Genomic DNA, 144,179 nt, shown 5'->3' on the forward strand with positions numbered 1-144,179 from the left:
CTGCATTTGCTCCTCTGCCACAAAGGCTGAGCATTCGGTAGATGCTACGGATTAGCTGATGATTTTCACACTATGCACCACACTAATATATGCATATAGTTGAGCTCAAGCTACACGTTTTGGGCAGAATATACTATTCTGTCTGTGTGAAAGTGTTAAAAATTCTGGTTTTAGCTATTGACTATGAATGGTGCTTTCATAACACATACATTTGGGAGGGATTTTCATCCCCACGAGCCCTCTACGCTGACAGCTTGTGAACCTCGAATAGAAACTGTTCTTCAGAGAGGCAAGAGAACAACAGGATAGCCTACTGTCCTCCTAGATCCAAGACAAAATGGAAAATTCAGGGCTTCTGAAGTTGGCTGGCAAATATCCCAAAGGACCAATAGCAGCGCTTCACCGCATACAGCCACGACTGAGCAATTCACTGGAAGAGAACTCCTCGCTGTTCTTCAAAAGTATCTTTCTCAGCTCACAAGTGCTCAACCAGGGAACCCTGTGGGGCACAGAGGACTTTGAGCAATAATACTCCACCGACTGTTAGAAGTGGGATGTATGTCTTAGCAAGAGAAAAGCTCTTTTCTTCCAAGTTTGGCCAGACAAGTGAGACACCAACAGCAAAACATTGATAACCGAGGGAAAAAACCCCACCCTGAAGCAAACCAACCTCAGGATTCATTTCCTCTCTGCATGTCTCCTATTAGGTTAATTTGTTTCATCTGTCTACACAGCAGAAGTAGGACTACAACACATCAGAGGAGCCAGGCTTGCTCATTTCTGAAAACTGCCCTACTCAATAGGGTCGCGTCCTGGCAGTCACACAACAGGAATAGGAAGAAATCAGTGGTTTTAACCTACTTGGGAATGGTAAGTAGAGAAGAAGCGGAATAACTCTCAGTATTCCCTGTCCTTGAGTCAATGATAGCTCAGAAGAAGATAAAGTTGAGATTTTACTCTTGTTCTTTAACCATCATCAAGAATGGATAAGAATAAAACCTGAGATATTGCCGTGGATTTCAGCACAGAAAAACTGGAGGTCCCACATGGCCGTTATCAAAATGCCCTCCAAACGTTAACACCACCATCCAGGTGACGACGTACTAACTCAAAAGTGCTGTGTCCAACACTAAGCCACTTAGAAGCACAGGATTAAACACATCACCCTGGAGAAAGGGAAAGGTGATGACAAGGAGCCAAAAGCTAGGAACTGTAAATTTTTAAATAGAGGCACAGGGGTGAACGTAGCTAGTAAAATTAAGAACCACATAGATGGCAATTAAAGATTACTCCAACGCTATTTCAACCCTTCCCACATCATAGGGGTGGAAAGACAAAGTTACAAGCAATTTTTAACACTTTTCATTGCATAGGGACAGTAGTTGGGTGGGGTATGTGTATGTTATACCATCAGTTCTGTGCTCCTTATTCTATGACCAACTAAGCAGAACCTTAAACTGCAGCTAATTAAGCAGAACCTAAATTCAGCAGGTTTGGATGACTTGCAGCACAGTGTTAAAAGAACAAGCTGAAACTCTATTATTGATATCAATTTCAGACACATCTTGGGCACATGGAAGTCACAGTGGCTAGAACAAAACCTGCTGACGTGCCAAATATTTTAAGTAGTAAATAGAAAATCCTAACAATGATCTCCAGTAAACCAAGAGAGTGATAAAATTAATCTGCATAAACTGGAAATTCTCCAGAACAGGTAGTATCTAGTACTGCCTTTAAAGTATAAAATAATAATTAAACTTTTACTTAACATTATTTTACTCTTTTGTCATTAAAATGACACTGTTGATTTTCCATACAGAATTTAGCTCCACACTACATGATTTAAGATTAGGAAATAATATGACATGTATTAGTGGATGAAAAACTTCTCATGTAGCGGTGACTGAATAGTCGCAGGTACACATGTACGTTTCTACTGAGGACTGGGCAGAGGCTGGTCCTTGGCCCTACGGTGTAAACACATAAGTTCATGAGTGGAAGAAAGCCCAAAATCATTACTTATCAAGCCTGAAGATTACAAACAGTGTGGGACTGCTAAATAACAATTAAGGGACCAACAGATCTGCATGGCTAAATAAGCTACAGTAAAGAATACAGTACTGCCACACACAGCAACACAAGTGATGGGAACGGCATCCTGTGAAGCCACTGATTTTGGCAGGAACTTCCTGGTCAACATGGAAAAATAGCAGCTGAGCACATTGTGCTGGAATGGTCCTGCGGTCAAGAGAGCTCAGAGGGGCTTTGGATGGGGGATGCTCAAATGAAAAAGAAAAAGTCTGTGTGGCACTTGACATTAATACCATCAAAATTGTGTTAAGTTCTAATGCTTGCCATTCAAGGAGGATATTGAAAAACTGGATCCAGTGCAAAGAACCACCAAGAGGATGATTAAAGGACCAAAAGCTCAGCTTAGAGAAAGGCTCCAGAAGCACCATCTGTTCTCCTTAACGAAGGGAGAAGGTTAATAGGACGATCTGATCACAGTTTGCAAGTACCTACATAAGGAACCGAAATCCGATCAAAGAGCCCTGTCCTTTAGCAAATCCAGTCTAACAAAAGGCAATACCAAACCAGACAAAGTCAGGCCCAAAACAATACATATTTATGATAGTAACACTACCAGTTAATGCTGACAGTATTACCAGTACTGATACCTGTCAGGGAGGCTGAATGCATGACAATCTGTCATGGATTCTACACCACTCATTAAAGACACAATGGGATGGTTTCCCCCCCAGATGTAACTTTCTAGCTAAGAAAGGAATTAATTCAGACCAGCCAGGGAATTCTCATAGCACAGACTTTGCTCCCACTGAAGAGGTCTCATGGGACACAAAAAGCTGCTCATGCATCGCTCCAGGGTAGGGACTCCAGCATACCTCTGAGGACAGGCTCTCTCACTCCAGCAGCTCTCTGGAATGAAATTTTAAGTCTGAAGCATCTCTGCTCTGCCATAGGCTGGCCAGCATCCCCCCACCAAGCCAATATTTATCACAGCACCTCATGTCTCAGCATCTCCCACAAAACATGACTATTGGGTGTAGGACATACATATTCCCATGGAGCCCAAACCCCATGGAGCTTCAGCTCGGCTCACATCCTGCAGGACACTGGACCATGCAGCAAGGCAAGAGCTGTAACCAGGCATAAAATAAAGAATCCAATCCTTAGTCTTAAAACGGGATTTCTTTAAGTAAATATTCATTGTTTGTTGCATATTTAATTTTTTTTTTTTTTTTTCTTAGAAGGACTGGGGAAGATGGGTTTCCGTCAAACATTCTTTGGCTCTGGAAGCTGAGGGAACAGAGCATCAGCTGCAGGACCCCCACTAGTTCCCAACATGGAGCAGTTGTTTCTGGCTCAATAGGTTGCACTTGAGAACAGCCCCTGGGGGGCCCCTTTAGAATAAACACCCCCCCAGTCACAGGCCTGGGCAGCCTATTTAATAGTCACCTTGTTAATAACCCAGCAGGGTTAAGGAATAAGTAATTTAACCTCTTCAGCATGTTTTCTTAACAAGCTCTTTGACTCCTGTATGCCATGGGTTTGTGGCAAGACTTTTCCTCAGGGCCAGAAACAAAAGCACAGGAGCAAGTGGAGTTTGTTTTGCAGAGCGTGGTATACTTTGAGGGAGCCCAAAGGATGCAGACATGCCCTGGCCCTCCCCGCCTCAAACCCCAATTCTCTCACCACATGCTGCGAAAGCATTTGTGGCTCCAACCTTTTGGTAGAGACCTATTCCTCCTCTTCTGTCCCTTACGCTTACTGCAAATCAACGCTTCCTGCCCTACACACGGACATTGTTTTTAAGGGAAATGTGACTACAGAGCAGAAGCTGATACCTCAAAAAAAAAAAAAAAAAATCAAGAAGCTGCTGGGGGATTTCTAGAGATGAGGGTCTGGGGGAGAAGGGGAGACAGAGTTTGGCTAGAAGCAGAAGCAACCTCTAGAGCAGCCAGCAGGAGGCTGGCTGCGGGGAACCATTTATTAATTCAGTTTATAAAGTCAGCCAGACCCCAGGAATGGGGGGGGGGGGGGAGGGGGAGTTGAACCCCACGCTGCGTGTGGGCACCTCATGCAGCAGCCTTCACAGCAAAGGCTCTGCTGAAAAATTCCCAGCCCCGTCCCTCCGCTGTTCCTGCGTGGAGCCGCTGGTGTTTTGGAGGGGGAGGAAGCCCGTCCCTTTCTGGCAATGCAGGCACCTCATGTAAATTCATTGAATAAATGCAGTCATTTCTCTCAGCTGATCCATCCCCACGTGCACATGCTGAAGCTGTGCCAGACCCTCAATGCAGCCAACTCTCCCACAGTTCATCACTCCTGAAGGTGAAACCGTTCGTCACCCTTATCGGCATTTCCCCCTTCTCATCCCACCCCAAACTGCCTTCCCTGGATTTTTCCTGGCCCTCCTTCCTCACAGGAGCTTTGCTCTGCACAAGTCCAAACGCAACCAAGGCAGAGCCTTGAAAGAGACCTTGGAGAGTAAAAGGACATCATAAAGTTATTTTAAGATGATGAAAACTGCATTTCCCTCAGAGGAAATGAAACTTCAGCCTCTAGGGCCCTTGAATTTTTAGGCTCAAATCTGTCCCCTTGATAAGGCTCCATAGTGGCCAAGACCCACAAAGATGTTTCCAAAGCACCAGCAGACATAAATAACTAGAACCAAAACACATGAGCTTCAGCTTCTGCAATCAGTCCATGTGAGCCTGTTAGTCATCTGAAACAGCACAACCTTCAGCTCATCATGGAAGAGGAAGGCTGTGCTGGATCAGCTGGAGCCGACCCTTTTCCCTCTATTTTGGAGTAACCACCAACTCTGAGACCAACCTGGCCTGAAGAACTGACTCCAATTAAACACACAAGGCTCTGAATCTGCAGGGCTGCAGTCTGGAGCCCACTCTACCCTCTACCCACTCCAAGATCCATGCAGGTCTGCAACACCTTATCACATCCCACAGGGCTGGACAGAATATGAACAAGATCTCCTTCCTGCAAGGGATGCTCGTCACCTCTAAGCGCTGGTCTAGGCAGAATCCTCCACACTAACTGTGGAAATCCAGGGCTTTCGGGATCAGTTTCACTTTGTGCAACATAACTATTAGAAGCTCAAAACACATGGACAAAATACACTTCAAAAGTCATGGACCCTATGCTATTACCCAGCTATGGAAGCCCCATGGGCTTAGGTTTACATCCTCTTCACTTTCCTTCACTTCAGCTGCTGTAGGAGCCTTCTCAAACAGGAAAACGAGGGTTTGGTTCTCTAATATTAAGCATCTTGGAGTAAAGCAAGGGAGGTACTGACTACTGAGCATGTAGTGAGAGACCTGTCAGAGGAAGAGACAGAAAGAATCTATTACGGAATCATGGAGTTTCAGAGTTGGAAGGGACCTCTAGAGATCATCTAGTCCAACTCCCCTGCTAAAGCAGGATTGCCTATTACATTGAAGAAGACACAAGCAACAGCCAGCTGAAGAACCTTTTAATTAGAAACATTTTCTGACTTTTTTGGATTTGGGAAAGGACCAATACAGACGTTTTTATCAGGCCCTTTTCGAGACTCAGTTTTATAGCTCTAGCTCTCTATGCGCTGCTAATGAGATAAAACATTACTTACTTTCCAGAAGTGACTGGTGATTGAGGATGCCTTAAATTGAGACTCGTCATATGGCTTTTAATTGCATTTAAAATAGCATACAATCATTTATCAAATCTGTTACCTTTCAAAGCATCTCCAACTTCATTTCTAAAAAGAGGCACTACGGCCCCCAAACACTAGAGAATTCCTGCATGTACCTCGCTACCTTTTCACTGCACATTTTCATACCCAGGTCACACAGGGCAGTAATGACAGAAGTAGCCCTACGGAGACACACATGGTAGCTTTAAAGACAGCATGGTTGAGACTTTTCAGACTTGCTTCTAAAAAAAAAAAAAAAAAAAAAAAAAAGTGTATCTCTACATTTGGAACCAAAGCCAAAATTCAAACCTCAGAACAGCCAAAAGCTTCACACTGCAACTCAGATCTATTTGGTTCCCTCCCTGAGTTCCTCTGCTCAGAGAAGCAGCTTTTTGCATCTGCTCAGCAGATGCCCTATGGCACCTGTGACCTTACCCTGCTGCAGGAGCATCAGTGGCATCTCGCTCCTGGGAGAGGTGCAGCTGCAGATCCAGCTGAGCTCCAAACTCTGGAGGAACTAAGAGCCAAGAGAAAAGTAGAGAATCTCTCACATTTTTCTCCCTGCCTTTGTGTTGTACAAACTAAGCTGTCACTGGATCTTTTGAAATTGAGACTGCATTATCATTTGAAAAGCCAGAACCCGAATCCCACTAAAGGTCTCTGGGCAACTCAAGGATGCTCCTTTAACATCGCATGTTGACATAGTACATACCTCTAGCAAGAAAGCTCACGACACACCAAAAAACAACCCATAGTCACTTCTTAGCTTGAGAGTCCAAAAGAAGTCACTGCAGTAATGCGGTTTAATTTGCACTGCAGAGAATAGGCCAATGTTCTTAATTTTTTTTAGTGCAGCATCTCTGAACCATACATATTTAAGAAAAACTGTGTTTTGATCCCATATGAGTCCAAGACCAGCACATACTTCTGCACAAGCAAAGCTACATACCTGCTGCGCTTTCTGCAGCCCTTACTCTCTAGTGTGGGCAATATCAGGTTTACACCTTTCTGCCTGTGGCTCCACCTGCATGCTTTAGGCTCAGATGCAACACATCTGCTTTAGCATCTGTAACTACACCATAATTTCTTACTATGATTTAAGAGACAGTAAATCAAGACAGCCAATACCATTCGACCAGTGAGTTCAGGCTGCCACAGCGTAATTGTCATGCTGCAGCTCTGAAGACACTGAAGGAAGCCAGCACATCTGCAACGAGGAGCTGAGCCCTGCTCAGAGCTGCTTTGAATGAGCCACAGCCACCTCTAACTGGCCTAAGGCTACCAGAGTGAAGAGGTCTGAGCCTTGCACCAGTTCTGGAAGCTGCAGGCATCCAGTGTTGCCCAGTTCCTCGTTGTTTTCCACGCTCCCTTCTCCATCATGCATCAGTAAGATCAACCCACTGCCTCCAAGATTTCCCTCAGCTTTAGAGAGCTTGTTAACAGACATTACAGAAACACGTAAACCATTAACGTAGTCTGTAAAGAGATGTCCCCTGAAGGGGGTGGGGGGATGCTTTCCCTAGATGGTCTTATTCAGCTCCTTTATATATCAAAACTGCTACTAGATCATTTCCAGCTCAGCAATACCCTGAAGGAATGATTGGAATCTGGACTAAAAGCAGAGTATCATACACAGACACAGCAAGGGACAGTGCCTGTCGAGCATTTACAGCAAGGCAAATAAGGAAACCAACCTGACTGCACATCAAAAGTGAGGTAAAGGGACAAGACTTGACTAAGGTCACAGAGCAGATAGGCGGAGAGACAAGATTATTACTAGGGTGTCCTGAAACCACCCCACCAGCTTCTTCTCCTTCCCTGCTTGGTTGCAAACTTGCTGAACTTGACCCTTAATTGCAACTTCTTTACAGACCTATCTTATCGATGCAAAAATATTAACAGTAAGCAAAGTCTGCACCACAGCTGCAGTTATCATCAGCTATTCTCCTCAGCAGCTATGGGATGATTTTTCACTTCTGCATTCCCATTCATTTGGGCTCCTCAGCTCTGCAAACGTAGCCCAAACAGTAGTCATTCACTCACCATTTGATCCATAAATAGACTTGGGTTGGCAAGAAACAGGTCACCAGGAAAATGCAATTCAGCAGACAGGTCATCTACCACCAGCCCCAGCAAACCAGCATCACCCCTGGCAACTTCAAATCAATAGATCTATAAGAATCACCTGCCCAGTTCCTGATGCTGACCTGCTCATCATGAATGCGCTTCCACTCATTATCTCATCTCCATTGTTAAGACCCAACTCAAAGTTATCGGTGAAATCTTGACTTGAGTAGACTGACTCATAAGAGTAGATACTTTCTCGCACAATTCGGAGAAGGTCCAACTTTGTGTCTACTTCCAGGTGGTGTTATTTCTCTCACGCATACCACAATGTCTATGCCAGATCATGAGAATATTGTTAGAGCTGCAGTCTCAACTCTGAAGTGTTGATACAGACATTAGCTGTGAACTCACTTGTGTTACATTATGCCAGTCAACTTAGAGCAAAAAAGGCACTATTTGCAAAATTGCTCTAATCAAGCTAATCTGCTACCAGAGATAGCTCAGGTAACATTTGCCATAACTACATCCCCTCAGTTGCATGGACAGTGTGATAAAAGGTTGCTGCTGCAGCAAAGTTAATAAGCACATGTGTTATATATATGTGTGCGTATATACACATATTAAAAAATGCACAGAGTACGTATATTGTAGTCCATAGTCACTGCAGAAATACAGCTGCTGTTTGCTACTACCAGAGAAATCCCTATTACAAGAGGACAAAATGACTACAAACCCGGAGCAATTCAGGATACCTTCCAACAGTGGTGTTGAGCACCAAAAACAGCTCAGTGTGTTTCTGGTGCACTTCTGACATCTGACACAACCAACAGCTGGAACTGTTGCCTCCCAGGAGCTCCTACAGGGAAAGAGTGCTCCCAGCTGGCTCTTGCATTAACAAAAAAAAAGGGTTTTTGGTCATAAAATGCCTTTTAATTGAAGCTTAATTAAAAGGAGCAATCTTGATTAAATTTACTTGAGGAAAAGGTTCCTCGGGTCCAGGTTGGAAACAGAGACTAGTGCTCTGAACAGATGGGGATCCAGGTACCCTGATCAAAGACCATTTCACTCTGTAAACAGAGAGTGGGAAAGCATCTATAATACCAAAAAAAAAAAAGCTGTGGGGAAAATAACATTGATTTCTAACTGCCAGTAAAATAATCTACAGCAGTTGAATCTACAGCAGTTGCTGTGTATGTGGATGCACACAGGCAAGATCAATTCCCAAGCTCTTTACTTGGATTTTGCAGACAAGAGACCGGCATTTTGTTTCTCTGCTCACCAAACACTCAAGGAGCCAGAAAACTAAAAACAGTTTCTGTGAAGCATATTGTTATTGCCAGGCTACATCTTGCACGGCTGTGCTGGCCAAAGTCCCTACTGAGAAGGTGAATTTGGAGTACTGGCTCCCTGATTTGGTCCAATCTTCTAACACTGCAGCAACTGGCATGAAAACCCTCCTACCAGGCTGTTACGGAGAAAGAGATTTATGCTTGTCATGTCCACGAAGAAATGTGGACTCATCACACAGACCAGTGGCTCTGGGCTCAGAGATAGCACGTCAACAGCTATATTAAGCAGAGGTACCAAGCATTTCCCAAAGAGCTTTTATTGTTCAGGCACTAATCTCAAGCCTGGATTTTACCAGATTTTACCTGCTACCATTTTCCTATTCTTCACATGCACCACGCCTCCAGGTGACAGCTGTTAGATAAGTATTTTAGGTTTGTTTTAGAAACATTCAGATTTTAACTTGTGAGCATCTCCCAGCATCTCCGTATACTGCGCACTGGGCAGACACCAGTGTTTTCATGTGCCTGCTGTGTCAAAGACATTTGGGGAGCGTTACAAAAGCCCTGTACAGCAGGTACCATCCAAAAGTTCAGAGCATTTCCTAAGCACTAAACTGTAAAGCATCCACAGTGAAATACTACCGCCTCCATTTCACAGATGGACACACTGAGGTTGTGACCTGCCAGTGGACAAGGTCGCTTCTATTTCTGCTTGTGCCTCCAGTTTACAGAGCGCCCTGGCACAGGCCACTGCACCAAACGCCTCCCCGCTGCAGGAAAGCATTTCTTCCCCACACATTTCCAAAAGTTTGCACTAGCCCTGCTCCCGCATTTAACCGAGAGATGGCACTGGGCACATCAGGAAAGGGGCACAGCCTTGCCAGCTCCTGCGATGCCTTTCTGAGAGACCGGCGGTCTGCGGGGCTTCTCCTGGAAGCCTGGAGTCTGGGGCTGTAACCCCCCTTAGCTTTTATTTCACATATCCAGCTTCCAAAGTCAAAGAGGAAAGTTTAAATTGCAGCCTGTAGGAGATGCACGCATGTCTATGCGGAAATGCGGCAGAAAGAACCCTCTTGGATTAGTTTTTAAGCCTCTCTTTAAAACGCTTCTCCCCACGTTAACAAGCCTGGCAACACTGCCAGCACCAAGGTAGAGCCATGAGACACATTCATCAGTCATTCTTCCAATAACTAAGTGAGGGGCTGTATGGAGACGTGCAGTTACTAAAGAGGCACTGACCACATCTCAAAGCTTATTTTATGCTCACCAGCTTATTCCCAGATTTCCTTCTCTGCTACAAGCTGTTTAAAGGGCTGCTAACTTAAAATGGAAAATGGCAGGTTTTTTAAAGCATTAAAGACAAATAAAACTCCACATGCCCAGCACATCCAGCCAACACACACAGTGCAAGACACCCAAAATGCAGCATTTTCTTATGCAGCTTCATAACACCTTCCTGCCTCTGGAAAGCCTTCCTTCGCTCCCTACGTTCCCCTCCTGCCTGGCATATCTTTATAAGCCCCCTCAAGCATTATCTCAGCATTGCTGCTTCATGCTGGTGGGCAAGGAGCCTCCTGGAGATGCTCAAGGGTTTCAGCATCCCAAGAGGTGCACACAACTAACCTGTGGCTCGCAGCCTTCCTCTTCCCAGGGAGGCAGATGTTGAGTACAGCTGAAGCTATTAGGGAAGACAAACCAGGTTTCCATGGTTATGGGAGCCCGAGCTTCCCATCTCAGGAAAAATGCAATGCACGCACCACTGTTAGGAAGCAGCAGAAACAAGGCCAGACTTATGGGCAGCTGTGTACTACAGCTCCTTGATGTTTTACACACAGGCACCAGAAACAAAAAAGAAAAAAGCAGCTTTTGACAGCTTGGAGATCTGTGGGCTTAGACAGCGGCAGTGCTTTAGACGTGTTCTATTGCGGTTGTGCCACGACAGTATTTGCAGTAAGTGTACGGATGGGCAGGGCTGTGCTTCTGGCCCCCGCTCACCTGGGTGAGCCTCAGCGTCCCCGAAAGGGGTCAGTGCTGCAGGATGAGGCATTTGATGCCAGAGAGCAAACTGCCCCTTGATCCGAGCTGCCCGTCTCGCCGGCGAGATGGAGCAGGTGCAGGCTGCTCTCTGGGGCATGAATAAAGAGCTTGCGCACAAAAACCCTGGGAAGGCAGAATTTGCAGGTGTGGATTTGCAAATCCATCCCATTAAAGTAGAAGGTTTGGGCTCACAGTGATGCAAAAAATACACATGCAGAGAGCCACGGTCCGCTCCCTCCCCTCCTCCAATCAAAGCATAACACAGTTTCCTTCACGCGGTCCTGAAAGGGAAATGGTTTCCGATCAAAAGCCCACGATGCTTCAAACTGAAACACTGATGAGGCTGAGGATGCTGATACAATAGAAAAGTGACAACTGCAGAGCCCCAGCAGATTTCTGAGGCAGCGACTCTCCAGGGCGCAGAACATCACAGCCTCAATTCCACTTCAGGTGCTGGAATAGCATCACAGCCATGTTAATTCCCAGGCAAGGAAAATATTCTTTCTGAGCAGAATAAAATAGATTTCAGGCTTATTTTGGGAATTCAAACCAGGGAATCAGTTGATCACCTTTCCCCACCCCCTCCTATATTCCTCTCCGCAGCTACGTGGTGACTGCCTGTCCTGACATCAGCTGTTTAAATCAGAGCTGCACAAGCTTAGCAACACCTATCCCTGGTAAGCAAACTCCTCTAAACACCACCTTGGAAACGTACGACTCCTGTGCTGGCAAAGCCTGTCTGAGCAGCACCTACCTGAGACTGAAGTCCATCCCCTCTCATCAGGACAGGTCCCACGTACTCCGTCAGCAGTGGGCACTGCCCACACCCCCCTCGCAGCTTGTTTCGTTCCCCAAAGGCACTGTCTCATCACATAGCACAGGGGCACCAGCGGCTAATGAATGCTGGAACAGAGACACTTGTCCAATATGGAATCAGATCAAGATAAGCCAATTACTTTTCCACAGACAGCGTCAGACCCTGATCTGCAATTAACAAATCAATTAAAATATTATTTTCCCTTCTTCTGAAAAGAGCCGAGCCATCACCATCAATAACGCTGTACCCTAGTCCCTGGGACTTTACAGAAGAGCTCAAAACGAGGTTTGAGGGGAAGAAACTCAGAAGCATCCAAGAACAATGAGGACAGATTTCTTATTTCAGGGCACCTTTGGCTGGTTTTGACCACTCAGGGATGACTTCACTTTCCAAGGAGTCACCTGTGGGACACTAATCTACTTGGCAAATGAGAATCTGTGAGGTACAAAAGCACAAACACACATACAATGCCAACACAGTGTTCAGATCCACATCAAAACTTCTCCAGCTGGAAGACTTCCTAGCTGGAAAAACAGGCTTCCGCAGATCCATATTCTGTAGGACAAACAATGATTTTGTAATTTCTTTGACCTCACCCTACTGCGTATTGCAGCACGCCTAAGCGGTCTCATCGTACCCACACAAAAGAATCACTGGAGCTCAGCACCTACCATCAGGGTGTCTTTGGCAAGTTGCTTGCCGAGGCAGACATTTGAGACTCCTCTTAAAATATATTTGCCTTAGTAAGGGCTATTCCTAAACATTAGCCCCGCTCTCCTCAAGACTGTACATTATTCATTTAGCTCCTCTAAGGCACACGAGGAGGATTTGAGAGGACTACATACAAGACTTGCGGGTAATACACACTCAGGGTAGGGATTTCACCCTGTTCTTTCTCTGGTTACCTCAAGAATGGCCAGAAAGTCATTGCTAAAAATCAACTGGCCAAATGCAGCTGAGAGCAACCCGTGAGCTGCTCAAGCCGCACAGCGCCAAATACATGGCTTTTAATGCGCCCAGCCTACCATTAACTGCAATGACTTGTGTGCCACTAAATCTATCTGCTTTGACCTTCTCACCCTCAAATCCCTGCAAGAAAAACTCCAGCCATTTCTGCCCCTTGCAAACAAACCTTGACCATGCATTCAAGCCCAAGAACGTTTTAACAGCAGCTCGCTGGAAATTCCTCAGGATGCTCAGATGTATCTGCTGAGGTTTCCTTTCTGAGGCAGTGATAGAGAAGGAAAGTCACATGCACAGAGATCTTATGGGTACTGCAGGTTCTCATATGCACTGGAAGGAAACTTCTCTCCTGCTGCTTACAGCCCTCAACTCAGCTTGGTTTTGGTCAAGAACTTTCAGTTCCCTCAGGAACATGGAAAGGGCTCCGGCTCTCCCAAAACAAGCCAAGCTGTTCCCACACCTTGATAAAGCCTGAGTTGGGATGAAATCTACTTGGACTGGATAGAAAGGGATACCCAAATGTCTGTGTCCCCATCCCACTGGGCATTCCTGGCCTACAGATGAGTGAAGGTTTGGGTTGTCATGCTTGTTTCCTCAAACGACTATGCAAAGACTGAAAGGAGGGAACCTCTAGATCTATCAGATACTTCAGTGGAATCCTTCCAGGTAATATGCTAATAAACAGTGGTTCAAAACAAATCAATAAACCCAAGTAACCAGAGGAAGGGATTTCTAGATGACAGAAACATCCATTAGTGTCTATCCACTAATGTCTTGTTGGTTGAACTTCAGAAAAGGCCTGGCAGATCTATAAATAGCTATACATAGTATTTCACGTGCATATTAAAAAATAAGCGCAAGGATGAAGTGCAAAGGCAAGCTAGCCTGCAGCGCCGATGCCCAGTGGTTGGGATCGCTGGCACCCTCTTTTCTGTCGCTCGCGTGAGGCAGGAGATTAGGTAAACCCCTACATGGTTAAATAGCTTTCCAGAAGTAGTGCTGGCACAGGGCACGGCAGTAATGGGAGCAGGACCCCACTGGACCACAGCACATATCACAGAGCTGACACTTTTGGCATCTCTTCTCCCACTGCTCTGCACAGCAGCCACAGCACATCTCACCACGACTGCAGAGCTGGGAAGAGGCAAGCCCTCCACAGCATGGCCCTGAATCCAATGCTTTTCACCCAACCAAGAGCTAGACAACTCCAAAACCCAGCCAGTATCCCAGTCTCCATCTGCACACCCCAACCTTTGCTGGAAAGGCTCTCAACCAGCTACACCCACAAGCAACAGGGGGCTACCACCCAGAGCAGCCAAGTACAGACCCCTGTTTCACAAGACTCCAGGCTGGGAAAAGGCAGGCACAAGCCTGGAAAAGAGCGAGACCGCACCAGCTTTGGGAGCATGTCATATGTACGACTAGTTCTGCAGCAGCAGCAGCATCCTGAAGCTCTGCACCGACTCAGGGAACTCAGTTCGTAGCCCAGGATAAAGGTGCTTCTTTTCATCTGTCCCTGTGGAGCAAGGGCCACCACCCGCACTCAGAATAGAGCTCTGTCCTTTGATTTTTACGATACCACCACAAAGAAAACATCCAGAGCTTAAACTAATAGACAACGGTCCTGCCAACCTACCAAGCAACAGTTCATCCAGGGAATATGCCACAATAACATTCTCGTGTCCACCCTGGGCTTCTGACTAGCTTCCAGGTATAATTTAACACTCAACCAGGTTCTTGGACTTATCCAAGGAACAGCCTGTCACCTGGGTATGTTGCCTGAAGATAAACCAGCCAGCAGGACAGATTTACACAAATCCTTTCTTCTGGCATACATCGCTTTTTGAAGAAAGTGCATACTATAAAGCAGTCCTTATCTTGAGTCTTTTTCTTCAAGTGTTGAGAAGTGTCTTCCCATTTGTTTGTCGCCCTTCAACACTATCTGAGCAGAGATTAGACAGAAGCTGATATTGTAAACACTATGCATAGATCTTTGAGAAACATCCATCTTCCATACAGAGCAATCGGCCATGAGACACTGAACCACTGAGAGTGAGCAGTTTGAATGTAGAGTAAAAGCAAAAACCAAAACCACCCAGGTGTATCTTATTTTCTGAATGGAGGAAGTCTAGGATTTCTAACAAATTACTAAATTGCTACACTTCAAAAACTGGGGGACTGGAAAAGCTGCATTATCTTTTTACAGAGTGTATCCTTATATGGATACAGAAATAAACACTATCTATTTTGATATATCCTTTTCCATAGCAGACAGCAGTGTCAGCTACATCTAGATACTTCTATATGCTTCCATTTTTATTAGTTTCTTGGGACCCCAATTCCTACCTACTGAAAGACACATCCTAAAAAACATGCACTCGCATCGCTGAGCAGCTCACCCCCATCTCTGGGAAAAATACACATTTTGGTCTGCATTATGTAACTGTTTCCCCGGATACCCTGATTGTCCGGCAGGTAACTTGTTTTTGAAGTTGCAGTTCACAGGCTGGCTTTGGAGGTTGGGTTATGCCTCCGAGCACAACCCCCACCCTCGCCACCCTGAACAAAGTCATCGCTTTGTCCTCAGCGCACTCCTCTTCTGTGTCAGTGTGACTCCTTCGGGGGGGGGGGGGCTGATACTTGGAGGCAGTCAAAAGCTTTGCAGGTAGGGCACTGAAATATGGTTTATGAGGACCACAGTACTCCTGCGAGAACAGTGAGGATGCTGGCAGGTGGAGGAAAAAAGTCAGCACCTAAGAGACCTAGCTTTCTCTTTACTCCACAAAAAAAAAAAAAAAAAAAAAAAAAAAAAAAATCTTCATTTAAGACTAAGAACTGCAGCCTCTAATCTCTCTCTCTTTATACACCAAGATAAATACATACCTGGGTCAACAGTGGGAAACATTCTATTTCCTCAAAGCCCCTAGACCCCAGGCATCACAAGCGCTAGAAGCGGGCATAAGTACTGTGGTGATTTACTGCTGTTCTAAGCTGAGCTTCCTACTATTTTTTTATGCCAAAGGAGGGCAACAATATCCTTCTTCAGAGAGAGATCATCTTCTTATGAACCAGGTCCACAGATGCATCCTCACCAAGCCCCCAGGCTTCCTTCATTACCACCATTGAGAACTGTCTTTGGGATTTCCCCCCCCCCCCCACGTTATGCAAGAGGAAAACCTGCATTTTCAACACTGAGACAGTCTTATCAGGGTAACTGCAGTGAAGTAGCATACAGGGCCAAATAAGAATGTTCTGCCATGTTCAACTAGCCCAAAATAGTTGAAGAATATTTTTAGTGAATTCAGCTGCCTTTCCCTGCTAACACATAGCTTCAAACTTGCAGCTCATACCCCCATTCTCTTTGTGAGGGAATGTCCCCGGAGAACTACATCTTCCACATTGCAATACGGAGTCTCCTTGTCCTTCATTAAGGATACGAATTCTCCGATGTTCTAGCTCAGAGTATCATGGAAAAGGTGTTTTATCGCTAAGTGTGCTACAAAGAGTTATCCCAGCACTCTGACCTTGAGCAAGTTGCTTCTACTCTGTGCCTCATTTTCCTTTGTAACACCGGTAATGCTCTTCAGTTCCTTTTTGTAGCCCCAGTACCCACGAATGCAACGAGCTATGCAACAACTTAGTGTTGTACCTTACAAACGCTGGCGCTTCACCAGGCAGACTGACTTGAGGGGAGGAAAGAGTGGAGTCCAGCTGCCAGACCCGGCTCCAGAAGCCATGTGTCATTAGCAGAAAATACTGCAGCCAACGAGAACGAAGCACTTTGGCTCTTTTGGCAAAACATTAAGTGTCATATGAACAGGTGTCACCTGAACATCCTTGAGGCGTTGAGCTGGTTTTGAACAGAAGCATCAAAACAAAACAAAGCAATTTAACATTGCTGAACTGACTTCTTCCATGTTCCACAACTTTCCCATTCCATTTTTTCTTAGTCTGGGCAAAAGTTATTAGCAAAACACTTGAACTACCCAGGAGATGGGTCTTCCAAGAATTATTTAAGTCCATAGCAGGTCTGAAAAGCTTTGCCTTTGCCAGTCTTTCTAATTGACTGCTGGGGCAGTTGCTGAATATACAAGGTGAGCCACCTTATCCCAAAAGCACTTTAACAACATAAGGAGACGACACTGCTTGTTCCTGGCTGGGCTTTGCAGAAGAACAAAATGGAACATTTTCAGGAAAGGATTTTGATTTCCTGGGGCTCTACCCTGTATCGGTGAAACAGCTACATTATTCAAACAGACAGTATTGGATATAAAGCATTACCAGCATCTTTGCTTAAGCACCAGCAGCGTAAAAACAAACGCGCGAGAGCCTGAGACATTGACATGAGATGTGCCAGTTCTACTGACTGGCACAGATGTGTGCCAGGACAGGTATCACAGCAGAAGTCAAAGGGAACACGACAAGGCAAATACAGGAAAAGCACCCACTGCTACAGATGCTTGTTGACTTGGGTCCCTTGTTCCTCAACGGTGGATGCACACTTTTACACAAGTATCTGTAACTAGTGGTGTGCCCTTGGCAAGGTTTGGCGAGATGGACTCATTGATCTCTCCGGAACAGTCCCAAATGCATTCACCACGCAAAAAACCAAGCCGCCTAGTAGCTGAGAGACCTCAAACATTAAAGAAGCACAATTGTCCTAAACCCTGTCATTCAAAGTTCCCAGTCCCCTCACAGAAAGGCGATTAAAACTAGCCACCTGTTAGAGGCACACACATCCACACTCAGCCCTGGGTATTTTCCTCCAGTGAAGATCCATAAGGAAAAGCAAGGAAACAATTATTCAAAGAACATTTTTTGACACCATTTCTCCATGTTGCCTTTTCTATTACTGCAAATACTTGTCTTTGAATATCTTTTTCTGCATGAAAAATGAGATTTACGAGCACAGAAACTTTACAGACTATTACTCCAAACCAACTACACTATTTTAAACTTAATAAAATGAGGTTACTATAATAATTTTATAAAACATCTGTAGATTTTAAAATTAAGAGTCAGATTATATTGACATTAATAACACTTTCATAGCTCTATAAAGATTCTCTGATATTTAAAAGTATGAAATGTTTCATGTAAGTGAAATGTCTCTTACACTGAAGGATTTAGACCCCACCAGAGAGTGCACATCAGTCAGACCTTATCAGTAGGAAAAATATTAGGACTATCTTTTAGACAGAAGTCTAGTGTATCCTGCAAGGTCATGCAAGCAAATAAACAAATCTTCCAGCTACAGCCAACAGAAACATTACACACACAGTGTAAAGTGTGAAGAGGGCAGTGATGCTCAGTGGCACGTGATCACCTGCACTTGTAACCTCATTTACCATTCAAGGTAATTTCCATCCACTGGATCTCAGCAGGACAACTATAAAGCAGTTATGGGATCCCAATCTTCTGCCATCCCAATGAACGCGAGATTGCAAAGCAGGTTAGAGTTAACAGAACAGGAGGAGACAGAACAGTTGGAGATGGAGTTAGAGTTGACAGAACAGGAGGAGAAAAAGATGTTATGAAATGCCGGATGATTAGCAAGTGTAACAAAAAAAAAAAAAGTGGCAATTACATGACTGCTACTTCAGTCCCTTCATCTTTGTTTCTGTAAGGATGTCCCCTCTGGGATACAGCACACAGATCAGTCTATAGGATGCAGCACACTTACAGAAGCAGTTCTCGGGCATCTTTTTTCCAGTGCTTTCTGCATCACCATCTTTACTAAGGACATGATTAGGGCCTTTAAAGCACAGGAGAGACTTTACCATATCGTACCCACATCAAACTACTGCCTAAACATACAGGCATGACAACAGCTAGGAGGGAAAAACACAGAACAAGACATGTTACAATAGCAATCACCCAGATGGGAAAGAGAACAGAGGTTTCCTAATGCCCTTGCCTATCCCACCAAACAGGTCAGGTGTGCTTTCATCCTTTACAATCTCTGACCACCATTTAGGATGATGCAGCACTACTGTGTGTCTCCAGGCCCGACGCTATGCTCTTACCTTCTGTTATTAAACACTGCTGCTCTAAAAGCTATTAGGATACGTCATCCAAAAAATAACCGGTAAACTTCAAGTTTGCTAGTCATGATGGCAGCTCTCCAGGTGGATGGGATGCATCTCTCCAGTTAAACTCAGAGGTGTTTTAGAGAGCATCTTTGAGCTATGAACATCAGAAAGAGGAAGAGAGGGGAGCTAACAGCACCCCACTAGGCTAGATGTAAACAGATGCTTTAGTAGTAAAATGGTTCAAAACCTTTTGGATTAGCAGGAGAAAACATAGCCCTGAAACCAGGGCACTGATGTTTTGTTATCTTACCAATCACTCTAAAAGCGATTTCAACATGTGAAAATTCAGAGATAGGATTTAACGCAGGAGTCCTGCTGCTCTGTACCATCCACTTCCTCACCACCACCAAGACATCTTCCCAGAGCCCCTTAAAGCTCTCTTGCCAACAACACAACATCAATGTCTGAATCCAACCACTCCCAAATTGCAAATGCTACCCAAGCAAGGTCTCGGATCAGCAGGGTAAGACACTAAAACCACACTGGGTGTACAATTCCTACATAATTAAGACATGCCTCAACCTCAGCCTGTGCACATAAACATATACTATCCAGGCACCAGACAACCTCCCATTTAACATAAATACAGAGCCATACTGACATACAGTCCCCACACACAGTAACTCTATTAACCAGAGGATCCTGCAGCCATTCTCCCACCGCAGAGCACAGACATAAGGGGCTGAACCCAAGTGACATCCAAGCTGGTGTCATGGACTTGGCACAGCTGTGTGAAACTCTGGCTCTCCATCCCCACACTTTTTTGCCAGCAGGGGCTGAGCAGAGAGCCAAGGGCTTTCTTTTCCAGAGGAGCAGGAGCTGATTTATTGTCTCATGTAGATGTAACTAGCCCCTCCAGGAACAGAGCTGACAGTCCAGTAGGTCTTGCACTAAAAAGGAAGAATCCAACACCAGACCCATCCAGTTTTGTCTTATATTGAGGGAGTTCACTACCCATGCTTTGCTGTTTCTGGAATGCACCATCATCATCTGGGGTCCTAATCAGAGACAATCTGATTGCATTTTCCCCTCAAGGAGGTACATGAGGGAGGTACAGTTCATTGGACTCAGGGCATTCAGCAGTCATTGGCCAATAGTCACCTCAGTCACTATTTCTGGTACCCTGCAGCATCACTATAAATATACCTGCTTCATAGCTCATGGTGCCAACTGGGGCTATTCTGGGGTGAAATATGGGGTGAAAACCACATAGTTCACAAACTAAGACAACACAATCTGTTTGAATGATGCTTTTTTGGTAAAGCTACAAGGTCATCCAGCCAGGTGAGGCCAGATCAGCCATCTTCATGGAACTAACAATTTCACATGGCCTTGGCAAAGCATTTGGGCAGATCATTTGCAGCTGACATCTTCTGCACAGAAACACTTGATATAGTCAATTGTAACACTTGCAATTTCATGACCATGTCTGTTGAGCTGTCCTGGGAAAATCCATGGAAAAATATAAATTTTAGAGTTTTAAATGAAGCATTACTGTTAATCATGTTTAAAATGGGTTTTGTTCTTTAATTTTTTTTTTTTCAAGGAAATAATTCCATAACAAATTAAAACTAAAATACATTACTTAACATTGAAATACAGTATTTTAAGAGAAAAATATGCATGCTTTCCTGAATATGGCCCCTTTCTGGGCCAACAGCACCGTTTGTCATCTACAAAGGAAGTTAAAATGGAAAGCTGGAAACAACTTTCCAGTTGATGTTGGAAATCAACATCAACTTAACCTCCATACTTCAACAAATAGAAGAGCTATAAAATTGATTAGGTAAGTAATACAAGAACTAAAAACAATGATAAAGCTTTATGTACCTCCACCTGGAAAAGCCTTAAAGCCGTCACACGAAATCCACAGTGCCTCAGGGATCAGTAAGAGTATTGTGATACCTCCTTACAAAAACAGTACACAGTGAAACTTTAGCTGAAAAACAGGAGTCTCTAATCTCAGTTGTGTTGTTCATCATACCTCAGGTGTTGACAAACTCTCATGGATCCAAGGCAGGACCCATCTCGACAATGCCCTTAATGTGCTGTAACTTTTGGTCAGCCCTGAAGTGGTCAGGCAGTTGGACTAGATGACCATGGTAGGTCCCTTCCAACTGAAAATATTCTATTCTATAAGCACAGAGCCCAGGAAGCCCTCGAATGGCCCAAATGGTACAAAAAAAAAATATTGGGTTCAATCCAATTCAGCACAAAAACTTCAGCGAATGGGATTGTCTGCAAAACAGAAAACCTGATTTTTAGGCAGCTCCTTTGCAAACAGGAGGGAGAGGAGGCAGATGCTTACACCAGTGTTCCTGGCAGGCAATGGACAGCCCAGAAGTGTCACGTATTATCCTTTGCTAGATGATTGACTACTCCCCCTAAGGCTGAACAGAAGTCCTGGCACAGGAGGACTGCCCACGAGCAGGTATTCCGCAGGAAACAAAGCCTTCACACATCTGAGGAGCCAGGGAGAAGAGCAAAGCACTAAACACCTCCTGGGTGCCCCAGCCAGGCTTCAAGCCCAAGTCCAAATTACAGAATTGACATGAAGCTACAAGGGAGAGACAGAAGTGGCACATGTCAACCTACATGGTCCTTCCCAAGATTTTCCAAGCCAACAGCCCACCAGAGCCCCTTTCAAGATAAAACAGAAAGTTTCATTCAAGACATGCTCCATTTGGTTTGGATGACCAAGTTGCTGTGCAGCTTCTGGGTAATAAAGACGACTTCAGTAAGACAAGAGCAGTAAAGCAGCTAAGCACCAGCCTTGCCTTTGAGATTACCAAATATAAACTCATTTCGGAGTTGGTAATGCCAGCTTTAATGGTGCTGAGATTCAGCAAGACTCTTCTGGACTCACTGTTCCTGCAAAACTTTAAATAAAAAAAAGGAACTGCCTGTGTTTTCACATGTACAGCAGTGTGTCTATAACAGGCCATCAATCAAAAAAATTCCTACCATTTGACTTACTTGCAGAGCACAGAGCATTGCCTGCACTAGAAAACTGCCGTGCGTGCAAAGCCCCAATACCTCGGTCTCCGTTTCACAGGCAGCAGAACACGAGGCTAAATTCTGCATTCAGTTCTGCTATCATCAACCTTCGGGTGGTACCACAGAAGGGACAGTTTAATCAAAACCAGTATTTTCTTACTATAAATAATTAAGATTTTAAACACATTCTGTTCTTTGTCTCTGTATACTGCCCACGGCTGCATGCTTGCATTGCTTCAGTATGTCAGGCTTGTCCTAACTATTTCTGGGAACCTTCTAATCAAAGGAGGTGGAAAATTCAACCCCAGATGCTTTTTTTTTTTTTTAAAAAAAAAAAAAAAAAGCACACCAAAGGCTAGCTATTCCTGGATGTTGATTTTTTGGGAGGGGAACACATTATAAATACAGTTTAGGTAGGAAAGCCTAATTGCATCTTACCGAGATATGAATCATGTAAATAAAATTGACAGGTGATTCTAGATACCTGGTACTATGTTCAGCAGTAATGGCAGAGACACGTCTCAGCACAGAGGCACTTGCTGTAAGTGTACTTAACAGTAATTTTTAAGATGGGGTGGATATCCTGACTTTTGAAGATACTGTATAGCAATTTTAATAGCAGTTGCTAACACAAAAGCCTCAAAGCTATATAATTTGTATCAATAAAGTAAACAGTCTTCAAAGCAGCAGGAAGAAAGTCAAAGGTAAACAAGCTGAAACTCTTTTATATTGGTTTGAGGAAGTGTTAAAATAACAAATTACTTCTTCAAATCTTTACAACTTCTTAAGTCGTTAATCATTAAGGTCTCAAGGCATTTAAATAGCTTTTACACCATATAATCAGTATTATTTCCATTGTGTTTTCAGTCAGGTAAGGCATTAGAGACCTGGCCTTTGCCTACTGACCAAATAATTCATTTGCCTACAAAAGTGCAAGTCCAGAGTCGCTCCACAGGCTTTATTTAAAACCTTGACTGGAAGAAAAGACTCAGGACAGTAATTTTTAAGCTTCTCTGCCAATTTCTCCCTCACTTCTCATATGGCAACAAAATGGCTACAATTTGCAGTACGTAATTTTTCTACTGGGACACGGTGATAGGAATAAAAAGTTTAAAAATTAACAACTGACTTCATCAATGCAATTATTTGATAACGTATGGCAGTGGTTAACAGGCAATCTCAGAATATCAGCAGCGCTGGTCAATACTAAAAGGGAATATGAATTTAAGACTAGAAAATATCTCAAAAGCTCAGATTCAGCCTTCAAAACGATCAAATATGCTGGAAATATTACAGAAAGCAGGTCTTGCTGAGGAAGCTTATTCTACTGTCAACCCAGTGATGCTGCAATGACTTGTTAATATCAAATGAGGAAATCCAAGTCTGCCTTTGTATACAAGTAATTTATTTTTTGTCCATATACTAGGAGGTGCTGGATTTTATGTTTTTCCTCATTTTATTGGCATTACTGCTGTCTCCCTCTCGCTTACAGTATGCTGAAGCCACTAGCATTTATAAGACCGAATTTGGGGTTACTCTAAAGCGGCAGTGAAATGGATACTTTTGTATTGTAGCAAGCACAGCGCATACCATGATTCTCAAGTAAAGAATGAATTCATACTGTACATCGTTTCCTAGACAAAGTTTCAGAAAACTAAGCTGAATCTCAAAATAATATCATATGATGAAATCTATTCATTCTGGACTTCCAGATTATTTTATAGTTTCTTACCATTCTAAAGCCATTGCTGCAAGATAGTCTTACCTGAAGGTCAGACAAGTTTTATGCTCACTAAAGCTCTCCCCCAAATACACATTCAGGACAGCACATCAATAAAGGATGAAGCTCAGAGGGCTGTCGTTCAAGGCAGAAGTTTATTTCCACTGATGAATTTTATACCAGTTTGATTTTTTTGAACTGCGTAGCCACCTGTAATTCTACCCCCACACACTGTATAAATCACAGCCAAATTCCAGCCACAACATCCGGACCCAGATCTTCAATGCTCCAAGTCATGATAAACACTCAAGAAGGGGGTACAGTCCAGTACGCGAATAGGAAGAGGAAGAGGCAGGATACAGAACTCAGAACCAGATTTCGAGTTCAAGGTCCTCAGTAGGGTCATGTCAGAGACCAACATCAGCTGGAAGAGACCTCAAGATCTCTAGTCCAACACTTCCTTGAGTAGGAAATAGCACAACACTACAGCATGTTCATCCTACCAATAGCCCCTGCCTGGCTGGACTTGGGCAGCAAGATAAGAGCCAGTGATAGCACTTTATGTTGAAATAAGCATAAGAGCTTTAGTGACCAGATATGCTTCAGTCTTCCTGAAGAGGCCTTCTTGCTTGTCAGCCTCTTTTGGAGATAGCATTAAATTCAAGGCAAGTGTTTTTGCATTAATAATACATTCTCAGTGAGTGAGAAGCAAGGCAACTTTCCCTCATTATACCAATAAAGCATTCAGCACTTCTGGCTTTTCTTCCTAAATCCTCTAAGCAGGTACATTCAGTAAATTAGCCTTACCTATTGAAGGCTGATGGTGGATAAAGCCAGTCTAAACCAGCTTCCAACAGAGGGGTGAAACACAAAAGGAAGCAGCACAGCTCAAGAAACAGTTTTCCAAATTAGAAATGCCATTCCATACCCTCCCCGATTTCTCGCTTTGCACATGCTATTAAAAATAGCAAGTAAACCGCCTTAGTTCTGAAAGAACACATCCTGATGCGTGCACAGCCCTCCCTGGGCCGCGCGGCTCACGGCACGCCGCAGCGTTGCTCCCGCACTCTATCGAGCAGCCGTCATCTCAGGCCACAAGATCTCTACTGAAACATGACGACACCGTAAATAGTTTAATTCAATCTGAAGAAAAAAAGCCATAGCTTTCAATGTGTATCCTGCATAAATATCAAATCATAAGGTTCACCCAGACCTGGGACCTGGGAGAAGAAACTCAATGAATTAGCGTAATGATTTGCACTCTTATTGAGTATAAAGAACACTTAGAAAAAGCAGGGATATAGGAGCTATAAAAAAAAAGGGAGCATCCTTGTATCACTGACAGGAAAATAGTAAACTTTCTCTTCAATCGTTTTAGTATAACAGCATTATTAAAATCTTTATACTTTGAGTGAAAGCATTAATTATTACACCCATCAGGAATATTTTTCATTGTCAAACTGCCTTTTACCGTGCTAATAAACACCAAGCTTTGCATGTAAAAATTAATCATGTTATCTCATTTATAGGTCAAAAAGACACAGACTAAAATAGTTTCTGCAATTCTCCCTAAATAACTAGCTTCTGCATATCAAGTTTTATGGCACATTAGAAATGAAGGCAATTCAGATAGGATTTGAATAGCTGAGTAGATAGAAAGGGAAAGATAAGAGCAGATAAGAAAAATCTTGCGGTAAGCTAAGTCTTTTGAAAAAAACCTGCTTAAAAAAAATCAAGTTTCTTTTTTTAAATTTCTGCACCCTAAATGAATTAAGGATGAAACTGTTGTATGCGGGTCATTACTCAAAGTATCCACAGATTATGCATCCAGCCACTATACATATAAATGGTAGGTCTGAACAACTTAATGCATTAAAAAAATTTAAGTTACTCCAGCATTTCATTCAGGTTAAATGCAGCTTCCACAGCTCCCACGTAACTTGTGGAAGTGGGGTGGAAGAATTTGTCTGCTTCTTGGGTATTTTAATAATAGCCAGATGACTAAGTCTTCCTCCCATTTTTGTAACTTTTAAGCCTACTACTAGGGTCCTCTTTTCCCTTTGTTTTAATAACATGGTGGGTTTGTAGGTATGCAGGAATATGAACACGGCCACCTTTCCCTCCTCATTATGAAGCCCATTAGATGCTTTCTGGGCTACCATGTCTACTTCTCCCGGCATCAGATAGGCTTGCGTCATCCTCTCATCCAGAAGCCGCTGATACCTGCCCGTGGTACTTGAGCAGCTACCAACCGATGGTTAATAAAGGTATTAGACTTATCTGCTCTTCTAGGTGGCAGCACATAGCCAAGGTTTGCTCATTTGCTAGTCCCACACAGCAACCTGAGCTCTTACCATCTTTGAGGCCTCCCAGGACACAGTTGTATTTGTGTTGTTTAATGTGATTTCTAATGTAAGAGGAACAGACGTTTCACTCGCTTTCTGAAACTCATTAAAGGAAAGCACGCATGCGGCGCTAGCTTAGTGCCTTACGCTCCTCTGCTGCATCTCCAGCAGAGACCGAGTCTGAGGCACAGGAACAAAGCAATCTCCGCAGCACCCCACTCCAGCCTCGGGGACAAGGCGTTAAGGTCAGGCAACCAAAGTGTTCCCCTGCTATACGGAAAGCTGGTACCCACATGGAATTGCACAGCCTGGGGCACAGGGAAGACATTAAAAAGAATCAGGCCGTTTATTTACATGCCCAAACATGCTTCCCTGTGTCAAACCTCAAGCAGCCAGTTTGAGAACTGCTGGCCTCAGTAACACATCCCGATCTCACATGGCACATCACCGTGAAAGGCAGAGAGCATGCAGCTACGTTCTCTACGGGAGGTGACCTGCTCAGAGAAGCCTCTGGCCATCCGGACAGAGGTGCAAGCGTTCCCCAAAAAAGGAAAAAGTTTCATAACCAAAAAGTGACTGTGCCACTACTTGGTTTCCATTCCAAGGTAACCGAGATTACTCGTGTGACCAAAGCAATCTGCATTACTTCAGCACATGCATTCAACACCACGTGCTGCACACTCACCTCTAACAAACACACAACGTGTCAGAAAGACGCACGATAAGGTAGGTTTTGACATGAGCATCCCAAACAGTTTCAGGACATGAACTACAGCTGGAATCATTACGATTCTTTCTTTGATCATTGAAGAAAGCTGTGAAGGTGGGAACAGTGCACAGCAATCTCCAGAACTGCATGTTCTTACTTGCCACCCTCTCTCACCTTGTCCACAAAGCCCATCTGCAATCCTAACACTCATCGGGTCTCGTTGGATTTTGATCACAAGTTCTTCAAGGTGAAGATTCTGTCCTTTACAGGCATAGCATGCAGACAGCTGCATGGAGAATGCTGGCCCACCATGCTGGGTCTGGCCAAGGAGGCTTCAGAGCAGCTCCAGTGGGGAGAGATGGATCAAACCACCCTCCCATCCACATATCCACCAGACAGCAAGATGCAAAGTGCTCAGACTGATTGCCAGTCCCAAGAAGGGCAACTCTGTGCCCTACGTAATCTGGCTCTTACTTCTGTTTTACAGGACCTCATTCAAAGCAGCATTCTGGCTTTTCTACAAAAGCAAAAAGTCTGCTCCCAGCCTTTGTGACTGGAAAGAGAACATGACTCAGATAGCACTACTGTGGCAGCATCTACCTGGGACAGTCACTCTGCAGAGATATCCTCTGCAGACATCTCCTCAAAGCCCTGCTGCTTTGGGACTCTCCAGCAGAAGACAGCTATAGGACCGTGTCCTGCAGCTTCTACAACACAGCGTTCTGAGCAGGAGAGTGGCATTCCTGAGGGAAGACCCACTGCACAGAGGATGTCTCTCCAACCTGACACTACTATCCGATAGGGCTCAGAGAACTGACAAGAGCATCTCCAGATCTCTGTGGGGTAGCAAACACAATGCTTTAGCTTTGCTGTCCCAGTAGACCAGCTGGCAAGAACAAGTCCTACTGTATTTCCCAGTTAACAGCATGCATCCCGTGCTGTCAGCAGCCTGCCCCACACCCAGGCAGTGAAACCTCACTGGGGCCACCAGTGTGCAGCACTGACCTCCAGGGAGAACAGAGCGCACCAAGAACCGGCTGAGCCCTTGCAGAAGGGCCCAGCAGGCAGTGTGCCCCCTGCCCCCCATGCAACATTGACATATCAACTCCCCACCTCCAACAAGGTAATAGTAGTAATATGTCTTTTCTCCCTCACTGCCAAAAGGGGATTTCCCTGCGTCTTCAGGACTACAGAAGAGGATACGGCACCTTCGGAGAAAGGGAGCCCTCCCTGCAGCAAGGCCAGCCTGCAGTCCCTCTCTGCTCCGTCCAGAAGCTCGGGGATACGTTCCACGCTGTGCAGCTTGACTCTTGCTTGGCTGAATTCTTCCCCAGGCTCAGAGGCTGAACATCGCTGTGTGACATTCCTTCCCCTGCTAAGCGCATCTTTCTAACTGTGACTGGAGAATCTGGCAAATGACCAAGTATTCTTTAACCTCCACATTAACTATTGTTAGCTTTGGCAAAGCCCAGCTCCTGGGATGCCTGGAGTGGTATCGCTTACTGCTGCAGCCTACAGGAACTGCTGTAGCGGCGAGATTCAGAGAACAGGGATCAGGTAGCAGATGCAAAACAGAGTCCTCACCCACAATGCCCCCCCCACCTTTCCCCCGTCGCCTAATGAGCTTTGGGAGCAACCACAACTTTTAAGCTTCTCACTGCTGGAAAATGTTTGGAGTCAGTGAATGTGCAGAACGGAATTAAGTCAAAGAAGCTGTTAAGTGAGATGAGGCCAAGTGTTACCTTTAGACCAGCAAGCTGTGTTGGTAACATTGCAGATCCATAGAGTGCTGCAATTATTTATCTTTTAGGAATCAGAAGGAGATAGAGGTGTTTGTCTCTAGCCAGGTTTGACTGCTGGAAGGATAAACAGGCTGCACCACCACCTCCTCAGCCCACACCAGGACCCTATTGCTTGCACTCTTACTGCAGCAGTCCTAGCAACAGCAAAGCCCTTAGTCCTGCACCCCTCTGCACAAAAACTAGGATATACCCTTCTCCCCTCATTCTCATGAATGAGTCCAACCAGCGCAATCAGTTACGGCTGCTTTGAGCAGCAGAGATGGGCCTTTAGCCCTTTTGTTTTAGAGGACTGCAGGCTTTGCAAAGCATCCGCACTAGCCACGTTCGGACAATCAAGTTGTCCTGGGATGGCCAATCCTAGGCAGAAATGTCCACAGCAGTGAGACACGGAGAGCTGAATTCAGGGACCAGAAGGCAGGTTTTCTTAAACAGACTTTATGTTGCCTAATATAGCTCTCACTCTTCCCCAGTATCTGCATAATGCTGAGTTTGAAATGTTCCAAGATTTGCACCGAGGAAGACTGGAAGGGTGGGAGAAGGAGGCATTTCAAAAGCAAGGGACGACCTCAAAGAAACACCATATACAAGCAGCTATCTCTAACACAGGACTTTCAATGCAGAGGTTTCATTAGTAACGAAAACAAAATGTAATCACCACCCTAGTAAGGCAATGCAGCTGGAAGTCCATCTAGGATCAGTCACAAAAGCCGAAGATGTAAAGGGTTTGGGCTGGCTCATACCTTCCCTCTGGGGAGGCGTCCTGCACTGTGTACATGTACACAAAATTAGTCTGTTAGATCTGTGCACCATAGGCCTTCTTGTGCTATTACTCCAACATCAAGCGAGTTTCAAGAATTATTTTAGTGCCAACACAACTGGATTCCCGCCGTAAGCAGACTTCATCTGCCTTTTCATTTTCCCATTGAGATGCCAAAGTTGCTTGTGTATTTCCCTTTAAGGTCGTCTTTACTTTGGACCTGTCCCATTCCGGTGCCTCAATTTCTGCTGGTTTGCTCTGAACAGCCCTTTTTTCTCCTTAGACAGAGGAAACCCAGAGAGTATTTGCTTCCCCCCCCCTCTACCCCATCAAGGAGAATCTCCAGTAAGAGCAAACTGCTGAGAGTTTTTTGCAAAAGATAAGAGTGTAGTGACCCTTGAAGTGCTCTCACCCCTCGATAACCCTTCCACCAAAGCCAAGAGCCTGGAAACAGGGACCACTGTGGAGCCCATCTTGCAACTAACAAACACAAGTACCAGTGGCCCAAAAGGCTGCCTTGTTCAGCTGCTTATTGCCAACTCAAGCAGCGACCGCATCATAACAGTCACTATCCTTTTGCACAAGGTAGGAATTGGGTGACCCTCTCTCAGGTGCTGCTTTCACCACCAGCTAGTTGGACCCTTTTTCTTTTATTGCAGATGTTACCTTACCACCCCCCGTACAACTCCTCCAGCTACATGAGCTCCAGCAGAAGTTCCACAGAGAGCCTTCTGCCTCCTTATGTAGCGCATGACAAGGCACATAATGTCTTATACTAAAGTCACAGTCTATTTGTTTTGCATCAAGACATGTACCAGTAGGACATTCAAAAAGGTAAAGGTGTCCCATCTCAGGTTAACTGCGAAAACAGTGTGGATAGCCAAAAAAAATGAATATATCAAGGCTAACGTAACTGCTGTGAGCTTTTAATCTAATTCAAGTCTTTGCAGATACACTTTTTTTTTTTAAAAGAGGTACTTACCTGTCCTCAAGCCCTGGTAATTCTATTGATCACTGCCCACAAGAAACTGTACTTTATAGGACATGCTGCCTCCATATGATTGAAATAGCTTCCTTCCTTAATCAGCATATAATCAGATATTCCCACACAGGAGAACTATAGCCCTGATTGACAAGATAGTTACAAAAATAAACCTGAGGTTTAAATATAGCTTGCTCGGCTCCCTGGAAGGTATGTAGTATTGTGTTATACAAGTCTACCATCATTTTCCTTGAATTAATATAGAGATCAAGGCAGTGGGAGAATATGGACTATCAATTAAACAGCTACCAGATTTGTGTTATTCAGGAGAGCTGGCAGCTCGCACTAGGTGGGAATGGCAACTAGCCTTTCCTCTGCATGGACTGACCTGCCATCAATATTTCATTGGCAATTAACATATACAGATTCAGAGCTCATGTACCAGTTGAATGTGCAATGTCTGATGCAATTGTAGAGGTAGACAGGTAAATAAACATGCAGGACTATATAGCTATGTATGGAAACAAAATATATATGCCCAACACGAAGGGATATATTTGGATGAGACATACATCTCTTTGTATGCAAACACACAAGCTAGGCAGGCAATATTTAATGATTTCCTCTTTCTAGGGTGGATAGTTCACTAGCACAATACTCATTGCATTTCTCCTAATCTATCAGGATGTTCTGATGTGTTAAATATGCAACGTAATGAGGGCAGAGCTCTACAGCCCTGTTCTTCTCGTTTCAGGAAGAAAAAAAAAAGATTTTTTTTAAAAATCCATTCTAGTTATGAAATGCTTTTCACCTCTTAAGAAACCTCCCCATTGCTGACTGACTACAAAAACACGGGACAGACCTCATATTTATTATGCAAATCCTTAGCATTAAGAAAACAAATCACCAACTAACATCTGTCTCACCCTAAAGCAAAATAAATTAAAAACAAAAATAAACAAACAGAACACATCCCCCCCCACACACACACACACAAGCACCACCGAACCGCCCTTTCACCGCACTCCGCGACGCGACCGCCGGGATCCCACCCGGGGATGCTGCAATGTACCGGCCCCGGCGGCGCGGCACGGCACGGCACGGCGGCTCCCGGCCCGCCGCCGCGCACCCAGCCCGGACACTGCGGTCCTTTCCCCGCCGCCTCCCTCCCTTCCCCCCGCCTCCCCTTACCTTTCCCTTCCATCGCGGAGCCTTGCGAGCGCCGGGAAGTTGCCGGGAAGTTGCCGGAAGACGCGCTCCCTCCTCAAGCGGCGGGCAGAGCCGGCCGCCGCTGCCTGCTCCGCGGTGGGGACGGCGCCGTCACAGCCTCCGAGCTGCAAGCAAGCAACCACCGCGGGGGGAGGACGGCGTGAGCCGCCGAGCCCCCCCCCCCCCGCCCTTCCCCGGCTGCCCATCCCACCCCTCCCCATCCGCCCCCCGCCCCAGCCCCGCCGCGGAGGCGGTGGGGGGGGGTGCGGTGAGCGGAGCGCGGCCGCGGCGGGAGCGCGTTACCTGCGCGGCGGGCGGGAGCTGTCCCTGGCGGAGCGGTGCTGCGGGGGCGAGTGGCTCCGCGGCCCGCCGCGCTGCCTGGCGCCGCCCGCATGCGCGCCCCGCCCGCGCTCCGCCCCCGCGGCCCGCACCGCGGCACCGCCGGGTCCCGTTCCCCCCCCTTCTCCCCCCCCCCGCGGCTGCGGGGCTCCGCGGGGCGCGCAGGAGGATGGGCTGCCCCCGGCCCCGGGGGAAGGGGCGGGTGGGGAGGGGGATGCTGCGCCCCGGCGCCCAGCGAGCGGGAGCGGTGAGTTACACAACGCGGGTTGGTGGTGGGAGTCCTGCCGGAGTCCTCCCTTCCCGAGCTGGGCGCAGAAAATCGCCTCCTGGGTGGCACGGAGGTGGCATCCGTGCAGCAGGACACAAAGCGCATCCCGGCTGCTGCACACACAGCGGTCGGTGTCTGCAGTTGACGGGTGCGCGTTGCACACAGTCTGAGGCAAACCCCCAGACCACAACACTCAGTTTTGGGGGGTCTCTCCGCTCACCCCAGCCTGCCTCTACCACAGAAGCCAGACTGAGCCCACAACACCTGCCAACACGGAGAGGATCTCTTAGGAGATGCCCAGCCTCAGGTTCAGGCCTTCTCTAGATGTGTTTTTTCAAGATTAATTATGCTGATTCATAAAACACCCACTTTGCAGCTAGTTTGTGCTTTTCTGCTTTTGCATCCAGCCACTGGACTCAGTCTCTCTTTGACTGCTTAATAAAATAAGCAGTCCCCTGCTAATGAGAAGTTGATAAAACATTCATACCAGGATCAAGTCACTTCTTCAGAGAACACAGATTGAGCTCCTTAAGTTCATCCTTGTAAGGAAGTTTCTCCACACTGGAATTACCATCGTAGGTCTTAAAGTTGTTCTAGATTTTTTCAACTTGGGTACAATGGGGATATAAAACCCAATTTTGTGCTTATTCTTATGTTTTGTGTTACTGAGAAAGCAACTCAAGGCATCTACTGTGCTGAGAGCTGCACGTGTAGAGGATAGATGGCTCCAACACTACATAAGTTTCTAAATACAGAAACAATAATTCCTCTCTCCTACAGTTTCTTTATACATCCTGGTGCTTATATTCACCTTCTCACCTGCAGCCCAGTACCTGCAAACCAGTCAGTGGTTCACAGGCTTTCTCACACTCCTCATTCAAACTGCTGTAACCCACCCTGCAGACACTGCCTACGGGCTTCCCCATTCCAAAGCACAACCCTGAATTTGGTCATGAAAGTCAACATTGTGCACATGATCCCACCTTAGTACGCGGTCCAGGCAGTTCTGAACAACACCTGCTCCAATCTCATCTACCACCCCACAAGGTGGCAGGGCACAGCAGTTAGAGATGGCATATTAGTGCCCCTGAAAATCAACTAGAAACAGCCCACCTGGATGAAGACCCACCACAAAATTCACATATTAAGTGGCTCCTAGCCATTTACTAAGTCCTACATTATTGTGAAGAATATCAGTCTTACTTTATTTCACGACTAAATTCAGGTATTGTAGGTGAGCTTTGAGTCAAAATGCACTATTGAGAATGGATAAAGCAGACAGACTTTATGATTCAGCTATAAAGTTGAATTAAGTTTCTATTGTTTCCTCAGTTTCTTTCATCGAATGGTGGGATCCTATTTCCCCATTGTTATGGTTTTACCCACCATCAATGCCCAACTGACCAGACTACAGGGTCAACCTATGTGCTTTTTCTGAAAAGCAGTGAAACAATAACTCTTTCAAGGTCTATTAGTCCTTACTAATGTTCCAAAATGCAAACAGAATATACACCAGAGCGCTTAATAACTCCTCAGTTCTTTTAAGACTCTTGGACTCAAGTTGTCAACTCCCACAGATTAAACCCAGGCAAACTCTCAGAGGACATTAAGGTTCCCGGAATCCAATTTCAAGAACAATTTTCAACAGGAAGAAGTGAGGGCAAAGAAACGCCCTAATTTTTAAGGTACAGCCGGGCTAGTTACCAAGAACATAATCTGAGGCACCATTTGCAGTAGCAGGCACTGGACCAAAGAACCAAGAGACTCCTTTCAAAGCTGTGCACTCCTTGGAAAGCTAAGAGCCATCAATAATTCAGCTTTGCAGGAAAAGCTGGACAACAGTTCCTAGCTGCAGGCATCAGGCTGAGCCCCACTGCCATAGGCACACATGAAGACCAAGTTTCCCAAACATAGGAAACATTTTTCCAGTGTCCTGAATCACAGAACAGTCAGGGTTAGAAGGGAACTCTGGAGATCATCTAAGTCCAACCCCCCCTGCCAGAGCAGGGTCACCTACTGCAGGTTGTACAGGACGGCATCCAGGCAGGTTTTCAATGTCTCCAGAGCGGGAGACTCCACCACCTCTCTGGGCAGCCTGTGCCAGTGCTCTGCCACCCTCAAAGCAGAGAAATTCCTCCTCATGTTTAGATGGAACTTCCTATGTTCACGTTTGTGCCCGTTACCTCTTGTCCCTGAAGAGGACAGCCATAACATGCTCCCCGTTAGCAAAGGTAGGTTGCTTTCTAAGGTTTGTTTTCTTTGTGAAGGTCCTCCTCAATGGAGGAGAATAAGAATTAGGAGTTCAGAGGGCTCACCCTTGGGGACCAAGGCAAAACAAACATTTCTGTTAATTTTTATTTTGGTTTTGAGGTCTGAAACATTTCTTCCTGTGAGGTAACAACATAGTTCAAGCAAAATACCCAACCCCCCTAATCCACATATTCATTTTCAATCACAGGTTATCAGATCTCTTCCTGGGTCACATCTAGGACATCACAATTTCCTCTCCAGATCATGAAACCATCACAAGGCCTTAAGACACATGTTCTTAAAATAAAAAGCCAACTTGAAGAGAGAAGCCCCTCCCTATGCAGAACACAGATGAAACCCCTTCAAGGCTTGTCTCCTCAACAGAAAAGCAAATTCAAGGGAGCAAATCTTGTGGATGTTTTCCCTCCCTCACCATTTACAGGTCACCTTTCAAACTCCTTATGAATAGAAAGGAATATAATATTGCCTGTGCTCTACTTTAGATTTCAACCATGCATCCTGCATTAAAGTATCAAGCAAGCAGGACCAGCTTGGGTTAGACCACAATTTCTTCTCTAGACCCTCAGGAAAGTCAATCTGGTCTACTATGGCTGTGCAAGTAACAAGCATTAAATGAAGACACACATTAATGACATCTCAGTAACACATTCAGTTGTTCTCCAAACCACAGTAAGACAAAGTGTTGCAGCGCTTAGGAGATGCGGATGTGCTGAGCCTGGACTCCTTCCCATCCACACCTTTTGAGCCAAAGCAGAAGGAGAGCTTCTGAAGCACCACTCTCCTGTACCAAGTCCACAGGTTTGCCAGCAGTGCTTCCCTCTCGTCAGCTGTTTGCCTCACATGTTCAAGCTTTTGAAATAAGCTGGAGTCATGGCACAAATAAGGATGTGGCTCAGTCGAAGCACAAACCACCCTGTGCAGACCCTCTTCATAATGCTTCAATGTGTTCTTGGCTCCCACCATGACAAGGAGATCAACGTTTGGGAAAGGCAGTTATTCACCCTTGATGTTAGCCCTGAGGGGTCTCCATGGGGCTGCCAACACAGAGCTTCTTCAGGGCTGCCTGTACCATTGTTTTATCAGCAGGACTCTTGCCCAGCATCCACTACTGGAGACATGCACCAGACCAACTGGCTTCAACAGCAGTCCCTAGAGCTACCCTCTCTCCACAGCAGGACCAGGACAGGGTATATGAAGTAAGGCTTCTCCCTGGCAGAGAAGTAGTCAGCCTGGACAGGTGAGAAGGGATACAGAAAGGGCTCAGCTTGGCTGCTCTCACATGGTGCTCCAGACAGAAGACTCAGGCCCCCAGCCCCTGGGGAACCTGCTGCTCCCCCCCTTTGATAGGGGATGCTGGGCAGAGCCCACTGCCTGCTGCCGTAGGTGCTGCCTGCCCCCTTTCTGCGCCCTGCCTCTGGAAGCCGCTGACTCAGGAGCCACCCTGACATGAAAAAGCCAAGTGGCCATTTCAGCATTGCTGCAGACAGTAAGCCCACGTGATGATCACGCATGGTCTCCCAGCTGCTGCTGCTCCTGCCCATCTGCTACCCTGGCACAGTGCCTCCTTCTCTAGAGGGAACCTCCATTCACGAGGGCAGAGGCACCGGCCAGCCTGCAAGGTCATCCATGTAGCCACACATGTGCTGCCATGTCCACATGGGGGGCTTCTGCATGAGGCTGGATGCGCCAGGAGGGAGAAATCCCACCACTGGGGGAATTGCATCTGCTCAGTGCCAGTTTCTGGTGATGACCATCCAAAACAGCAACAAACCCAGGCACAGAGGCACTGTTTCAAGGGCCGGAGGACATAGTTTCTGTACCAAGCTCTACACAAAACTGGCCACGAGACAGCTTCAGTTCTTTGCTGTGATTTCCAGGGAGCGTGCATCTAGGTGCCAATGTCTCAGTCTGTTCCCAAGCTGCACAGAAGCCAACTTTAGGGCCCAGATCAGAAGGCTTCCTGGCTAGAGGCAAAGCTGCTCTCACTGCAGGTCACAGAGCTTAAACACAATGTTCCTTAAAGACAAACAGCTCAGTCAAAAAGGAACTGCACTGAGTTCTGACCGAGAAGGAAGAATAACTATTAACCTTGATATTCAGTGTGTGTCTAGCCTTGAAACCAGTGCACCTTTTGAAACCAGCTGCAATGGGAAGCTGGACTCAGCCAAGTGCTTCTGGCAGCCCTTTTTTGGGCTCCGACGCATTTATTCCTGAAAACCAATGGGCATCATTATTGAACTGCCATCATTAACCAGCAGAACAGATTCCTTTAGGACAGAAAACAAAACAGCTCTGGTACCACACCAGGCTCAGAAGGTGCTCGTGTGCCACGAGCTGTGCTCAAATGAGCACAAGCCAAAGCAGCAGGTTCCAAGAAAGTAGGCCATGACACAGCAGCACCAGGAAGGACCTCTAACGCTATTACAGAAGGAAAGAACGCAGTGGGGGAAAGGGAGAGTAAACAGACACTAGAAGTTTTTAACAATATAGGTAGGGCAAAATACAAAGAACATTCTTCAAGCTGTAGTCATCACCTTGAGGATGATGTACATAGCTTCTGATTATGAACAAGAAAAATAACTACATCATCAGCTGATGTCACTTCAAGTAGTTGCTAGAAGCATAGCTTCTAGTGCATTAGGAGCTGGTGTGTGGAATAAGAGACCAAAACAAGCCACAACCTTTGAGCAAGCATAGTCTGTTTAATTACATAGAATTATTGATCAAATGTTGAGATTAATCAGCCAACATCATATTAATAGAGGAAAAAGCACCAACAGTCACAAAAGTACCAAAACAAGAGAGCAGTTTTACAATTACTTGCAACTAAGAAGTCGAAAATCACTATGGAAGAAAATCAGGAAGGAAGGTAACCATCCTTGGATTGAGTCAGAGGAAGGTCCTTCTGAGCACTGGGCTGCTAGAGTACCACCAGCTTTCTTCTGCTACTATTCTTCATAAACATCCATAAACACCCATTAGCATTAACAAGAGTCTTGCCATTGACTTTAATGGTAGTTGGAACTGACCCAAACAGCTCAACTCCAAATTTTAGTTTTCTGTGAGGTACCGAGCACCCTGAGCTCCTCAAAGACCAGGAAAGCCAGAGGCTGTGCTCAGCCCTTGCAGCAAAGTGCTTTGTGTTTTCAGGACTAGCTCTCAGCCCCACCACAGACTTCTAGTTATTCAGTTTAGTAAACAACTTTGTCACCCCCTCTACCAGGCGGGAGCTGGGAAGGAGGTGTCCGAAGTCGTATTGTTATACTATTACAAGAGGTTAAGGCTTTTGCATAAATAGAGAAAATATGAAAATAAGCTGGAGCTACTTAACCACTAGCCCCTTTTTGACTTGATTATAGAAGGTAATTACATGCATTCGGAATGATTTAAGCAAGAAAAAACACTTTACAGGGCAGAGGCAGGAAGAAGCTTCCTGCTGGCAGCTCAGCCCTCCTAAGAGCCAGGTGCTCAAATGCTTACAGAGAATGGACTATCTTAAAAAAAAAAAAAAGAAACAAAAAACACCTATTTGCCTATGCCGGTTTCCTACAATAAAAGACTATTAGCTCATCACTATGCTACAGCCATCAGGGCTGAGTAACGTTCGTATTCTTTATCTGCTATTACAAGAAATCGCAACAGACTGACCTCTGCTGAGGCCCTTATCCCAGAAGGCAACATCTGGGTCTTATTCCTACCATGCAAGAGCCACTTCTAGATCACCAAACTCTGCCCTCAGAACCCACAGTCCTGCGAGATGCCCACTAAAGCAGCTATTCAGTACCATCCAACACCCATCAGAATCCTACGCACGAGCCAGACTGCTCAGGTGTCCCCGAGGAAGGGAACGGGTAGAGCCTCGGGCAAAGAGTCATCTCCAACATTTTTTCCACTTGCCTGTGTGTACCCTGTTTGTTTTAATGATATGTTTTACAGAATATTAGAAAATAACAAATGCAATAAAACCTGTAGAGCCAAGACCATTAGCATTGGTATATTCGTAGTGCAGCTTTCCCATGCCTCAAGGAATTGGATCTGTGATAATTCAAGCTGAAACTCAGAGTTTGTCCAAATACAAGAAGCAGACAAGTGCTGCTCGATACCAGCACCACTGACAGCTGTTTGACTGGACCAGTTCAATGCTTGAGTTCCTCTTGGCAGATCTCAAAAACACTGAGAACAGAAGTGAAATTCAAATAAAAGTGAGATACATAATAGAAAATGAGGGGAAGAGGAGTAAAAAAAGGAAGAATGACAAAAGCAGAGAGCAATCCTAACTGAATGAGCTCACACTCAGCTGCAAAGATGAGAGACCAACCTTTACACATGAAGTTATTTATCTCCACATTAGATGGTTACACCAGGCAGCGACACAAACCTTAAGCACTTGAACAGCCACGGCAAAGGCAAAAAAAAAATTTCACATGCTTAAACTGAAGTACAGACTCATGCATTTTGCTGGGAGAAATTGAGGGGAAAAAAACCCCACCTGTCTCAGTTCTCCCACAAAAATCCAATCCACAAGAACAGACAGCATCCATAGAGCATCCTGCAAGCTAAGGAGACAGCTCTTCACACTTGTAGGAGAAACCTGATCCCTGAAGTGAGTGTTGTAAGCTCTAGCTTGCCTGGGTGAAGCCTCACCTCTAAAGCCATTTTAATGCACACCAGCTTCCAGCAGCGCTGTAGTACGAAGAGATGCTACTGCTTTCTGCTCCGGTGTCTTAAGTAGGATATAAACTAAATGGTGAGAATACTAATCCTTGTGGCAACCTGGACTGAGCTGCAAGGACAATACTTTCCTTGGAGGTAGCAGGGTCTGTCACCAACAGGAAAGCACGAGTCAGGCCCAGAATAAAAGTGACAGCTACAATTTAAAGCTCAGGGAATCCCAGATTCTAACCAGCTCAGTATCCAGCACTGGACCTGACCTGCCACCTGTCCCCAAAACTGTTGGACACTAGGCACAGGCAGTCTTCAGTGCCTTATTAAATAGGCCTGCCAAGATACTGCCTGCCTCTGCTCTTCTCTGGTGATATTTGCTTATAGACAAGCTTGGTTGATTTATTTGCTTAGCTTATATACATAAATAGCAATTTCTTTAAGCCTTGCTTTCCTTGATTGATGGAATCTTGTTGTATCCATCCCAGAAGTTTGGGCTGCAATCAATCCAAACAGTATGAAAATCAGCATGCCTGACCACGAAAGGGTGAACACCGTTCGGAGGCTCTTGCTTGCTCCCTGCTCATCAGCTGTGGCCACAGCATGGCCAGGAGGTGCGGGGGGGAGTTCAGCTGCATCACCCATCTGCACAACCACACCACACACCTTTAACCTAAGCCTTGCAAAGCATGACTCCTTAGAAGCTCAGCTCTGCCTGGTGAGTACAACCCTCCTTATTGCCATAGGTGGAGTAGATATAGCAACCTTTTCTAAACATTGCAGTGGCATCTTCCAAGTGACAGTTGACAATAAATGTAGAAAAGAGTGGATATTCAAGGAAGAATCTGGGATTACACTTAGTGTAGCCATCAAGTTATTTAAATCCTGCTTGCTCTCCAGCAGTTCACCTCTGCTCTTCTTGCAGACCTTTCAGCAAAGGACAAAGCAAGACTTTTGAGACCATGGGCAACATCTGTAACCTGCTGCCAGTTAGATGTCAAATGGACTGCAGCAAGAGTAGCACTTTGAGTTGGAAGAACTACATGCTCCTGTGCAGCTTCTTTTATTCTACACAGTCCAACACGTTAGGTGTGAAAGGGTGGTTTCCGCATCAGAGAGCTGTCCAGGTTGGGTTTCAGAGGTCTTTCCAAGAACAAAGTCCAGAAAGCACTCAACTTCCCACCTAAATGGGGTCAAAAAGACTGGTGTTTCTCTGCCCATCTTCCTGCCTTGCCCTTGAAGATCCTGCTGCGGCTCAGAAGTCCTGGAATAGCAGAGCTTTTTAGCTCTGTCAGTGCCACACACATCTGCCAAGCAGACCAGAGCTGGCCATGACAGCCAGCTAAGGTGTGTTAAGGAGCACAGTCCTGCTACTACCCATTCCAGCCATGCCCAAAGCTGATCTCCATGTGCTTCGGGAGGGTCAGAATGGAATCGCCACCGCCCTTTTCCTTCAAATCCCTTTCCCAGGATCTCATGTTATACTGCATATAAAATTAGTCTTTCCTCCCCTGCGTTTCTAGAACCCTTTTCTTAGCTCACTGATGAGGCAAAAGGGTATTTCTGTTTCTTAGACAAAGTGGTTCTTTTTCAAAACTAAAATACCAGAACCAAGCAGCAGCTTCAGCAAGCAGTGTTAAGAGGACATTCCTCTCTTGTCAGAGGAGCAGCTGTGCAGAGAATGAGTGGTGGGAAGAAAAAAAAAAAAAAAAAAAAACACAACGACACACGACACAGCTCCTTGGGCAGTTTTACAGTATTTGCTGCATTAGTGGTTGGCTTTGCAGAAACTCCAGCTCCAAGAGATATTTTCCTGAGCTAGGGAAAAAGACCAGCTTGGAAGCAACATTCTGGATAGACAGGAGGAGCCTGAGATCACTCCCAGCTAGGAGGGAAAAACTGTGTCAGTAATGGAAAAGATGGCAGGGAGGGTTTGTGTGGGAGAGGGAATCTCACACAGAAGCATGCAGTAAAGTAGCTGACCTGGGAATCCACTGGCATATCCAAAGCAAGTGACATGGAGGTTGAGGACCTGATGCCAATGTCCATTGTGACTGGAAAAGCAGGAACGGACCGGAGGTGAGGGAAAAGTGAAGAGCTCTGCTCTAGACTGATTGAGCAGATAGCCGAATCTGCACAGAAATCTTCAGCATACACCTGTCTCCTCCTGTTCTCAGGCTGAGAAGAGGTGACAAGGCACCCACAAAGGCAATTTACTGCTTGGATGAGATCAGTCAAACAACATGTAAAGGGAGGAGAGGAAGGGCCCAAAGACAGAGTGTTATGGGATACTTGCACAAATTTAGACTGGAAAAGGGAAGAACAGCAGCCTCCAAGCAACTTTGTGGAAAACAGTCCAGGGAGGGAAGGGAAGAGAGGAGTAGGAGTGTCCCAGGTGATATGAGTAAGGACATCAGGGGAGAAGAATGGCTTTGATGAAGGCACTTTGCAAGTCAAGGTGCAGAGATGGGCCGTATTTAGAAAAACATGTGGGGGCTTGAATAGCAAGTTTGTTTTGTAAGGAAGAGCTGCCAGAAGAGAGGGTGGACTGAAGGGGAAAAATAACAACATGGATAGGAATAGATACAGGGAGTCTTGGAGATAGAAGGTGCTTATGCTCACATTCAGGAGACAAGGGCAAGAAAGGAGAGCATACCATCTTTTCATTTTAAACTTAAAAGAAGCAGAAGAGATTTTGGTCAGAAAAAGAAATTAAGGCAGAGGAGGAAGGTTTGGACTGACTTAAGGTGGCAGGAAGCCAGTTGTGACCGAATTCCATGCCAGCAAGCAAGCTAGGGAAGTAAAACTATTTAGTCAGCAAGGTGGCAAAACTGGAGAAGTTTAGCACAATCAGCATGGCAATAGGGTTGGAGACCCTTCAAGTAATAGGAGCAGAGGAATCCAAGGCTGCAGTGAACCCAGAATCAACCAGCTCCACATTGCAGTGGGATGAGAAGGCAAGAGGTTCAGGGTGACAGAAGATCAGCTGTAGCAATCAAGAGGACAGACAGCAAGGAAGCAAGATGCAATGTCAAGGCTGAGAGCAGCAGAAGCACCAAGTGATGGTATGTGCAGCCAACTGGCAGCAGCAAAAAAAAAGCCAGTAGCAACAGCAAGTGGAAAAAGCAATGGGGTTGTTCTCCAGTGAGAAGATGTTTTCTTGCCAGCACCAAGAAAGCACCAACTGACGCACAGCTCCAAAATAAAACCATTCGCTGGAAACACTTACAGCTTGAACCTGAAACTTCCCCATGCCATGAATACTAAGCAACAAAAGTGCACCCTCAGCGCAGTGCTCAGAGTGCCACCTCTAAGGGGACAGCACTGGGTAGGAGCCACATTGAACTGCAACACCCTGGGCCAGCGTGTGCAGACTCCTTCCCAAGGCAGTCCTCCAGTCTGTGAGCTCCAGCTAAGCCATCTCCCCCGTTCCCCGGCTGCAGCCCTCCTACACGCACAAAGCGCTGCAGTTCTGGCATCTGCACACAGACACCAGCCACGTTTGCCACATGGAGGAAAGCTCTCATCTCCCTGCCCGACACCCAGGCTTGCCACTGCCACCTGCTACTCCTCCCCTGCAGCACCCATTCTCTCCCTTGGTTTTTTCATTCCTCCTTCCCTGCTTTCAGCTTCTTCTCACTTCTGCTCATCCCTGCGCCAGGATGAACCCCTCTCCCCAGACGCAGCAAAGCACTTGCTCTCTCGCAGCCGCCCCATGCTTCCTCCGCTGTCGTGATCTAGGAGAGGAAACATCACCTCAGCTGTAAGCGCTCATCCCCTGGGCAGCGACCATGAAATGCCATCGTTAAGCATCAGCAGCATCCCGGGGCCACACGTGGTTGTGCATGAACCTCTGCCCTCTCCTGGCTGGAACAAGAAACGTCAAGCTCGGGTTCCCGCCCCCCCCCCCCCATGCCCTGCGCTGTACACAGCATGAACATTTCTCGAAAGTTAATATTTACCCTCCAGGCTTATTTTTAACAGTCCTTGCAAAAGTACGGGTCTGCACAGTATACATATTTTATAGCTCTAAGCATATTAGCATTGCTCAAATGCCTTTCCAATAGATCACATATGCACCGTGGTAAAAGCCCTACATAAATTGTGACACTCGGCTGTGCATGGAGCCGCTCCAAGTGTGCCCATTATCCTCTATAGCTGGTATCTGGCAGCATGCATCCCAAATCCTAAGGCACCACCAATCATCCTTGAATAAGACTCTGCTTGACTACTGGGGTCAGGTTCATAGAGTACATGGAGAAAGTTGCCTTTTTATATTCCCCTTAGCAGTTCTTATTCCCATGTGTACATATTCAGGTGAGTCTCAATTCATTTGAGGTTTGGGGAAGTTGGATACATTGGGTACCAGTTTTTCTGTAGGACCTGGTACTCCAGGTGTCAGGCAGTCTAAATTGCTGCCTTTCAGACCAAATTCAATAACATGAACACAGCCCCCCTTTAGGCACTTGTACAAACACATGCCCAATCCACACTGGGAAAACTTTTACCAGATATGGGATCACTTCACCCAGCTCGCCCATAGCAGTAGGCAAGGAGTCCTACCTCTCTCCGACAGGCAGGGTAACACCTTCCCATTTTTCTTACTGGACTGAATCACTCTTTGCCATCCCAGTTTGTTTAAATTGGCATCATGCATCAGTCCCCCCCCACACACTTTGTGCGAACTCAAAGAAAGCAAATGCAGGAATCCACATCACCCCAACTCACACAATAACTGACTTCTCACCTACAAACCGTAGGAAACAACAAGAGAGTCCAGTTGCAATGCCAGTGGCAACACAGCGCTAACTCAAATGTATATTTATTTGTGTTACAGATATTGCCAAAAACAAGGAGTTCCAAGTACTACAGATGCGCAAGGGGGCAATCGCCCATTATTTCTGCCTGATCCTGGCCTTGCAATCCCCATCCTGATTAAATTACTGAGGGTAGGATTAGCAGCAAGATAATCAGATGCAGTGACTAATCTGGATAACCCAGCATTACTGGGCCCTCACAACACAGGATTTCACTGACCACCCAGCCAGGGCATTCCAGAGCATCACATCTCATTTCCACCACTTAAAGGATTCAGACATCCAAGCGACTTGTGCAGCGGGGGAAGGCTAAGGAACATATTTGCAATTTCAGTCAAGGGCAATAGTTTGCTGAACTGCTGTGGTTCTGAGAGCCCCCAGATCCAGCACAGCCAGGATTTCAGAGCATCTCATTGCATATTTAGAGGCTCCAGAATCTACACTTTTTTTTTTTTAAAATAAATCCTCAAGATCAACCCATCTGTCAGGAGCAGGTAGGTGCAGCTTCATCTGTCTCAAGACAATGGCATTGTCCAAATAGCTCATTTTGGTCTAGATACCTCTCTTGACTCTCCTCCAAGCTTTCCATTTCCTTGGCCTTAGCCTTGCCAAACAGCCTATGTGCTTGTAGATGGCCATAAGACCTGCCAAGGAGATCTTGAGGAGACCCTCGACAGGGATAAGGTCTTGACGTAAGGATTATCTTGCACTTGGAGGACTTCAATATCTCAACAAAAGATTTGTCCAACATTTCTCACCTATCACCTGCATGTAATTGCTCACCCCTACTCTTGCTTCCTCTCAGCTGAGACTTTCCTCCTCATGTTTTTACAAGTTTGTCATTCTGGAACAGAAGGTAGGAGCTCAGTGATGCTCTGAAAAGAAGGTCCACCTTTGGGCATCTGAACCTTGGCTAGCTGCTGCACCGCACAGCAAGCAGGGTTTTGTTCAGCAACAAAATGGCCTGGATAGTGCACAAAGAGAGAAAACGCACCTGATCTTTCACCAAGTCCTCCATTGTTCCCAGACAGCATGAGAGAGTATTTTAAAATCTCTTCTGCAGACCCGCACAGCCTGAACTCCTGTTCCACTCAAAAAATGAATCACTTAGAGTCTTTCATCACCTTATCAAAGTCCCTGGTGGCCCCTGCCTGCCCTCCCGTGAAGAGTTAGATCTCCTTTTAGGAAGAGGATAAAGCTGTCCTTGAGCAAAGCTGCTTTTCAGTGAAGTATTGTGCTGTTTTTGAGAACATCAGACACCTCCAGGTGTCCCTCAAACATGTATCTATCAATAGTTGCAGCTCAGATTTTTTCCAAGCAACTCACAGAAAATAGACTGTAGGCATCTGCTTTCTGTTTGAAGGGCACATTAGAAACCCGACTCAGAGAAGAGGTGTCTAGATTACATTTCTGGTGCTGGATAACTGTGTGGATCCAGCTTATCTCCAATTACAAGGGCAAACAGGGAGAAGAGAACCGGGAAGGTAGAAGTTGAGCTGAGAAGAGATGAAAACATTGCTGGCTGCCATCAGTTCATACTCACTGCCAAAAGCAAGGTCATGCAATACTATCTTTCTGCGTTGTTAAAAATCTCAAAGGTAAAAGGGCATTATCACTTGAAGAATATAAACGGCCGCATGAAAAAAAAAGTCTTATTTCCCACCAGAGATAACTTGTTACCCGAGACAGCCAAGTCCTTCAGCAATTGTGAAAGCCTACAAGATCTAGAGCATTATTGCTGTTTTAGCTCATCTCCATATGGAAATCAACAGCCCTAGTTCACTAAGCATCAGGGGTGGGAAACGGGAACAGCAGCTGGCTGGAGCCAGACGCTGAAGTGAGCCATTCACATTGATAGTGAGACTGTTCATCATGCATTTATACACGTCACTTAAAACAACAGCAGATACAGAAACAGTCTTGCCATTAGACTTTCGGATTCATCCAGAGGTTAGAATCCAGAAAAGAAACTCCCATTCTCTCACCTGTAGTGGAAACCAGTAGGTAAGAGAATCACCCATAAGGAAGATTAAAATTTCACCCAAAAAATGTCTAGAGGCAGCTGCTAGAGCCTCATAGGAGGGATGGTACAGGAGAAAGATGGTAGCTTTTCTTTTCATACTCTGACATTAAAACTCTGAAGCTGAGAACTCCAACTTCCGCCCTTTTTCACTGATGTGCTAATCAGGCTATGCAGAGACCAATGAAAATGCAATTACCACCTGTGGCTTAAAGACCTGCCTGAAATTCTTATTTCGGGACCAACAGAAGCAGCCTCTCCAGCACTTGGTGGATTTACTTCCCTGGGGTTTTGCTTGCATTTTTAACAAGTCACATACCATAAGGAAGCTCTCCTTTGGGTCCATACCCTCAAGACAGGGCACAAAGGCTCCACTAAAAACCAAAATAATCAGGCAGCAACTTCTCTCGTCGCCATGTCTAGGGTCAGTGGAGATGGACAGTATAATCACAGCCCTTAGCTATGCTCATAGACGAGCTGAGCTGTAACAGCAGGACAGTGGGATAGAAAGTGTGGTCTGAACAATACTCCTTCTCAAGAGCGGGACGCTGCTTTTCCAGGCTATATTTCTTCCTTTAGAAAAAGTAGAGAAATGAGGTGGTGTAGCACGGTGAGGAATTACAACCTTTAAAACACAGTAAGCCAAAATCAGGCGGCACTTGGTAAGCACTCACTGGTCATGGTACATTGGAGAGAATATTGTTACAAGCTTCTGCTTTTAACAAACTGGAAGCTTTGTGGAGGCAATAAGGACTTTGAGAAAACAGGTTGGGATGCTCATGCATCAGCACTGGAGAAGTACACCTGTGCTCTGCCACCTCTCATACTGTTTGGGTCAGTAAAGACAACACTGCAAACATTTCAGACAGGGATAATCTGAACTAACAGGCAGAGAGCACGCTCCTCAGGCAAGGATCTAACCAACCTACTGAATTTGCTTGATCAAGAGAGCTCAGCTGTCTTCACAGCAGGCACCCCTGCAAGGCTAGCGGCGCTGCAGCCCAACGCACCCAGCCAGAGCAGAAACAGGGCTCTTCACACATACCTGCACCCAAACTGCATTCAGGTGAGCACCCCATAAGACGGGCACAAAGCACCTGGACAGCAAGGCTTAGCAGCCTTACGCTCCCTCAGCTCACAGGGTAAAAACACACCCTTCCTACCAATTTGTCATATAAGCCAAAGAAACATTTCACCTTCCCTCCATGACACCTCACAAGGGTTGTGATAAATACCTGCTGGTGTCCAGCTTATTAGTGATAGTAGTAAACAAAGCTGACCGCGTGCCCCCCCAGGTACATCCTTTCATGACTGTCTGACCACAGATTTCCCCGCAGATGGATGTGTGTGGGCACTGCTGGCCAAGACAGGGGTATCACACAAGGAACCAGCAGCTTCAGACAACTCAAGCCCAGCAGCATTTCCAGGGCTCCTTGCCTTCAAGATCAAGCGGACCTCTCCCACTCAGCTCTTCCCAAACCAAACTTCCCCAGACAGCACATTTGCAAGGCAGTCACACCAACAACTTGTTTTGTTACTTTGGTCCTTTCCTGGGGAAGAGCAGGCAGCAGGACACTTGCTGCTTCAAATGCCCATAACGCTGCCTCAGGCTCTCTAAACGCCCCATCTGCTGGCACGCACAAGCAAACCCGGGCTTTTCATCTTGCTCAGGTCACAAGTTTGCTTACAGCTTTGCTGTTACCATAAGATAGGAAGAAATGGAAAGGTGGGTGAAACAAGGGATCGCCTCTTCTACCATTTCACAGCTCAGGGTCTACCCAAAGCTCCTCAGAGGGCCAGACCCAGGACTCGCAGCCGCTTCCCGCTCCATACACAGATTCATACTAGCCCCCCATAAAGGCTCACTTACTTCTCAGTCCGTTGCTGACCTTCCCGTGACTGCAGTCCCCATGCAGTCATCCCTCAGAGCACAGAGACCCATCAGCATGACCTTCCTGGTGCCCCCCTTTCCTCCTTTATAACCACATTCTGCCAAATGGCCGCTAACGCGCCTCCCCCTCACCTGGGCTGCTGCGGTACCCAGCCTCCCCCCGAGCAGCCAATTAGCTGTGCTGAGCAGTCAATTAGCTGTGCTGGGGCCAGCTGGTGAGTACAAACTCTCCCAGACACAGATATGGCCAGGTGTGCCACAAAGGTCAGGGTTACCCTGCAGAAAGAAATAAGAAAATTAAGTTCTTTTTCGCCTTCTCCTATTCCACTTCTCTGTGTGTTGCGGAGGGGGAAGGAGGTCAGTGGTGCTATGGAGCTCAGCCCTCGCTGCAATTACTCCGGCTTGCAGATGGAGTAAGAAAGTAATCCCGGACCCTCAGGGCCCGCCTGTCCTGTCATAACGGTGGTTTCCCTCCATGTATCAGCTGTGTGTTGAGAGCAAATGAATTGGCTTTTAACAGGAGCAAATTCCAGGTCCGGCCGCTGGCAGCCCTGAGCACAGGCAGCTGCTGTTACCCTGGTGCCAGCAGCGGGCGCTCAGCTGCTCGGGCAACGGGTCCAGCTTCGGGCTGAGCGGCTGGTCCGGGAATGACAGTGTTGGAGATGGCATGGGGGTGCCCAGGAGCCACGCAGAAGGACGTGACACCCAGTTCTGCTCAAGAGCTGAGTCAGGGACACGTGTGCCCGCTTTGGTCTGCATCAGGATAGGAAGCAGATGAGGAGGGCAGAACCCGGCTCGCTGCGTCCTGACGTGCCCAGGATAGCCCACCTGCCCTCCAGTGTGTGGGCAACCCACGCTTGTCCCAAAAAGAGAGGTGTTCTTTTCTTAATTTTGGCTGACGCTACCCTCTCCAGTTTCAGCACCTGGCTTTTTTTCTTAAGATACGCAAACCACAACAAAAAAAAACATCAGGAAATACTGGGAATCATTTAGCAAATAGAGCAGTCAGTCTTGTTCCTTTGCTCATTTGGGCAGGCGTGCTCTCTGGTGAGCGCTAACGTTCGCATAAGGAGCGTTAGGGCTGCGCTTTGCACTTCCAGCCGCTGCGTTTCCCACTATCGATTGCTGCCCTTCAAGCCCAGCTCTAATGCATGTCAGCAGACACAAGGTAGGAGGCAGCTATGGCCCCACTGGGAGCAATGATGTATTATCACTCTCTTCAAACACACCTGGAGAAATACTATATATATATATTTAACAGAAATTCCTGGCTCCCACTGACTGCAAAGGAATTTCAGCTGTCGCAGAAGTGCAAATCAACATAATCTCTCTGTGACCAGACTGAAAATCAGGTACTAGAAGTGAGTTCTGCATACAAGAGATTATTTTACAAACACATTCATGACTTTGTGTTGCTATTCTACCCCCCCACCCCTCCCTTCCCCTTTTGAATTCGGGCTGGAAAACATGGACATTTGCTGAAGTACTGCGTGTAAAACTGAGAACAGCAGACATCTTCCCCATCCTTCACCCTGACCCTCAAAATAATGTTTTATCTTGCCAGAGGTGTGAAGGGACAAGGCCACAGGCAGACAACACCAGAAGGTTATTTCCAGTAAGAACTGGGAGGCTGCAATACTGCTGCGAGACATCATTTAGCTTTCTAAGCAGAGTGGATATTTCCAAACTGCTGAATGCCGTGCAGTTGAGAGATACCTGAGCTGGCTCTGAAAGAGCTCTTCCCAGAAACAGGAGCTGCACGTGGTCTAATTAGCGCCACTGAAGGAACGAGCAAATCAGGCTGTGTGCGGAGCTGCCTTGACTGCGGGTGCTGGGCTGGTCCCGCGCGGGGCTGTGCTGCACCATGCACCAGCTCTGCTTGCTGAACATCGCTATTAAACGCCCGGGTCTTATTTCCAAGCCAAGCACAGGGAAGGGGAGGCGAGATGCAGCCCATCTCCTCCCACCCTGCTGATGGCCCTTGGCTGTATCACAGCCCGTCAGAGCTCTTCGGGTTGGCAGCTGATGCACTCGTTGTGGGAAGTGCTCGGTGAGAAAGTGGTAACTACTGAAAGAGAAATGGCATTTGGACCTGAAGGACCTCTTTGCAGTCAGGTCAGAGGAGTACATGTGGTTGATTACAAGTGGACCCAGCCATATGATGATGGCATCATCGTGCCACTTAATAAGCATCTGAAGGACCAGGTCTGTGCCAGCAAGCACCTGTGATGCATGAGGGGCATGACTCAGATGTCTAAGTACCTTGCAGGTCCCTCAGACCTCAGATCTGGTTGCACAAATAGTCAAATTAACTCAGTTCTTTGTGATAAATAAATCCCACCCCCAGTCATAGACCGCAGCAATTCATAACCCCCCCAGCTTTGTGCAAAGTTATGTTTAGTTCTTCAAGGCATATGCAGCTGTATAGCCGGAGCTATTCATGCCTCAAATAAAAGGTGAGCAGTTAACAGGATCTGGCCACTGGGACAGCTGGACTTCAATCAGACACGCTCACCCAGACCTACCGACTGCTTTGCTGGGCTGAACCCGGAGCCGATCAGTCAGGAAGGGTGAGCCATGGCTGTCCCCAACACCTCCAGCCCACACCCGAGACCTCTCACGTGAACAGGCGTGAAGGCACAGAGGGGCAGGAAAGGGAAACCAGGCAGGACCCTGCTCTACAAACACCATGAAGATCCCTTTGCACACTTAACCTGCCTTGCCCTTGCACTGTTGTACTGCAGTGTCTTCCTTGTATTTTTAGACAGATGTATCAAGGTGGGAAACACCTCCTGGAGATCTTCACTGTTCAGGAGAACTTCTAAGACACTAATATAGCAAGAAACTGGAAGACTAAAAGCTTGAGTATCTGACGTATGCAGCCACACAAACCACTGCTGGGCCTGATGCTCTGTATTGAGCTGGAGCGCTGGGGCAAGGGTTTGCATTTGCCTCCAAGAGTGCATCTTTCCGCAGTTATCAGAGCTGTACAGCTAGAACAGAGCACAATCCGGAAAGGTTCGTTGTGAGTTGGCAGCTGGGCTGGAAACCCAAGTCTACCACAACATTACAACTGATCACGCAAAATTCCTTTTCACTGTTGGCTCTGCTCTGTGGAAGAACTATGCATGATGTACTGGTTTTTAGGTGGTTTTCTTTTCTTTTCTTCTTTTCTTTTCTTTTCTTTTCTTTTCTTTTCTTTTCTTTTCTTTTCTTTTCTTTTCTTTTCTTTTCTTTTCTTTTCTTTTCTTTTCTTTTCTTTTCTTTTCTTTTCTTTTCTTTTCTTTTCTTTTCTTTTCTTTTCTTTTCTTTTCTCCATTTCTTTCTTGAGCTGTTACTCAGAAATGGCTTTCAAACTCAACCACTGACTGTATTCAGTCAGTTGCACAACGGTGTATAGCAACGCAACCACGGGCACTGCTCTGCAGGCACAGCAGCACCGGCTGAAGAGCCCACCAGCCTGAGCGGACTGACACCCTGCAGCCTCACTCCAGCGCTCCACACAGTCACACTGCTGAGTTTCCCCCTGCTCAATGAGCTGGAAAGTTAACAGGCTGGAGGATTTGCTCAATTTTTCTGTAACTTGCTTTTACTTGGGAGCGCAAGATTTCTGTGCGTGCTGGACTGGTATGCCCTGGCAGCACTGCGTAGCGCTGTGTATCAGAACAAGAAGCCAGTGCCTCTGAATTATTTACTCCAACTCACATGAACTTGCATTTCTCCTCCTTTTTTGCACAGTCACCATGATGCTTGCTGCTCCACAAGTAAGCCAGAGAGACAGATGACGCAGATGATGAGGTTGCTTTAGGTGATTATAACAAAATATGAGAAGTCATTTATCCAGCTGCTTTCAGCAGTATGTTATTTCATTTTAGTTCATTAGTGTGTAGCAGAACACCTCTGGAGGGTTTCTTTAAAGATGCTTTGGAGGGGGACATGGGGCAGGCTGGGTGCAATGGAGAAACAGACTGGAGGAACCAGGTGAGCAGCATTTGCCTTCCATGCCTCCTGGTGGGCTGGGCTTCACATGCTGCCTTCAGGAGGTCTTGATGCCGTCCCTTGGGGAAAGAACAAATGAGGAGCTAACTTTGTACTACTAATCTGGTAACATGGGCCTTGGTGGATTTATCAGTCCTTAGTCACAATGGGCTGGTAGGATTCAGTACCACCAGCTGGGTTCAGTTTCTAGAGTTTCCATTAACCGGTAGACTCGTGCTTTTTCAGGAGGCTTTCTGTAGCAACTTCTGACCATCGTGCCCTCCATTTTCACTAGTAGCAGAGATGATGTTAGTGCAGCCAGTTCAACTGTCCAGCAAGACACCATCTATACATACTCATAGCAGTCCAGGGATTAAGGACGCCACTTGCCAATCCCAGTTTTGTCACCAGTGGTTAACAAAATAATGTAACAAACGTAGCACTGTGTACATCAACCAAGACTAGCCAGAACCACTGGCAAATAGAAGGAACCTCTGAGGGAAGCTAAATGAAGGTTGCAGCTTTGGGGTTTTTCTTGCTGCAGCCCTCTTGCCTGTTACAGAGCATAAAGAAGTGTGGGGCTGAGGGTAGACCAGACACTCTCTGGAGCCTAAACATGAAAAACAACAATTAAATAGGTGGTTTTGACTGTAGTGGCGGCTGAACTCCATGACTGAAATGGCTTCTCTGAGCCCTGTGTCAATAATGAATAGTTGAGGAAGATTTGGAAGATCCTCACAGGACAATCACAGGTGAACGCACAGGTACTGGACACCATGGGAGGTAGAGGGCAGATGTGTCCTTCACCGGTCCTTGTTCCTCACTGCCCCAACTCTTCTGCAATAGTTTACACGGCTGCAAAGAAGGTGTAAGGCACACTGAAGGGCTTCGCACACACTGAGCACTTCCCTAAGTGAGTAGGGAGGCACAGGAATTGCTGGGCTGCCTGCAGGCTTTCCCTGGAGAGCTGTCTTTGCCAGGTAAGGTCCAGCCTCTCTTCCTGGAAGCTCCACAAATGGTATCTTGTCATAGAAGCTGCAACCAGTTGCAGAGCTATGGTGGTGTTGCAGAGATTGGGGGTCAGAGTGAGCACAGAGTGTGTCCTCAAGCACTCCAGCTCCCCCTTTGCTCTCCTTGCTGGGTGAGTCCTACAACAGTCCTGGTTTCCCTCCCATGTTGGGGCAGGAGGCAGAAGAGCCCCAGCATCTCTCAGGAATAGTGGCTGCTGCGTGACACTTGTGAACTCCTAGACACAAGGGTGCCTTAGTGGTAGTACTGGTCATGTCTTTTCCTGGTCACTGGGCAAGTCGTGCTGCTAGTGGGAAAGGGTAGACTTTGCAGTGGCCTCCCTGGAGGAAGGATTTTCTCCTCCATGCTGTTTCAGATCAGCCAAGCGGAGTTATCTCTTGATATGACAGTTGTGGGAAGCTGTCCCCTGGCCTGCTGTCATCTGCGGATACAGACCCAGCTTGTACCCTGCAAATACAACCAGCCAAAGTCTGCTCTGAGGGCACTGGATTCAGGTAGGAGCAGACTTGCCCCGGAAGGGTTGCCCAAGGCCATCCCCGGAGGTATTTAAAAGATATGAAGACGTGGTGCTTAGGGACATGGTTTAGTGGTGGACTTGGCAATGTTAGATTTATGGCTGGACTCGACCTTAAGGGTCTTTTCCAACCTAAACGATTCTACGATCCATGAAAAAAGGCCATTCCTTTCTTTGCTGTGAATTGGTTGAACAGATCATAAAACCTCCCCATCCTGCCAATATCTTGATAGGCCATAAAGCAACAGGGAGCCGTGGAGACAGAGCCATTAATGACTGAAGTGCCTAACAACATCCTAAGCCAAAGCTATGATTTGTACCCACCCAAGGGGACAAAAGCAGCTCATCCACCTCCCCAAAAGAAAGCTAAAACAAAGGCGTCAGAGGGGCTGAGAGAATCAGGGAGAAAAGTGGCTGTTTGGGCTCAACTTCCACTGTGCACTAGAGCTTGCCTAACTTCAGAATCACGTATCATGTCTTCTCTGTGCCTAGCAAGACCTCGGTCATGTCTTCCACGTTGGTATTCCTAACACACAAAAACGGAGAGGGAGAGACAGGGCCGAGTCAGTTTAAAGGGAGCCTGATGCTCCCTGTATGCACCCACATCTCTCTGCTCAGCAAATCAGGCTGTCTGGAGACTGAATGAGAGCGTGTTCCTCTACCACAGAAGGTCACTAAGATAAAAATAACCCCCAAAAGCCTACATTCAGCTTGGAAGCACAGTGCTGAGCCAGGGACAAAGATAATAGGAAAACACAATAGTTCCTCAGAGCAGCCCTAAAATAATAGATTATAAATGGGCAAAGGGGGAGGAGAAGGGATGCAGGGCTATTTTATCACTATTCTAAAAGCATTCAGAGGAAATAAATTGGGCTCCATTTGATAGGCAGTTCTCAAAATCCAAAATGTGCTAAATATAATGCTGAATTTCCCTAAATACAAAGCATGTCAGCAAGAGTCCCTTGGCCAGCAACTTTTAAATATCTGTGCTTTTTTGCCCCCCTCCCCTTGTTTAGCCTTTGCCCCATGATGGTTATTTGCCTTTCTGGAGAGCTTAATCAGGAGCTATTAGAGACAGTCACTCTCTAAGCTGTATAATGTTAAAAGTCCATTAGCTCACCCCAAGCAAGGCTGGCAGGAGGGAGATGATGTACTTGCTGAAGTTGAACAAGCTATTTGCATGCTGAATATTTCTAATCACTGAGCAATGCCAGCAGAATGTGAACGTTATTGCACTCAGCTGCCCAGTGACCTTTTGAACACGCTCGCTTTAATACGAAATAAATTGGCAAAATGCATCCAGCACTGAACCTGCAAAAAAGGACAGATGGATATTTTTAAGCCGTTCTAGGCACCAACTATGCACACCTTTTAAAAAAAAAAAAAGAGAAATTATCATTAGCAAAGTCTTTCTTCCCCTTTCCCTCTGCCACATTCACTTGCATTATGCATGGCTGCTTGTATTATGTATGGGTTAATAAAATATGACAGACGTCTGCTTACTTTTGGTCTGATCACAATCAGCTCGATCCAGCAAAGCACACATTCAAGCACATTTTCAAGTCCCAATGGACTTTAATGGGATTTGGGCCCAGTCTTATGACCCTCCAGCCCCAGCCACCACCTCCTGGACACTTTTGGTCCGATTTCCCAGCTGCCATGTGCATTCATCACGACACAGCAAACAGATTGGCGAGACACCGAAATAAACCTTCTTTACAGAAATGTTTTCAGAGGCTGCAGCTGCGTGGAGCCGGGTGTAAGCACCAGTCGCAGCCTCCGGAGAGCAGAGCAATGTGACCTTCAGGAATCTCTGGCCTTCTAAGGCTTTTAAGTAGTCACTTTTCCCTGTATCTGCCGATTTAACAGAAAATTTAACCAACTGTTTGGAGGCTGCTAGTTACTAGTGCGTGCTTGGCACATAGCCCCAGTAAAGCATCTTGCGTGAAGTCAGCCACCCTGCACTGGTTTTAGAGCACAGTGCCCACAAAGAGAGTTTGGGTATCATTTCATACGGCTCATAACACTGGCCAACAAAAGCTGAGGGCATATCTCCTGTCAAGAGTAACTGCTGTCTTTCAGTGCCTGAAACAGGCACTGATCTGTCAGTTTGTAGGAGACACAAGGCTGTCTCACCATGTACTATCAGCCTCTAGGAGGAGACCGAGAAGTAGAAGGGCGCAGAGTTTGGATGCCTCTGTTGAGCCCCGAACCACCATAGCTGCCAAAGCAAGGTTGCTCTACACTGGAACAAGGCAATGAGGGAAAGTCCAAGAATTTAGATCAAAATTAGAGCAATTTCTCACAGTGACAGAAGGACAATAGAAAAGACAGATTGTTAAAAAAACAGCTCTTTCAATGGCTTTTGGAGACTGGCTTCTATTTTGGGTAGTGGATGGTTAAACTCCTGCCAGTATTTTGCTGAATCTCATGCAAAGAGTGACTCTGGTGCTCAGTTGTAGTTTTCTGGTTACAGTACCATTTCTCCAGGCTACAGTACTGAAAAATGTGGAGAAACCAATTTATCACAGCCAGCCAGAAGCGACTGAGGCTTCACATAACATGCTTGAAGGAGCAGGCTGTGGGCTTTCACAAAGTTCTTGGGCTATTTGTTGTTCCCTTCTGCTCTGAGTACTCCACCCAGCACAGCAGAGTACCAGCTCCCACTGGCTGCTGTTTCTGTCAGTTCTGCAGCAGCTCAGGTGTCTCCCTGAAGAAGTGACAGGTTCTTCAGGGTCTCCCAAAAGAAGTGACAAAAACTAGAACCAGTGGAATGAGCTGCTTTTCCTATTGTGCTACTGACCAGAAGCCCTACAGAGAAAGCAAAGGCAAAAGATTGTCCCAAGAGTAGGACCACAGCCAGGACCTCCAAGGAGGCTTACACTGAGAAATGGAAGTGGAGCCTCTGAAGGGCACTTTTTCTTTCTCCTCACCTTTCTGCTGCCTCCAGGCCAGATCTTCTTGGCTGGGACTCCCTCTCCTTTCAACAGTGTAGGAGGGCAGTACTATGCAGACAAATAAATGGAACCTCTCACATTCTTTCACATGATACCAGCTCCCCATTAATTGTCCCAGTCCGTCACCCACCAAAAGGGAGGTAGCTAATGGGCAAAAGCAAAAAAAAAAAAAATTTTTTTTATTCACATTACCCCCCCGTAGCAGTGGGTGCAGACCTGAAGCTCCCATCAAGACATCAGCTCACAGCACTGATTTGTCTCCTCTTTACATCAGTAGGGAACAGACGACTTCCCTACTGACTAGGAAAGATGATGCTTTAAACATGGCTAGTTTAAAGCAAATCCCCTCTTACTGTTTGTCAGACTGGCCAAGTCTTTAGCCCCATGGGGTTGGGTGCTCTAAAATGCTTGTGTGAAGGACCTTCCAAAGAACTCCCCAACAGGAAAAGTACTGCGGTCCTCTTGAAACTTGTGGCGGGTAGTGAAGAATAATAGGTTGTTACTATCTAAACCAACTCACTACTTTGAAATCCCACACAAAGACCTATGCATTTTGCAAGTCTGTCCTGGCATACACTCAAAGGCAAGAGGGGACAGTAGGAAAGGGAAAAAACATCCCTTGGTGTTCCTAGATATAGAAAGCACGCACCACCTCTGCAGGCTGGCAACCTGCTTCATTAAACCAAGCTATAGTATGTGGAAAGGAGCAAATACTAGACTGAGATTCAAAACCACCTGGAGGTTAGGATTCTGCCTCCCTGCAAGACAGACGGTCCAGTCAGAGGATATGATGTTCTCTCAGACCTACCTGGGAAATTGCTTTCCAGTCCAGTAAAAAGCCAAGCCTCCTCTCCCCCACAAAAAAACCCAACACACACACGTTTTTCTCACAATGTAGGAAGAACAAGATGGATACTTTTCAAAATGTTTTTTAATTAAAAGCAAAAAAGGAGCACACACCAGAGCTTGATGTGGGCTAGCCAAACTGCTGGTCATTGGGACGTTGAACTGGCATGAGGAAGGCGGTGTTTCTGCTTAACTCAGGAGCACTGGCACAGACACTGGGACTCTTGGGAAAGTACTCTGCCTGCCAGGCTACTGCTGCTTTGTGCTGAGCGGATCTCTCTCATGTGGTGATGGGAAACTTCGTCCTGGAGCCCAGACTCTTTTTCCAACAGACAGAAGTCCTGGAGACTGGGAAAAAGACCATTTCGACAAATCTGCATTTTCCAAGCACTTCTGGAGAGGAATCCCAGTCGGTTCTCCTTCCTCCCCCAGCAGGTTACACAGGTTTGAATGGAGACTCATCTTGGGCAACAGCCACACTGGTAGGACCCATTTCTGCTTCCGCTGAAGTCAATACATCTCGTTCCCCAGACCATAACTGCAGCTGCATCAGGGCTCACGATCACTAGCCAATTGTGCTTTAAAGTTAAATCCTCATCCACTCCATCTATTCAGCAACGTCTGAGAGCTTCTTCAGGCTCCTGTAAGTGTGCACCAGTAAATTCAGGTAAACGTGAACATCTTGGCTACAGCAATGGGGTGAAGTTTTCAAATATGCCCGAGAGATGGAGGAGCCAAAGTTTCATTTTAAGACATGACTTGGGCACTAGATCAGATATTGAAACCTCCCTGCCATCTAAAAAAGCAGTTTCCAACGCTGCTGGTGTGTTGCTCCACCAGCCTGGTTTCTTTACCAGAAAGGCTGGGCTAAAAGAGTGACACAGTTTTCATACACAATTTTTATCTGTTAGAATTTACTAGATATGCACCTCATTGGTCTGTCAAATATTTAAAAAATACTTCAACCTGCTCTAATAATCACATTTTAAAACATGCATCAAGTTTGGATCAGAACAGCTTCTCTGGGATAATCAGTAAGCCCAAATTGCTGATTTAAGGCCTAAATATCAGTCACTGGCCAGCCAGCCACAAAAAGTCACTCTATCCTTGAACTCTTGGAAGTATTTTTGGCTCAGACTAACCCTTGTTACCATACATCTTATCCTACGCACAAAAGGAAAGCGTATGTGTTTTCCAAGGCTACTGTTGCACCACAAGTTTACATACAAACACAACTTCTGCAAACATGAGACCGAAGTAAGATCTCGTATGTCCCAGGGTAAGTCAGAAAGTCCACAGGAGTCAAGGGAATGGTAACTGCCATAAAGGATCAGGCCTAATACATGCATTACAGAAGCACGGTAGCTCCTTTGCTCGAGGTCTGGCTGATTCACTTTGCACATACCACTGCTTTAGCATTACATCCTTATCTAATGGTAAACCTGTTTCAACAACATGCAATACATATTAATGCAATATGCACTGCAACACACAATACGCATCCAAAGAAATATGCCAATGCAAAAATCTGACTTCTCACACATAGCAGGGCTAACAAGGAAGAGCCTTTTACAAAAGACAATCAAGAAATCACCTGAAACCATGAGACCCGAGGGGCCTCAAGCAATCTGCAATACTGAGATCCAATAACAGATGCTAATTCATGAAAGAAACACAAACAGTGGGACTGAGGTAATGGCAGAGATTTCATTAGTGCAATTAACATTTATAATGGTATGTTCTTTAATAGAATTTAAATAAGGCTTTGAATAATTACACACACTAAAACTAACATTCCATAACCTTATTCCGCATGGAAAAGCAGCAGAAACAACCCTCTGGACTGTACAAGGTCCAATTATGAACAATTACATTCAAAAAGTAGATCAAAACAGAAACAACTCTTTCCCCCAAAAGCTGCATCATCATCTTTGAAGTCAGCTTTCTCCCCTAGTGTGAGAAGTGTGAAGAACAGATGAACTGGGCTTCAGCCCAGTAGATTTGGCCTTGTCAAATTACCAGTAGCGCTTTCCAACCCAGAGTATCTTCTCATTTCTTTAGGGTGATGGAAGCTCATGGAAAAAGAAGTGAATTTTCCAAAACAACGGAAGGTGAGTTCTCCCTTCCTCAGGCCCGACAATGTACATGAATTATGGAAGCTTGAAAACAAATCTACATTACATCATGGCATGTGTGTTTACAGTGCATGTTCTCCTTTAGAAACTACTCACAGACAATGGGGCTGGGTGGGTGAAAAAAAATCAAAGCAGCATATGAAATAGTAATATACTGTTTCAAAATCTGCACCGTCCTGCAGAACCAGGAATTATAATTTATTCAGATTGTTCTCAACAGATCCAATCTACGCTGGATATGTAAAAAACAAGAGACTAAGTCATCAAGGAAAACCAAATGAAAAAGCCTGCTCACTGCAAGAGTTTTTAAAAATGGAACAAAAGAAAAAAATCCCAAGAAACATTGACGAAAGCTCAGAAAAATTTATCATCAATTCTGAAGTGGGGCCTTGTGACATCATCTGGGTTAATGAAGACGGAGATGGACTTCCCAGGGTTCTCAGTCACTAGCTGTTGCAACTTTTTGGCTAATCGGTCATCAGGCTGGTTGGTGTCCCCTCCATCTGACTGTGGGGAGGGGATGCTGGTGGTGCTGCCCCGCCGTTGGAGCTCTAGTGTTAGCCGGTTGGCTGCTTTGACATGTTCGATGGCAGTTCGAAGGTGTTCGGCAGGGTCTGAGCGGACTGAGGACAGCTTCCGCGCATGCAGCATGACAGTTTCTTCAGAGAGATGTTCCAGCATGTTGCACTGGGGGATGAAATAGTTAGGGCACATCTTGTTGACCAAGCAGTGCTGGAGATCATCAATGAGACCCAGGAGGAAATGGGCTGCATAATCCTCTTGGGCCAAGTAGTTGGCTGGTAGCCTGTCACAAGCCCACAGCATCATGCTCCGCAAGTGATATGGACTAATGGCTTTGGGGCGGGACAGCAATTTGATGATGATAGCTTTGCAGGCCTGATAGGCTTGCATGAGGCTGCTGGAGATGCACTTCTTCAGCTGCACTTCACTTCTGGCAAATGACAGCCTCCATTCATTGTCCTTCTTCCCCTTGTAGGAACATGCAGGCACTAAGTAAAACCCACTTATGACTTCCTCTTCTGTGATCTTCCCATCCCAGAAGTGGTTCTCCATCAGCCAGCTCTGGGCCACAGCTGGCCAACCTTTGAAGGACACCACAGGGACAATGTCGTACAGCATGCGGCTGCTGCCCACTCCCAAAATAATGGATATGATAGTCCCATTCTTTTCTACCTTCTCCACCTTTGGCATCCCTCGCTGAGGCTTTTTCTGGATCTCGGAGAGGACAATGCTAATGGAGTCATAGAACCAGTCTGCGACTTTTGTTGGAGAGAAGAAATAATTGGTAGCTCCATTGATATGGTCCACGATCGTGCAGCAGTCTTTCCATTTGCTGATAGTTCCTTCATCAAACAGACGCAGGCTCAGCCAGGAGTGGCACAAAGCCGAGTGGCGCATGTCCAGCGTGACTGGTTGGTTGCGGTCATGCAGCTTCAGTGCGGGCACAAGCAGGGTGAAGTCCATGTCATAGTCTGTGCCTCGTGCATAAACATTCAGCTCATCAAGATCAATGTCCACCACACCTTCCCGCACACCACCTGAAAGCAGCAGGTACTCATTGGCTACAGGCAGCTTCTGGTCAAGTTTCTGAACCATGCCTGCAAAAGAAAGAGAAGTCCTTTCAAAAGAAGGCAAACAGATCTGGGATACAGAATTTAATCAGGATTAAAACCCATCCCATGCCCAGCAAGAAAAAAGGAACCAGAGGTATCCATCGCTGTCTGTGTAACACAAACATACATCAGGCCCAGCACTGAGCCAGCCTTCAGTCCCAGCTGACTCAGGGTAGGGCTTTTCCTGCACTCCTGGGACTGGGTGAAGTCCATCCTAAATATGATACTGGGAACAATGGAAAAAAGCAGAAGCCTCTGGTAAAACACAGCAAAGCTACTTCCAGGACTAAATTTAACTTCTTAAACACCTTCTAAATCAATTTCTCCCAATATTGTTGCTCATTTCCATGGTATCCAAATGTTTCTCTGACACTTCAAAGAGAAAAGAGGATATTTATTGACTCACTGTTCTTATTTTCTCTCTGGGATAAGAAAAAAGCTGGACCGGCATCAGGGGGTTGGTTTGTGCACGAGTGAATGAATAGCTACAAATGGTAGTTCAAACAGGTTTGATTTTACAATTTGCTTTACATTTACTGATGAACAAGCCAACATGAACGAAGGCAATATGTCCTCCTCTTATGGAGGAACGGAGACAGGTTAAAGCCAGAAGCCAGCTCTGAAATTGGTTCTTCAAGCTATAATGATGGTATCATGCCATAAAATATCTGATCAGATCCCCAGAGCACAGACATGAAGACAGATTTCTATTTTCATCACCAAAACCAGATTCTTCCCTTCACCCTGCACTGCCCGCACCAGTTGCGCAAAGCCAGTTTTTCACTGGGTGTTCTATATATACCACTATACTCTGTTCACAGCACGCGAACAGCAGACTGAGACTCCACGCAGTAGCTATCAGCACCTCATTCAGTGTTCAAATTAGGCTTAAAATTGAGTTCTGCACTTTGAGTGCTCTGTAGTCTGCTTCTGCTAATCTGGGCTGCTTCACTCCTGGTGCTCGTCTTGTGGTTAAATGCCCTTGATTCCTTCCCAGCCTCAGTTCAGACAACGCTCCCAGGCCACGAGGGAACTAAGGCCAGTGACTCTGCATGCAGAAGCTGAATCTTTTCTGTAAAAGGGACACATCAGTACTTCTTACAAGCACAAACGTACTAGTTTTTGTTAGTGTGCATTACTTACTCTACTTTCCGAAAGGCACTATAGTTTGTTTATATTAAGAGCGGTCAAATGGAGACCTTTCCATTACGAAGAAGCCAGTCTTAAAGAGACATCATTGGGAATAAGTAGCCAGAGGCATGCCAAGGTGAGCCAGAGAGCTGCTGATCTCACTGTCAGACCAGAAACCACAGACAGATAGGTTAGGTGTGTTTCTTTACTGAAATGCTAACATAAATGATCAGCACCAGGGTCTGAGCACCCATTCTGGCATAGCCCCAGGTACTGCAGAGCCTTTCCTGAGTTAATGCATCCCCAGGGGATCACAGATACTGCCTGAACTGAGTGGGTTTCCCTAGAAGAGTGCAGCAGCAGCACCCCAAGGTGCTGAGTGCCGCACTAGCCTGAGTGGCGCTGCAGTGCTTTCAGGGAGACTCCCCTGTCCTTTCCTGCATGCTAGGACAGAGGCAACGAAACACTACCTACATGCACACAAGTAAGCCATGTCCAGAGTAAAATCTAAAGTAGATTTTATGTCTATGCTGACACTGATTCCTTGGAAGAGCCAAGGAGATTGTATGAAGACTCCTGTGTGTGAAGGGGAATGTGTCTTGGGGCAATATTCAGGGTAACTGTGCAATCCCCCATGTGAAATTCCTTGTTAAATACACTTTACCTGTTTTATTGCTTCCAAGAGCACTGTACCCAGTCCATTTTGCTGCATTGAGCTGGGACGATTTTCCTGCCAGGCAGGCAAGGACATAACCCTTTCCATTTCATGCAGCTCCAGAGGCTGCAAAAGAAGGAAATAGCTCTGGAGGAGTGCTAAGAAACTCTTCCTGCTAAGTCCTGAGCTAATCCCATTCTGCGATCTTGCCACATGCTGCCGCATTCATCCTTAAAGGGTAATAATCAGGAAAAGCTTCTGTCAACCTCAAAGACATTTTCTGAGGCTTAGATACACAGTGAGCTATGTTACCCTGATCTACGGACTAGCAAAGCCTTCGCAGGCTTCTCTGCCCCTGAGGCCAAGTAAGCAGTAGTCACTCCTTCGTTGCACCTAGAAGAAGGGGATTTCTAAAGGGTACCTAAATTGACGTGACTTCTGGAGACTGTACTGACGCACTGCTTCCAAATCCTGTCCTGAAACCAGTGCAAGCAGCCTCGGTGCTTTACACCCTTGCTGTAAGTTGAGTCCCAGACCCATGGAGTAGAGTCTGGGTTAATCCCATCATAGGGACAGAGAGCAGTTGTTTTTTTCCAAGCATACAAATCAGTACCGACCCTTAGTGCGGGGCAGCACAGCTATTCAGGATACGTAGGGTCCTGATGGCCCATCCTGCCTCTACACTGATCCAAAATTTTCTGGTCAGGACTGTGATCTGCAGCATCTGAGATGCAGATCTGTGGATGTTCCTGAGAGGCAGACACAGTGTAACTGTCCTACAGGAGAAAATGTTCAAACTGACAGAATTCAATAAAGGATGTATTTTTCTAAATATTTTTAAACTTGAAGGATGAAAAATGTCCTGTGAAGTTCTGCAGTGTGCCCTTTGCACCAAAACTTCTATCCTATGGTACCGCCAGAGGCTTTGACTGAAAAAGAAAATTGTACGATTTTTCTAAAAGGTAGATATTCTCCACTACGGAACCTATTGTGGGATGAGTTGCTCTCCTTGGCCTGAAGAGATCCTCTGTCCTTTAATGTGGGAGCAATAGAGCTGACAAACTGACACCATTCAGCCCCTGCTTTCTAAATACCCCATGCTCATCTGCCTGGAAAGTAACAGTAAACATGTATGATCAACCTCCAAAGCCAGACGAGAGCAGGAGCCACTCCTGCAATGTTAGTTCTGCACCATCTTCCAGCGCTCCTGCCTTCACTAGCACAAAGCAAAGCTTGCGCTGGACAAAGCCTGTACAGCCTGCTCTACTGCCAGAGGGGTTACAAAATGCCAGCTAGCACAGAGGAAGCTTCTGCGTGGAAAACACTTCAGGAAGAACCATCCCTTACAGTCAGAGGCACGGCTCTCCAAGCACTGTCACGTAGGTACTCCCACAGAAGAGACACTTCTCTTCCCTATAGCAGAGGAAGAAAAGAGAACACCAGTTTCAAGTATCCTTGCAATAGGAAATGATTTCTGCCCAAAGAACACTCTTTTACACTTCCTCTAGAATGTTTTGTGTGCTCACCATTAAGTCTAGTTGCAAGGCTGAAGCCTCCTGAAAGGGAAAGGTGCCATACACTGCCAATAAGTCATGTTTTTTTCCCCCTCCAGAACTCTAGACCTAGCAACACAGGAGGAATATAAAAAAATAATCAGGCAATGGCTACAGGAAACGATCCAATATATCATCAATATCTCTCTACCTGGCTGGCCGCAGAATTTAAATCCAAACTCTTGAGCTCTGCCTGGCATAGAATTTCCCCTTCAAGGCCTGGACCAACATCTTCATCTCTGCCACAGAGCTAGAGAAGGAATTTCTGCTAACAGATCATAGCAGCATTGCTGATCCAATTTAAGCTGTGGAGCAGGGGGTTGAGATGAGGTCCCCTCGAGGAAAATATATTTAGAATAGGCATACAGTGTTCTATAAATAGTTGAGATGGCCAAATTCAGGATTCACTAAGGCTTTAGGGGTTTTCAATGTGTTCTAACTGCCCCCCTTGTCCGTGAATCTATTTGAAATGTGAAGGGATTTCAAGGAATCCCATTAGCCAAAATTGTATGGCATACACTACCTGGGCACAAAGCTTTCATCCCAAGTTTCAACAGCTCAAACACAAGCTGAGAGACCCACATGTATGTACAACAGAAGCAGGCACTCCAGCTCAGCAAGCATGCAAGTGCAAATACAAAGAAGAAAAATATCAAGATTGGTACTTGACCCAAGTACTTAAGATAATAGCACCAGTGGGCCATTTGAGTTCTCTTCTTTCCATCTCAGTACCAGGACCATCTGGGAGGAGGAGGGAATAGGGGTTACAGATAATCTTATGAAATTTGCAGAAGCCCTGTGGAGTTGTCTGTAAAGACTGAACTCAGAACTTGCAGGGTCAAACACACAAAAAAATTATTTTAGCTGAAGGATCAGCTCTCATTGCACCAAAGTAGCTTCATTGATATTTAAGAAGTCTCTTGCTGCTACCAGGAAAAACTCATAATTTGCAGTCATATCTTGTGTGACATGTTCTTTTGAAAAGGTTGTTTGGCAAAGCTGGTATTTTGCTAAGAGTGGTGTTCAGTTACCACTTCTGTCTAAAGTACCTTAAAGAAGTTCTGTTTTCCCAGCTGAGTAACTAGTTTAAGACCTTCCCAAGCTATAAAACTTGACATCGTAACAGGGAAGTATGCTTACAAGCATAAGAAAAGCAGGGAATGTGAGAATTAGGAGCAGCACCTGTAGGCCAGGCTTGCTGGTTGGTTTACCTAACAGTCAGTTCAGAGTAACATAGGTGAGCAAATGACTTCTGCAGACAGAATTTCATTCTATTGTTGTTCCTTCAATGGCAGGAAAATAGGATTTATTTCTACTCCAACCACTGCGATACAAGGAGAATAAAGACAGAGAAAAGAGATTTTACTTTTACATAACACCTACATTTGGGATTCATCCTTGAATGAACTGGGTAATGATGTACATGACACAGAGACTATTCTTCCCATTTAAAAAAAAAAAAAACAATGCAAAGATGCTCTCCATCCATTACAGAATTTCAGATGAAATGATTTCATGACCATTGCAGTGGGTACTGGGATCTGCTTCTATTTCATTACCAGCTTTGTGTAAATAAGGAGGAACCTACAGACTTGTCTTTGAAGAAACTGACCGTAAGAAATACTACACTAAAACTTATTTCTAACATATGCATTTCCTAATTAGGGGTTCCTTCTTGAAGCTTTCCTTCCTGATGCCTTAGATACGAAATGATTGTCACCACAAGAAAATGTGAGCAAAGAAAGATGCCATTTGACTACTCTAACCCGGTGTCATCAAACTGAATGGGGTGTTGTTCAGGGCAGTCACTGAATTAAGGGACACTTCTGCTGCATGGGAACTAGAGATAGGTCAAAAAAGCAGTGGGGTGCTGAGAAAGGCTCCACAAAGGAGGATTTGCAGAACCTTGCATGCAGAAGCATATCATGGGAGTTGTTCCGGGAGCCAAGCCAGACCCAGGCACTAGCTCTGCACTGCTCCTGTTCTCCAACTTAGCCCCCAGCATCTGCAGTAGCAAACACTTCGCTCACATTCCACACCAGCCTGCTGAGGAGGAGACAATCCACACAGTGCACAGCCATGATTTTCTTCCTTGACCCCTGCATCACCCACTCCTCCTGCATAGCCTGCAGGGGTCCCTATAAGCTGCTGAGACCATGAGTTACTGTAACATCCCTGTCCTTGCAGACTCTCTGTGCCAGGAACGGGTTGCAAGCTGGCTCAGAAAGCCAATGTGGTCCCTCACAGGTCATCTTCAACTTCTAAAGGTCACAAATGTATTCTATACATCACCAGCACAGGAAGCAAGCAAGAGCTACTAAACCATAAAGATACCATGGCCAGGCTGCTGAAGACCTTTAAGGGTATGATGATCCCCAGACATGTAAATGATGCACACAAGCTTATCTGTGGGATATACAGCCAGGAGCTCTCCCCTTCCCTCCAGAAGGAAAGGACCCCAGGTTAATGGCAAAGGGCTGTCTGCAGCCCGCAGGCAGCTGTGCCGCGCAATTCAGCAAGGAAAAGTGATGTTAGCTGCTGCTCCTCATTACTGAGCCTCCCTGCTCACCTCTTGACTTTGCCATCTAATCTGATTTGAGAAGCAGCACAAATCTGTGTAACATCAGCCATTAAAAATAGCTGCAGCACAGAATACACATGGCTGGTACCTGCCCTTCAGCCCCACACTGGAGTTCAAAAGATGCCACAGTACCCTCTCCAACTCTGCTCAAAGACCCAAAGCACTGTGGCTCAGCCTAGGGACAGAGCGCTGCCTGTGAATGCTCAGAAGAACTGAGACACTCAGATGCTTTACACACTTCAACACGTGCACGTGGACAGAAGGGAGGGAAAGGAGAACTGGATAAAATTAGAAGTGTCCTTCTCCCCACTCCTCTCTCTCCCTCACACACCAGGAGAAAGACTACAGAATTAAAATGGAGATTTTCTCTAGAGAAATCCAACACCTGAGCTGGCATTACCATTGGTATCTTCTTCCCCCTTTTCCTTCTTACTTTGCAGGTAACTTAATCTCCACTAAACAAGAGGTTTGGATGCCCATTTCCTCAATCAATAGCAATGATATAGTGTTCTGGCACTGATCATCAGCTGACCTTGCATTTAGAGTGCGCCCTCTCCAAACCATTTAGCTCGTGCTCTAGCAGAAGTCTCCTGTTACTTGCAGCCAGTCTTGCACAGACCTGACTATTGTCTTAAGCAACGATTTTTAGTAATCATACTGAAAGAAAGTGAGCACCATGCTGCTGCTGTTGCATCCCCAGCACCTGGCAAGAAACATAGGTACATACCCCTCATAAAAGAAATCAGAAAGTCCCCACTGACATCAATGGGGCTGTATGTTTAAACTCCCCCACAGACCCACCCGAGGCCCTGGGGCAAGTGAGCTCCCACTCAGGGAAGCTCGCCAGAGGGGTTTCAGGAAGGAATCATGTCTCTGAGGAGACCAGAAATGCTGGGAATTGTTTTTGATTCAACAGATCTGATTTGCCCTCATTCATTCAGCATTTCCAGCAAGAAGCAGCACAGAGGCCTTGTAGGGAAGCTTGTTCTCCGGCACTGCATTCCCCAGCTCCACGCATGTTTTCTGGGATATGCAGAAAGGTGTCACTGGGAAACTAACTGCCCTTTGTGGGGATTGCAGAGCCTGAGCCCAGGGTCTAAGAGAAGCTGAGCCCAGCCAGTTTTGCAGGGAGCTGACATACCTGCTGTTGAAAGCAGGGGCAGATCCCATTCATCTCACCAGGGAGGTCAAAAAACACTCTGCTGGGCGTATGCCACCCTCATGTCCCCTGGCAGCCTAGCAAGAAGACATATAGAAGGGATCTTCCTTGTATAGGTGATCTCTTCTATAGGGAAGGCTAAGGATCACCCACATATACCACTGCCTCCCTCCCTTCTACTGCTTAATCCTTCCAGAGGACACAGCATAGTCAGGGCTCTTGAGTTTTCCTCCCAATTCTACCCAGTTTGACGCATAACCTTCGCCATGCCTTTTTTTTTTTTCTGTATAAAATCATTACCCTCCTGTAAGCCCCAAAAGCTCAGGAAGTTTGACCTCCTGGATGCTCAGCAAGTGCTTGGAATTGCTCAGACGGCACTAACCACACACCAGATGTTATTAGCAGAGAACCAGTTTGTAAGCTAATGATAAATCTCAGGATCCTCTGCTTTGGCCAGGCAATTCTTACCCTTGACTGCTAAAAGAAATACATGAAACCCCAGGCTAGCCAAAAACCAAAAAGCTTTTGTCATTTTTTGTAAAGACACTAGACAGGGACTCAGTAGTTCCTTGGCAATTCTGCTGCGAACAGCAGATCCTGCAGAAGAGGAATGTTGTTCAAAGGAAAGATCCCCACAGAGGTCTCCCAGCTATGCCGAGGGATGTGTGTTGAATTTCAGGGGCTTCTTTAAGACAAGATGGGAGGCCGGCTCTGATGCAGCTGGATTGCACTGATTTTTCTGTTTCCCTTGGTAATTGCAAATCTATTTATGAGCAGCACAAGTTTTTGTTACGCAGAAGAACTGAAAGAGTCAGCTCTTTAGGAGAGTCTTTAGTTACAAAGCACATTTTTAGAGGACTGTTGGCGGAAGCAGGCAGGGGGTGGGAGGGGAGTGGGGAGACAGAACCGTGTGATATCAGTTCAGTCAAATATGGGAGGCGAGCGAAGGAAGCTGCTCTTTGCAGACTGATACACCAGTGTCCTACTGATTCTGCTCCTTTTAGAAATCTTGTGATATGCTGACAGAAGACACTGCAGGGACCCAGCACCCCCTCCTAAAAGAAATCAGCTTCTTTCTCCAAAGTCTTCTTTAAAAGCAGTCTTGGAAGCAGTGTCCCAGTTTTTTTCCAGTTCCCGTGTGCCCTGCTGGAAGGCACCCGGCTACCTGAACTCCTGTATGCCAACGCAGAGGGGTATTTCATGGTGCGAGGGGAAAAAAAGAAACAAAGTAAGAAAAAGCCCAGATTAAAAGGGTGGGCCTGTAGTGCAAAAGGCAGTGCTATCACAAACACCCAAACGCACTCTGGCACCAAAAGCAGCAGTGATGTTACTGCAGTGACCTGCCTGGCTAAATTACTCAGGTCTGAATGACCACAATAGCCGGGCTAGACAGCTTCCAGAGCTGGAACCGGCACTTTCAGAGGGAGGCCCTACATCGCTGTGCAACTCTGCTTTGGATAGTGAAGAGTTTAAGAGTCACCCTCCAAACTGATGTTGGGTTTCCAGCCCGCCAGTCTGCTTATCCAATGGACTTACTCCAGAGTCATATTAGCCAAACTAAGATAAGAGTGTGTGAAAGCTGAAGGCTCACAAAGAATATGAAGTGCAAGTCAAGGAGGTGCTTGAGGGTCTGAAGAATATGTGTGATGAGGTCTGAGAGCAGCTGACAAGCAGAACAGAAGGAAGAAGGGGGAGAAAGTGTGCTTATGAGAACAGCTTGCTGCTACACCTTGCTTAACGCTGTACACTGTGTCCATACGGTGTCCATATTTTTAAGTGTGCATTAACACATAAAATTCCTTGTGGAAATGGCACAAGATGCCATTTACCCTGGAACTGCAATCCCAGAGAGAAAATCTGCCAGGGGATAGATTGCTTTATCAGTTCCACCCTCTAGGACTGAAAGCACACATTTGGCAAGGGCTACACGGGGTCTAGATGGGCCATTTCTGCTCACACCGTTACCGAGCACTGCTAAGTATTCAGCAAGATGTTACACTGAGGGAAACTCACCAGGACTCCTCTCTTGGATCTGCTTACAAGGTAACAACAGTGGGCACAATCCAGGTTGAGCTTCTTGAGTGCAAACACGCAGCTCCTTGCAGAAGAGGCTGTTCTGCCCTTGTTTCCCTAGTACCTTCACTGGTACTGTGCTCTTTACAAGAGCACAACAACCTCAGTGAGGTACATAACACGTCCATCTATCCTAGCATCTCGTCTCAGGCAACTGCTGCTCACTGCTGTCAGGGGAAGAGCGTAAGCGCAAGGAAAGTACAGCATAACAACTTTCCCTCTGCAACCTCCAAATGGTCCCTGGGTTTGGGATTTCCCAAACCAGAAGCAGTATTTGCAGCTTTGTCATTAACGACACTGATGGACCTATCTGCTGGGAATGTCTTTCATTGCTTTCCAAATCATTTATATTTTGGCATAGTCAGTGCCTTGCAGCGCTGTGTTTCACAAAGTACACGTTGTGTCAAGAAGTATTTCCTTTGGCTGGCTCCCTAGGAAATGAAGAAACTCACCTAACCACGGCACTTTGCACAAATCACTCAAGATTTTACATGGCTTAGTCAGTCATCTTTCTTCTGCATTGAAAAGAACAACTTATTTCAACTTCATATACCTAATTGTCCTTGTCAGCACTTGTGTGGGCCCTAGTATTGCTACACCCTAGGTGAAATGAGGTGGTCAACACTGCATGTCACATGAAAAGGTGACTTCTGTGCGGATGTCTTCACAGTCCTCTGGGAAATACCTCAGCAGCCCTGCTTGCTAAATTAGCCGCACTACACTGCTGGTTTGCTCAATGTAATGGAGCCCTCATCCCCAAAATTTAGTTTCACCTTCAGGATATTCTCCCTGAAGAAGCCAACACCAATGCCACCACTTTACAAAGGGCATTGAAGACACTGGAAAAGAACAGTGGAAATAGGACAGGGGAAGGTTTGGGAGGTTGCACAGGAAAAAAAAAGTCCCCAGCCTCCCTCAAGCTCTCATCCCAATCTGACTAGTCAGCGCCAGGTGCCGCTTGCAGAAGACACGTGGCAGCTCTCCAGCGATGAGCAAAGCCATTCCCTTCCAGACCTGGGAACACATTCTCCTCTCGCTCCAAGTCAGCCAGAGGGGCACGTGTACATATCAGGCAGAACTTGACTCCAAGGTTGCAAAAGCACTTTGGGCTCTTTTGGGATGGTCTTCTGTTCTTAGTTACTGTCTAGTATCTGTTTGCCTGTCCTGAAAGGGCTAAGTTGCTAAACCACTTTATGATCAGGTGCCATGAAGAGGGCTATGCCCAGAGGAATGCCACCACACCCTCATGTCCTGTAAATAACACAAGAGGCTCCACCGTAAATGCACTTTGAGCTGTTCCGCCCAGCCTCCTGCTTACAGTTATCCAACACGCTGGAAATTCTTTCCCCAGCTGCTTAACCACCAGTTTGCTTTCTGTGTCTGTAGCAGAGTTGTTTTCTACAAAGACAAGTCACAGCCAGAGCAAATCACAGCACTACTCCTAATGAAAGGGGCCTGAACCAACACTGCCTACCCTCAGTGCCTGCCTATTCTGTATTAACAGCTCTACCTCACTGCAGAGCAGCGGGAGATTTGTCCTTGACTCAAAAATTCTTCACTAAATCATCCAGCAAAGCTAAAACTTACATGTGGAGTACACATGGCAACAAACAGCCATCAGAGGATTGATGGATAACCGCAGCTGTAATTCAATCTAATGTTCTTGATTTTCCCTTAAAATCTATCAAACTTGGCTTCTGGGGTCAATGACATGATCAGAATGGCACCCCTTCGATCACTTTCATTCTCTTCATCTACCAATGGCTAAACCTATTTAGCTTTATACCATGGGACAGGTCAGAAAACGAGGGAATGAAGGATGATTCCAGGAAACCAGCAAACCCCAAAAGAGCACTGGACACAGGGGAAATCTGTTCTCTGAGTGCAGAAGGAAATCAGGTGTCTTCAGAAGCCTTTCTGAGGCATCTGGTGCAGAAGACAACATGAAGTGAATCCTCTATCCAGCCTGCAGAATTCATTGGGCTCTATCCATACATGCCTGATCTGGCCCCTTTGACAGATCTTATATACAAACACTGGGGGGAAGCCAAGACAGATAGGCCAAATACGGCTGAGTCACCCAATGCTAGAACCACAATATCATTTTTCTCTGTCCTTGCAGATAAGCATGGATTGGACTAGCAAGATGAGGCAGGGAATGCAGATCCTTGGTCAGAAAGTGCTGAAATCAAGAAGGATTAAACAACACAACTGTGTCAGATCATGAAGCTAAGAGCAAGATTTCCTGCAGTACTAACCAATTTCCCACACACCACCAAGAACATTTCCAAAGCCATGTGGAGCCAGATCAAGTCACCTATTTGAAATATATTTGTTAAGGCCCCGTGTACAGCATCAGCTGTGTGAAAAGTGCTGGTTGGCTTTGACATTCATGCAGAATTCCTCTCTGTCCACATTGCCAGGGCAAGAAGTTACACGCCAGATTTTCTGCTAGCAGAAAACAGAGCAGCTCCCCTGAAGTGAATGGGAACACTTGGCAGAAATTTCAAGGGCATTCCTCCTCCCTTTCCATGGCAGACAGACAGAGGAAAACCTAAACCCTCCAAACCTGCCTGTCCATATCCCATTGCTCCTACCATCCTGCCCCAGCTTCATCTTGCAAAGGTTATATTTGACAGCGCACAAAAGCCAGCAGAAGTTTCTAACAGAGACCATCAATACCTAAATTCTCAGATTTTATAGTCATTTATGTGCAGCTGAGTACTGTCATCCGTTAAAGAGCATAGCAGGAAGCACTGTGCAGATTCGATCTCCGCTGAGTGCCAAGCTCATGGCCCAGCAGCTGTCAAGGATCTCTTATCCCTGCAGAACAGGCAGCAGCCAAGAAGCACAGGAGCTGGAACAACTAGAGTAAAAGAGAAAGGGAAAAGGAACTACTGCTAGAGCAGAGTAGAACCTGGGCCACCTTGCATGAAGGCATGCAGTAAAATGGCACTGTCACGCTGGCATAGGACTCCAAAGGCGAAGTGCACTGTGATCTTAAGAAAGCAACAGTAAGAAGTCACGTAGCCAGGCGGCCCTGCAAGATCCAGGTATTGCAACTGCCCTCCTTCCCAACTAAGGCATGAATTGGCTGGTGGGAAGAAGAAGCTGGTGGAGCTCTGAGGCAGGGGCTGGCAGTGCTGACAGCTAGCTGATGCCCTCTAAGCATCTGCAGTGAGATGAGGGCTGTATTTTTGGAACAGTTTTCTGTTACCAGGAACAGGGACTGAAATGCTAGTAACAGTTCAGGCATGAAGCACTCATGGCCCTTTGCACAGGACTCTCATCCCATTTTGTCTGCTCTGCTCACTCAGGAGAAATTCCAGGAGACCAGCCCCACATCTGTCACTAAGCCTTTTTCAGCTTACCCGGCATGAAAGAGTCTCACACGCATTTATTTAGAGCAGCCCTGGTGATCTCTCAGCTCATCAGGATGATAGTTACATTGTGAGATGAAGGAGAGAAGAGAAAGCAAAATTGCTGCTGATCAAATATAAAATTCACAAAGCATGTTCCAAGAAGCCATTCTCTCCCATAGACTAGCCCCAAAGTCCTTTCTCATCTAAAATTCTAGTGGAATATGGACATAAGCTAGACTGGGGTCCAGAGAAGTGTCAGAAACTTATGCAAAAGACCTCATGGAGTAGGATCACAATGTCCTCTTGAAAGGGAAAGCTGATGAGAATCAAAGCTCATTCTTCCAAATCTCATCTTCTATCAGGGCTGCTTCACCTTGGTGACTCTGAAAAGCTCAGGGGAGCAGGATCCCATTCACCAATCCCCCCAGGCTTCAGGAGGCAGTGTCTCCAACCCAAACATCCATGAAGTAAGAGACAGGCCATGAAATCATAGCACTATCTTCAAGTTTCATTTTCTCCAGGCATTTTTGCAAGGAGGACAGAGGAAAGGAAGCAGCTACCTTCGAAAATTCAAACCAATAAAATAGTAAGTTCTGTTAGCTCATTTAGCTTTCCCCTGAAAATGTGAGAACTAGAGAACCTCTGGTTACACTCCGCTTTATGTAATAGAGAACCTCACATCACTCCAGTAATAAGCCTTAAGGAAAATCACAGCACACTGTGGTATTTCGTCCTAGCAGGTCTGTTGCATTTGAAGTTTCTCTTAAAACTTAAGATGGTGCTTCTTTATTGTCTTACACATTGCATTATCTTGAATTTTAATCCTACAAATTCCCTAATACATGTGTAGCAATAATGAAAAACGCCGAAAAGATTTGTTCACAAGTGCTGATAAGGAAGTCAGGCTTACAAGAGGCAGGTAGATGGAGAATACAGACCCTTCAAATGAATTCAGTAATTAGAAATCTCACCTATATTTTATAGATGTTGCTGTGAAAACACTTTGTAAAATTTCCCAGCGGATGCTCAGCTTCTGCAGAGCTTGCTATCCCTTGCATGGAAACACTTCCCAGCACAACAGGAATGGTTACTGTCTGAATATAGTCCTGCTACGCAGAAAGCAACGACTAACACTGTCCTCACTAGTTTCCCACTGACAGCTGGCCCCCCACCCTCTGATTAATGGACAAACAAAGAAGATTACAGACCTCCTAAATTTGGTAACACAGTCTATAGAATTAATTGCACAAAGTAGAAGCGGGGATATAAGGGTGTGAGCTGGCCCTTTAACAAGGATGTTTGTCCCTGAAATCGGGCAAAGCTGATGTACGGCTCATGCCCAGAAGACATCTGAGCTCAATCCTCCTTATTTGTTCCTGGCTGCACCTGGGGAAGGGGCTGGCAGAAGCAGAGATGGAGAAATACTGATTTGTAGCTGAAACCAATCAGCAACAAAACACAAGCTGTATTCTGAGCTGCACTGCCTTTCTGGCTGGGGTTGTCCTGCTTGTGCCCATGTAGACGTACCTTGTATGACCGGCTGGGCCCAGACCTGAGGCCCCAGAGAGCTCTTCTACCATAATACATGATGCTCTGCTCTCCCTGGCTCTCAAAACAACCCACCAGAAGGGGTGTTGCCATCAGGCAAAAAGACCTCTCAGATTTGCTTCCCTAGCAGGGATGCTGAATGTCATGCTGAACGGGGTTTGAGGCACTTCCAAGCTAAGCTCAGACATCAGCCAGACTTTATCTGCAGGTAAAGCCCAGAGGAGGGCACAAGTATGCCGATTCCCAAAGAGGCAACATTTGCTTGTGCTCAGACATGTCATCGGCATTCTCTGCCTATTGACAGGGGTACCACTAGGAGGACCCTGTAAAGTAGAATTGGTTGCTAAACTACAGCTCTCTGCCCCAAATTATATTCTGAGTACTCAGAAAGTAAGCAAGAACCCACGGAACTTTGGGTTTGGGGAAGAAGCACCATTTTACCCCTTCCCAGAAAGATGGCTTATGAAATCATGATGCTACCAAAACGCCTCTGTGCTTTCCCAAGCTTAGGACATTCTACTTTGGTTCTTTAGATCATAATATTGAGCTTCAAATATTATTTCAAACTTTATTGATGGATGCGCAGCCACCTTAACAAGAAGACGACAGGAAACATTCCCCCTTGCTATGGGCATGTTCATCATCCTTCTGTGTATGAGATTCCCATAGAAGTTGTGGAAAACTCCAGCAAAACTGGTACATGCAATCATCTCTTCTGCCAGCAGATGGCACGAATGCATCAGTGTGTCCGGGCTGCAGCGCTCAGCAGGCCTATGGGATTTGTGAGCGGAGAGAAAAAGAACCATTGAAAACAAAAGGCGACAGAGTTTTCACACTGCAGTATGGGCAAGGGAAGAAGCCACATGCAAGCACACAAACACCTCTTTCCCCACCACCTGCTAGGGTTTACAGTGAAGAGGAAGCCAGCTCTGACACAATTCTTGCTATGAGAGGAAAGAGACCTCCAGTACCAGGTTATCTTCTATAAAACAGATTTGGTACATAATTTTCATCTAGTACATGTCAGAAGTCCTCTGATAGTATACAGCATACAGGATGGGAGCAAGATGTAAATTAAAGAGGGGATAAGCCAGAAGACAGACACCAAACCTGTCTACAAATCCTATTTAATGCCAGATTTCCAGCTTGTGATGACTGATGGGAAAGGCCAGCACTTTGTCCAAGCCATCTGTACAGGGCTCCTTTTGTGTCATTCCTCTTTCAGTATTTATGCCACTTTACACAGCAGCATAACTGAGCAGGCAGCGTGCATCGTGGCTTCAAAGCAGCACAACTGCTGTTTATAGAAGCACTGTTAAGATTTTATTGCTAATGCATTTTAATAAGTTATAAAAAGAGCAGTACTCTGAATGACTCATTGCAGGTAAATTTAGTTCAAAATTTAGATTTTCTGTTTCTTCACTGAAAAGCAAGCAACCTCACAGCAAGCACACACCTGCAGACCGGCAGAGGGGCAGTTCTGTGTTCAATGGAAGTCTCCAGTAATTCAGACTGAACACAGAGAAGGTGAAATCAGCGCCTAACCGATCAGCTTCCCTTACTTATTTTCATCCTGAGAACAGACTGAATAAAACAAAAGTATTCTTGGAGCACTCAAAATTAAATGCAAAGGGGATCATGTAGGAATGCATATATATACATGCTAAATATGAGGAGCAGGACTGGGATTCTGGAGCTGCTTCAGGGCAATAAATGGAGAGCCTACCTGCAGACAGAGGAGGGGAAGAAAGCATTAAGAAAATGAAAAAACGAACAGTGTTCTTGCAAAGTAGTATTTGCATGTTTGAATCCAGTCTATAACATTTTTTAACTAAATAAATTTAAAAAGGACCTAAATAGTAAAAACATTTGGAAGCCAAAACTAGCTTCTTACTCAAATAATTTTTTATTCCTATGTTGTCAGTGTGACTCCTCAGAGATCAAGAGACAGACCCTCTGCTGTGAGCAATGTACTGTAGGACAGGTAGGAGGTTACAGCATGACTCCACCGGTAGTACCGAGATCCATCAAGGTGTCTGTGTGTCACCAGAATGATGGGCAAGTGAAGGAACAAGCCCAGAGTGGTTAGTGGGTGCCCTTAATGCAGCCTTAGATGTGTGTGCTCCAACACAGACAGCTGTGAACATTTGGCAATGCCTAACACATCTGGGATGAGAAGCATCAAAAGGAACAGAACCAAGTATCCTTTGAGTTTACAGAAATAGCAAACTAGCTACAGCAAGCAATGTGTTAGTAACGCTGCTCCCGCACACGCTATAGCACCGTGCCAAGCAACAGCAGCCAGCGCTCAGGGGATGCTGGGTATCTCCTACAAACACTTCTGAAGCAGCATTTAAATAGCTATTGTCACACCCACACGTTAGGTGTGAGCCAGCAGAAACCTTAGCGGATGGCACAAACACATAATTCTCATTAGCAGATGTACCACAAAACACTCCCACCCTGGAAATGCTGCTCAGAGCCTCTCATGGGAGATACTGCTCGGGTTACCTCTCTTGCTGGCCCAGGACAAACATATCTAAAAGCAACCCACCAGTGAGCCCATTTCAAGCTCCAGAACAGGTTTCCAGGTATCGGAACATAGCCCCTGGACAGCACTCCATATAGCATAGGTTCACTGATGCTCCAGGATAGGATGCAGGGTGTCCTGTCCTGTCCTGTCCTTGGTCCCCCCACTGACCCATCCCCAGTCAGGAGTCTGGAAAACAGGGAGGCGGATGGGTAACTCTCAATCTCTACACCCATTTTTCCATTCCACCCCAGTTCAAAGGAAAGGGGTGGTGTGCAGGGCATGTCTGCCCAGACCCAGCAGTCAGTGCGAGGGGCAGATCCCTTGTTGCAAGAGAGCTGGGTGGAGAGGTAGGTTACAGACCACAGGAGGAAATCCTCTCCTTTGGGGAAGTCAGGGTAGCAGGGATGATAAAAATCCTGAGGACAGGCACATAGCCGCAAAATAGCAGGGGAACCAGAAGAAGTGAATTAAGTGGCAAACAGAGCACTCACATGGCCACAAAGCTTGCAGGTTCCCTGAGGAACAATTGTTGGATCCAATGGAGAGTGGTCTGGGTTTAAAGCAAAATTGTGGCAGTTCAAAATACACATATGGGTTTTAAGCATTGAACAGCAACACTCTTTAGCTCCTGGACTTTGTTGCTCACTCTACCGAGGGTAAGATGAGCTGGGCACACAGCAGAGAGGAGCCAGAGACTCTGCAATTCAGAGTCATGCTTTTGAAAGCCCAGAATATTTCAGCTCAGAGGCTTGAGACCAGAGTTTGTGTAACAGAAGAAACAAATGTGGAAACAAGTGAAGCAAAGACTGCTTAAGGCAGGGAGGAAATGCAGGAATTGGGCTTCAGGGGAGCCTGTGTTGCTAAAGAGCAATCGCTTGATTGCATGAAGGACGAATACTGGGAGATAGCTGGCTCTCTTGACTGCTTGAGATGCTCAGCATGTAAACAGCCCTGCTTTAGCAAGCCCCCAAACCACTGCTGAATTCCCCAAACCAATGGCTTAAGTGACAGCAGCCTCTCTCACTTACTGCCCCCTCTGCTCAGCTGAGCTGACCTGAATACATGGCCATCATGCAAGCTGTATCCCTCGCAAGCCGAAGCACTCTTCCTCCTTTTCCCAACACGCCAGCTAGATCAGAGGCTGCTCTGCAACCCTTGTGTTCCAAACCCGTAACAGGAGCTCATGTATGGACTTGGCCCATGAAACATGGAAGGAACATGGGGTCATGGGGTTCGTTGCTACCTTTGCCCCCAGGCTACAAGTTGTCCAACTGCCTTTCTCGACTTCCTTACCCTGCTCAGAAACAAAGCTGGGATTCTCACAGCATCATCTACTGGCTCCAGAAGCTGGAGCTTTAATGAGAGTATAAAATTTAACGTCACTCTTGATTCAAAACAGAAACAAAAAATGCAATTATGAGCTGGTACCACTGCAAGGCACTCAACTGGTATTTTGCCCCCTGCATTGGAGAATGGCAGGGGCATGCCACAACCGCCACAGGCTTGGCACCAGATCAGGTGTAAACCAGCCTGGCCCCTGACTGCTCAGGCCAGAGTTGGTGTGTGATGGTGGAGCGCCGGCCCCTCTGCTGCCGTGACAGCAGCATGGCATGCCAGCAGCCTCCAGGGTAACACGGGAAGTAATTTTTTACCTCTTCTCTGCTGCAAATGTCTGTCTCCACACACCATCCCACTGATTGCCCTGTGGTCACTCGTGAACACCCTGCAAGGTCACACACAGGCGCCATCCAGGCGAGGGCTGAGACAGACAGCCACACACTGCGGGCTGCATGCATGCTCTTCCCCTGTTTTACTGTCTTTTAAAAGCTGTTAAGTTGAAGGGAGGAGAAAAAGAATCAATAGATAGAGGACTTGCAATCTCTTGTGCATATCTTAAGAGCCTGGCTTTCAGCTATTTTCAGCAAATTAGCGTGGGGCTCTTACACACTTACTTCTGCACTCTGCGAGGTGAAAGCAGGACCACCGCCAGCTCCGTGACTCACACAAACACAGGGAAGCAAACATAAAACAAGCCGCCTGCTTGCTCTTTCCCAGGGCTTATTCACACCCTTCATAACTATTTGATCTGCCTGCTCCAGCGCATCCCAAGTTGTGGAATGAGAACAAGCAGGGCTGGGGCTGGTCTTGAGCAGCTCTTTCTTGCACAGTTTGAGCCAGATCTCAAACTTCCCAGTGAAAAGGGAAAGGAAAAGAGAGACCTGTCTGCACTTTTGAGACAGTAGCTATCAACAGCCCCTGCCAGCTGGACAGTAATAACCGTTATGTTTTGTTACAAACCGTTTTTGGCTATGACACCGAAGAAGATCCATTCTCATCCATCACCTCCACGTACCAACCTAACAGACAGACCTGAGCCTTCCAAAGCCTCTAAATCCTGAGCCATAGACAAGTGTTTGTATTGCATTCAGGTCCTGGCACTAAGCAAAGATGTGCTGGAGGTGCTTGATAAGTTTTCGATACCCAGCATTTGGCCATACTGCTATTTTTGTCTTCTGCATCTGTCTTTTTGCTGATGACCCCAGTTTCTGGAGTCCCAAGACTGAGCAAAAGTCTCAGCTTAAATTTATGGAAAAAAAAATGAGCAATTCCAATCCATCACAGCTGCAAATAACTGAAAATACCCTGAGGGAGATGAGGCTCAGAAAGACTTAAAAAGCTGAAGAAAACAGAACAGAAATAAAAATATACCAAGAGTTTTTATTTTTAGAGTCCAACTCATAGCTTCTGAGTGCCTGAAGTTTAGCAAACCAGCTCACTGCTCTTCCCTCCGAGGTTCCCCTTGGACAGCTGACATCAGCTCTCTCCACAAATTTACTGGGTAAAACAACAGCGAAGTAAAACCCATTGCGCCTCATATTGGGAGGTGGAGAGGTAGCACTGCTAGGAAAGGAATAAAAGGATCCCATGTGTTGTTCCCTGGGACAGCGATGTCCCTCCAAAAAGGGATCTGTCTGCAGTCCTAGGGATGGCAAAGGCAGGGCAGATCCTTTCCAGGGCAGAGCGCTCCCTTCTCTGGCGGGCAGGGATGAGTGAAACTTTTCCTAGAACCTAATGGTCCCTGCCTCGCTGTGATCTTCTAGGTGCCCACTTTCACACCAGGAACTCTGCTGGATTTTCTAATATGTCTTCACACATCTTCCACCCAGCCAAACTCTCTGCAGTCTCAAAGCAAAACAGCAGCAATGTACAGTTGTACTGGAGGAGCGAGAAATGCCACAGAGAGCAGGAGCAAAAGGCTCTATTACAGGGACCACTGTCTGCCTCCCACGTCCTGCACTGCAGCACAATTTGGGTGCCTCTGACAGGGACAGTAGCAAGTGGCTTCCAGGGGCCTGGCGAGCGCTTACTAGGTCTACTGCTGGGCTCCTCGATCGCTTCCCTGCTCAGTGTGGGTCAATCATTCCCACCAGAGTGCCCTGCTTGCCCCACTGCGGCATCTGGGAAGAAGCATTCAGAGCAGGCAGAGTGCTGTGACTGGGTGCAAAGGGGGACAAAAATGCAAGCTGAGCTCAGCAGTTATTCTAAGGCAACACACCAGTGTGTCCAAATGCCAGCTCCAGCAGCATGCTGCTTTCCCTTCCAGCTACTGTCACGGATCTCACAACCCCACTCCACAGCAGACAAGGCTCTGTCCAGGGCTCTGAACACCTCCAGGCTCCTCCACCTTCAGATGAATGAATGTCCCAGAACATCCCCTGGGTCACTGACCAAAGGAAGGGGACAAGCTCGTCAGCACCCCACTTCACCCAGCTCTCAGGGCTGGCAGACTTCTGCTGATACTCAGAGCACAGCAGCAGAAAACCTCTGCAATGCCATGCTCTAACATCAACAGCTGCAGCCTCCATCGTCAGCTGAGGATTATCCTCCTCTGACCCCCCTCCAGCTCCTCTCTGTGATCTGCCCACCCCACTCCACAGGCTGGCACAAGGCCAGGCTCCCCTGCCTCCAATCCCCATTACTCCATCTGTCCATGTCCTGGCCTTTTTCAGCACTCAGCTGATGCATCAGGGACACAGTCCCTCAGCCACAGAGCCCAGAGTCTTCCACCCTTCAGACCTTCTCACAAAAGGCTCCCTCAGGGGCTCAGAGCCTGTGACAAAACAAAGTTTTGAACACAATGCTCCTTGAGACCACTGATTTTTCCTTCCCCTCCACCTACACGCACACAGGGAGCCAAGAGTCTCACTGCCTCGCTATTTCTGGATGTGCGTAGACCCTCCTCTGCCTTTGCCATTGAAGATGTCTGACATAGCAGACAGGCCAGCTCCTGGCATTTGGTTACCTTCCAGGCTCTCTGTTTAGCTTCCATCCAGTGATAACAAATCCCTGCCAAGAAACTTAGTTGTCAAGGAGAACTCGTTCAAACAACAGTTTGGTAGAAACTATGTTATTACCTAGGGTAGCACATCTCCAAGGTAGAGCACTCAGGTTAACTGCCTGCTAGCTCTGCTTCACTTAAAATACAGGCTCAGATACAGAGGAAAAAGCCAAAATGGAGTTGGCAGCGTAACCGAGCCCCAGAGTTCATAATTTCACATACATACAGGATGCTTTGGAGGCAATGCAGAGGTCGCCAAAGAGGGCTGTGCTCCTCCCAGTGCTGTGGCTCAGCCTCCCTCTCACTCTCCCACACTGATTTTATAATTCAAATTCAACCTAAAATGCAAAGAGAGAGATCCTAGCCTTTCGCTAACCTGGACTGTGTCTCCTCTGGGAACTGCATGTTTCAAGCAACAATATTTAACCTAGAAATAAATGAAAGCAGAAGCACTTATATGGAGAGAGCACAAGACCAGACAGGTGGGTTGGGACCAGCGCTCAGCAGAGGGCTGGCAGGCGCTTCCTAATGAAAGATGTAGCCGAAGGGTATGCAAAGAGTTTCACTCTATCGATGCAATTCTCTAGCTCCTCCTGCATGCTTCCTTCCAGTCCTACTACAGGACAAATCTCTAGGGCAATAAAATCTGCTTTTTTACTTGCCTCTGCCTTCAGCAACACCAACTTCTGTTTTCCCTGTTTCCTTCTTCAGAGACTGGATTAACTAGGGGGGAGAAATTTGCCACTTCTACCCCTCTTACATTACAAATAAAGCTACCTCACAGCAGCATTACTACCCACCAAAAACTTCCCCAACAGTGAAAAAGCAGCAAGAAAACAGCAGCCAGTAACAAAGAGTGCATGTGGGTAATCCTGAAGAGTTGCCCTGCATGCAGTCTTCAAAACCAGCCAGAAATGAAGCAGTTGCAGGAAAGCAAGATATTTGCAAAACTACCCAGCGTCAGCTGATCTATTTCTAATTGCCTGAAATGACAGCTCCTGACAGCATAAAGGTAATCTTTCATCTCTCAAGAGGACTTTCAAAGGTAGGAGACATTTCCTGGCATGGGGAAAAAGCTGAGCTGGGAATTCAGGTTATAAGGCACAAAACGGAGTGGGAGCCATTTTAAAGTCCGTGAGCACATACTACAGCACATAGCTTTATTTGGTGCAGCCTCTTCCATACAAAACATGTAAAAATAGCAACTGGTGAGACATGAAAATCAGAGATAGTGAGTCTGTGCCAGAGACATTTAAAGGGAATGATGATCTGATGTTACGGCTTCAAGCAGTGATTTAAGACTCCATAATTAATTATTTGCTCTACATTAGCCACGAATGAGGGGGGAAGTACCAAGGTTTATAGCTCCATCCTCAAGGTAAAGCAAGCCTGAAAATTCACTGGATGTAAAGGAACAAAATTCAGCAAAGAACTCAGACTGTGAAGTTGAGAGTTGCATTCTCATACCAACTTTTTGCTTGGTCTCCTACCATCACAAAGACCTTGACAGTTAAGCTTCTCACGCAGTTTGTCTTGCAGATGAAATTCAGCACCAGTTTATTGCATGGAAAGGTCTTCTCTGAAGAACTTTCCACTAACAGAGAAAAAAGTATCAGCAGGTAAATTGGTAAATCCTTTTTCCTAGATACATTTATCCAAGGGCTGAATTCAGCCTACAGGGTCAAACCAACCCAAGCTGGCCCTTAACCCAAGCGCCATGTTCTTATCCTCGGAAAACAAGTTCACAGCCCAGCACCAAAAGACCATTTACTCCATTGGTGGGCCACTGGAGGCCCCAGAATTGGTGATGAGTGGAGCGAGAAAGTAACCGTAGAGAAAGCAATTCTAGAAACATGACTCCAGTGAAATTGAGGGTCTTAGAAAAAAAATTGGAAACAAAAAGTAAAATTTGTTCTCCTCTGTGCTAAATTCTGTTTGTTAAATATCAAACAAGTACCCAGAGCAGTACAGAAGACAGAAATCCATTATGACCAGGATTTAAACATTCTGAAATTTGACTTCCGTTTCAGTTGAAACAAAGGCCATAAAACCTCTGAAATTATTCACAAGAGGAAGAATCTAAAAATATTTCAGATAGTTGGATACAGGAACAGCAAATGGAAAACATGCAAAACATTTTAAAAAACCTCAAGTGCTCTGTTCCAGAAAAGAAAAGACAAATCTTGTTATTTTTCCTTTACAATGGAAAATTGAGGCAAAGCCACTTTGTGAGTTACTCCTTTCAGATGGAAAATGATCAAATGTTTTTGGAACAGCTCTGCTTATCAAGGGTTTAAAACGGCTCTGCTCCTGGCCTTTGCCTTCCTGAACAGGATGCTCTCTTGACCGCAAAGCCAAACTGTTGGCCATGAGCAGTAGAGGCAAGCTTTTCCCCCTTGTAAACCAAACGGAGGACACGTGCATAGCTTCCTCTTCCCTCACTTTTACACAAGGGAGATGTCATGCCCATGCAGATGGACAGGAGTGGGATCCCATCCAGCAATACCGGAAACCCACAGCCAGGCTTGGCTGCCCCAACACACACGGGACAAAAGGCGAACAAGCTGGAACCCAGCCTGGAGCACTCCGCCAAAGCTGTTTGCCAGGGGGAAATCCCAAAAGAGTGTGGCCCTGAGCCAAGGATGTGGGGAGAGAGAATTAAAGAAGTCCATCTGAAGTTGACCGAATTTCCTTCTCCAATTGTTACGCAGTATCCTCAGGACTGTAGGTCCTTCTGTGAAACAGGTAGCAGGACGAGGGGGGGGGACTTCCTTTGGAAAAACCCAGAAAAATGGAGCAGAAATATTTGTGAGGGTGTCTTACCCTCAATGCAAGCTGCTCCTTGCTTTCATGCTGGAATGACCACACAAACCACTGTTTTCACGTGAACAAACATGTCAGTGTCTTGTGCACCTAAGCAGCATATAATATGAGCAGGCAGCACCCCACAAGGGCTTATGCAAGATCTGGTGCTGAGATAGACACCGCACAGCTGGTTCAGGACCACAAAAAAGGACTGGATTTTCCACATGGAAAGGAAAGGACCCACGCAATCCAGGCTATCCAAGTAATTTCTAATCAGGGAACGTGCAACAAAACCAGAGAGTTTGGTATCCATAGCTCACACCAGGGCTTGGCCCTCTGTTCAAAAAAAGCCCTAGAGATACTCACACAGAAAGAAACGAGACAGGGAGACCAACCAAAACCAATTAGCAGACTCCAGCCAGAAGGCAGAATTATCCTAGCCATTACTGGTGTGCTGAATTTCAGCTGCAGATGAAGGCTGCAAACTTTGACAGTAGGGGAAAATCAGCTTCAGGGCTTCCAGCAGGCCAATCCCAAACCACATAGTTAGGTTTATTTAACAAACAAAACACACTACAGCTAGCCTTTTCTCTTACCAGTCTTAACTGGGGATTTCCAGGGTTGGGTGGGTTTTTTTCACTATTTGTGGTTTCCTAAAAAAATTCCAGGGGAGGCACTGACTTTCCTAGTAAATTTGTAGCTTCCAGTAAGCTTGTTTCTGCCAGCCACCTTTCACAAGCCCTGGAGGAGTTGAATTATTCTTCTTTCAACTTAATTGCGTTGGGCTGAATAAGCAAAATGACAATCACCAAAGCATCAGCATGTTCTCAGGGCTCAAAGATCCAGAGGGGCAGGGGCAGAAATGAAGAGCTGAAAAGGATGCAGCGTATGCATGCCCAGCACTCACCAGATCACTTTCATGAGATACCTCTGGCCCTTCTTTACATGGCCAGTTATCCATGCTCATGTATGTGTGTGGGCAGATACCAATCCCCCTCCTCAGGCTGCGGAGCAAGTAGTAATCCCAAAATAGCTCTACTGACATCCAAGAGATTTCTCCAAGAGCAAGGTACAACTCAGTGAGAGCAAGGACACTGAACAGAGCCTATAGCAAGCCTGTAGCTCTCCTTCCCTAGATCGATTTATTAATTTCTTCTGTGCTGGTGGTTATAAAGAGGGGGAAGGGGATGAGGAGACAGAGACAAGGCCCTTGTGTGCAATGAAATTAAATGCACAGCAGCAGCCATCATTAATGATGCATTATGGAGTAACAAAGGGAGGCTGGTTGATTGACAGTCCCTAACAAGTTGTGTATAATAAACACTTCTCTCTAGACAGAACGTTCCTGATTATGGGATATGTTCCCCCTCATGTTACTGACGGATCCATTGTGATAGATGCACCCCACTTCAAAGGGGAGAGACACCCAAAACAAAAGGAGGATTGACTGGGAGATGCTTGACTGAAGGAGCCACGAGGCCACCTTGCTGAGGTCTGTACAGAGCAAAATGCACAAGGCTGAGAAGTAGTCCAGGAAAATAAATGGCGGCAAAACAAGTACAAAGATCAGGGCAAACATCATCCAGCAATACCAAAACAAACCCTTCAAATGCTACTACAGATGCTCTGGATTTAGCTTCCTCAGAAGAGGATCTGAACCATATTTCATGATCTTCTCTAAATGTATTAGTATTAGTGCAGATCCTCGGTTCCTCACATCCCACGTCAGCACAGAAGCTGCCTCTGGTAGCCTGCTCAGGGATATAAGCAGCCCTGCATACCCACATGCTAGGAGGAACACCCCAACTCAGGAGACGGGCTCCTTTCCTTCTCTCAGCACCAGCCTGGCTCAGGACCAGATCTGGCGCATCTGCACTTAACCAGGCCTGCCCACTCTCAACTGGTTATAAATCCAGCCAGCTCATGCTGACATTCCTGGCCCCCAGGATCTCACTTGCCCTCAACACTTGAGTCCTTATCTCCCCTGACAACTCTCAGTGCAATCACCGTTATCTCCTTCCCGCATCCCTCTATCAGTATCCTCCTACCCTTCCCATTTGACCCCAATAATTAGAGGCAGCATAGAGCTCATGAGGGTCCACAAGTGACAGAGATGTCCTACAAGTCACTACCAGTTGAGTTCAAGCCACAGCCCCTGAAACAAGGTTTTTAAGGGGCACAGGCAGAGTCCGTCAGTGGCGCAGTCCAAGCAGAGGGCTGCAGCGTCCTCGCAGGTCTAGGACAGATCCCAGGCGCCTCAAGCTATGTAGAACTGCTCCAGTTCAGACTTCCCGAACCCTGTCCCACCAGCAGAGAGGATATCTCCAACAGAAACATGCTCATCTAGTGGTCCCTGCACCAATATTAAGTATACAGTATTAAGGCTATAGCTCAACTTAGCTGAAGAGATCGCGTTTCCTAGAGGGGACAGAATTCTTTTAAACGGAGGGACTCATCACTGTGGGCTCATCACCCCCCATCACTGTGGGTTTTAAACATCTCTTGCTCCTCAGGACTGATTCCAAAATGAAATGGGATGGAAGGACACAAGCTCAAGAGAAGCAGAGGGATCATTCCTGACCTGGAAGTGTTCACATTCAGAAAGGCACCTGAGCAAGCACCTTGATCAAGCCTATTTCCAGATGGTGCTACAAGACAGAGGTTCGGCCCTGTAGCATGTGATGAGGAAGTTTGCTGGCAGATATTAAACACAGGGTGTAAACTCTTACTTTCCCACAGAACGATTAAAAGGGAAAGGCAGGAAATTTGCAGCTCTGTAATTAATGCCAGCAAGAAGTCAGAACAGAGGGTGACATCACCACAGCTAATTACAACTAGGGGGAAGGGTAGGAGTAATCGTTATCCTGACCCTGTGATCCATATCTGACTTGCTCCAATTATGCTCCTGGCCAAACTTCCCAGGAAGAGCGTATTTCCCATGCTCAGAGGCATGTTTCTGGCTCTGTTGATGCCAAGCACGTGTGAGGCCAGACCCCCACATATTTCATATGGATGTTAAAAAAGAAGAGTAGTTAGGAGGGAGTCTAGAGACAGATCAAAGGGCAGCCCATGGGTGTTGCAGCAGAACGCTCAGCCCCTTAAGGCTTCTGCTGTAAGAAAATCCTGTAAGGCACTGAGGAGCAGCCAGGCCTGACCCCTCTTCCCCACCCTGCTTTTAACTGCCCAAATCCCTTTTTCCACACCCACCCCAGAACTGGCATTACTCCAGCAGCCAGATATAAGTAGACATCTGGCATCAAATGCGAGTGAAGCACTTCAGCACTCCTTGTGCCAAGATAATTCTCCCCAAGCTGTCACCATCAGTGGCCTGGAAGCTGCTGTTTCCACATCCACACACAGGATGGATGGCAGGACTCTACAGCTCATTGCCATTGCTGGGTAGATGGGTCTCAGAGCAGAAAAAGCAGGAATTGCATAAGGAAGGTCCGCTCTCATCTGCCAGCAAGGCCTGGGAAGATACTATTGACACTTTTTTTTTGTCCTGATGCTATCAGCATACTGGGATGAGCCCATGAAAGGAGCACTATTTCACCATAGGAAAAAGGTAGATCCCCTTCTGAAAAACAATTGTTGTAGTGCTGCACAAGGTTGCTAAGACTTCAGGGTACCAAATTTTCAGCCAAGGGCTTCAGCTGCCCCATTCAGCCATTGCAGCTGATCATTACAATCTATTTAATCCTCTGACTCTGTGGCATTTGGTTCTCCCACTGCCATGCAAAAGGATACAAGAAGGTTGACAAGTGGTCTGCAGAAATCCAACACTACAGCAAAAAGTCCCCCTCAAACAGGAACCAAAACAAGGCAGCCAGCATACTGTAGCTTGTACCCTCCACCACCCTAAAGAGATATGCATCCACTCTGCTATAAAAAGGAAATGATTTGCAAAGTTGTTTCAGAGAAACGGCACATCAGTAGTGGGAGCCGTCAGTTAGAAGGAAAACTAAATGAGGTTAAAAGTTAACCAGATTTTACAGACAGAAAAAGAAAAGCTATATCCAGAGGAAAGGGAAGGGGAAGTTGCATGGTCTTGGTTTTATTAAGAAGATTGTTCTTTACAGAAAATGTGACGTTAGTACCTGCAGCCACTATTTTGGCACTGCATGAAAGCAACAGGCTCAATGCAGAAGCAGAGAAAGTAGCTGTTTTCTGATTAACTCTTCAGGATGAATCCAGTGCAGCAAGTTAAACCTGACAGCATAAAGAAAGAAAACCCACCGTATAGGATTCTACTCTGTGTCTTGATATAGGAGGTGTTAGTAACACAAAAAATATTTTTAAACTCATTTCTGAATCTCTGTGTATATGCAGCACTCCATAAAACCTGCCAAAAATATTTAAATATTATACTGAAACATTGTCAGAGACCCTACATATCAGTGAAAACTCCTTGATAGCATTTAGTTATTGTTCAATAATGCTACAAATATTAAAAACATGATGGAAACCTACAGAACAGCTTCAAAGTAAGACATCAGACAGTTTACACAGAAAACCACACTAACAGACCTGTTTGTCTGCAAAGGTTCATTACAAATTCCTTTTAAAATCTTTCTCACATCCTCCTCCCCTTTCCCTATCCTAGTTTTCAAAAAGACTGTAGGAATCCCCTGGATTAAGGGGAACTCACAGTCCAGTAGCATGCAATATTCAATCAGTCCTAAGGCTATTACAGCACAGTGCTCCCATGCAGAGATAAGCAATGGTTCAGAAAAATATCTGAGCAGTTCCAAACATCAAAATGATTTCACACCCTGATGGAAAATATGCAGGCTAATATTGCAGCAGTCATTATGGCATTCAGCATACAGTCATGCTAAAATCCACAGAAGAATACAGCTACATTCCTTCATAGGATTATAAGACTGATCCATATACCACTGAAACCAATAAGATTTTTTCCATTAAGTGGGAACTGGATTGGATCCTATAAAACATTAACTCTGCGAGCTTTCACAAGACATGAAGGTGCAGAACAGCTACACAGTCAATGCTGAGATACAGAAGCACACTAGCAATTTGTAGCACTAACTGCACTAGGTGGTTATTTTCTTCCCTACTCGACGGGATGAACTGATTACAGAATGAGGTCAGCAATAAGGTTACATAGCTGGGCATTGCAAATAATAAATATGAATAAATAAACGAACTCGTGACTGGCTAGGGAATAAAGCTAAGGTAAGACCAATAGCACTTCTTTTGCATATGCCAGACAGGCTATGCATGCAGCTTTTGAGAACAGAGTCACATTTTAATGGGATGTTTTGAGAAGGGAGTTTAGATGAAACGTACAAGTAGTCCTAAAGGAATGCAACAGTTCTTCTTAATGAAAGACCTTTAAGTTGCAAATTTTTGTAGCACACAGCACTGTATTATCTCTGAGCACACAGGCTCCCTAAAGTCACACAAACACAGTAAGATAACCTAACACAGAAGCATGACCTTAAAATTCAACCCAGCCATCTGTCTCTGTCTCACCTGCTGTCAGAGAGGAAGAGGCTGACCCAGTGTGCGTTTGAAACTTCACCCAAAGCTCCATGGTGGGTGATAAGGTGACAGGGAGCAGCAGATCAAAGGCTGGAGAAAAGAGGGGCATGCATCAGAAAGAAAACTGGAAATGAAAGCCAGCAACGTGAGTGTGCTGTGTGAAGAGTTTGTGGCAGGAGGAAAAAAGCCGGCACTGACCGTTGTCAGGATGCCTCCGCCTAGCAGTCCAGGCCAAAAGGTGTCCAACTGCAGCAGATAACAGGTCACAGACCAGCACTTCCAACACGGGAAGTCTCTCTCCACCCTGAAGTTTTGCAGGATGGACACCAAAGCCTTAACCCCTCTAGGAAGCAGCCATTTCAACAGAGGTCCAAAGCATCTAATGAATGGCTGACAATATTCCTGTCTACTAAGAAATATCAGATAAACTCGATGAAAAGCAATTAGCAGAGGGGATAGTGGGTGGAGGAGAGGAAGGTAGAAAAACATGCAACCAATCAGGCCTACAAAGTAAGAGCTATTCATGTTTGGGCATAATGTTTGTCCCAGCAAGACAAGTTTGTGAATTACATGTTTTAGATGAAAATCCTTAAGGAAGCCTGTGCCCCACAGTCTGCTACAGAGCACATCCCTAGCTGGTCTGAGAGAAGGACTTGTGGTGTACAAGCCACCCATCCAGACACTAGTCAACCACTAAGTAGCCTCACCTTCTCAGTAGCAAAACTCTTGAGTTTCTTATCCAGGCCCCTTGAAATAGAGGGGTTGAAAAGGGGGTTGGATAATATACTTTATATTCCACTGCTACGAGCGAGGGCAGTATAAGATGCCAGAAAACTGATGCATTCATCTCTTCAACATTTATCCCTTTAACGGACTTTGAGATCCTTACAGTGAAAGTGCCAGAGACAAGGGCTCAGCAAACCAAGGAGGAATGAGAAGGTATCAAGCTGCAAATACAATGGTGGGCACATCAGAGAAGCTCACACAGGTGAAAAAAGCAAAACAGCTGATCTGTCTGCACAACTGAACTGCTGTGCCATTTATTTTTAAACACCCTCATTGCTCATGATACTTGCGTCTGCCTTTACTCTCTCACCCACACTGGAGCAGCTGCCCTACTTGTGTGAAAAGGGAACTTCTGAGCTCCAGCGCTCATTAGGATGATGCCTCACGCAAGCGGGCTCCGACTGAGATGCCTGCGTGACAAGTCTCTGTGCAAAAGGCAAAAATGACAGGGGTGGGAGAGAGATCGTGACAAAGCAACAGTCAGTTTTCAGCAACAGTACAAAACCAATCCTGGGTCAGTTCATCTACCGCAGGCTGACAGCGACAAGGAGTAAAAACTTCAGGGGAAAGTGTAAAAAGGTGGAGTAAGCCTACAGCAATATCTCCTCTGATGCACCTTCCCCAGCGTCCAGCAGTGTGTGGCTTAGAGGTTTCTGCAGGCGGACTCATAATTGCTAACTAGCCTCGGATAGACAAATCCTCTATGAATTTGCACAACTCCTCTTAAACCCATTTGTATTTTGGCCTTCATGTGTCATGGGGCAACAAGCTCCACGCTGTAACTATGGGTCATGGGAAATGCTTGCATTTCAGCGGCCACCTGGTAAGTTTATTGGTGCCTGTAATTCTTCTGCAGCATGGAAGGCAGCCAGAACTCGTATCATAATCACCTTTTCCACCCCACTCACTGCCATTCCCATCAGGGGAAAAAGGAGGTTAGCACAAAGAGGAGAGTCCTCTTAAAACGCAATAGCAAATGCCGTGGGTCAGGAGTTCATTATTTTAAGCTGCTTCTCTCCTAGAGCATTATCTCAACAATTTGGGCCGCTCTACGTCTGCTTTAGAAGGAAGAGGGAGATTATATTCTGGCCCAGGCTTGATGATAAAAAAAAAAAAACAAACTTCTCTACCAGCCACTGACAAGTCTGGGCAGAGTGCTTCTGTAAGTGATATCAGTATTATCAGGCCAGACAAACCCTATTGAATAACAGAGAATGGGGCACAGAGAGGAAGGCAGGCACCAGGGCACATGCATTCCTTCTAGCACTGCTGGCTAATAAATCCTGCTCCAGGGGAAAGAACTGACAAACTCAGTCTGTCTGGTTTGTGCACTGCTAAATTAAAGCTGATATATAGGAGATTAGTAAGAAGAGCTGTAAAAGAAAAATGCTGTCAGGACAAAAGGGAAGATATGGGGATTTGTTAGCAAAACACACTTTCTCTGTCTATCCCATCCTGCAGATAGCTATGCATCAGTCAGACTAGAGCTACAACCACCTCAGAGCAGAAGCAACTGCCTACTGAGTCCACCACCTTGCCTGTAAAAACAGCTATCTGGTTGTTTCAAGAGAGGATGCAAAACCCTGAGGTTTCTTCTAACTGTACTACCCTAAGACACCAGAAAAGGACTATTCCTTGCGGCCTGTGGGGTGGCACTGCCCAGAGCCTGCCTTCATCCTGGATCCCAGGCAGCCTGACAGCAGCACTGAGCATCAACATCATCCAAAGCAGGGTGTGACAGCTCCCTGGTTCTCTACACAGTGGCCAGGACCTTATGCTCAGTGCAGGACAGCAGCTACTCATGCTCCTGAGGAATCATCTGACAGGTCTCACTGGGAATCTAGGTGCAAGCTCCCAAGGCTGGGCTCTGCTCCCAACTAGAGAGAAATCTGTGGGCAATAATCTGCACCCTAATAGGGCATTCATAGCACTTTTTAATCATCTTCTTTGTTGAAGCAGAAACAGAGATTTAAGGTCCATTTCTCAGGGTCCATTTCCCTGGCTCCTGATCGAGTCTACCTGCGGTGTAGCACTTTCCTTGAACAGCTCAGGCCAAGCAAAGGGAAGCAATTCCAGAAGCAATTGTAAACTCAACGCAACTCTCAAATTAGAAATAACCCATCCTCTGTCTAGAGCTAGCCAAATAGCAAGCAGGATGCTGAGATGTCCCTCTGCCCCTTATACCCTGGCTAGTGTGAACGGCAAAACTCACACCTGAGAGCACCCCAAGCCTTAATGAATGGTTTCAGATCACTGCTTTCAGCCTGCTGGACTATGGCAGGGCCAGGCAGTGGCTCCCAAGACACTCATGCAACCCTTTGTTTGCTCTTCCTAGCAGCACCACAGGGGTCTGCGCCTAACTCTGTCTTGAAAGGCAGAGTGAAGAGAGAGCAGTGTTGCACAGAGATTTCATTTCCATGAAGCCAATGGCATCGTGGGTTATTAGAAGCAATTTTTCCATCCAGGACATTTCAGGCCCAAGGCAACCACTTCAAGAAGAGGACAAAGGAGAACAATACTTCACAGGTTCTGTTTTCCAGCCTTTCAAGTGTCCTCCATGTCCCAGCACACAGTGGAGTCCATACTTACTAGTGTTGCATACAAATCTTAACTACCAACTCAGTACTGGCTAGGGATTGATAGAGAAAAGAAAGAACAAGCCTGACTTGTTCCAAGACGAACACTCAGTATAGGTTGCATTCCTGGTGTTCCTGTCAACTTAGAAGACCCCCACATGATCTGCTAACCAAATCCATGGTGACTCTTCCTCTGTCTCTAGGATAGAATACAGTGTGCTGTACAATCATGTTGCACAGTGTTTGTGTTGCCAGAAAAGCTGCTTTAGTGAAGGAAATAAAATAATTTATTCAAGCTACTTCGCAGTGTAAGAAACCTCTTTTCCATGAAGGTGATTGGGCAGTATTATAACCTCTGCTAGACAGCGTTGTAACCTCCTCTAGATACAGTTGTAAGGTTTGCTCCTGTCTACTGCCATGACAGATGAGTAAAATCAGCTACGTTTTGGATTTTCATGTTCACATTTACTCCAGATAAGCAATGTGTTTCAAGGACAAAGAGCTCCTGATAGTACATATGATCAAACCTTTCCCAGACACCTCCATTAAAGTGTATCAGCCTTAATTCCTACTCATTGGGTAGACAAGAGTATCCCTTTTTATCTAACTTGTGTTCTTTGCTCTGCTCTATTTTCTATCATTTTAGTTAAAACTAAAACTAACCCAGCCTAGAGGAGTGTGCTGCAACCTGTTACTGGGAGACCTGCCACTCCCCTTTAACCACCTTAATTCATTTATTACAAAGGAACTTACTTTGACCTTCGTTTCCTTCCTTCCTGCTTGTCTCTGATTAAAGCTTTGCACTTAAAGTAAGCAAACGTACCGCTAGAATAGCCATCTGCATAATCAGATCAGCTTGAGGTACTATCACGTATTTAATAACAGAGCAGCTCCATCCCCTACCTCACAAGGTTTCCTTGCAGCATCATTCTCCCACTCAGCTGCTCACTTCACCCACAGACTAGTACACACATGCCGTTTTTGAGGGCTGCCTCCCATCAATTACATCCTTGGCTTTGTGTTCCTCTCCCTTGATGAGCTCTCGCACGTATTACACCCTTTTGTGCTGGCATCAAGCAGTCTTCTGTTGTTTAGAGGCACTTGTTGCCTCCTCTGGAGCTTAGTGATGTATGAGCGCTGGGTTTTCCCTCCTATTCCTCTTGCTAAGGGTGAATCTATATCCAAAGGCTCTTCCTAGCCCCTCAGGATGCTCTATGGCATAAGAGAGAGAAGGGGGAAAAAAAACACCGGATGGAGAAAGACAGGATTCTTTCTGGTAATTTTTTTTCAATCCTGCACACAGATGGTCCCTGAGATGTGGGACAATTGTGCCTACTAGGGACACTGCATTTAAGACCTTAGCAGTCTCACTGCTTAATATTTCAAGTGATTAGCTCTGGAACAAACTCCCATTTAGCTCATAAGATTAATTCAGTACCAGCATCTCCTCTTGCCTACTGCTTTGCCAGCCTCACTTGCCTCTCTTCTGTCTGTGTGTGGCTCTCACATTCTTTTTCCAGGCCACTGCAGCATCTTAGCCCTGCTAGCTTGCTCAACTCCATAGGCCACGCTATATGTACTGTTATATTGTGGTGATGTCTCTTCCCCTCACATTATGTCACCCGTCACAATTTAAGGAGGTGTTTGGGGGCTCCTGTACTCCTTTCTCACCTCTATAATATAACACATCTGTCTCTATGGTTTATAGCCACAAATTAGAGAATCCCATCACTTTAAATCTCATCATCACGCTCCAGTGCCACCTACGATAACACCCTATTTCTCCTCCACTGTGTTGGTTCATCAAACTTGCAGCTTGGGAGAGAAACTGAAAGGCCAGAGATTTCTGACTATTTCTATAAGGCTGTATGAGAATTTTTTCAGTGGCTGTGTATCTGCAGCTCTCAGCTGTGCTGAAAGCCATAATCACTAGGCATGAATTCACAAAGAAGACATCAGCCCTTTCACTCAGTGCCCTGGAACTTATCTCTCATCTTGAATGCCTCTGCTCAGCTCAGCCTTGGTTTCCATCCCATTCACTAATACAGAGATACCTCTGTGTCCATCACACCCCTAAGAGACTTTTTCTGTCCAAACCATCAGCTCTGCAAATACCTACCAGCAGACTCCTGGCTCACAGTTTTCACATCATCACACAAAGCCATCTTTCTTCTCTCTAGCAGCTGCCTGCTTGTTACCTTTGGTTAAGGCAGAACCATCTCCGCTCTGAACAAACATCCCAGGTTTACAGACTTTATACCATCTCCCAGATGGCCACTTCTCTGACAGCTCCTCACTAGCTGAGGGAGGATGTAATGGAAGAATACACAGGAGACTCGGAATCCACAACTTAAAGAGTGTCCCCTATCCAGCTTACTGGTGCCAGTGGGTGCCACAACCATTGGTTTATGCCTTAAGACACTTCTAAGGGCCTGGGAAAACTCTTAAGGGACCATCTGCCCCTGGATTCTGTGGCTGAGCTCACAAAAGGGTTGTCGGCCACATTTTATTACTTTGAGATCAATGTATCACCCCCTTGGCATTTTTTAACATGCTGGTTATTACACAGCTTTTGTTTCCAGATATGATACTCAGAGGGAAACCTAATATTCATGCGTGCACCTGCTGACACAACAGGAGGACTCTGAAGCGGTAGATGTGTGCAACCTGATCTCTTACTTACATCAACCATCCCAGGCGGAACATAAAGCACAACACCCCCAGCCAGGAGCAGGGCCACTTAAACCCATTAGAGTGGTCTTCGCTGTGACTAAGCAGCACAATGAGATTAGGCAAAGAAGCAAGGGGGATGGGGAGGAGCCTGCAGCCTTGTGCTTAGGACCACAAGATTTTAAGCACTACACATAACAAGAGCAAGATGTGGATGGGAGGCAGGGCATGCTTTGAGTCCAGGGGACGAGATAATTTTGCTCTTTCTGCAGAACTCCTGTTTAGTTTGCTGCAGCCCAGATCATGGTCATATACTTCATATACTGGCAGTGAAGGGCTCATCCAGGAGAGGAGACTGCAGCATCTGGGTGACTACAGCAGGGGCACCTACCCCGAGGCAGAGGGGAGAGTGTGGCTACCACAGAGATTTGCCTCCTCTTTGAAAGGGGCACAAAGGGATTCCGAGTCTCCTGGATTTAAATCCTGGCAGAGGTCAGTGCCAGCTTCTTTTCAATATCCCCTAAGAAGGTCAACACGATAAAAGCTCACCCCCTCAGTACTCAACAATCAGCGATTAGCAACCACTTGAACAGCAGCAATAGGTTCTCCTCCTCTCCCCCCAGTTTTATTACCCAGCAAGTCTGTGAGTGGGTTCAAAGGAACAGATGTCTTCATTGTGCGTTCCCCCTCCTTTTGCTCACAGGAAGAGGTGGAGCAGAGAGAAATTAATTTCCTCCAAATTATGTTTTTAGCCTGCTGTACCCTCTCCACTATTCAATGGCCACAGAGCTAGGGAGGGAACTGCAAACTTCTGACACTGCAGCAACTTATTCAGAGTGCGAGTGACTAAGAAGTTTTACACTTTGAATACACAGAATAGCCTCTTTATCCGATTAGCACCCACACTTCCATTTAAAATCTTTGTGGTAAAAGTAAATAAAAGCTTGGTAAGTACATTTTACTTCATCTCTGCATCCACCTGGGCTTGGGTTTGCGTTTACTGGGTGGCTTTTAACCTACCAAGGCACACCTCAGTCTGCAATATGCATCACTTTACTGTTCAGCACCAAAGCATGCATGCAATTCTGAGTGAAATTCAAGGGACCAAAAAGTACTCCGTCACTAAAGAGAATTTGGTAGCCAACACAAAAGCACTATTAACCCAGCCTCTATTGCAAGCTCTTCTGTCAGCATTGCCAAAAAAGTGCAAGAGATGCAATTCATGATTAGCAAAGTGCTGCCATTGCAAGCCTGTAGGATGAGCCCAGTCTATTTGCCACTTGGTGCTGCCTTTTGCTCAGACACAGGCAAAGGTAGGAAAAAGCCTTCCTGGCAAAAACTACAAGGATCTTGGCAAGATTGTGCTGACAGAGGCTGCCCTTACTAACCTGAAAGGACATCAAGTCTCCTGCTTTGAAAGCACCAGTCCCTGCACTTTGAGCTGCATGAAAATCTTCAGTGGCTGGCTAGAGAACAGAGGACACAACATCAAACACAAAAGAAACCAGAGAGGCACAGCTGGGACCCCAATTGCCTTATTTAATAATTACATAGAAAGAGGCAAGCCAGACTGTGCAAACATTGCCCCCTCCCCAGGCAGCTGGACTCTACAGGCACAGAGCATGGGGAGCACCACCCACTGTTTAAAGGACCACCATCTCCCATGGAACGCCAAGGTTACATCCAATAGTATGCAGTAGCCCAAGCATGTCACGCTTCACCTCCCCCAAATTACCAGGAAATGTACCAGGGGCATTGAGCAGAGACCACTCTTTTGGCTGCTGGCACACGAGATCTGGGTTATAGACTACAGTCCAGAACCAACAACAATGGGGAGGTATCCTGATTTCTAATGGAAAGCAGGTAGGGCTGCTGAACCATAGCGAGAACTCCCAGAGGACAGATACTGAGAGGAACTATTGTGCCAAAGTGCAAACAGCTTTCCCATGGGAACAGAATGACAACCCTGCGTTTCTCATCTCCATCCCCTCCTGACTCAGCAGTCACAAAAACAAACCACAGCTCTTCCTGTAGTTAGTTCTCTTTATTGAGGCAGAATGTAGCATAGATTTCAGCAGAAGACTTTGACAGAGCTGAAGTTTTTCTGGGAACAGGGAGGGGAATCAATCCCCCCACACACACACACCTGTAGACATTTCTTCCCTTTGATGCATCCATGAGTGAGGCTATTAGCACCCCGTGTTCTGGCTGCTGGAGGCAGCTGGTACCCTGCAATCGTTTTGCATAAATGTGATTTCTGACAGTCATAGTCACAACACTGTAGACTCCACATTCTCCAGTGCCAAGACTTGCTACTCTGTATTCACCATAAATGCCCTCCGTGCAGTAAAAAACATGTCTGGTTCAGCTGTACATCAGTCGAGATTAATACTTCCCTATTATGGGTTACAAAACAGCCAGTTTCTGCTCTTTGGGTTGGATTCCCCAGGCACCAACAGCAGCACACTTCACTTGGACTTCACCCATGTATAAAAGTTTAACTTGATTTAGGGTTAAAGCGCTCTGATTTACAACATCAGCAGTAAAGTCCAAAGAGCTGCGCTGTTAAGACATATTGACCAAATTTGATCAAGCACTACTTCTCATTCTTTGCACTTCTCTGTCTACATATAAGCAATTTTTAAACAAATAAATGTGCATTTACAGTGCTAGACTTTGAGGCAGCTGCCCAGTCCCTTCTCTGGCATAAGTCTGTTTATACATCTAACCTCAAAAAAGCTTATTCCTTTGGGTTTCTGGGAGACTGCCAAGTGTGACTGCAAAGGGTAAAATAGGTGAGCTAATCACATTCCTATTTATGAAAACACGATTTCCTCCATCTCAGCAGAAGGTGGAAGGAAATACAGTTGGCTAAGAAGACCCCAGTGATATCTATGCTGACTGTATTTGACAATAAAGGAGCACTTGGAGAGGGAGAAGCAGTGTGTAATTTGGGCACAGGCTGTATGTAAGCACCTCCACATATTAACCAAGCCTATTGCAATCGCATTTCTGTATTCCTTTCGTGCTGCTGCGCTGGTAGCACCCAGTTCTGGACACACATCTCCAGTACCTCCCTGGCCTCATGGCACAAGACCTCTGTGTGCACCCCTCATCCCATCACTCTATTAGACCTTTGCTAAATCAAAGGGAACTGTACCTGACATGGCTGCAGTTACAGAGACGGCAGAACCAGCCCAGCATTTCTATCAAGTTATTCTTTTTCTCAACCCAACAGCCAGCTGAGAGTTCTGGAAGACGTTTTGGCACCAGTTTTAGCTGAATCATCTAGTAATATAAGCCACATCTGTTTCACACACAGTCTGGAAAGCATCTTTTCTTTAGTAATATCAAAGGAGGAGAAAGTAAAACTGATATCAGCTTGGCTTGTGGCCTTGTGCGCTCAGGAGACCAAGGGAATCAGCTTTTCTAGTCCAGGCTGCAAAAGGGAAATCAATCCAGTTTATTCTCTGTGACTCACTAAACCAGCTCAATTATTGCTAGAGACAGTGAGCAAACCCCTGCCAAGCTCCTCAACAGGGGAACTTCCAGAAACAAATAAGACAAACCCTGAAAGATGATCAGCAGGGACTTTTGCTGAGATGCAAAAAGGAGCAATCAAAAAACCAAGCAACTGCAAACAGTCCAGTCAATGGTTAGAATAAACCAATGAAAGTGAAAGTTAACAAAGCAGCAGAAGGCACAGGACTACTTAAAATACTTCTGCTACTTATATCCTAAAGACATCTTCAAAGCAAAGATGATGGTCTTCCATTAATCTTGCACAGACTTAAGTGCTATAGGGCTCTGTCCCCAGCCAAGAACTCCTAGAGGTACTAGCAATATAAACCAAAAGCCTCCATTTCAACAAGAAACGCTAGTTTAAGTATCACTGCCAACCATTAACCTGACACTTGTGGGATGGCTTTTCTGGATGCGTATCAGGTGAAACACTACTGGTGGTTTGTTCCCTGCCAAGACCTCACCAGATAGTGTGGGTGCCTCTCTGGCCTCAGCTTCAGGAGCTACATGAAGATGTCTGTCACCAGAACATTCTTCTGGGGCAGAAATCTTGGGTAGAAAAAACAGCTTCATATTGCCTCTTTTTTGAAGCCTCACATTTGGAAATCTGGCATGTACAGCCTCGCCTGCGGTAATCATAAGGTGTGTACATCTCCTGATGCCCAGAAGAAAAGACTAAGAGACAGAAGAACCCAAGCTCCTCACACAGTGCTCAGTACCACTGAGCACAGTACACCATTTCAGATCAGTGACTGAGCTCTCAGCTCTTCAAGAGGTAGATTAAAACTCCCTGATGCATTGGGACAGAAAGAAAAACAAAGAAAAAAGAAAGAAATTTAACAGCTTTGCTCACTCACAGCTCCTCCTTAAAGCTGCAAAGAGTTAAGTAGAGACTGACCATAGCTTAGGTTTTGTCCTCATCAACCTTGGCTGCATGCTTTCAATACCAATGAAGACAAGAGTCAGAAGAAAAATAAAGTGCGAACAGGCAGATAAGGGGATTTCGCAATGATCCAAGCCAAGCACTGCTGTCTTATGCTGTTCTTGAAAAGGGAAGTGAGACATCTTTTCAGAAAGAGCACTAGAATTACAAAAGCGATATGTCTATGACCATTTTAGGTTGCAAAGGCCACATTATGACCTGAATAATAAAAAATTGCTCCTTTCTTTCCTCTTGGGCGCTAAAAAAAATAAGCAAACTTGCAAATAAGAGTCAAACCTTCCATTTGCTTTCCTTCTCCCTTCTCAACCACCATTTCAGTATCTCCTAGATCTAGTTTTCCCTTGCGGCAAGTTAGCACAAAGAAGGGGTTTTTTTTTGCTTACATAGTGCTAAGGTATAGAGAAAACTGAGCCAGTCTGGGCAGGAAACAATATACTGTAAACTGTGGTGGACAGAATGATCAAAATTACTTCAAGAATGGTCTTAAAAACAAAAAGGGGGGGGGGGGGGGGGGCAGAGAGCAAACACCTTTCTAGGCCATTAACAGGACACACCACAATTGGTTTCAGAGTTAAGCTGCAAATGAGAATTTGTAGTACCATTTTCCAGCTCAGTTCAAGATAACAAAGTTTCACATTAAGAAGACTGTGGTGACTTGGTCAGGCCCTCTATTGTGTGCATCTGTCTTCTCAGATCATCACTGTCATGTGCAGAGACTTCAATTTGTCTCACTACTTTGAAAAGTGCACTTTACAAACCTACAAACCTGTCAAGAAATGCAGGAACCATTGCTCCATTCACTATGGATCTTCTGTAGGAAGATTCTTGTATAAATCAAGATGCTGAGGACAGGAAAAACTGAATTGAATACTGAAGAAACACTGATTTAGAAGAGGGATAAATCCAATCCCATCCTCAAAGATTACAGTGGAAAGAACTGCATCAGAACATGTGTGAAAGGAGACAAACACTTTTCTGTTACAAACTGGAGGTAAACCTAGAGCACTGGAAAACCCTGAACACTCTGCTTGTTACCAAATAAATCCTCCTGTTTTGAATGCCTACTGGTATTAGTTCAAGATTCTTTATATAAGGAGGGCGGGGGGAGCTCTAGAAATTAATTTTATTTTTTCTTTAAAAAGTAAAAATAATAAATCTCCCCCAAAGCCTCCAAGCTTACCCTCTCTCCAGGAATTAGGAATTTGTACAAAGCATCCTTGACCTCACAAAATCACAGTTTAGAAGAAGGCTACACAGCAGCAAAGAAAAGGTGGACAAAAAAGAGTCTATATGCCACTTATACAGCACCACGTACATACCATGAATCACAGTCAGCCAAATGTTTTCATAACGTGGCTTGTATATTCGGATCCAACCAATGTGCACCAATTACCCATCCTTTCCAAATAGCTAAATACAATAGTTATTTATGGCTAGAGACATTTTGTTTCAAAATAGCCCAATGCAAAATTTGCAACATTGAAGTGAAACAAGAACATACTAGTTTGCAAGTAATCCTGCTGGCCTAGGAGATCAGCATTCCTGAATTATGGTGATTTTATTATTGGAAAGAAAGAAGCTTTTCTTTTACAGAAAACAATCATCGTGCAGTTTGGACAGAGAGCGATCACACCTCTAGATGGATGGAGAATGGGAAAGAGGGTGAAGCTTGAGTGCAAATCCAACCCTGCATGTGAAATGGAAACAACCAGTGCATTTTCACCATATGAAAGCTCTCCCCATGTGGCAGAACATGCTTGTGGCGCGTCGGTCCAGTGGCTCTGTTAGGTGTAAATGCACTTCAGGTACATTTCACTGCCGAAACAGACTGTAGTTTGGGTTAGCACTGTGCGTGTACCCAATTTAGGAGTGCTTCTGGCAATTTACAGGTAAGGAAAATATGGGTGCTGGGAAAAATAGGTCATAAAAAAACAAGACTATTTAAATGTAAAATAAAATGCAGCAAAGCAAGCTCTGTGACCACAGTAAGTCCCTTAGGAATCATGAGACTTCCTGACAGATCGCTGGTAAGCACAGACTATTTCTCCCTGCCTTAGACAGCTAACAGGATCCAGCCCTTCCCACCACTTAAAATTCAATACTGTAAGAGACTGCCGACTCCTCTGTACATCGGAAGCAATGGGAGAAGCGAACAAAGCTGCTTTACTTTCCTCTAATCTTTCTCCCTTGTGTGCCTGCACCAGATGGTGCTGAGCTGCAGGTTGGAGGGAGATAATAAACCAAGAGGAAAAAAAATGGTAATATTAGATTATAAAACAGCTGACCTTCAAATATGACGTCAGCTCCTGTTTAATTGATGGGACAGGTCCAGACAGACAGACGCATGCACACTGGGATGTCCATATTCAGCACCTTCCTGTCTAATATGGGAAGAAGCCATACGGCAACACTGTTAAGATGGTCTGTTTCAACTTTACAGGTGTGAGAATAAGCAGAGAAAAAGCCAGAGTCTCCATTTACCTTGAGACAAGGCAGACCCACTCGGGGAAAGCATTCTTGCTGAAAGTGGTTTTGCTCAAACCCCTGGTCCAGTATCACAGGTCTCTACTGATGATGACCTGTCTCTCCCACTGTAAGTGAAGTGAAATAACCCCAGAGTTAAAGAGCACAGACCTTCCAGAAGAGGAAAATTATCAAATACAAGATGGTTTTAAGCTTCTGACTACTCTGGTCCAGAGCTTTGCTTCTAGCTGCCATCACTGCAAACACTGCTATGAACAGTGGTTTTAAACGCCATGTTGAGGAGTGGGGTTATCCTGCTGCAGTCACGCACAAGCTCTGGAAAACTCCACCACCGCATACTGTAAAATTTTGCAGCCTTTTTTGATATGCTGTTCTCAAACATTTCCCACCAGCCTAGTGTTGGATGACTATTTTGTATCACATCCAGCTTTGGGATAAAGAAAGCAAATCACACTAAACAGTACTCCTGTTGCTGAAAAGGAAAGCCCTTTGCAAGGAAGATGGAGCAGTGGGAAATGCATAGGTCTGAGAGTGGGAAGCCCTGGGTGGCTCTTTGCTTCCCCTGCAAACACATGCAACACAGAAGGCGGCATCTCCCTCTCCTTGGCAAAGCAGCCATCTCCTGCCCACCTGCCACAGCTGCCGTTGCAAGTAGCTGAAAAGGGCTTTAAGACCATTAAGTGGTTTGAGAAACAGTAGATTCTGTTTTAGTGCTTTTAGTGCTCTCCAGGCAAAGGTGACAGACAACAGCCTCAGCCAGAAGAGTGCACATCTCATGTCATACTCAAGGAAGCAGCCTGCACTGTACACTGAGTCACAGGACTTTACGGCTATGTTTTGCCAGTCTCAAGGAAAATCTACACAGAGGCTCCCAGCAGCGAGGGACAAAGCCACATTGAGTGACAACACTGAACAGTTCAGTATTTATTAGACATGTACAAAAGTAAAATAGCTCGCTGTAAGCAGCTCAGCGCTGAAACACTGAATTTCAGTTTTCTTGCTGCTTCAAAGATGCTTCAATTGGGGAGGAACAAAGCCAAGAGTGGAGCCACTCAATCACTGTGTCCCAGCAGAGTGTCTGCACCCAGACACCGACACAAACATCTCTCTCTCACATCACAGCCGTACCAGGTCTGCCTGTCTCTGCTCTTTAGAGCCAGACAGATGCCTGGACATCTGCCAGCATACAGGTCTCTCACCAAACTACTGCTTCCTTGTCCTGTGAACAGCCCTGTAACTTGTTGTCATCCTTCTCAGAAACCAAAGGTTGCTGGCAGGGGAAATGCCTTCCTAAGAAATTTTGCACAGATCTTGGAACCAGGACAACAGTGATTTAACATCTACCATTAAAAGCAGTTTAAAATTTAATGGTCAGAGCATAATAAATCCTATCGAGACATTTTCAGCTTGCAAGCCAAGGCCATCAGCAGGGCAGAAATAGATTTGCTGCAAGGCAAGCAGGAACAATTTTAAGTGTATTTTGTAGAGAACACAAGCCCTGGATTGTCTCAAACCACAGCTTTGTCCAGCACCTAGAGGAGAAGACACAGGGTCAGGAAAGAAGGTACTCAAGCAACCAATATTTGCCAGTTAAAATGGACGGGACCAAGAAACAAGGAGTAAGGCAGAACAATGCTGAACGGTAGTGCAAAACTGGAGCATTATCCTCCTTGGTGCAGAACAGAATAGCAACAACCCTAAAATAACCTTATATTTTCCTCCAGAATCACACTGGGTTCTGATTTGGGTCTACGTTGCTTCTTATACTGCACTTAGCATCTCAAATAGCTGAATCACTGCCTAGTTATCAAGTGTAGCACTGAGCACCTGCATGTGTAGGAACTCCATGCTAACAGAGTTTGGATGGGACTCCAAGACGCACTGCTGGGATCTTTCAGAGATGCTGGTCACATGATTGTTCTGCCACATTGAGGACACAGATTGCTTTGCCTTCCTTTGTCAGCAGGCTTTCAAAGCAAATAGGTCCTTTTACTATCCACCAGAAGCAGAGACAGGGACTGATTAAAGAGTGCATTCCTTCACCCCTTGTTACCACACCTGCTACAAATCAAACCCACACACTCAAGCTGCCTTGCTGTGCGAGACACACAGGAAAGACACACAGGACACAGAGCTGTGGACGAAGCCAAGCTTAGTTTCCATCTTCCTCCCACATGGGTCAACAGCAGACCTCCCGTATCCTCCAACAGGAACAATTCAAGTAGCTGGAGGCTGAAGATGGGGTTGCTTCAGAATGGAGGGGACATCAAAAGTGAGAGGTTTACATCAGTGATACCACCTCCATCCTCCCACAGACCTTCTCCTCTTAGCTCCTTAGATCAATTGCCCCTGTAATTTGGGGCAATACACCACTAACTACAGCGTCTTCGATATCCCAGTCACTAAAGTTTTAATGCTTTAAAAACAAAGGGATTGGGAGAGGGGAGGGTGAAGGGAGAGGGGAGAAGCTGTGCTGTGCCAGGGAAGGGAAGAGGCCTCTCTCCAGCTCTCTGATGTTGGCTCCTGCTGTTCTAATAGAACCTTATCCGGGAAAATAAATCTTTAGTTAAAGAATGCTGCAAACAACCACAATGGGGCTTTATCGTGGCAATACCAAGCCCACTGCAGCGTCTAAAGCTCTTGGTTGAACAGAGGGTGAGCAGCAGCAACCCCACACCGTGCCGAAGTCCGCATTCCTAAAATTCCCCAGCGCATGCAGGCATGCTCAGAGAAGGCGGCTTAGTGGCTCAGGGGTTATTAGCTGAGAGTTCAGGTTCAGATGTGCCATGGGATGGAGGTCAGGGAATGGATATGGCTCCTTGTCTCTCCTGGGTTTTTATTTAAAAATCTTCAAGCATTCTCAGCATAGCACCTGCGGTGTCCTCTCTCCACCCACTATTGCACAAAGCAGTTTGTGCTTGTGTTCCTCCAGTCGTTACAGCCTGAGTAAGTGCTGTAAGGTCTCTGGGGCCACAGTGCAGGAGATCCACACTGCAGCAGCCTCCTGGGAGGTCTCAGGAAAACAGCAGCGAGCAGCTTCCACCCTACCCCCCGATAACCACCACATCAGCGTGAGGGAGGAGGATAGTGTTAATGCAGCAGGAATCAACAAGCCTGCTTGTTTCTTATTCCAAAGCGAAGACAAAGGTGGGGTTTGTTCAGCTAGGCAGTACAGCCAAGCCTTGCAAGGAACGCAGGAAAAAATGTGGGTATCTTTGGTTTTGGTTTGGACCGAGTCCCTTGAAACAGGATGGGCATAGGAGTATTTTATAAAGAAAAGTAAAAAATTGGAAATACAGAAGAAAAATACCCGTCCAGTAACACTGCTTCTCTGGAGACAAAGGGGACTGGGAGGAGGGGACAAAACAGGGAAAAAAATCCAATGTTTCAAGCTTATTTTATCCTAACTTCAGAACAGTAAGGAGTCACTAAACCTTTCCGAGTTTTAGAGCAGAAGATAAATGGAAACAAACATTTGATTTTGGGGTATATTTTAGAAAAAATATGGCACACTAACACTAAAAAAGCAGAGTTGAAATGTAGCAGGGAAGTCTGGACATAAAACAACAAAATATAAGAGCGAAAGAAGGTCCCTAAATTCCCTACACTTCCAGCATAGGAACACATATAGCAATTGGAGAAAATTAACTGTGAAGGTAGAGATTTAAGGCCTATTATTTGGTAGAAGTTCTTTGGCAAATCAGTTTGCTAGTCAAATCACATAACCCTTTTTTTTTTTTTTAAGCTATTTGTTTGCAGTGTTTAATAGGAACTTGGACTCTGAGCTGTATTTGATCGCTACAGTGCTAATAATAAACTGTTAAAATATCTTGCTCCTTCAGCTGACCAACTCCCTTAAAATGTCTTGTGGCAGAAGCCAATGTGCTGTTTGATCAGGAAATTAGTTGTCTTGGAGACATCTTCACATACAACAGCAGCTCAGTCAGTCACTTTGAGTGACGCCACCTTGCAATCTGCACATTAACTTCAAACAGAAAATGAGGATATCAAAGCCACTGAAAAGGAAATCATCACCTGCAAGAAACATGCTGTTCTTCTCCCATGCACTGTTAGCTGAAGGGAAAGCTGTAGCAAGATGAGAGTTTTGATCTCCAAATGCGCTGCTACCTCACTGCGTAATTAGGTCACTAAGAGGCTAATGGTGTTCCTGTTCATACAACCATTTATATGAAAATTATGATCTGTGCTGTTCTTTCAGAATCAGTTTCAGGTCAAACCTGCAGGCATCACTTCTAAAAAAGGAAGTTACCAAAAGGTTAGACAAAGAGGCAATCCAGAAGTGCCACCACCTAGTTATAACCTCATGGATTAGAAAGAGGGTTATAACTACAAAGCATGCGGGCTGTCCTACAGCACCAGGCATCGGTTTACAAAGACTACCAAACAGGTAACTTACAAGGTAAACCACTAAACCTAAGTTATGTGACCTGATCAAAAAAGATGCTTAACTTCTAGTCACCATCATGGAATTCTAAAATGCTTGAAAATAAAAAGTAGAACCAATCCTGGCCAGCTCAAAGACACAGACAGAGATGTATCAAACTCCCTCTCACCAGCTCTACACGCACACAAAATGCCAAGGCAGAAAGTGAGTCAAATGCCAGACAAATTAGTTTCATGCCAATGCATGTTTTACTCCATGTTTGGGATTCAGGATTATGAACAATAGGACATAAAGTCTTTAATCACCTTCAAAACACATCTTTTACCTGGCAATAGGCCTTCTGTTGGGCTTTCTCCTGCCCCGAAAGGCAGATTGATGCCCTAGCAGGTGCTGGATTTAGTGAAACATGGACCAAAGCATCCTCAATTCTCTTTAGCACATGGTCTGATGATCCAGCATAGTCAGAACTGACAGATTTTTATTCCCCTCTTGAGCCTTGAGGTCCACTGGAGATTGTGTTCCCCCAAGGCCTTATGCAAGCACAGAAAGATGCGCTTAACGCATCAACATCTTTGCTAATTCAACAGCTTCTGAAACCACAAACCTGTTAACTGTGGGTTTGCATATTTGCAGCACAGAACAAACAGGCAAGTCTCCTGCATAATTTTCTTAATACTACCACATATGACTTGGGAGTAGTTCGATTCCTGTGCAAACAGGAGTACATGCAAAGGCTTAAAAACTTTGGGAAGAAAGAGGCTTTCTCTGTATAGAACATTCCTGCCAAAGGCTCCAGTTAAAGGGAAAAAGAAAAGCCTTGTCCCAGCTGTAATGAAAGGTTCCCCTGGGCAGCAAGAAGAGTAGCTTTGCTCACAGAATATATGCATCTCAGCTGAATTAGTTAATGTGTGTTGAACACTCTGAAAATTGTGAAGTGGTTTATAAACACTAAGGATTGTTACTTATTATTGTCTTGGTGCGCAACAGTGGAAACTAGTGCCATTTACAGACACAAATTAAGAACAACAGGAGGTCTATCAATATGCTGTGGGTCTGGGGACTTTGTACATTTGTCTCCCCCACTCCTGTTTCCCTCAGACAGAAATCTCTTCCACAGGACTCCTGTAATCCTCGCAGAGCAGGGCTGGCCTTGGCCCAGTCAAGCATGTCACAGTGGAACAGTTCTGCCAAGAAGGGATGAGACCTCCACCTGCAAACATAGGTTATTCACTTCCCAACTTCTCTCCTACACTCCAAAGCACTGTCACCGCTGCCCTTGAACAGCAAATATTTTCCACCTAAATTATTTGTTTGGGGCAAAGTAAGACAGAAAATAGAATAAAAAAACCAACATATCCGTTTCATGGTAAAGAAAGGGTGAGTTAAAACGAGTTGAGAACTCAGAGTGACATACACTAGCACAATAGAGTGATTCATATACACAAGCAATGTCTTACAAAACTGGTCTCAGCACAAGAGCAGATTTTTAGACACCGATCTCTACTTGCATTGTTAAGAAGCAACTTAGATAAGAAGATGATTCTAAACCTCCTGTCTGCAGTTTGGGTGAAGATGCATGAGGGGTTGCCTAGTTTTTAAAGTAACCCAGGAGTTCACTATGTTTCCAGAACCAGAATTTAGGTTTAAGAAGATCAAAATCACTTTTTTTAACTTTGACTTTCCAGACCAACTTGTAACTTAACTCTGCATCTCTGACAATGTGCAAATAGTTTTGCTAAGTGCTTACATAACACATATGAATCCCTCTCCAAGGTAATTAAAATAACTGCACAGACACAGTCATTCTTTGATATTACAAGCCTGCATCAAAGTGGTTATTTCCAGTATCACATTGCTACCTCAACAGCATGCTTTGCACATTCACGAAATCCACAGGATATTGGGAAAAATTTGGGGTACAGGGTCAAGATTTTACAGACAACTTAGCACATAAAACAAGCCTCTGACAGATGCCAAGTCAACTTGCAATAGCTCCTGTTTCTCAATATTACACTTAGATGCACATTACAGCTTCACATCGGAAAAAAAAAAAACAGGCATTTAATTCAGAAGGTGCCACTTGCTCAGAGATATGCTGCAGTTGCAGAAAGACTTGCATTCCTCTTATTTTCCTCAAGTTACTGATTGCTTAGCACACAGTTGCGCTACTGTCCATGAAATACGGACATTTCAGCAACTCGAGCTTTGAGGGCCTAATATCAAGGGGCCAATATCAATACCTGATCTGTCATTCAGCACACTGTATGCAACTTTCAAAAGGCAAATTTCAGAGACAGAAGGCAACAGAGCCCCTGAAGTGTTGTTACAGTGACATTCCCCATGCAAATTGGTTTACAAATACCATTCAACCAAAAGTCTAAAATAAACAGCAATTCACTGTCCACTGGAACAGAAGCAAGCTCTGCTGGTTGTATCACACGGAATAACTACTGGAGAGTAGCTGTAGAGCTATCCTCCTGTCCAGATCTGCATCCATACCCAGGCTTCAGAATCATATATAACAAAGAGCAGTGGGTTTCGGCGCCACTGAATCAATATAACCACACCGCTCTTAATGCTGGCAAGGAAGAAGTGTATTTAGAAGGAGATTAGGACATTTCCCCCCTCCTCCCAGGACAAGCCTTATTTCATTTGAATGCAATCAGTTAGCTCCTTTGTTTGCACTCAACTCCAGATTCCTCAGTGCACCAGGCAATGCTGTACAATCACATTCAAGAGTGGCAATGTACAAAAAAAGTTTACACGAATTGGTCACAAAGCACCTACAAGAGCTTGCAAGCTCCTGTAAAACGCCCTCTAGAACAGGTTCCTGTCACACTGAGCTAGGGACAGAGATTAGAGTTATCAGCTTTGACACTCAGCAGGAATGTGTCACAAAGGATTAAATCATTATATCATGAAGTGTCAGCAAACGCAGCTTTCCTGCTGTTCTACCACTAAGCTATACATTAATTAGTGAGGTACAAAACAAACATGAAATATCTCCAAGCATCTGCCTGTGGATCAGGCCCAGCCAGAGCTATTAGCACAGGATTCATTTCCAAGAGGAGTGACCAAAAGCACCACCAGCTCTTCAAGAGATCCATTAAAATGCAAAGAGTAGAAGTGCTGAAGGGAAAAGCACAGAAGCTAATTGCATTGTTTGTCTTAGCATTTTTGATAGCTGTTTAATACAACTCCCATTCTCACAACCTCAGCACCTTCTAAACAAGGTCATATATGCACCACTGAATAAGAACATCCTTCCTCGAGAGAGGTGTGGAGCAGCGTCAAAAGATCCTACAACATGAACAGGACAGTTGACATAAGACATTTTAGAACAGAAAAAGCCCATTGCCCAACAGACTATGCAGTAAAGCAAGAACTGACTTTGTTATTTCTAGATGAAACTGCAAGCGTTCTCTAGCTGCTCAGCAGTTTTGGACCAAATCTTTTACGAACTCTCACTCCACCAATGGGTGGAAGAAATTCCGTGTGGTCTGGCTGCAGACCACAGTACAGAAGATCTAAGCGGACCAACAATATCCCACACATAAACCTGTAATTTTCATCTAAATTGTGACATTAGAAAGCTGTCATTGGACACCAAAAAAAAAAAAAAAGTTTTTCTGCCAATTCCTTATGGCTATCCCAGCAGGATTTCTAGCTTTGGCCATGTCTTGTGTTTTTCCCTTGCTTTCTGTCCTAAACTGCTGCTTTCTACTGCTTGGCATTGCCTGACTCTGCCAATTTACATGAGCATGCAGACTGTGCCCAGGATGCATTCTTTAAACTAATTTATCCCAATTTTGCTTTGGGATCCCTTCAGTATAAGATAAAATTACTTGCTAGAACTGCGTAACTGGGTCAGGTTGTAATCTGTCTCTCAGAGGCTGAACTGTACTTGATCTCGACGCCACTACATCAACACCCAATGACAAAGCAACTGTTTGCCTTCGCTATTTAAATACTTTCTGAGGCTAGACTCTCAAAAACAGACTTCCTTTTCCAGCTTCAGTCTCAGAGGGTTGAATGGTTAAACCATCCTATCATGAAGAACAGCAACACCAGAATGTTCCACTATCCAGCTACCACCCCACCTTTCACAGATTGCTGAAGTACGGGAAACAAGGAAAGCTTCTGGTAGTACCGAGGTCCCACTACATATCATTATATTCAGAAACTTGCGCAGGTCTGTGTAAATTTGGGGGCAGCTCAAAGTGGAACATAGGTCTAGGGTGTCCTAACTCAGTGTTTTACCTACAGAGTGATTTTCTTAGGGTGAAATGGATGCCACCCACCTCCTGTTCTACAAGCTGAAGCCACCCAGTGCTGTGCAAACTTCTGCCCACAGCCCTAAACATGAGTGGGTGGAATTAGCTACCACTGCTGTTTCAAAGACACGGATATTACGAACCTTAAAGTAATTAATCACCCCCACTCAGTGGTATGCAATGCTCGTAACAAAATGCATTAACAACCTTCTAATTAAATGCTTTAAATTAGATTAAAATCATAGTGTCTGACAGGTGAAATATAACGCGTTAACAGCATTATTGTAACTTCCTTAGCATCAAGTGTTTATTAAAAGCTCAAACGTCAAATATGTCAGGGAGAAGGGAATCTATCTTCCTCAAACTGAATGCTACAGCACATGTTGATTCCCTTACAACCGGAAAGTCACTGAAATGGTGCTTTGAAAGAAATGCAGAAAGTTTATCTAATGCAGAAGTACATGTTCAGGGACCTGTCAGGTTGGCTGAAATACTGAGGTGCAGATTAATCCACTCAGTCCAGGACAATGGCTATTTGCAGTAAAAGGGAATGCAACAGGATGGTAGAAATGAAAGCAAACAGTGGAGTTCTCTTTATTAAAGAGCAAAATCCATAGCAGCATCTGTCAATTGGAACATCAGCTGCTGCTGAAAGATTTATTTTGAATGTCTCATAAGTTGCCTTCCAGTTGCATTAGCAAAAAAAGAAGTTAACCTTCATATTTTTGTTAGTCAGACAGTAAGACAAGTTTGTGCTAACGGAAGTCATAAACCTTCACTGGATATAAACCCCATAGTTAGGATGGAGAACCTATGAAGCACGGTTGCAAGTTCCAATAAAGCTCCAGTTCAGTCTCCTGAACTCAGATCATATTACTAGTGATCAGAACAAGACTCGAGCAAACAACTTTAGACATCCACCTAAAGGTCATTTTTCAGCTCTCACCCTCGCTCCCGTGCTAGCACGCTCCTGTTGTCTCAATAAGGGAAGTTCTGTGAGTGCAACATCCAAAGCTGCCTTCTGCTTTAGCTCCCATGATAGGTCCCCTGCTCTTCCAAGCAAAAAAGCAGGGCAGACCCCCTTCTTTGCCTCCCCAGAACTCCATGTACTCTACTGCTTCTTTCATACCCTGAAGACAGGCAAATTAAAGAAAGTCTAAATGTAATATAGTATGTTGTGCAGATGAATGGGTTGTTACTCTCAGGGAATTTTATCTCCTTGTTCAGATGATACCTGGGAAAGCTACCGATGAGCAGAATTAACATTTCTCTTTTAGGCTATGGAACTTAACCCATCCCAGCTGTAAGTTGCTAAAGGAAAACAAGGCTCAGGAGGTATATTACCGTACATAATGCATTCAACTCTTAAGCCTCTCTCTTCATAGGAAATGAGCTATAGCTCTTGCTTCTCAAGTTAGTTTCGTACACTAGCATCACCCAGTCATAGGTAATGGACTCAATGGCTGGTCATTTTTCTTAGACTCAAAGAGAGTTCATAGGTCTATGCCAGAGCCTCTACCTGCAGCTGCCACCATAGGGTCTCACACAGACATGCCTGGAGGTGCAGTTGTCATCTCAATCACTGTTCACAGTGCCATGCTGAAGGAGCCTGGCAACTGAAGCCCTCTTGACTGGTCTTAACCACATTTCTTCCTAGCACTTTCTCACCTAACCAATCTTGCAGAGTACGAACTGCTACAGTCTGAACCGGACAGAGAAAGGAACACAGGGAAGGGTTTCAGAGATGTGCCTGGGAAAACCATCTTTGCAGCAAAAGGACTGCGACATGCACAGGGGCAAGAGTGTACGTGTCAAGGTCCAAAAAAAGATTCAAAAGTTTTAGCTGTACAGTGGATGGTTAAAGCCTGCAGGAACTTGGCATTTGTCAAATAAAAATTAAGAAAGACAATCCCAACTATCCAAAAGACTTGCACAGCTTGGAGATTCCCTTTGAGAAGTCCAGGCAGGACTATGACATCCCGAATCTCCTCTAGACTGGACTTTGTCTATGGGCTGCTCTGGATCTCCAAGTATCTATCTGTCTTATAAATTACCAAAGCTATAATAAAACACGTCCTCCAGCCTTCCTGAGCAACGTTGTATTTGCCTCTAATTTAGCTTCACCTACAAAAATAGCCAGCTGCCTAAAAGAAAGTCGAACAACTGGTTTCTGACTAGAATTGCTCCAAATGCTTTAGCATTCATGCAAAGTCATGTGGAAGAAAAAAGGAAAAGTCAGAAACCCAACAACTCACGTATCCTGGTTACCATCCTCCACTATAATTATAAAATTGCCCTTAAAACATAATTGCATAATTGGGCTTGGCAAGTATTCACCCAAATCTTTTACAAATATTTCCACAGACTGAAGGAACAGGCGGTGGGCAGTCTGACAAGCCTGCCATGAGAATTTGTGCCCTTAGGACATGTTCCTAGCTATTACACTAAATACTTTGCATCACAGCCTAATGTTTCAAAACAGTAGTTTAGCAAGTGAAGTACCAGCATCTTAAAACAAATTGAGAGATTTTCAAGCTATTTTCCCTGCACATATACATGGAGCAGCAATCCCTTTGAACAAAGAGATGGAGGAGGCTACCGATCCTTTTTAACTAGTTACACGGAAGGAATCCCCAGTTAGATGGAATTGGTTAACTTCTAGGAGCTATAATCAAATAGAAGTTACCAATGCCTTGCTAGGTTAGTTTACCAGCATAGAACCCTGTCCCTTAAGAAAAAAAAAAACAAAACCAAAACAACAAAACAAAGCCCCCACAACCTCATATGCAAATACAGAAACATTCAGCCTGCAGGGAGAGGAGACCCAACAGAAGCCAGAAACGAAATCTGCAATACAGTAAGGTTGTTTTTAACAGCTGTGCATTATGCATTCAGCAGCACAGGGAATGCCAGCAGGGAGCCTTTATTAACATAGGCCTCAGAGTACAGTGTGCTCCTATCATGATTGGCCTCTCTTGAGAAAAGGCGCACACACACAAAAGACTTAACCCTAGAGAGATCACTCCAATCCTGTTGCTATTTCATCAGCTCTACACCACAAGAGATACCAGAGAACTTCTGTGACGTATCATAGACAAACAGGTAACACTTCCAACAATGCCTGAAATCTCAGCTACAATAGAAGGTTTCATCAGCAAGTTATGCCAGGTAGGGAAAGGGAGAAAAAAATGCTGCACAAACCCACACAACAAAGTCAGACTACCAATGTTCTTCTGCTATACAGACCTCAGGTACAGGGAAGAACCATGAAATGCTCCTCTTGTAGAAGATGCTAATAAAAGCAAGCTGCTGTCAGGACACCTGTGTTCTCAGCACAGCAATCTGCACCTCCACTGCACATGTTTTAGGGGTCTGTCAGTCCAAGAAACAGCTGGAAGCCTTGCTACAGATGCAGGGGCCCAGCAGGGTAATGCACTCCATTTGGTAAGCTGGTATTGGCAGCAGAAATCTTTTGCTGATGCCAGCTCTGCCTCCACTATGAGTCCTGCCTCTATCACAAACACTTGCTAGTACTCCCAGCTCAGCACCGGGCAGACACCAGAGAAAAGGGAAATGCTCTCAGAATAGGCTCACCACCTCTCCTGTTATCAGGTGCTGCTACAAGCTCTCTAGAGGTCTTGTCAACAGCTTTAAGTTGCAGCTGGCTGCGGATCCTCAAAGTGTGGCCTGTCCTGGTGGGCAGCTCCTGCAGAAGTGAGATGCAACCACTGAAGCGACAAAAAGATAGACTAGAGGCCTGGAAAAAAAAAAAAACACAAGGCCACTTTAGCACCAATTTAAACCAGTCCTTCCCCTGATCTGAGTGGGGAAGACAGCAATGAGAGAAAGAGAATGGTATGAAATATCCTGAGCATCCCTCTTCTGAGTCTACAGAGAAGAAAAAGTGTCATGACAGGAAAGGGAAACAAAATACCAACCTGAAGAGCTTGAAAACTGCTCTAGATGACTGAATGCCAATGTGTGCCTGGAGTGGAGGAAACAGCTCTGTATAGTCTGTATTCATTCATGTATCCTTGCTCTTTTCTCTTGTTAAGAAGTAAAACACAGAGTCAGTATCCCTAATAACGTGAGATGGGTTGAGGCAGCAATAGCACTAGAAATTTCAAGGGGCTGTTTAATATGCAGTGTTCTAGTTCCCAAGAGCATAATATATGGCTTTTTTAAGCCTAGCACATCTGTGCATTACAACACTTTTTTACTTAGGTGCTGAACAGAAAGAGACAGGTAGTGTTTATTAAAGAAGTTCTCTGGAAGTACTTGTACTGTAGGAACAACACTCTCTAGGTCAGGTACCTCTAAAAAGTTTTTAATATAAGTGCCATGCACCTCTCATCACAATAGCGGCAAGTGCTTTAAAAATCAAAATATCATTGACTGTAATATCATCACTTGATGAAAATACTCCTTGATCACTCTTTAAGCACAAACAATAACCCCCAAACTGAGTCACAGGGAGACTAAGTGATTAGTTTCTTTCACAACTGGCAGGCAGAGACTTGGTCTCAGTCACTCCCAGCCAGCCTGCTGCCCAGAACAGAAGACTGTCTTTTCTCCACTCATTTTCTTGATTAATACAGCCTTTGACTCCTTTGAGACTCAGTTATACCTGTATCAAAGAGACAAGGAATGATCAGGCACAGCTCAGTGCGAGTACAGGAAGTTACCCAGCCAAGGTACCAAAAGACACCTGTTGTTTCAGTGTAGGGTATTCGCAAAACCATATGGTCTTGGTGACTATGAATGGGATGCCCACGAACTGTCCACATTCAGAAAATACTCACTTCCCCCACCAGACAGGTAGGTCATTTGCAGTCCTATTCTAATGCTTGGGGCACAAGATTCTGGACAAAGGCATGACAAGCAGTACCTCTCCCTAATTTTATCATAGCCCAACTCTTGAGATCTCCCAGAGTTCAGTTGCTAATAGCCAGGGCAAGACAACACAGACGAAAAAGAGTTAATATAAAATAGAAAGAAAAGACCTGACCTAGAGGGCAAGCTGTGCAGAGTACAAACATCTGAGAATCTGCACAAAGTCTCCTCGCCTATCATTCATCCACCAATTACACACCAATGTAATTAAATCAGGAAAGCTACGTTTAATTTTCCTATCATCACCCGATGAGATAAGAGCAGTACGTATGGGAGGGATCAGGCACAGGGGAAAGAGCTATTTATTAATAAGTTAAATCCTTTTAGATTTAAGAGCCTTTCTAGCTAAGAAGGGTCTGATCCACAAACACAACTTCTGGGTCTAATGAAGACAAATGAGACAACCCATCTCCATTTCTGTCCTGGGCTTGGTCCTCAAGTCTCTTCTTTTATTCAGAAACAAGTCTCACTGAAAATTGCCAGGCATAATTTTAACAGAAATACAGCTTTTGTTTAAACCCTGGTTTTAGTTTATATATTTAAAAGTGAAGAACACTCATCTCGTAGCCATTATATTAAAAAAGACAGCCACATTAATTTACGTTATGTCTAAACAGCCTAAGGCTCCCTGTTTTCATGAACAGCCAAGCACTAGGGTGCATTTGCAGAAATGCAAGGCACACTGCAGCCCGTTCTTCTGTCTTTCTTCTATTGCCTTCTCCCACATGAGGCAGGAAGAAATGCTGTGGTCCCTGTCCCCTGAAGAGACTAGTAATGCTTAAACAGGATCGTGTAAAGGTTTCTCTACTGGCTAGCCACACACCCAGAACTGCTGGTCTGGCTGTTTTCTCTCCACTTCTCTTTGCTTCGTCCTATCCAGCCCTGCTTCCTCAGCCAGTTATTTAAAGCCCTGATTGAAAAATGTGTCAGACCATAATAGCGGATGACTTCCACAGGATCAGGTTTTCAATAACAAAAATCCTACAGGCTTTGATGCAACCATGGCTTCACCACATCATTTTTTTTTAAACAGGAAGGGAAAAATATTTATAATAGCAACTATAAATATACACACTACTGACTTCAACTCGTTGTCCTTGTTCTCAAGCTAAATTTAGTCTGCTATATCCTGTCCAGCCCTTAGTGAAAACACAATACACACTCAAAATTGTGCAAATCCCACAGCAGGCAATTACACCTATCCAGGTACCTTGCAAGATAACCAGATGGACGTGTATATTCTCATTTAGTGAGTGTAGTTATGTTCACAGCTATAGAGCAAGTGACTATTATAGCAATTATCCCCCCGATACAGAAAATAATTATTATTGTGATAGGATAGCTCTGTGCTTCTGAATGAGAAAAGTGATGTAGGTTACTCACAGTGTACATGTAGATCATACACTTGGTTCCTGCCAAATACACTTTAAGGGTGTATGGGCACCTCTGAGCTACAAAGAACCATTCACTGGCCACACCTGTGGTTTACCCATGTCCTTATGTTACATGCAGAAATATTTGAGAGATTGATTCAAACCTGAGTGACTGATTTCAAGGTCCAACCTGCACGTTAAAGAGCATCCTTTCGTATCCTGAAGGGTCTCATTCGTGTGAGTGATTTCTTAGTTAAAACAAGGTAAATATTTATCAGGAACTGACTACCTAGAGAATCAGAGTGGTTAGTCATTGCACTGGTAATCTTAAGAAGCCTTAGTCATGCCAGAGCCCAGGTGATTTCTGCAAGGGCCAACACATGTTTCACCCTGGTTTGAGGATCCCTGCCCACGATTCAAAGTTTCAGGCAGATGAGGACTCCCCTGCCACAATCTGACTTGCTCCACTCGCAGCAAGTTTTGAAACCTAAGCAAGAAACGCAGTTCAGAGGATGCTCCTGTACAAGCATGAGCCGGTCTAAAAATCAAAATAAGCGGTCCAGAAAAAAAACATTTGTGTTTCCTATAGCCCTGATAGTTGGGGGAAAAAAACAATAAAGGGTCGGGCTCGCCTCACCTCCAGCCCTGCTGCCTCGCGTGTTTCTCGGGCACCGGCCAGCCCTGCGACCCAGCCTTTCCTCTGTGCTTATAAATACATCGCTGCTAAAGGCTAAGTGGATAGGACAGGAAAAAATAGTTTTCTGGGGGTGAGACCCGCCCTACGGCCGGGGACCCTCCAGCTCGGTGTGCCCGCGGCGGGGGGAAAGGGTCCGCCGGTGCCGCACCGTCGGGGAGCCCTACCCCTGGGTCCCCGGCCGGCATCGCCCCTGCCCCCGCCCCGCACGGTCCCTGCCCTACCCAGCATGGAGAAGATGAAGTCCTTCGCCGTGTGGATCTCCAGGGCTCGCTGGTCGTCGTATTCCCTCTGGTCGTGTTTGGTGAATTCCTGGATGAGTTTATTCAATTCCTCCACCCTGGCTCCTGATCGGAAATCCAGCTCCGGGAAGGGAGGTTTGCTGTTGGTGCCGGCGGACCCTGCCTTGCTGGCGAGAGGCGCCGCCATCTTCATGCAAAAAAAAAAAAAAAAAAAAAAAAAAAAAAAGGAAAGAAAGGGAAAGAGAGGGGGTGGGAAAAAAAAAAAAAAGGAGGGGTTTGCAATGTTGCAATGGAAGAATGGAAGCGGCGCCGCAGCGCAGCGGCAAGCCCGGGCGCGGGGGCTGCCTGCGCGGCGCGGAGCGGAGCGGAGCGGTCCGCGGGAGGCGCGGAGCGGCGCCGGGCGCCGCGATCAACAAGCGGCCGCGCCGGCTGAGCGCCCCCCCCCTGCCCCGCCAGCCCCACCGCGCCCGCCCGCCCGCGGCACCGCGGAGCCGCCCGCCCGCCCGCCGCCGCCGCCGCCGCCGCCGCCGCCGCGCTGGGGGCCGGGCTGGAGCGGAGCGGGGCCGCCTGCTGCCGGGGCCGCCTGCTGCCGGGGCCGGGGGCCGCGGGGGGGGCTTGCTTCTCTGCCGGCGTCACGGCGGGCGGGGGATGAGGCTGGAGCCAGACCGCTGGCTCCGGGTAAAATTCCTTTTTTTTTTTTTCCTTCTTTTTTTTTTTTTTTAAATTAAATTTAATTTTAAACTTTCAGCAAAAGCCTTGTCCTGCAAACGGATTAATAACCGGCTGGGAACTCTGCTCCTCCCACATGTTCCTGAGGCATTCTGTGCTTATTCCTTTTTTGCTCCGTAAGGCATCCTGACGATTGTTTTATATATATATATATATATATGAAGTAATTTTATGGTATGTTTTAGAAGCAATGACCAAGATAAAGTATCCTCACTGCAGCACTTGAGACCAACCCTGCCTAGAAGCTCCTGGGAGCTACATAGACAAAGGATAGGAGGGAAAATGGGATCTCAGAAGACTTTCCTGAGGTCAAGCAGCCTGTGGCAAGGAGCCCAGACCTCTGATGTCCATCCATTCCCTCATTGTCAGCACTATATGCTTTACTTCTGTATGTATTTTTAATGCCTTCTAACTTTTCAACCTGCAGTGGTTTTCTCCCTGATCTTCTGTGCCCTGTCCCATCATTGAACATATATAGTACAATCCATTATTTACCTTAGTGCATCCACTGGAAGAACTGTCTGTCTTCCTGCTCAGGGAGCGTACAAATATATTGTGTTAGCCTTCTACAGGGTATTTCAGATGCTATGGCACTGGTGCAAACTGCTTGGATATGTATTATCCTCTCAAGATTCTTGGCAGGAAACAAAGCTTTCAGCTCAGTCCCAGACTATGGTAAAAATGTGTCCATGAAAATTAGGCATGAGGCAGTCAGAGAAAAAACAGGAAGGTGAAACTAAGCTCAGTGTGAAGAGGTTACAGGCTGGTTTCCCTGATCCACGGTAAACACAGATGCTAGTGTTTAGACTTGAGCTCGGGGATGTGGTTTGGTTCCTCTGGACCGCTAATCTTGATCAGAATTGGGAGTTCAGCACCTCTTGCATTTGGGCCTTATCTGAAAGAAAAATGAAAATCAAGGGTAAGTTTGGACCCTGTAACAGAAACCACAGCCTATTCAATGGAGAACAGCTGATGCCTCTGGCTTTGTCCTGTAACTACTTACACAGCTTTTGAGGGCACTGATATGCTCATTATCTAAGAAATGATGTCCCAAAGGTAAAGGTAGGAGTGTGTGTGTGCATGCACATGCCCTCTGCTGGGTACGCAGGCCCTATTGTGTTCAGGTGCTGCTTACAACCGACTCTGACACACAGCGACTTCATTCACCCTCTGAGCCTTGGGAATCAGCTGCATTGTCACAGGAACCTCTGAGCGGCACCATGTTTGACTTTGACCAAGCACCTTTCCTTCCTCTCCCTCCTCAGCAAAGCCTACAAATAAAAACAATTAACTGATAGCATTAACGTAATGCAGTATCTGAGTTGCAGAAGAGCAATTAGCGGTGTTCAGTGTTGGTGGCCTACCCTGCAGGATTAGTTCTGCTAACCCAGCTCAGCCCATGCCCTCCCCTGCTAGCCTCCTGTGGTCCCTGAGCACTCAGGACCTCTTGCCTCCTGCCCCTCTCAGGGTTGAGAGCCCCGCGGCTATTTCTCTGCAGCGGGTTTTTGGCTGGGGTGACAATCTCATACAGGCGGACAGCTCCCTCTTGTGATAACGCCGCTCCCACAGAAGTCACAGTAGCTCCTGAACCCCAAACCACTGGGCTTAATTCCAAGATCTGCCACAGTCCCAGGAGGAAGGAGCCCAGGGCAGCTCCAAACCACTTCAAGACCTTTGCCCTGTTCACCTCTGAACATCTGTAAGTCCCCTGTGTGCCTGCCATATCCATTTTGAGCTGTGTGGGCATCCTTGTTTCGCTTTCTCATGGTGCAAACTGCTAGCAGCTATGGTGTATGCATCACTGGCACCACTTAGCAAAGTAGCTGGACCTTTTGATATCAGTTACACTTTTCAACCCAACCTTCTCGCCTCGTCTTTTTCAAGCTGATGTTCTCCACAGGCTTCGTGGACTGGGTAGCTTTCTTTCCCAACCATATCTTATTTGCTGCATCATATTTCAATACTGGGACTTCCAGTAGTTTTTTCATGAGCATTTTGTCTTAGATTCTGTCTTTCAGTGGGTAACCAAATGGTCACACTGACTCTCCACCCACATCAATCACAGACTTACATTTTCATTTTCCCCCCTCTTCATTTCAAATGTTTAAATCCCATTCAGCAACAGCTTCATAGCTAGCTTTGATTGCCTGAATTCACTAAACATCTATTGGAAACATAAAGTGCTTCAGAAACAGCTGATGCCAGAAGTAATGGAGATTTCAGTTTGATTGCCTTTTTTAATGGCACCTCTGCTTGAAGTTATAGTCACCTTCATATTTGCAGAAAGTTTTCATTAGATCATGGTGTTAACTGCTCCATGCTTCTTACTCATTGGGAGTTTGTTTTATTCCTGGTACCATGCATTATTCAGAAATTGCTCAGAACCAAAGTATGTGCTAAATTTAGTGTCTGAGCTCAAACTAACACTGTTCACCAAGAGCAGCATTTTTAATTTTCTTTAAGAGTCTCTTGACAGGTACTGCACCTCTCTGCCCCACCTCAGTGCTAAGAGAAATTCTCCTCCATGAAAAGCAGTCGTACTTGCAAAACAAGGAGCCTTTTCACCACCTTCTCTGGAAACCTTTGAATGGGCTCGGGTCCCTCAGTGGCAAGTGGGATCTGCTTGCACTGTCATATGCTTGTTAATACCCTTGAAACTGCATCAGCTTGCAATTTTACCTCATCACATCAGTGCAATTTAAGATCTCTGAATAAATACACAGTTAATTCAAGTCTTACGTAAATCAAGCACTGGGGATTATTCGAGCAAATAAATGAGAATGAGATTGCAAGTACGGTTGCCCATAAGTTTTTATACCAAATCTTTTTTCTTTCTGAAATGGAACTCTCTGTGGAAACATTGAAGCATCCTCAAAGCTCCTTCTGTGAGTATTATTTGGGGCCTAGGAGGAATCTGTGGCCTATGCCATACTGGACCCAAGACTTACCAATGAGGACATTCACCTTATTTGGGATTGGGATCAAACACCCTGACTACTAAACTGTTTCTCACCTGCACTAGAATCTGTGCCCTTCCTCTCTCAGGCACTCTTCCTTTCTCCCATGTGTTTTCTCTTTCTTTCAAAGCGTCTTCCTCTTTTTCTCCTGCAAAATAGACTTCCTCTTCTTTTCCTGCTGTGGAACAGATATCCTCTTTTCTGCTCAGCACCGCTTCCAGCATTTAGAAATAGAACAGGCCAGAAAGAAATGAAGTGAAAGAGAAGAAATAACTGTTCTCACTTCTGTAGCATGACCTGAGACCTCAAAATGCTTTTCACACTTGAATAGGCTGTCTCAAAAAACTGCTGGATAGCAAGTGAGTATTAATACCACCATCCTAAAACTGGCAAAACAGTTCTGCAGTATCTATGAAGAGCAATTGGCCTGAGATACCAAAGGAGAAAGACCAGACAACCCAGGGCCTGATGTTCAGTGCATCTCATTTAGGCTCTGCAAACTCGTAGGGGGAATTAATTGGAACAAGGTCTAGAAATAAGATGGAGCCTCAGATACATCATCTTAGGATGTTTCACTGCAGCTGGTAATTAGAGTATGACGCAGAATGAGCTAGATTCACCCCTCATTTCATAGAAATTGTACCTGGATTTTCTGAGTCTAAAAGTAGACTCAAGAAACATCTTCCTTTTCTGTACTTATCACTGAAGCAGCTGTAGCTCAAAGCTTCATGTGGCAAGGGGCTTCACCAGGAGCAAAATCACTGACTGGAAGTGCTTTATTTTTCCAATCTGGTGACTGCAATTTCTGCTTCATATTATTGCAGTATCTTCTAAGCTGTTCAACAGTCCTTTGTGCCTTGTGTTGCAGAAACCTGGTCTTGGCCTATAGAACAGGCTGTCTGTGCAGATAAGAAGAGTGACACAGAGCAGGGAAGTGAGCCGTGCACAGGGAGGGAGGTGCTAAGCAGCAGACCAAGGATCCTGCTGTGCCATCCTCCTCTCTCTCCTTCACTGGCTCTGCACCCAACTCTGCTCTTGCCACCGATAGCTGAACCCCAGTGGAGTTTTCCCTCCTTTCCCTTTTCTCTTCCCTACACACTTTCTCTTTGTGGGCTTAATCTCAAATCTGCGACAGTCCAAGGAGGAAGGAGCCCAGAGTAGCACCAAACCTGGTTTCACATTTGTCAGGAGCTCACTTTCTTTAGGCTGCCCTGGTGATATCCTTATGTACTTCAGCTGCTTCACTGCTCTTCAGGTTTCTCCCTCCATTAGCAGTCCCTAGTCTGGTTCTGGAGTGAGGCATTTTGGGATTCCTGGACAGGACTGGAATGCCACAGCATGCCATGACATCACCAAAGCACTCCCTGTACTCCTCTGCATTAGGACGTCCCTTCATTCTGGTGCCAGAAACTTTGCCTCTATTTCGCACTCCCCCAAAATATCTTCAAAACAGCAGTTACAGGTAGGAGTCTTCAGCCTCCACAAGTCTGGGATCAGCAAAGTCCGAGTTTACTGCAGGCTTAGGGCAAGGAGAGTCTTTCAGGTGACGTTTGGACTCATGATCTCTCCCTGGTTCCGCTATTCAAGTTGCGTGCTTTAAAAGGGGCAAGACTTGAATGAACTGTAGTGAACATAAAGTCACACAGACCACCAGAGCACTCCCAGACTCTGGAGATCTGGAGTTGGCAAGGAATTAGGCTCCTGCTCTGCACCCTGGGCTTCCCTTTGCCTTTCCCCGTGCATAGAAGAAAGCCAGTCCCATTCTGGCCTGTGAACCTCATTAATTTCACCACCTGGAGCTGTCTCCACATGGGCACATATGTGGTACCAGCTGCAAAATTTGCCAGCCAAAGCAGCGTGGATTATGCTCAACTCTGTCCCTCTCCGAACACCTAGTGTGTCCCAGATGTTTCCCAGAGACCATGAGAAGCTCTGCCTGCCCATATTCCTCCTCCAGTCACCAGAGACTTTGTCTAAGTTAGAGTCTGTAAATAAAAATCTGGGTGATTTACAGGCATAATTTCCTTATGAAAAGGATTATGAGAGATCAATAGCACCCAGCACACACCACAATCTTGAGACAGTTTTACAGAGGGGAGCATTGCCTCCTTGACAGACTTAAACTTTTCCTCCAGATTAAAAAAAAATAAATGCCTCCCCCTGTGAAGAGTTGTGATCTCCTACATCCTGTCAGCAGAACACAACATCCAGTCGTCCACATGGCAGTGGAGCTGTGCTCATTAAAATCTTTAGAAACAATGGCATTGCATCTGTCATAGCCAGCCTCAAAGTACCCATACTCAGGATGCTTAAAACATTTTCTAAAAGAATAGCAGATGCTTAGTGCATATCCTAAGCTAGAAATATGTCTAGCTCATATATCCACCAAGGTTTTTGAAGTCAGGTTCTAAGAAGCAGGCTTTTAATTCTAAACCAGCTTCAGACACTAACTATTGAAAGACCCCAGCCAGATCATTTGCTATTCTTTCCTCAGTGTCCCTTTTTTTTTTTTTTTGTGAAAATGTACTGGTGATCTGTTTATCTTGTAATTAAGTGTAATTAGACTGTACACAGACACCTTTGAAGATGATCTGATAAACTTCATAGTCTGCAAGTGGGTTGGCGCAGGGTTTCTGTAAGCAATGTTTGGAAATATTTCTGCTGCTCATTTCCTGGGCTTATGTCAATTTTATGTCATTAGTTTTATTTTTAAATTGGGATTATCTCAAGTAGTAAAATTTGGATTCAGATCTGAGCAGTGCTGAGCATTGCAGTGCTGCACTGGAGCTAATGCTCTGGTACAGGGATATGGCCAGAACACGAGAACCCTGATCTATTTGCAAATTCCCCCTACAAGGAGAGGATACAGCTTTGGTTCCATATATAATAAATAAATTCTGGTAGGGAAGATTGGAGAATACAAACAGAAAGACATGCTCCCTTACACGTGTACGTGCATTATATATGGCTTGACTACACTTATTGCTGTTGTTCCTTTGTAGCTAATTACTTGTATTACAGTAATATCAAAAGCCACAAATGAGAATCAGGGCCCTATTGTACTGGAAATCAGATATAAACATAATGAGGAACTGATCATTAGCACTTCTGTTGCATTTCACTGTGTGCTCGGAGACCTCACTCAGCAACTCTCTTCCTACTCAGGAGCTTAGAAAAGTTACCAGTGGTTCTGTGCCTGCAGTGATGAATAGATCTAGGGTGAGAAAAACCAATTACACCATTTCTCCTGTGGCAACTCTCTGCTCACAAGGTGGCTACCAGCAGCAATTTAACCCCCACATCTCATCCTGCAGGTCCTGAGAAGATTTCAACATGACACTTTTCATGCACACTTTGTTAAATAGCAACCGTCCCTGTGATTTAGACATACCTGCTCCTTCTTTGAAGCCTCATAATGTACCAATCCCAGCATCATTTGTTATTTAAAATCCCACATTGAGTTCACAGGTGACAGTTCTCCAGACCATTGGATAGTGGTTGTAGCTGTAAAAGATGATATTTTTCCAAGTTTGAAAACAAAAAAGGCTCCAGCCCCCAGACTCTTTCCTATGTCCCTGGAGAACGTACTTCTTACAAGTTGTCGTAAAGCAGCAGGAAAAAGGACTGCAGGAAATGCTGCAATTCCCTGTAGCAGCATCCACACAAAGAGAAAACACAGATCCTTAGTCATGTGTTGAAACCCAATAGTCCCTTTCCTCTGCCTTTCCCCACATTGTGCTTCCTGTTACAATATCCCAATCTGTAACTGATTGTCAAACCACCGACTTTTATATCAATTTCCCTTTCATTAGCATGAAGATCTAAGACCTTTCTGAGTGTCTTTCCATAAAAATACATTAACACAAAATGAAATCCAGGAGGCTTGAGCTCTGTACTGTATTTAAGTGCCCTACTTCACTAAAAACCTTTCTGTATCTGATGGCAAAAGGGACATTCCCTGGCCACTGCAGATATTTTCAAGAGCTTGGGTTTTGTGTTGCTGAGAAGCAGCATTCAGCACAATTCTGGCTGGTAGATAGGTACATATCTGAGGAAGAGAAGACCTGAGATGGATAAACAAAAGGCAACTACGATCTATAATGAAAAAAATCTCCTGCAATGCTTGTGACAGACTGCAAATGTGTCATATAAAACATTTTAGTGGTCTACAATAAGGAGTAGGAGTTTGTGTCCTGAGCACAGGACTTGTCTGTCTGCCAAGACAGACAACTGCAAACAAAAAATAATGAAAAAATGGGAGGCAGGCGGTGAGGGGAGGAAAGTTATGGAAAATCAAGGAAATGGTGCTTTTCACAGAAAAAAGATATTAGTGAGCCAGACCTTGGCCAGAACTGCAACATGCACAAATGTGTTTTTCTAGCTTTAGTTCAACTTATAAATCTAATAACTAAAATAATTTATTTTCTACTTCCAGTATTGGGCATGCTGTGTTTTGCTTGCTGGAACGATCTGTATTTACTGTTAAGTGTTTTGTGCAAGCAGCTGGCAAGCAAATACCTGAAATACAAATGGGTCCCTGGGAAATGAAAAACATCCTTTAGTCTGAGATTATCAAACACCGTTTATCATGTGGGCTTTCAATGCATGGGTATGCAATGTTGGGATACTTGCCACAGAAAGACCTTTGTAACATTTGCTTAATTCAATTTTTCTCAGAAAAAGCCACGATATCCTTTGGTGCTAGAATCCCTCTGTGACTCCTGTTTTGAAAGCTTGGCATGTTGTCACCTGGGAAGAAAGTCACAAAAAGTGACTGTCTCCTCTTCCCTCCTCAGCTCTTTTGCAGACACAGGCAAATCCTGATGTTGATGTTGTCATCTTTCTTCCATTTTCCCTGCTGTGAACTTGCAAGAGGTGAATGAGGATAGATGCCTAGACATTTGCTATGACTTCTGTTGTTCTCAGCTCTGCAAACACTTGCATCTGGCAGCCTTAGCTGTACAGCTTAAACTCAGGGGAACTCTGGCAGAGAGCGTTAGCGTCAGGCACTGTTCAGCACATCCCTCATCAGGTGGTGGAATAACAAGTCTGTTGAAAAGCATACAACTACACTCAGCAAGGTCTTTTCCTTCAAGGTTCTATAACAACAGAGCAAAAGCAGTTAGCATAAGCAGAAAAAGGAACAGGAATGCCCATCAGAAATGGAAAAGTCCCAAAGCAGATATTGCATAGCCATTACTTAAATCCTGTTGACAGGCTGTTCGGAAGAGGAGCTTAGCATCACCCCTAAATACACCAAGTGCATGACAGCACCCTGCCATGCTCTGAATGCAAGAATTCCTCAGAAGCTTAAGCAAGGTAGGTGCCGCTGGAGATAGCTTTGCACCAGGGCTCAGTTCTTGGTACAGCATTCCTGTCACTGTCACTTCTTTGCTGAAGAACTGACATTGCGAACCATCTCCTCATCAGAAGCCCCATCCCCTGCAGCACCAGTGTCATTAAGGAGACTGTAATAGTAGGATATGACCTGGAGCCATGAGTGCCATGAGGACCCTCAACAAGCAGCAAAAGCGATAGCTATAGAGAGGAGTCCCCAGAGTCAGGAGGGAATAGAAGAATTTACATCAGGAACTGAACAGCCATAAGTCGATTCCAGTTGCCATCATTAGAGATAACCTTGACGTTAACTGTGAGACTGGATCTGTAGCAACTGACTGCACAACTAAGACCCAGTTCTCCTTTTAGGTATGTGACAGTATTGATGTGTGTGAGGCGGGTGAGGGTGCAAAGCAGGGTTCGGGAAGTCCTATTCTGTTAGTGTGACAAGTACTAGGGGAGAAAGAAACAGGCTGTGTACAGCAGTCTGCTCAGGACTATGATTGCAGTTGAAAGACCAGACTGCTCAGCTAAAGGAAGTAAACAAGGAATTGATCAGTTATTGCTGCATAACACATGCAGTCATGGTTTCTTGCATACAAGCTTCCAGGGTGCGATCAAACTCTATTATCAATTTACAGTGTTAGTCTATGAAGCTGTAATCCAAAGTAAAGCTCTTTGCACCTCCCTAGAGCTGCAGAGTTTAGGTGGGAACAAGAGTCTACCAGCAGGAAGTCCATGCAGGATCAAAACCTAAGCTTTTTTCTGCCTTTCTTGGCTATATGTGATGCATTTTCATGGGGTTATGAGGATGGTCTCCTGTGATTTCACGCTGTCCTTTTTCCCAGAAACCAGATCACTGGTCTCTGCTGTCTATTTTTGCTTTTCTTACTCTAATGAGCGTGCATTATAAACAGAGGTGTACAACATAATAGAACCCCCTGGAAGTATTTGTAAATAAAAGGCTTTTAGAAACCTTTTCTAGGGAAGCTCTATAGACATTAATAGATAGTGAACACTTTTCTATAGGCATTGTTTTTCCACAAGTCTATACAATTCAATAGCGAATTATATTCCTGCTATCAAATCCCAAAGGATGATTCAGAAAACCATTAGAAAGGATCTAATTCTATGTAATTTTCTGCAGTAATTAAGATAAAAGCTTTTCAGGGTCTCCTCTATTACAGTTCATGGGATTTTTCCACGGGAAAATAAATGATCAGTTTAAATTCTCCTTGGTTACTTAAGCAAAGTAAAGCCAGTAAATTCTGGAGGTTTATTCACACAAAATTCCCTTTAATTTCTGTCAGAAATTTACTTAATTTTGGGAGACAGTGGGGGCCAAGGATTAGGCTCCCCATTTGTGATTTACATAACAGGACATCAAACTCCACTTTCTGCTAGAACCAAACAACTTCAGTGATTTTGCAGCTTCTTCCCTCTGGGCTGGCAGGGAACGTGTGCTTTTTGGAGGCATTGCACACAGCAGCAAGTCCCGCTCCATTAACGCATTGAGGCTCAGTGTTGTGGTGAACTCAGAACTCGGAGGACCATTGCATGTCTAGAGAGCTGCAGAGTACTAATTGAAATGCCCCTAGTGTTTTTCCCATCATGTGTCTGGAAAGCCATCTGAGCAACAACTCAGCTCTGTGTCTACCTATATCTTGTCCAGGAAGCAGAAATGATATTTCTAGAACGTTGTGCTGAGCTCCTGTGAAACCCAAATTTTTCTTTGCCCCTTGTCTGCATGTTTGCTGCCTCAGGAGAGGCACTAATGACCTCTGCAGGGAACTTGCTGCAGAGCCTTGGGAAGAGGACACACGTATGAGAGAAGAACAGGTCATAAAATCCACGGTGACTTATCAAAGATCTTAAAGGCAAAAATCACTCCTGTGCCATGCTTTGTTGGAGCTCCCCTTGTGAGGCTGTGACCTATACTTTGGACTACATAAAGCTGAGGGTCAGGCCTCTGTCAAATCCTGACCTTGCTTACAACAATAAGAGCTTTTTCATTTACTTCTCTGAGATTCTGGTATGAGAGATTTGTCCATAGCCCTATCATAAGCCCACTCCAGGTAGTGCCCTCTCTGCCCATCCTAAAAGTTTTTCCTCCAGTCTCCTCCATTCCACCCTTCTGCTCCACCACTCTTTGAGGCTGACAAGGAACTGCCCACAGTAAAATGACAACAGTAATAGCTTCTTCTGTGTGGCATTTCTCATTCCCAGGCCTCTTAAGAACCAAGTGGTTTAATAGTACTGGCCTTTTACATGCAGCTTATAGCTAGCTCTTCCTCAGAGAAGCCAGAGCCAAAGCTGCATACAGAATACACCACTTTGGATTTAGTGGTCTTCCTTGGTTCTTTTATCTGTATCTTTCCTTATCTAATTATCTGCCTCCCAGACACAGAGTGAAAGTAAGCTTGTCCTATTTCCAGGAGCTGTAGATGGCAGACCCCAGCTGATGGTACAAGAAGGTCATCGGGGGCCAGGAGGGCTGTAGAAGCCTGTAGAAAATGGCTTATCAAAGATGTTCATCACCTCTGTGTCCCAGGGGGCTTTCAAAGGTGTTGGATACACTCATCAGTAACAAGTCTTCCTGCTGGAATTATTGCATCAATTAGCCACATGAAAAACATCTTCCTGATCACTTCAAACAGATCCTTCTTCTCAGTACATTGTGCCCTCATCTTTATTCCAGAGTGATTTATTTAATCTGGTGGCGCATTGCAAAATTTCCTGGCCTAGCATTGATACCAATGACCTATTTTGCCTCCATGTACCAAAGTGTGACTTTGATTACGTCACTGTCCCAGCCACTCTAAATCCCAGCCACTTAGCAGCAAACTTTAAGTAGGTCACAATGAGTTCAAAAACAAATGGCTTACAAAGCTAAATCTTCAACACGTCAATGGCAGTACTGTACAAGCAAGTAAACTGTAAATCCTCACAGCACCACTACAGAATGTCATTGTAATACTCCAGAGACCAAAGAAGAACAGAGCGCTCTCTGAATTAGCTGTTTCTGCTTTTGTTCATTTTAATGGCTTTTGCTTGATGCTTTATAAAATTACCATAGTTCATGAATGGTGTTCCTTCTTCATGTGACATTGGGAGGGTGGGAGAAAGGACACGACTCAAGGATTTTTCATTTTACTCCAGACTAAATGGTTCCATGACCTTAGGCAAACCACCACCCTGTGTGTGCCTGTTTCCCCACTTGCTAAGCGGAAACATTGTTTGCTACGCAGGTGAGTTGAGTGCTGCTGACCCTAATTTGTAAAGTCCATTAACAGATTGCCTACCTTTCAGCTCTTGTGGCAGTCCTTTGGGGAGCCTTGCCGTGGCTGTTGACCACAGTGGACTTTATGGTGCTCTGAGCCCCCCTCCTAAACTGGAGGATTCAGAGCATCAGAAAGTCCGCTGTGGCCAACAACCACCACTAGTAATTTATTCTCTATGTTAATTTTAATTAGGAATTTGCACATGCCTACAAAGTCCTAATTTCACAATGAATATTTTTCCATGTTCAGAGTGACAGAAGTCAGACTGCACTCGTCCATTTTTTCCAGAGTTTCCAGGGGGCTTGTTTTAGCTAGCTGTACAAATATCCATTTAGCTGTAGCCAAACCATCATAAATCATTCCCTGCTAGTTTTATGGACAGGTATTTTGTTCCTATGTGACAGTGAGTCCCTACACGTTCAAAAGCCTTCTGCCCAAAGGTGATATTTGCCTTAGTGTACAGTGTAAGCATACAAGAGCTCCTGCAGCACTTTTTGGAGAGATTTTTGCTGCACACAAGTCTTTCAGCAGACCCTTTACATGAATGAATTTCACCCATTAAAAAAAAAAAAAAAAACAAAAAAAAACCAAAACCAAAACAACCCCAAACAAAACTAGTTTCAAGATTTTGAGCTGAAAAGCACTGTGTAAGTGCCTAGGGTTATTTTCAATTAACAATATCTAATTCCAAGCACACCATGAATCACATTTTTCTTCTCTCTTTAGAGCCAACATATTAATCCTTTGAAACAAAAATGGTTGCATTTTAATGAGAGTTTAAAAGGGTGAAAGTCCTGCTCTAGTACACTGAGCATAATAGATTATTTTTGTGATGTATATCTTCCATCCACTCACTTTAATTTTCAGAATAATATCTGGAGAGCAGCCTGTTTTATCTCTGGTCCCTCCTCATTCTCTCCACTTGGTTTTCAGCGTGTGTATCACAGTTAATTTTGAGTTGATATTTGTTATTCCTTATGGGCCATACGTTACAATAACACCAAAAAGATTACAGTGTTGTCGTCTCCAGGTTGGCTTGCACAACATATCTCAGAGAAGCATTTGCTTTAATTGCATTTTTCCACATTACTTCCTGGCACTAGAACATTAGGAATCCCTTGTTGGATGAAGTCCTCAGCTGACAGCATGGGACATTAGCACGGTAAAGCCTTCCACTGCCTGGCACAGACCCTGTACAGATCTGCAGAGGGTTGGCCCATGTCTGTTCTCCTTCAGTGGCAGCTCAAGTCATATGATGTGGTTTGGAGGGGAAGGGATAACCTTGTCCACCAGTGAAACACAGTAAGGCAGCAGGCCATTCTAGCAGTAAGGGTAGGAGACAAGCTGCAAAGAAAGAAGGAAATTTCCTACCCTGTTCATGCAAGACACCAAGCCTGATACCTTGTCCATGTGCCTTGCCTGTGTAAGGTTGTACACACCTCCTCTCTAGTGTGATTTGGCCCTCTCATAGCCTGGTTCTCTGTTGCTTTAGCTGGTATTCAGGCCAGGAGTGTGGGGAAGAAGGGAGGTGCCTAACAATACTTCTGTGTTCCTTTTTTCCCCATTGTGCTCTGGTCTGGAGCTGAGAAGCCCAGGTAGGTGTTTATGTTCCAGATGGGGAGGAGCGGAGGTGCCTATGGAAGAGGCATTTCCAAAGACTTGTTTTGGCATATGTGGTCAGAGTAGGAGAAAGCCACGAGAAACAGGTCCACTGTGCTGTCTGTGTCCTGCACACAGACTAGATGACAGAAAATAAACATGAATAAATGGATACAGAACATCCTAAAACTCTCTGGTACAGGAGAATGCACACTGGAGGCTGGGAGCTGTTGCCTGAGAAATAGCAAATAATTAAATCTGTCAGACATAGCTGCTAGCTCCTAAAGATGTAGCTAAATGCCAAGATTTCAATCCCAATCCAGGTCAGCATCCCAGCCCACTCACCAACATGAATTTCATAAATTTTGGGACCCATGGGACCTTCCTACAGTATTCGTTCTCCTGCATTGTTTCACTATGTGCAGCTTAGAGGAAATCCAAAGTGGGACAGGAGTCCTGAAAGTGCATCAGCAGTAACTACAGAGCAATGGCTAGCTGACATATTCCAGAAAGCATCCCAGAGCTGAGAAACTGCCTCCTTTCACCTGAGAAAATGATGAGGAAAGATGTTCCACAGGACTGCTTCTTAATCTATTTGCCAAGGAGGAATGCTACTGCTTACAAAAGACCTTGCAAGGTCCCCATGTTTTCATCCTGGCCCACTTGTGACTAAAACAATAGTATGCATGCATGTTTGATTAAACGTGTTAGGCTTGCTTGCTTATCTCCATTATGAAACTAGCTGCGCACAATGGCATGTCCTAAATCTGGGCATTACATTGTGTGACCAGATGCCACCACCTGTTGCCTCCTTCCACCACATACTTTTCAAATGATTGTACCCTGAAACAAGGCCATGGCAGGGAAACTGTCTCAGACTTAGAACTGTCTCTGTCATAGTGCAGAGATGCTTTTATACAGCTATAACAAAAGCTCTGCTAAAACATCAGCTTCAACATCAGGAAATCCACTGCAACAGGTTTAGATACCTCAGCAACTTATCTGTAAATTGTATTGTGTTTTTATGGGTTGTATTAGATTAGCATATGGCAGCTAGATCCTATGTATGCAGTCTCCCTGGACTTTGGAAGAGATGACTTTGGCCTCTTGAAGAATCTGCTTGGTATGGTGCCATGGGATGAAGCACTAGAGGGAAGAGGGGCCCAAGGAAGTTGGTTAATATTCAAGGACCACCTCCTCCAAGCTCAGGAGCGATGCATCCCTACAAAGAGGAAGGCAGGCAGAAAAGCCAGGAGGCCTGCATGGATGAACAAGGAGCTCCTGGACATGACCAAAAGGAAAAAGGAGGCCTATAGGGAGTGGAAACAGGGGCGGGTAGCCTGGGAGGGTAGCCTGGGAGGTAGACAGAAGAATCGTCCGAGCAGCCAGTGATCGGGTTAGACAAGCTAAAGCCCAGATAGAGCTAAATCTGGCCAGGGACATTAAGACAAACAAAAAATCCTTCTTTAAGTATGTCAGCGAGAAAAGAAAGATTAGGGAAACTGTGGGCCCTCTCCGGAAGGAAACGCAAGAACCGGTTACCCGGGGCAGAGACAGAGCTGAGGTACTCAATGACTTTTTTGCCTCAGTCTTCACTGGCAAGGACTGCAGCCGCACTGCCCGTGACGCAGAATGCAAAGGCAAGGATTGGGAAAACGGGGAACTGCCCACTGTAGGTAAAGATCAAGTGCAAGACCACCTGAGGATTCTGAAGGTGCACAAGTCCATGGGACCTGATGAGGTACATCCGCGGGTCCTGAGGGAACTGGCAGATGAGGTCGCTAAGCCATCATATTTGAGAAGTCGTGGTGGTCTGGTGAGGTTCCTGCCGACTGGAGAAGGGGAAATGTAACCCCTATTTTCAAAAAGGGAAACAAGGAAGACCCAGGGAACTACAGGCCAGTCAGTCTCACCTCTGTGCCTGGCAAGATCATGGAGCAGATCCTCCTGGAAACTCTGCTGAGGCACATAGAAAACAAGGAGGTGATTGGTGACAGCCAGCATGAGTGACGAGTGGTGTTCCTCAGGGGTCGGTACTGGGACCTGTACTGTTCAAAATCTTTGTCAGCAACATGGACAGTGGGGTCGAGTGCACCATCAGCAAGTTTGTTGATGATACCAAGCTCTTTGGCGAGGTAGACACGCTGGAGGGGAGGGAGGCCATCCAGAAGGACCTGCACAGGCTGGAGAGGTGGGCCCAAGCCAACCTCCTACAGTTCAACAAGGCCAAGTGCAAGGTCTTACATCTGGGTCAGAGCAATCCCAAGCATAAATACAGGCTCAGCAGGGAATGGCTGGAGAGCAGCCCTGAGGAGAAGGACCTGGCTGTGCTGATTGATGAGAAGCTCAAAATGAGCCAGCAATGTTGCAATCGCAGCCCAGAAGGCCAACTGTATCCTGGGCTGCATCAAAAGAAGTGTGGCCAGCAGGTCTAAGGAGGTGATTCTGCCCCTCTACTCCACTCTCGTGAGACCCCACCTGGAGTACTGCATCCAGCTCTGGAGTCCCCAACACAAGAAGGACAAGGACCTGCTGGAGCGTGTCCAGAGGAGAGCCATGAGGATGATCTGAGGGCTGGAGCACCTCTCCTATGAGGAGAGGCTGAAAGAGTTGGGGCTGTTCATCCTGGAGAAGTGAAGGCTCCGGAGGAGATCTTATTGTGGCCTTCCAGGACCTAAGGGGGGCCTACAGGAGAGCTGGGGAAGGACTTTTTATTAGGGCATGTAGCGATAGGACGAGGGGGAATGGCTTTAAACTGGAAGAGGGCAAGTTTAGATTAAACATTAGGAAGATGTTTTTCACTTTGAGGGTGGTAAGGCACTGGAACAGGTTGCCCAGAGAGGCTGTTGAGGCCCCATCCCTGGAGGCGTTCAAGGCCAGGCTGGATGTGGCTTTGGGCGACCTGGTCTAGTGGGAGGTGTCCCTGCCTGTGGCAGGGGGGTTGGAACTTGATGATCTTCAAGGTCCTTTCCAACCTAAACCATTCTATGAGTCTATGATTCTATGAAATAAAAGGAGTTCCTCATCCACAGAGCTCTGAACCAAAGTAGATGCAGCAAGTGGATGAACCTAGACAGTGACTGTGAGCCCAGTGTGATAGCAATTCAGTGCAGATGTTCGTGTTTTCCACTGATGTACAGATAGCTGACTTCAAACAGTGTCTTTAGCTGGGCAAAATTGGCTTCTTCATTTTGTGGGAAAAGGGAAATTTGAAGAAGCCTGTATAAAGTTACTCCAAGGTTTAAAGAAAGAGCCTACCTTTTTGCTGAAAATCAAACGGTATTAACCAGCCATCTCTCGAGTTCCTTTGATTACACTAATCAGGGCATGTAAACAACATGATGCTAGAGGAGAAGAAAATGAAGACTTTAAGAATGCAGAAGAAAGACTCTAGCAGCTGCTTATGGAAGAGTAAAACAGAGACACAGGAACAGTTTGCAAAATTTTATGGATAAAACTGCAATAAATCATGCCTTCCTCCAGGCCAGCCCAGGTATATTGTAAGCAAAAGTTATTGAGTCATTGACACCCACAACATTGTGCGTAACAGGCAAGCAGAGACCGGTGGATCCATAATGCAGAGGTATTATGGAGATGGATAGATGGATGGCTGACCAACATTTTGGCTATAATACACAGTGTCTGGTGACAATGGTACTGTCTGATCTGTGTGTCCCTATGTGTCTATGCTCTCCGCAGGTAATTTAGCTCCTGGTTCCTTGAGCTATCCTGTTCTTCCTTTCTCAGTTCTGCTCAGTTATCGTTAATGGACTGTGACTTTTTAGTTTGCTTTGTTTTAAGTATATTTACTCAATTTCCAGCAGGAAAGCTGTAATAGAAACTATGCCTCGCAGCATGTTAGGCAGTTGACACTGATGACTGTGTATTAAAGCCAAAAGGTTGGTCAGCCAGTCAGTTGTCTGTCCAGCACCAGCATGATTTACTGTAAAATTTGGGTAGCTGTCACCAGTTCTCCCCATATAGCCCCCTACAATGAAGTTGTCAGAGGTAAGTTAAATCTCATTTTCTTGCTGGCAGGTTTCTTTAATTACATCAGCTTGCCTTTTCTAACCAGCCTACATTGTGTTGGGGCATTCCACTGCAGTGTGGCTTCCTCAAGCAGATCTATGTGAGCCTGCCAGAGTAAAGAAGTTTCAAAGTTGTTTAGCTGTCTACTTGAGGGTCCTCCACCCCAGAAGGGAACATAGTCAGCAACTATGCACTCTCCAGTGAAAACAGAGGGTGAAAAGACACCTCCAAATTTAAAATACAATTTTATGTGTGCAAATCCTCACAGATGCAAGAATTTGTATCTGCTCAGTTACCAAAATTAAGCATGGGGTGGAACTGTAGCTATAATGATGAGGCAGACAACACAAACACCTGCCAACTTTATTCATACCTGGGACCCATCAGATGTTCTGTAGTTATGTGTGAGGTAAGAGCATGAGGTAAGCGGACACATCCTCTGTCAATAGTCTGCTGAAATTTTTAATCCACTTTGGATTATAGTTGAATTTGCAGTCTCTTGCATTACAAGCGATGCTATAAAATCACATCCTTTCTTCCATTAGATTTGCAGATGTGTACAGTCCTCTCCTGGACTGATTCGTGGCAGTGTCTCCCTGCTTCTCTACTGGGTCAGACCCTCCTGCAATTTAATTTCTCTGCCACATCCACTTACCCTGGCTACAATCACTCCAGAAGCGACTGATATCACTTGCGCCCAAATCAACTGAGGACAGGAGAGAACCAGTAGACAGGAAATGACAATGCTACCAGTGTTAGTACACTTATTTGTAATGATGGCTGGATTCTCATGGCTCATTTAGACAGAAGCAAATGAAAATTAATTTACTAATGGCAATTAACCCCATAGGCATAACAGAGAGCTTGCAAGACCTGATCCTGTTATAACTCTGAGAGATTTCAGATGCAATTTTCACTGAGTTCAATAGAAATTCTCTGGATTTATCAAGGAAGATCAGTCCTTGCTTTCAGCATGCTGTTTAAAATATACATGAGAATTCTCCTCTCCATTGTGGCAGAACAAAAGTCATTCTCACAGCTTTAGCTGGAGAGGCTTTGGGACAAAATGCATGTCAGTGTGTTACCTCAACTGACTGATTTCTCTGCTGCACAGATGAGCAAACCAGGAGTCATCAACTTCAGCTCATCACAGGAATCAGAGCACCCGTCCCCTTGCACTCTGTGCTCTGCATGACATGAAAGAAAAAGCAAGTAGATCACTGCTTGTGTAGCAGAGCAGCTAAATGTAGCACTGAAACAGGGTCTTGCAACACCCCTGGCCTGGCCTGACCTGACCGGTCCCTGTTTACCCAGATTTGCCCCTCTGCCAATTCAGGTAATGAGCAACAGCTCAGTGCTCTTACTCTCTCCTAACCAGCATCTCCCCTAAGAGCAGAGGTGCCTGGCTCTTAATAAGTGGGTAGGAGGTTTTATTACTTTAATAATGTGAAAGAGAAACTGGAAGGAAGACAAGCCTTCAGAGCATCACTTCCAGACAGCGTTTCAGCAAATCAGCCATACTGATTCCCACACTCAACCCAGTACTACTGCTGGTTCCCATTCACTTGCTGCAATGAACTCCTTTGATTGTACAAGGGTCTGAGCCTTCGCTTAGTGGGCCAGCAGTGAATATACAGCTTCATTCTTTAGCCACTTTTTTCTTCATAAAACCAGATCAGTTCCCTATTCTGGCTCTTAGCATGGGCCTCAGAAACTGTTGCACTGAGAAAAGAAAGTGGGTAGGTAGAGTGAGATGTAGCGCACAAGAATTCCCTAAATCATTGCCTTTGCCACTTCTTCAGAGCATGAAACCCTGCCCCATAATGAGATCTCAGCAGATGTAGTTCACCTGTACACAGAAGCCTAGCACAAGAGCAACAAGCAGTTTTAAATGTCTGATGCTATCACACAGGAGCTGGTTATGATTTCAAACCCTACTGTACAAAAAAAAAAAAGAGGATCTCTGCCTCAGAGAACACTCACACAAGCATAAGTCTGTGAAGAAACACAGAAACAAGGCAATATTGGCAAGCATGACAGATGGAGAGTCCTGCACCCACATTCACCCAGCCACATTCCTGTTGGTGTTGCAGGAAAGAAGACTTTCAAAGAAGCGAAAATCACAAGTTTATTTTATTTTTTTCCCTTCATGTGGAAGGCCTGTAGAAATCTCAGATTTGCATCATCTGTCACAGGCTGATTGGCATGTTTTTAGTGGACCCTTCAAGCTGTCTAAACCTTTCATTGTGGGACTTGGGGCATCAGGGACATGGTAGGCATTGTTCTGTAGTCTCACCATATTTGAGTCTGATTACCCTTGACCAAGCTGGATAACTCTGCAGACAGTTTTCTAGTCTCTTCTCAAAGCCAAATACTGAAAGCTACGGAAACAGAGCCAGGCTTTGGCCACAGCCAAATGTGTGAAAACACACACATACACACAGAGAGAAAGACCTAGGAAGTTTTCCAGAGTCTCAAAAGGCTGATATTTGCCTTGCCATATTTCTAACTGTCATGAAATGCTTCACTGTTATTGTAGAGCAGAAGTAAGTGTTGGGATTATGGGCACTAATGATGTATTTATTCACAGGTCTATCAACCATAAATAAAATATAACCTTTCCTTGTACTACATTCAACAAACTTCATGGCAAAATTCTGTTCCTGCTGCAAGCAAATTCAGCCCAAGAGTTTCCTGCTCCAAACAAAATGTGTATTTTGCCATCTTGGAGACACGGCTGTTGTGTCACTAATGTCAGTCAGCTAAAGCTCTCAGAAGTCTCTGGCACTTCAGCCAGATGCTGAAAGGAGGGTTTAGAAGACTAACTTTAAACAGAGACACTTGGAAAGCTTGTCTAGTAAAATTAAACCACATGTTATTTAGGAAGAGCTACCAGTACCCTTTGGAGTTTATCTAACGCCCACTGGAGACCTCAAGGTAAATCCATTCATTGACTTTACTCTGTCATGGATGGGTTCTCATGAGGCAAAACCCAGGATGAAGTAACAGAGTGTTGTTATGATTGAGAGAGCGTAATAGAAGGGGGGGCTCCTGGCAAATGACTGCAGGAAGGATGTAGATGAGACTGGAGTTTCTTGGAGATGAAAATTGGGCTCTGTTGCCTTGAACAATGTAGCAGCCATTTCCTACAGCCTCATGGCCAACCAGTTTCACAGGACTCTTCCCTTGCTCTGGGTCTTTGCCCTTGTTCTGGTAATGATGTAGTGTATGACCTCAAGGACTGCCAGTGAGTGAGATTTTGAAAGCCAATCTGCAAGATGGTAAGTTGCAGAGTGAAAGTGGAAAAGTCAGTCTTGATTCACTCCAGGTGGAAGTGCTGGTAACCCAAAAGCAGAGTGTCTCCCTCTGGGCAATTCTGAACCATTTTATGAAGCTAAATCAAAGGAAGTTCATACTTGGATACCTACTTAAATCACCTGAATTTCAAGAGATGCTGCTCCCATGAACAGCCAAAGATTAATTGATTTAGGAAGGTAAATGTCAGTACATCTTGGGTGAGCAGAAATGCCTAGGCTCAGAGACAGGCTACGGTGAAGTGCGAATTCAGTGCAGAAGCATCGATATTTCAGTCCCTCAACCATCAAGAAGGCTCCTGCGTCTCTTTCCAGCTGATTAGGCAATGAGGTGAAATACTGGGCTCAAGCGTAGCTGTTATTCACAGCTATATCTTGTGTATCTTTGCATTCAGAAGCAATTTTATTCATCTACCCAGAGAAACAGTCCAGATAAATTTTAAAGCTGTATGGGAGGATGCAGCCATGAAGCACATAGCAACAAGACCCCCAGCGCAGCAGTCTCGGTGCTGGCCTAAGGAGATGGCAAATGGGGAGTTGAGTACTGGGGACTGGCTGGACAGGAGCCCCACTTTGTTCCCTGCACCAGGACCCATATCAATCATGCTGCAACACTGGCTGTAGGGATTTGATTTGAGGAATTTCCCCCACAAGTCTGACCTAATGAGACATAGCAATGTCTGCGTGCTGCTTCTTTGGCTGCCTCATCATTAGAGGCACTCATTTCCCAGGTGAGCACGTGGTTTCCCATTTCTCTGGTTCAGAAAAACAATGTAATTACACACTGAATTCAAACCTGCTCTGTTTTAGGGAGAGGCATTGTCTGATATGCATAATTTATAAATGGATATCACATTGCTGTTGCATAGGCCACACTATCAATTTCTCCTCTGTGTGAATTTTTTCTTCAGCATTTCAAGAGTCACTTCCATTTTTGTTATACACTTAAAGCCCAGAATGAATCAGCGTGAGTGTGAACTTTGCAAAAAAAGGTATCCCCAGTAGAAATTAAGATATAAGTGATCATCTAGCTTACTAACTCCTACCCAAGGGGACAGACTGGTTGCATTGGTGACCACAGGAACATAACTGTAATCTGTCAACAGAGTTTCACTTTCATGCAGGTATTTTTTTCATTTAATTTTCATCTTCTTTTCACTTTTTCATTTACTCACCTTGTACTTGACTGTGATTTTGTGCAGTGGATATCTAATATTTAAAACATAAATCCATGATTTTACTATAAAACCATGTAGAACTCTCTTCAGCTCACCCATTAAAATTTCACAGATGGTAAATTCAAGCACTAGACTCATGCAGACCTGAGCTATAAACAAACTCTCTGGATTGGAAAGGCCCTGATTTTCACAGACACTTTACTCAGAAAGGCTTTGGGCTTAAAATGCCCATAGTTGAGAAATTGAAATTAGTTTGTAAGTTGCTAGTTGGAAAAATGCCAGGTCTGTTCTGCTTTGCTTCCATTTTGCTGTGCTAGAGGATCATTGACCCAGGGTGGCCTCAAATTTGGATCGAGAGCTCCCTTCAGCACTACACTGTGGCCTGCTGCTCTTTTGAAAGGGTACTGTGTTTTAGTAGTAAGTCCAAACTTATGGCAAAGGTAGAAGAGTGCCCCCTTTTGGGGGATCAGGACTCATTCAAGATGGCAGGGTGAGCTCCATGACTCGCACTCCTCTCTCCAAATTCTGCTTACATCCCAGCCAAGCTCCTTTCCTTCCCTACTCCCTCAGGGCAGCCTTCAGCACTTCTCCTACCTCCAGAAAGCAGAGGACATCCTCTTCCCGTCAGCACCTCACACTCCTGCCCCATATGCATGTGCCTGATTGCCTCCTTCATTAAGAAACAGTGAAAGCCTCCTCCTTGTGCCCTAGAAACAGTAAGTCCCTGCTGGCCTTACAGACTGCCATGATATTGAGTACCATCAACCCTGCTGGCTCTGTGGGTCACAGAGCTCTGCAGACATCCTGTAAGGCCTTTCCTGCTGTCCCCTCTATACTAATATGGTATCTGGACTCCTCTAGCTGTAAGTGGATCATTTTGTCTTTTATTTGTCTCATTGTACAGAACCCTGGAGGTCTGCTCACATTTATTTTAGGCTCTGGTGGAGCCAATTTCCCTGTTTCAGTTTGATTTACCTTCATTTCCAGACAATTATGTTTCCCCTTCTTAGGGAGGCCAGTTCTTGGATTAAATAAAACCAACTTGTTCTTACTGGTATTATTTTTGTTATTAGAATTTTGCTCCTCACTCACTGGGATGCTGGATAGCCTGCCTCCATCAGTAAACTGACAACCGATTGAAAGGGTACCCTAACTATGCAGATATACATGCTGTGAGGATCGCTCCCTGTGCAGCTCAGGTCTGGATTGTCCCACAGAGCTTGAGCTGGAGGAAGGATTTCAAGCACCAGCAAAGCCAACAGTTCTGCCTTCAAGCAGGGAGCAGACAGTGTGGCTAAGGGATGATTAGCCTGGCACACAAGGAGAGCCTGGAAAGCCACTGAAGGTGGTTGCCTTGGAAGTGCAGGGTGGTCCCCCTAGAAGTGCAGGGTGGTCCTGAGTCACAATCCACACAGAGTACAATTTGAGGCCTCCTGTGTGAAAAAACCCCTCCCTGCCTCCTGCCTAATCTGGTTCCTTTGACAACCCAACACAGCAACTAATTTAGTGAATGGGACCGCTCCCATAGCTCCACAGAAACCATAGGGTTTGTCCTTTTTGAGAGCTCAGCTTCTAGCCCTTTGTCCTAAAGGCCTGTCATTCCCCACACGGCACTGGAAGTGCTTTGCTGCTGGCAGCAATTGGGTAGTGGGAACTGCATACCGCTGCAAAACCTTGGAGAAGTGTATGTGCTTGTGAGGGTGGAACTGCCTCGGGGCAGGCAGTCAGCACTGACCAGCACAACCTTCTCCCACTGCCCTCCATGCATGGCCTGAGCGCTTTGGACAGAAGTTTGCTGGATGTGGGTGCAGGGAATGGTAGATCAAATGGGAGACCCAAACATGCTCCTAGGGCTGCTATGCAGATATTGAAGGGTGCATCTTCAATTCTTACTGCATTTGCACCGAAGTCAATGCAACTTGGACGGATACAGACATTATCCCTAGCTCTCTAAGACACATCTCTAGGATCCATGAACTGGGCTGACAAGGACATTACAAGGCTTATTTACTGCTGGGGGGGGGGGTAATACGCTTTGCTCCCACAGGTGGAAGGCACAGCTCAGGCCCTGCAGACGGAAATCCTGAGCAGAATATTATTCCATACGTCCAGTGAAGACCTGCTCCCTCCCCCTCCCCATGCTTCAGGACAGGGATTATGGTGTCTAAGGAACCGTGAAGGAGAAACTCTCTTGACAGTATTTCTAGTCTTCTGTGCAGCCTGTTCTTGCCACTGTCCGGACAAGTGTAAATCATGTTTCAGTGTAAATCTGGACCCAGTACATCTGTCATGTCCGGGTGGCAATGTTAGCTACGCTGTTTGTAAATCCGCTGAGAATAATGTATTTGTGCTGTGGGATGACATCCCATAATGAGATTGTGATATTCCATAGCCCAAGATGTGCTATTTGTGACAAAGACAGATTTCATGAACAGCAAGGCTGCTGGAAGACCTGCTGGACTTAGGGGACATTTGTAAGCTGGGGATCCTTCTAACCTACTCAGCCATAACTCAGATACAGGGGAGTCAGTTCCTAGTGTTTTTTAGACCAATCACTAAACACCATTAGGTACATATCTGGCCATATATCTGCATTCAAAACACCACACAGCACAAAATAACTACATGTAGAAAAACACAGTCAAGAACTACATATATTTACAAGCCAGCCTAGCATATCGATCCAACTACACTTAATACAGCAAGCACAATATTAAAAAAAAATCATTCACATGTCTAGAACAACTCCATTTATTCTCCTCAGAGATTTAGAAAATTAATCCTTTGTATAATGA

The 144,179-nt window shown here is 45.5% G+C and overlaps 1 protein-coding gene across 1 annotated transcript; it reads right to left on the reverse strand.

Annotated features, from left to right (window-relative positions):
• Positions 1-58,810: 58,810 nt before the first annotated feature.
• Positions 58,811-119,153, reverse strand: MB21D2 (Mab-21 domain containing 2; the record flags this gene model as incomplete). The annotated part of the gene is made up of 2 exons (XM_082487306.1): positions 58,811-60,839; positions 118,943-119,153. The coding sequence occupies 2 exons, from the start codon at positions 119,151-119,153 to the stop codon at positions 59,575-59,577; spliced, it is 1,476 nt and encodes a 491-aa protein (XP_082343432.1). The 3' UTR covers positions 58,811-59,574.
• Between the last annotated feature and the right edge of the window lie 25,026 nt (positions 119,154-144,179).

Source organism: Vanellus vanellus (assembly GCF_965231255.1).
Source record: "Vanellus vanellus genome assembly, chromosome: 8".
In the NCBI taxonomy this organism is placed as follows: Eukaryota; Metazoa; Chordata; class Aves; order Charadriiformes; family Charadriidae; genus Vanellus; species Vanellus vanellus.